We start from the raw sequence: 144,179 nt of genomic DNA, 5'->3' as shown, positions 1-144,179 counted from the left end.
TCTACTCTAGGGGTGCATCAGGGGGGCTTTAAATGGGACATGGTGTCAAAAAAACCAGTCCAGCAAAATCTGCCTTCCAAAAACCGAATGGCATTCCTTTCCTTCTGCGCCCTGCTGTGTGCCCGTACAGCGGTTTACGAACACATATGGGGTGTTTCTGTAAACTACAGAATCAGGGCCATAAATAATTAGTTTTGTTTGGCTGTTAACCCTTGCTTTGTAACTGGAAAAAAAATATTAAAATGGAAAATCTGCCAAAAAAGTGAAATTTTGAAATTGTATCTCTATTTTCCATTAAATCTTGTGCAACACCTAAAGGGTTAACAAAGTTTGTAAAATCAGTTTTGAATACCTTGAGGGGTGTAGTTTCTTAGATGGGGTCACTTTTATGGAGTTTCTACTCTAGGGGTGCATCAGGGGGGCTTCAAATGGGACATGGTGTCAAAAAAACAGTCCAGCAAAATCTGGCTTCCAAAAACCATACGGCGCACCTTTCCCTCTACACCCTACTGTGTGCCCGTACAGTAGTTTACGGCCACATATGGGGTGTTTCTGTAAATGGCAGAGTCAGGGAAATAAAGATACAGTCTTGTTTGGCTGTTGACCCTTGCTTTGTTAGTGGAAAAAATGGGTTAAAATGGAAAATTAGGCAAAAAAATTAAATTCTCAAATTTCATCCCCATTTGCCAATAACTCTTGTGCAACACCTAAAGGGTTAACAAAGTTTGTAAAATCAGTTTTGAATACCTTGAGGGGTGTAGTTTCTTAGATGGGGTCACTTTCATAGAGTTTCTACTCTAGGGGTGCATCAGGGGGCTTCAAATGGGACATGGTGTCAAAAAAACAGTCCAGCAAAATCAGCCCTCCAAAAACCAAACGGCGCACCTTTCACTCTACGCCCCGCTGTGTGGCCGTACAGTAGTTTACGGCCACATATGGGGTGTTTCTGTAAACGGCAGAGTCAGGGCAATAAAGATACAGTCTTGTTTAGCTGTTAACCCTTGCTTTGTTAGTGGAAAAAATGGGTTAAAATGGAAAATTAGGCAAAAAAATTAAATTCTCAAATTTCATCCCCATTTGCCAATAACTCTTGTGCAATACCTAAAGGGTTAACGAAGTTTGTAAAATCAGTTTTGAATACCTTGAGGGGTGTAGTTTATAGAATGGGGTCATTTTTGGGCGGTTTCTATTATGTAAGCCTCGCAAAGTGACTTCAGACCTGTAGTGGTCCCTAAAAATTAGGTTTTTGTAAATTTCTGAAAAATTTCAAGATTTGCTTCTAAACTTCTAAGCCTTGTAACATCCCCAAAAAATAAAATATCAATCCCAAAATGCTACAAACATGAAGTAAACATATGGGGAATGTAAAGTCATCACAATTTTTGGGGGTATTACTATGTATTACAGAAGTAGAGAAACTGAAACTTTGAAATTTGCAAATTTTTCAAAATTTTTGGTAAATATGGTATTTTTTTATGCAAAAAAATTAACTTTTTTGACCCAATTTTAGCAGTGTCATGAAGTACAATATGTGACGAAAAAACAATCTCAGAACGGCCTGGATAAGTCAAAGCGTTTTAAAGTTATCAGCACTTAAAGTGACACTGGTCAGATTTGCAAAAAATGGCCAAGTCCTTAAGGTGAAATAGGGCTGAGTCCTTAAGGGGTTAAACTCTGGTTTGACACTGTGTACTGCCTCATTTACACATCTGTGATTTAAAGACGTGTGCTATTACGCGTTCTCCACGGACAGCACATGTACCCATTCATTTTAATATGTCTATTCACACATCTGTGTTTTAGCACCATCCGTGGTTTTAGCACGGAAGCATGCTCTATTTTGTCCGTGTTCACGGATCCATCATGCCCATTTTAGTCTATGGGTCAGTGAAGAACGAGGACGCAACGGGGATGCCATCAATTGCGAACAAGAATAGGCATATTCTATTTGTGCCGGCAATGTGCAGTCCGCAAAATGCGGAACGCACATTGCCGCTGTTCGTGTTTTGCGGATAATCTGTGGATTCGCAAAACACACACGGATGTGTGAATGGACCCTTATTCTGAGTCCCTGAGATCAGTTCCGGCAGTGGGACCTGGCTCTCCACTCCGATACTGTGTACATGAGGCATAGGAATAAAGGATGTCTAATGTCTTCATAAGAGCCCAATGACAGGTGGAATTTCATCATCTTGAAAAGCGTACGTATCATGATGATTGATGTATGTGATGAACCATGAAAACGTGTTATCTCTTGTATACACTAAAAATGCATTTTCCTTCCAGCCATAACTAGAAAGAATGTAATTATAACACAGTCAGCAGCTACAGCTTTAAATACGGCCCATCCCTGACAGGACCCATCCAGCACTAACATTCTGCGATAAGCTGCATGGAAAACATGATGTAACATCAGCACCTGACAGACTCCCCCGTTTGCAGCTGTTGTAAAGTTCAGAATAATGAGACATTTTTTGTATTCTGTTCCAAAATGTTCATATTTGAAAAGTCTCCAGTATTTTCAGTACAGTTAGAGCCAGATTATAGGGAGGGTACAGAGGGAAAGTGTTCGGGAGGATTCTGCCACCTCGGGGAATTAGGGAGCCTCCACCACCCACAGAATGTGGAACCAATTTTAGGGTTTATGCAGATTACGTGGGACACTATGTGGTTGTCTCTAATTTTTGGAGTCATTATATGTGGGGCAGTATTACTTTTTAGAACAGTGGTAGAGATTTACTATCCAAAATCTGCCACAATTGAGGCACCAAAAAACTGGTGTACGTGGTTTGCATTACATTTATTAGCTGTTTTACACAAACTGACCAACAAGAGCGTGTGGTTTATCAGAAAGGGTTGTGGCTTAGATGTGATATCATGCACCAAACATTTTGAGGTCAAAAGGCAAAAGGCCTCGCTGGTAAGGTTTGTCTTTTTGCTGATGACACAAAGATAGGTAACAGGGTTGATGTTCCTGGAGGGAAACGCCAAATGGAAAAGGATTTAGGAAAACTAGAAGAATGGTCAGAACTCTGGCAACTGAAATTTAATGTGGATAAGTGCAAGATAATGCACCTGGGGCGTAAAAACCCAAGGGCAGAATATAGAATATTTGACACAGTCCTGACCTCAGTATCTGAGGAAAGGGATTTAGGAGTAATTATTTCAGAAGACTTAAAGGTGGGAAGACAATGTAATAGAGCAGCACGAAATGCCAGCAGAATGCTTGGATGTATAGGGAGAGGTATAAGCAGTAGAAAGAGTGAAGTGCTTATGCCGCTGTACAGAACACTGGTGAGACCTCACTTGGAGTATTGTGCGCAGTACTGGAGGCCATATCTCCAGAAGGATATAGATACTCTAGAGAGAGTTCAGAGAAGAGCTACTAAACTAGTACATGGATTGCAGGATAAAACTTACCGGGAAAGGTTAAAGGACCTTAATATGTATAGCTTGGAAGAAAGAAGAGACAGAGGGGATATGATAGAAACTTTTAAATACATAAAGGGAATCAACTCGGTAAAGGAGGAGAGCATATTTAAAAGAAGAAAAACTACCACAAGAGGACACAGTTTTAAATTAGAGGGGCAAAGGTTTAAAAGTAATATAAGGAAGTATTACTTTACTGAGAGAGTAGTGGATGCATGGAATAGCCTTCCTGCAGAAGTGGTAGCTGCAAATACAGTGAAGGGGTTTAAGCATGCATGGGATAGGCATAAGGCCATCCTTCATATAAGATAGGGCCAGGGACTATTCATAGTACTCAGTATATTGGGCAGACTAGATGGGCCAAATGGTTCTTATCTGCCGACACATTCTATGTTTCTATGTTTCTATGTTTCTAAATAAGCCATCAAATAGGTTCTGTAACGTTAGACTAAGGGCTCATGCACACAAATGTATTTTTCTTCCATTACCATTTTTTTTAACAGGTCGTATACAGAACCACTCATTTCAATAGTGCTTAAAAAATTTTTTAAATGACTCCGCGTGCATTCCATGTCCGCAAAAAAAATAGAACATGTCCTATTCTTGTCCATTTTGCGGACAAGGACAGGCATTGTTACAGTGGATCCGCATAAAGAACACATATATCACACAGATGTTATCTGTTTTTTTTGCGGACCGCAACGTACTGTACGATCGTGTGCATGAGCCCTAAGGATGCGCCAGATTTTTCATCCAGCATTAGTTACTGTAATAAATCTGGCACAGTTTAGGACTGTCTTACCCATGCTGTACCTGCGCTCGCTGGACTTTGTGTGGCTGTCATGGCCCATAAACAGGTAGGAACTAGTGTTAGGGACCACTCATAGAGGCGAACTTGACGTGGTGAGTGGCTTATTACGCTTTGGCCAAAATGTACACCAATGCCTCATTCAACATCCAGCATGGAGGCATGGCGGAGTGCTGGTTGCAGAGTGCTATTGCATTTGTGTCTCTGTCTTACCCAGTGTTAGTAAATCTGCCCCACTGTGTCAGTAATATATAAATAAGAATTGCATGCCATTGTATTGTGGGCATTAACACAGCCCGATAGAACATTAAAAAAAAAGAAAACAATAACGTTTTATTAGAATATAAGTTAAAATGGGGTATATTTATATCAAAAAGGTAAAACTCAGGCACCCAGGCTAACAAGATATAGAGAGGGATGAGGTAAATAACCATCTACCTATCGGGTAGTCTGGAAAATTAGCCCAGCGTTTGCTAGCATGTACAGTGCTAATGATGCCTGGGCAGGGACTAAGGAACGGCCCACTGATGGCGCAAATAAGGCATTGTCAGTCCGGAGGGGTGTGCATGTGCGCCGAAGGTGAGGGGGAATCGAAGATGCGATCAAAACAAGTCAAGTGAGTCACCTGAATGTGAACTTAAAGGGGGAAGATCCAGGGGAGGATAAGTATATTAGAGGCCAATATAAAGGTGCCAGAGCACTAAAGGACAGGCCCGGGGACGGTACAGGGTAACATGCAATCTAATACACGGGCCATCTGATGAAACACGGCGACACAGAAACAGTGAGAGTAAAGTGGATAATGGACAGGAGATAACATCATCCCTAGGTGGGTGGCTGTACTCAAGCGTACCAGAGATGGTGGGTACTGAATTAGATGAAGCAAGCGTAGGAGATGGCTTAATTAAGTCCTTTGGGATGGACGGTGTCCAATTTAAAAATCCAAAAAGCTTCTTTGCAGAGCAATGACGCATTGATGTCACCTCCGTGAATGGATTTCTTGACATGTTCTATCCCCTGTACTTTCAGTACCCCAGGATTGCCATCATGGTAGTCGCATACATGATGCGCCACCGATGTTTCCCGATTATTCCTGATGTCTGATCGGCCAGGAGCTGCACGTTCTGGAGGTCTTCCAATCCCATGCCCAATTCCTGACATCTACTTTTGTCGTGTGTAAGAAAAAACGTTTTCCATTTTAATTTCCGTGTATACAGGTGCAAGTCTTTGACCCAGTTAAATAAATTGAATTTCTGGAGGGGTACAAATGAAAGACGTTTTTTCAGGACCTCCATTTCAGACTGGGATAAATTCCGTTTTGACAGATTCACCACCTGGAGTTCCTCTATTTGGGAGCCTCCGGGATTTTCTTGTGGTGTAATAGGTATCCGGAGACCGGGAAGGTCTGGTCTTAAAAAAAAACTCTCGGGCCTCTACCTGATCTATCCCATCCTTCCAGCAGCACACGTTCACTCAAGTCAGTTTATCGTGAAATGGGAGCAGGAGTCCATTGATGGCTCCCTCCGCCTCATGAGACTTTTACTTGAGGAGGTGAAACGCCTATTAGCTAAAAGCGACATTGATCGGAAGGAGTGTATTGTAGAGGCAAAGAAATTCAGTGAACACACTGATTTTGTAAAAAAAGAGACCCTTTTACAACAAAATATTGAACGTTATACCTGTCAGATCAAAGAAAGGAAACACTTCCAATTCGACAGGGATATAAAAGATTTCAAAGAGGGTAAGGTGTTTGAGTTTGGCCCGAGGCATCATACCGCCTCTGAGGTTGACACTGAACTGACCTCCTCGGAGTGCAACACTGACATCGATCAAGGTCCCACATCTTCGAGAGGGCGAGGAACATCTAACAGGGGCTCTTAAAGATCACGAGGAGGCAGACAGAGAGGTAGATCAGGTAGAGGCTCGAGAGTTTTTTTTTTTAGACCAGACCCCCACCGGTCTCCGAATACCTACTACACCACAAAAAAATCACGGAGGCTCCCAAAAAGGGGAAATCCAGGTGGTGAATCTGTCAAAACGGAATTTATCACAGTCTGAAATGGAGGTCCTGAAAAAACACCTTTCATTTGTACCCCTCCAGAAATAAAATTTATTTAACTATTTAACTGGGTAAACGACTTGCACCTGTATACATGGAAATTAAAATGGAAAAAGTTTTTTTCTTACACATGACAAAAGTAGATGTCAGGAATTGGGCATAGGATTGGAAGACCTCCAGGACGTGTAGCTCCTGGCCGATCTACCAATCTTAGGAACCCCTCCAAACTGTTTCCCCCCCATGAATGACAATACACCGATTGACACTTTTCTATCAGTAGTCACCCGAGATCTCCACAAATTAGAGGGCAATTGCTTCGGTCCTGATAACCTGAGCCCTGAGGAAAGAAAATCACTAAGTGAGTTGGAGGGTGACACTAGAATTGTCATTAAGCCCTTGGACAAGGGGGGTAACATTGTACTCATCGATCAGGACCAGTACCGCAATATGTGCCTGAGGTTACTGGAGGATGCTGAGACACATAGATGTCTCTTTACTGATCCTACCCCTTTGTTCAGGGCCCAATTGTCGGTACTCTTCCATGAATCCCTTGATAACAAACTCATCAGCAGAACTGAATATGATTTTTTACTGCCCAAATTTCCGGTACTTACCGCTTTTTATGGTTTACCAAAACTGCATGAACAGGGCACACCGATGAAGATTAGACAAATTGTATCCGGCATGGGCAGTCTTAAAGCTAACAGTAGCACGTATATTGACGTGATACTACACCATTTGAAGCTGGGCTGCCCTCTTACGCCAGGGATACAATGGATGTTCTGCAGCGACTTGATGGCATCCAATGCGATGATGATGTATGACTGGCAAGCTTGGATATGGAGGCCTTGTACAGCTCCATACCTCATGACACAGGCTGTCAAGGCCTTCCTCCAACAGAGAGGTGTACATTGTTTTCACCATAACATCTTCTTGATGCAGCTATTGGAGTTTGTCCTCACACATAATATTTTCCTTTTTGATCGTCAATTTTTCAACCAGCTCAGGGGAGTTGAGATGGGCAGTCCCTGTGCCCCGACTTACACAAACCTGTACCTGGGCTGGTGGGAACGAGAAGTCGTGTTTAGTGATACTATGGACCAATACACATCATCAATACAATTGTGGATTAGGCACATCGATGATGTGTTTTTACTATGGAAAGGAACCAAGGACAGCTTCATCGATCTTGTGGCGAAATTGAATATCAATCAGCTGGGCCTATACTTCACGTCAGAGATTCGTGAGCGTGAAATCACATTCTTGGACCTCACTATCTCAGTAGGAACAGACTGAAAAATTACCACCAATCTGTTCAGAAAACAGATATCTACCAGCAGTCTGTTACGCTGGGACAGTAGTCACCCACTAGCCCTCAAAAAGGGAATCCCTAAGGGACAGTATTTGAGGGCTAGAAGGAATTGCTCAGAACTAAGTGATTTTAAAGCTGCCGCGTGTGATTTGAGGACCCGGTTCATCAATCTGGGATACCCACAACACACGCTCAAACAGGCATTTCATAATTCTATGAGCACTAACCGAGGACAACTCCTTGTCCCCAAAATGAGGGCAAAAGAGAACACTACCCCGAGAATTATAGCTACATATGATAAAGTACATATGTCCCCAAGTCCGTTCCGCAAAAAAATAGAACATGTCCTATTCTTGTCCGTTTTGCAGACAAGAACAGGCATTGTTACAATAGATCTGACAAAAAAAAAAGATGCAACACGGATGTTACATTGATGTCATCCGTTTTTTTTTTGCGGATCGCAAAATACATACGGTCGTGTGCATGAACCCTAAAGTAAATGGAAATAGCTCAGCTCCATGGGCCTCACAGCGGCATTTACAGCCTTTGTGGTATGTATACGGCGCCCATATATTTTACCACCAGTAGTTATTGTATACTAGCTTCACACGGGTATATTTCATCTATTTCATTTAATGTTTGTGTGTGTCGTTAAAAGATATCAACAGTATCGCCCATAACAGTGACCTCTACAGCACCCCGCCCCTTTAACAGTGAACTCCACAGTCCCCCACCTCTTAACACTGACCCTCCCAAAGTGCCCCGCCACCTTAAAATGGGACCTCCACAGCAGCCCATCCCCTTAACTTTGACCTTCACAGCAGCCCGCCCCTTTAACAGTGAGTTTCACAGCACCCTACTCCCTTAAAAGTTACTACCTCAGGGGCCCGCTAACTTAACAGTGACCTCACAGTACCCTGCTGCCTTAACAGTGACCTCCACAGCAGTTGCCCCTTTAATAGTGATCCCTGCCCCCTTAACAGTGACCTCCACAGTGTCCGCCTCTTTAACAGTGACCTCCAAAGTGCCCGCCCCTTTAACAGTGACCTCCACAGCTCCCTGCCCCTTTAGTGCTAGGGCTACACGATGACATGTGTCGTGCAACATTTTGTCTCAACAATTTTTATAATGATAATCTATGGTGTTGCTCTGCGACATGTGACATGCTGCGACTGCGCACGACAGTTTGAAAAAAATCCATCCAAGATGGATATTTCTGAATTCGCAGCATGTCACATGTTGCAGAGCAACACCATAGACTATCATTATAAAAATTGATGCGCGACATTGGTATGACATCAATGTCGCGCGACACATGTAGCAGTGTAGTTCTGCCCTATGTGTCGTGCGACTTATTGTCGGGCAACACATGTTGTCGTGTAGCCCTGGCTGACCTACAGCAGTGAAGAAAAATGGCTGGGTTGTTATGAAAACCTGGAGTAAAGCTGTGTGTATGTGGAGACTAAGGGCCTGCAAGTTTCTATTGTCTGATAAGGGACATGTGACCGTGTGTATGGCAGTTGAGATATGAAGAGAAAGACTTGCAGGCTTGTATTGGCTAATGCAGGTAAATTTTGGGGAATATCTCAGGAACAGTACGTTCTACAGAGCTGTGACCCCCACAATATTTCTTTCCAGGTAGCAAGAGATGTGTATACCAAGTTTCGTTGAAATCGATAGTTGTGTTTTTGATCGCGGAACATACATGCATATGTCCTTCTTTATATATACACTGCTCAAAAAAATAAAGGGAACACTTAAACAACACAATGTAACTCCAAGTCAATCACAATTCTGTGAAATCAAACTGTCCATTTAGGAAGCAACACTGAGTGACAATCAATTTCACATGCTGTTGTGCAAATGGGATAGACAACAGGTGGAAATTATGGGCAATTAGCAAGACACCCCCAAAAAAGGAGTGGTTCTGCAGGTGGTGACCACAGACCACTTCTCAGTTCCTATGCTTCCTGGCTGATGTTTTGGTCACTTTTGAATGCTGGCGGTGCTTTCACTCTAGTGGTAGCATGAGACGGAGTCTACAACCCACACAAGTGGCTCAGGTAGTGCAGCTTATCCAGGATGGCACATCAATGCGAGCTGTGGCAAGAGGGTTTGCTGTGTCTGTCAGCGTAGTGTCCAGAGCATGGAGGCGCTACCAGGAGACAGGCCAGTACATCAGGAGACGTGGAGGAGGCCGTAGGAGGGCAACAACCCAGCAGCAGGACCGCAACCTCCGCCTTTGTGCAAGGAGGAACAGGAGGAGCACTGCCAGAGCCCTGCAAAATGACCTCCAGCAGGCCACAAATGTGCATGTGTCTGCTCAAACGGTCAGAAACAGACTCCATGAGGGTGATATGAGGGCCCGATGTCCATAGGTGGGGGTTGTGCTTACAGCCCAACACCGTGCAGGACGTTTGGCATTTGCCAGAGAACACCAAGATTGGCAAATTCGCCACTGGTGCCCTGTGCTCTTCACAGATAAAAGCAGGTTCACACTGAGCACATGTGACAGACGGGACAGAGTCTGGAGACGCCGTGGAGAATGTTCTGCTGCCTACAACATCCTCCAGCATGACCGGTTTGGCATTGGATCAGTAATGGTGTGGGTGGCATTTCTTTGGAGGGCCGCACAGCCCTCCATGTGCTTGCCAGAGGTAGCCTGACTGCCATTAGGTACCGAGATGAGATCCTCAGACCCCTTTTGAGACCATATGCTGGTGCGGTTGGCCCTGGGTTCCTCCTAATGCAAGACAATGCTAGACCTCATGTGTCTGGAGTGTGTCAGTAGTTCCTGCAAGACTAAGGCATTGATGCTATGGACTGGCCCGCCCGTTCCCCAGACCTGAATCCAATTGAGCACATCTGGGACATTATGTCTCGCTCTATCCACCAACGTCACGTTGCACCACAGACTGTCCAGGAGTTTGCTAGATGCTTTAGTCCAGGTCTGGAAGGAGATCCCTCAGGAGACCGTCCGCCACCTCATCAGGAGCATGCACAGGAGTTGTACGGAGGTCATACAGGCACGTGGAGGCCACACACACTACTGAGCCTCATTTTGACTTGTTTTAAGGACATTACATCAAAGTTGGATCAGCCTGTAGTGTGTTTTTCCACTTTATTTTTGAGTGTGACTCCAAATCCAGACCTCCATGGGTTGAAAAATTTGATTTCCATTTTTTTTTATTTGTGTGATTTTGTTGTCAGCACATTCAACTATGTAAAGAACAAAGTATTTCAGAAGAATATTTAATTAACTCAGATCTAGGATGTGTTATTTTTGTGTTCCCTTTATTTTTTTGAGCAGTGTATATATATACCGGTATATATATACAGATTAGTCGTAGCATAACTGCTGGTGCATGTCCACGGCCTGAGACTAAATAAACATAAAAATGCTCACTGTGCACCATTAACTGTGTGACATATCTCCAGAACTTAAAGATGCGGCAGGGTCATGCCAGGTCTTGTTTTACTTCTCTATATAAGTATATAAATTCTTCTAACACTTTACCCTGTAGGGTGGAAACCATCCTTTACAGACCAGCAAATCATTCCTTCACTGACTCCACTGTAATAAAAGCATCCTAAAACCTTGTGCGCTGCTGAGTTTTATTTAATAGCCCTAATACAAATCCAGGAATGCTATTTTCTGCATGTGTTTTATGTTCAGAGGTAGTCGGCCAGGAAATCAGGTGCTATTTTCCCTAATTTTCACGCTTAGCCTAAGGCTAGTTTAAAAAATAAATAAAAAATCACTGAGTAAAGTGGCCAAAATGGGAGGAAATGCTCAATAGTGATGAGCGGGAGGTGCCATATTCGATTTTGCGATATTTCGCGAATATTCGATTGAATATTCGTCTTATATTCGTCGAAATCGAATATTCGTCATTATTCTATTTATCGCGAATAATATGCGATTTAATTATTCGCGTATTATTCGCGTTCTTTTAACTGTATAAGGCAACTTTCCTATGGCTATGGCTAGGCTAATATGTGTATTTTACGAATATTCTCTATATTGCTATAACTTCGTTTTTTAGAATATTCGTAATATTCTAAAAGACAAAGTTATAGCAATATAACGAATATTCGTAAAATACACATATAGACTGTAATTTAGCTAATATAGTGCTATCATCTTTTTTTTTTGGTCTAATTTTTTTGCCTTCTCTGAACTTCAGTTTTGGAAAAAATGTACACTATAAAAAAAAAATACTATAGCACTATATTAGCTAAATTGCAGTCTATATGTGTATTTTACGAATATTTGCTATATTGCTATAACTTAGTTTCTTAGAATATTCATAATATTCTAAAAGACGAAGTTATAGCAATATAGCGAATATATTCGTTATTTAGAATATTCGTCTTTTTTTTTTCCAATGTGTACTGTTATTCCACCTTGGCATACTGCTCCCCGACAATCGGATCTGAGTTTTCACGATCTCAGGGAAAACTCAGATCCGATGGTATTTTCTAACCCACAGGCGTTCCCATGGTGACAGGGACGCTTGTCGGGGAGGAGAATGCGAACAACTGTACAGATAGGAAAAAATAATGCAAAAATTGTAAATAACGAATATATTCACTATATTGCTATATATTAGTTTTTTTTTTAATATTGGTCATTTTATTTTCCATATGAAAACATGATTCCTCCCTGCTTAAGTTGCTTGTGGGCCAATGACTTATTGACCCACAAGAAAGAAGCAGGGAGAAATCATGTTTTCAGATGTAAAAAAATGACGAATATTCGATATAACGAATATATAGCACTATATTCGTAATATTCGCGAATTTCCGAAGTTGCGATATTCGCGATTAATATTCGCTATTCGAATATTCGAGCTCAACACTAATGCTCAACCCCAAACACTGTAGCGTGTTTATAATAGGGGAAGCAATTCCTCCGCAAGTGATCCGTTGCTAACGGCAATCCCCAGCAAAAATGCATACAATGGAGGATGCCGGCAGCGGACCAAATGCACCACAAAAACGTCATACACAAGTTGAAATAATGTGTGGATGAAAATATAAGAATACATAAATCACTGAAAAAAGGTGCACCACAATAATATGCGACTGACCATACTGGCTGGACCCTCACGCTGATGTTAAAAGCTGAGACTTTAGTCAATAGCTTCCAGTCAGGAACATATCGGAGCCCTGCTCACCCCGTCAAGGTATCTCAGTGTGGCATGGGTCCTACCGCTAAACTACCTATCGTGTGTGAACACAGTCTGATAGGTGCTAAGGACCGACTCACAGCCAAACTCCTACATACCTCCATAGTAAGATCACTAATACAATACAATGGGAGGGAGGAGGAGGCTGCGAGCCCCACCTATAACATTCCATGTGACACAGGCTACCAGGTGCACCAGAATATTACCAATGACAAGCATTAGCACATTCAATACCTGTAAAGAAAAATCACTGAGTAAAGTGGCTAGTTTCACACTAGCGCTAACAGCCTGCCAGAGGTCATCATATCCTTTACAGCTGGATACCACCCTTCCCCGCCGGAGCCCTTCAACTATAGTGGAACCCACAAGCACCAGTTTTTGTCCAGCCGAATCCTGGCGCTAATGATGGAAACAGACTGGGTCCCATTATAGTCAATGGGCTCCAGTGGGGAAGGGTAGTATCCAGTTATGCCGGGTACGATGAAGAATAGCAGGAACAGCCTGCCGGAAGATTTTAGCCCTAATGTGAAACTATATAACAAAACAATAACAAGGACAGGTGCACTCTGCAGTCTCACTAGACCCTCAAACTGATTTTAAAATTGAGAGATTAGTCAACATGTCCTACGGTGTAGAACATGTCTAAGCCCGGACACCACGCCAAGGTTTCTCAAGTAGCCCGGGACCTAACACTCTCCTACCTGAGCCGTATGGGCGATACCAGGAGCCAGTGGGCAAATTACAGGAGCATAAGGCCGACTCACAAACAGCTCACCAGTTACCTCCAGCATGTAGCCATGCTTCCAATGGGAGGAGGGAGGAGTCTGCGAGTCCCACTCAAGACTGGCTGATATGTCCCAGGCCTCACAGGTGCACCTAAATGTGGCCTGTAGATGGAAAACAGGCACATTTAAATTGGAGTTTATACACCTCCAGAAATCTATATATACAAACTAAGAAGACAGGTTGGCATTAGCAGGAGGTGCTCAAACCCACATGCAGTTGTGCATATATATAGGGGAGCAAATCCTGCACTTGTGGCCCGTTGCTAATGGCAATCCCCAGCAAAATGCATACAATGGAGGATGCCCGCGGTGAACCACAAGTACCACAAAAGACATCCTACACAAGATAACAAGTGCGGATGTCATAATTAACCACTTCCCGCAACTGTAACGCCGAAAGGCGTCATTGCGGCGGCTCCCCCAGGCTACGCTAACGCCGATTGGCGTCATCTCGCGTGAGCCGAGATTTCCTGTGAACGCGCGCACACAGGCGCGCGCGCTCACAGGATCGGAAGGTAAGCGAGTGGATCTCCAGCCTGCCAGCGGCGATCGTTCGCTGGCAGGCTGGAGATGCGATTTTTTTAACCCCTAACAGGTATATTAGACGCTGTTTTGATAACAGCGTCTAATATACCTGCTACCTGGTCCTCTGGTGGTCCCCTTTGTTTGGATCGACCACCAGAGGACACAGGTAGCTCAGTAAAGTAGCACCAAACACCACTACACTACACTACACCCCCCCTGTCACTTATTAACCCCTTATGAACCCCTGATCACCCCTGATCACCCCATATAGACTCCCTGATCACCCCCCTGTCATTGATCACCCCCCTGTCATTGATCACCCCCCTGTAAGGCTGCATTCAGATGTCCGTATGATTTTTACGGATCCACTGATACATGGATCGGATCCGCAAAACACATACGGACATCTGAATGGAGCCTTACAGGGGGGTGATCACCCCATATAGACTCCCTGATCATCCCCCTGTCATTGATCACCCCCCTGTCATTGATCACCCCCCTGTAAGGCTGCATTCAGATGTCCGTATGATTTTTACGGATCCATTGATACATGGATTGGATCCGCAAAACACATACGGACATCTGAATGGAGCCTTACAGGGGGGTGATCACCCCATATAGACTCCCTGATCACCCCCCTGTAAGGCTGCATTCAGATGTCCGTATGATTTTTACGGATCCACTGATACATGGATTGGATCCGCAAAACACATACGGACATCTGAATGGAGCCTTACAGGGGGGTGATCACCCCATATAGACTCCCTGATCATCCCCCTGTCATTGATCACCGCCCTGTCATTGATCACCCCCCTGTAAGGCTGCATTCAGATGTCCGTATGATTTTTACGGATCCACTGATACATGGATCGGATCCGCAAAACACATACGGACATCTGAATGGAGCCTTACAGGGGGGTGATCACCCCATATAGACTCCCTGATCATCCCCCTGTCATTGATCACCCCCCTGTCATTGATCACCCCCCTGTAAGGCTGCATTCAGATGTCCGTTTGATTTTTACGGATCCACTGATACATGGATCGGATCCGCAAAACACATACGGACATCTGAATGGAGCCTTACAGGGGGGTGATCACCCCATATAGACTCCCTGATCATCCCCCTGTCATTGATCACCCCCCTGTCATTGATCACCCCCCTGTAAGGCTGCATTCAGATGTCCGTATGATTTTTACGGATCCACTGATACATGGATCGGATCCGCAAAACACATACGGACATCTGAATGGAGCCTTACAGGGGGGTGATCACCCCATATAGACTCCCTGATCATCCCCCTGTCATTGATCACCCCCCTGTCATTGATCACCCCCCTGTCATTGATCACCCCCCTGTAAGGCTGCATTCAGATGTCCGTATGATTTTTACGGATCCACTGATACATGGATCGGATCCGCAAAACACATACGGACATCTGAATGGAGCCTTATAGGGGGGTGATCAATGACAGGGGGGTGATCACCCCATATAGACTCCCTGATCACCCCCTGTCATTGATCACCCCCCTGTCATTGATCACCCCCCTGTAAGGCTCCATTCAGACATTTTTTTTGGCCCAAGTTAGCGGAAATTTATATTTTTTTTCTTACAAAGTCTCATATTCCACTAACTTGTGTCAAAAAATAAAATCTCACATGAACTCACCATACCCCTCACGGAATCCAAATGCGTAAATTTTTTTAGACATTTATATTCCAGACTTCTTCTCACGCTTTAGGGCCCCTAGAATGCCAGGGCAGTATAAATACCCCACATGTGACTCCATTTCGGAAAGAAGACACCCCAAGGTATTCCGTGAGGGGCATATTGAGTCCATGAAAGATTGAAATTTTTGTCCCAAGTTAGCGGAAAGGGAGACTTTGTGAGAAAAAAAAATATATATCAATTTCCGCTAACTTGTGCCAAAAAAAAAAAATTCTATGGACTCGCCATGCCCCTCATTGAATACCTTGGGGTGTCTTCTTTCCAAAATGGGGTCACATGTGGGGTATTTATACTTCCCTGGCATTCTAGGGGCCCTAAAGCGTGAGAAGAAGTCTGGGATCCAAATGTCTAAAAATCCCCTCATAAAATGAATGTGGGCCCCTTTGCGCATCTAGGCTGCAAAAAAGTGTCACACATGTGGTATCGCCGTACTCAGGAGAAGTTGGGCAATGTGTTTTGGGGTGTCATTTTACATATACCCATGCTGGGTGAGATAAATATCTTGGTCAAATGCCAACTTTGTATAAAAAATGGGAAAAGTTGTCTTTTGCCGAGATATTTCTCTCACCCAGCATGGGTATATGTAAAATGACACCCCAAAACAAATTGCCCAACTTCTCCTGAGTACGGAGATACCACATGTGTGACACTTTTTTGCAGCCTAGGTGGGCAAAGGGGCCCACATTCCAAAGAGCACCTTTAGGATTTCACAGGTCATTTACCTACTTACCACACATTAGGGCCCCTGGAAAATGCCAGGGCAGTATAACTACCCCACAAGTGACCCCATTTTGGAAAGAAGACACCCCAAGGTATTCCGTGAGGGGCATGGCGAGTTCCTAGAATTTAATATTTTTTGTCACAAGTTAGCGGAAAATTATGATTTTTTTTTTGATTTTTTTTTTCCTAACAAAGTCTCATATTCCACTAACTTGTGACAAAAAATAAAAACTTCCATGAACTCACTATGCCCATCACGAAATACCTTGGGGTGTCTTCTTTCCAAAATGGGGTCACTTGTGGGCTAGTTATACTGCCCTGGCATTTTAGGGGCCGAATGCGTGAGAAGTGGTTTGAAATCAAAATCTGTAAAAAATGGCCGGTGAAATCCGAAAGGTGCTCTTTGGAATGTGGGCCCCTTTGCCCACCTAGGCTGCAAAAAAGTGTCACACATGTGGTATCGCTGTACTCAGGAGAAGTTGGGCAATGTGTTTTGGGGTGTCATTTTACATATACCCATGCTGGGTGAGAGAAATATCTTGGCAAAAGACAACTTTTGCCTTTTTTTATACAAAGTTGGTATTTGACCAAGATATTTATCTCACCCAGCATGGGTATATGTAAAATGACACCCCAAAACACATTGCCCAACTTCTCCTGAGTACGGAAATACCACATGTGTGACACTTTTTTGCAGCCTAGGTGGGCAAAGGGGCCCACATTCCAAAGAGCACCTTCAGGATTTCACAGGGCATTTTTTACACATTTTGATTTCAAACTACTTACCACACATTTGGGCCCCTAGAATGCCAGGGCAGTATAACTACCCCACAAGTGACCCCATTTTGGAAAGAAGACACCCCAAGGTATTCGCTGATGGGCATAGTGAGTTCATAGAAGTTTTTATTTTTTGTCACAAGTTAGTGGAATATGAGACTTTGTAAGAAAAAAAAATAAAAAATAAAAAAATCATCATTTTCCGCTGACTTGTGACAAAAAATAAAAGTTCTATGAACTCACTATGCCCATCAGCGAATACCTTAGGGTGTCTACTTTCCGAAATGGGGTCATTTGTGGGGTTTTTGTACTGTCTGGCCATTGTAGAACCTCAGGAAACATGACAGGTGCTCAGAAAGTCAGAGCTGCTTCAAAAAGCGGAAATTCACATTTTTGTACCATAGTTTGTAAACGCTATAACTTTTACCCAAACCATTTTTTTTTACAAAAACATTTTTTTTTTATCAAAGACATGTAGAATAATAAATTTAGAGCAAAATTTATATATGGATGTCGTTTTTTTTTGCAAAATTTTACAACTGAAAGTGAAAAATGTAATTTTTTTGCAAAAAAATCGTTAAATTTCGATTAATAACAAAAAAAAGTAAAAATGTCAGCAGCAATGAAATACCACCAAATGAAAATATATAGATTTCTGGAGGTGTATAAACTCCAATTTAAATGTGCCTGTTTTCCATCTACAGGCCACATTTAGGTGCACCTGTGAGGCCTGGGACATATCAGCCAGTCTTGAGTGGGACTCGCAGACTCCTCCCTCCTCCCATTGGAAGCATGGCTACATGCTGGAGGTAACTGGTGAGCTGTTTGTGAGTCGGCCTTATGCTCCTGTAATTTGCCCACTGGCTCCTGGTATCGCCCATATGGCTCAGGTAGGAGAGTGTTAGGTCCCAGGCTACTTGAGAAACCTTGGCGTGGTGTCCGGGCTTAGACATGTTCTACACCGTAGGACATGTTGACTAATCTCTCAATTTTAAAATCAGTTTGAGGGTCTAGTGAGACTGCAGAGTGCACCTGTCCTTGTTATTGTTTTGTTATATTGTTATATTAATTATGACATCCGCACTTGTTATCTTGTGTAGGATGTCTATTGTGGTACTTGTGGTTCGCCGCGGGCATCCTCCATTGTATGCATTTTGCTGGGGATTGCCATTAGCAACTGGCCACAAGTGCAGAATTTGCTCCCCTATATATATGCACAACTGCATGTGGGTTTGAGCACCTCCTGCTAATGCCAACCTGTCTTCTTAGTTTGTATATATAGATTTCTGGAGGTGTATAAACTCCAATTTAAATGTGCCTGTTTTCCATCTACAGGCCACATTTAGGTGCACCTGTGAGGCCTGGGACATATCAGCCAGTCTTGAGTGGGACTCGCAGACTCCTCCCTCCTCCCATTGGAAGCATGGCTACATGCTGGAGGTAACTGGTGAGCTGTTTGTGAGTCGGCCTTATGCTCCTGTAATTTGCCCACTGGCTCCTGGTATCGCCCATACGGCTCAGGTAGGAGAGTGTTAGGTCCCGGGCTTCTTGAGAAACCTTGGCGTGGTGTCCGGGCTTAGACATGTTCTACACCGTAGGACATGTTGACTAATCTCTCAATTTTAAAATCAGTTTGAGGGTCTAGTGAGACTGCAGAGTGCACCTGTCCTTGTTATTGTTTTGTTATATTGTTATATTAATTATGACATCCGCACTTGTTATCTTGTGTAGGATGTCTATTGTGGTACTTGTAGTTCGCCGCGGGCATCCTCCATTGTATGCATTTTGCTGGGGATTGCCATTAGCAACGGGCCACAAGTGCAGGATTTGCTCCCCTATATATATGCACAACTGCATGTGGGTTTGAGCACCTCCTGCTAATGCCAACCTGTCTTCTTAGTTTGTATATATAGATTTCTGGAGGTGTATAAACTCCAATTTAAATGTGCCTGTTTTCCATCTACAGGCCACATTTAGGTGCACCTGTGAGGCCTGGGACATATCAGCCAGTCTTGAGTGGGACTCGCAGACTCCTCCCTCCTCCCATTGGAAGCATGGCTACATGCTGGAGGTAACTGGTGAGCTGTTTGTGAGTCGGTCTTATGCTCCTGTAATTTGCCCACTGGCTCCTGGTATCGTCCATACGGCTCAGGTAGGAGAGTGTTAGGTCCCGGGCTATTTGAGAAACCTTGGCGTGGTGTCCGGGCTTAGACATGTTCTACACCGTAGGACATGTTGACTAATCTCTCAATTTTAAAATCAGTTTGAGGGTCTAGTGAGACTGCAGAGTGCACCTGTCCTTGTTATTGTTTTGTTATATTGTTATATTAATTATGACATCCGCACTTGTTATCTTGTGTAGGATGTCTATTGTGGTACTTGTGGTTCGCCACGGGCATCCTCCATTGTATGCATTTTTCTGGGGATTGCCATTAGCAACGGGCCACAAGTGCAGGATTTGCTCCCCTATATATATGCACAACTGCATGTGGGTTTGAGCACCTCCTGCTAATGCCAACCTGTCTTCTTAGTTTGTATACATAGATTTCTGGAGGTGTATAAACTCCAATTTAAATGTGCCTGTTTTCCATCTACAGGCCACATTTAGGTGCACCTGTGAGGCCTGGGACATATCAGCCAATCCTGAGTGGGACTCGCAGATTCCTCCCTCCTCCCATTGGAAGCATGGCTACATGCTGGAGGTAACTGGTGAGCTGTTTGTGAGTCGGCCTTATGCTCCTGTAATTTGCCCACTGGCTCCTGGTATCGCCCATACGGCTCAGGTAGGAGAGTGTTAGGTCCCGGGCTATTTGAGAAACCTTGGCGTGGTGTCCGGGCTTAGACATGTTCTACACCGTAGGACATGTTGACTAATCTCTCAATTTTAAAATCAGTTTGAGGGTCTAGTGAGACTGCAGAGTGCACCTGTCCTTGTTATTGTTTTGTTATATTGTTATATTAATTATGACATCTGCACTTGTTATCTTGTGTAGGATGTCTATTGTGGTACTTGTGGTTCGCCGCGGGCATCCTCCATTGTATGCATTTTTCTGGGGATTGCCATTAGCAACGGGCCACAAGTGCAGGATTTGCTCCCCTATATATATGCACAACTGCATGTGGGTTTGAGCACCTCCTGCTAATGCCAACCTGTCTTCTTAGTTTCTAATGTGAAACTAGACTTAGGTTTCGGTAACTGTCTATGGGTATTTTTGTTTCTTGGAATTACCATTACAATTAATATTATTTCCTCAAATTGCACATTTAGAATACACATTAAGTGAGACCGAGATTCACCGCCCAAACACCGTCCACCATTGCAGCTCCATGTTCTTCTTTACCTGGATGAGCTACTACTTTTGACACCAAGAGAAAGGGTCTTGATCAGGGGTGGATGGACTGGCCATAGACCCTACAGGAAAATTTCCCAGTGGACCGATTGCTAGGGGGCTGCCTAAACCCTCCTCATGGCCGCCAGCTGGATACCTGATGATCTACTGCTTTCTTTAGTAACTAATGCTAGGAGCATCAGTTACTTATTTGCCTGCTTGGTGGCTGCAGGTGCCCTGTTGAATTGAACTGTATCACCTCGCTGCTGTAGTGGCATTTTGTGGTGCACTATGGTATTTCTGGCCCCCACTTCTGGTGTTGTCCTTGCCTATTTGTGTTGTGCCTGCCTACTTGTGTTGCCCTATCTTCTGTCAAGTTGGACCTGCCTACAACATAGGGTCTCTTTTAGGTATTTTTCCAGGGCCACTTTAAGCTTCCAGTATACCCCTGGTCTTGATATTATTTTCTCAGTACACTGTGTGTAACCTACAGGGCCAAATCATAGAAAATTACTTACAGTATCCAGCGGCTCTTTCTGTCTTTTATTCTAATTTTCGGATGACCTTTTGAGGCTTTGGAACCAATTTCTAGTTTTCTATAGAGTTACGGTCTCAAGTTACAATATTTTCAACTTACAATGGTTGTCCTGTAACAAATGAATATCGTAACATGAGGGACAACTGTATTATCAAGGGGCTATAATAACTAAGGTATGTGATATCTCCAACTGGCAGATTTAATAGCGAAACATATCGGACACTTCGAAGTGTATAATACATTGATCTTTAGTTGTACAGTTATGTATCCTTGTCTGTTTCATCTTTTAAATCTTGGCCATTCAGCCCTGTACAGTAACAAAGATGTTCAGACATCTGATCCTGGTACATTTCGAAGTACGTGATGCCGGAAATCCCTGGGTAAGTAATTAGCATAAACAAGCACATTTGAAAGGAACCGGCAAACACATGTTTTATTTATAACTGAGCCAGTTGTGTAATGCCAAGACTAGAAATCAGATGATCTGGATGGTATTATCTATATATCACACTAAAGTCTTCATCTAGGTACACCATCAGAAGTCATTGACTGATTATATTTTTGCCTTTAGATCCCATTATAACTTGTCAGGCTGTGTTCCTTTCTGTGGTTTACATACATATTAATACCGTTCGCAACTTTGGATGACTGTGGAAGCCACTGCGGTTTCATCCCTTAGTTTGGACTGTATTTTCTGGTGCACCAATCCTTTCTCTGGTTCTTCCCTGCTCCTTGGCTCTATGGGGCAGATTGGGAAGGAGAAATATTTGTCTGATGTCCTGCTTGTTTGGTATACCTGCCATCCCTCCTGGTCTAGTCACTTGCAATTCCCACTAGTTGAGATCCAGAAGACTTATTAGGATAATTGACCTTGTGGACAGACTGGGGTTCAGATCAATCGAGTATTTTCATTCACTTCATTCTAAATGAAACACAGAGTATAGTTTTCAACAACTCGAACACTGTTTTATTGCTTTCTAGCTATACAAGGTCCTGGCGAACATCTCTAGATTATATATACATATGGTCACCCCACTAGAGACATTACCTTATGTAACAAAATGGGAGGGGGAAGCAGTTATTGTGGGAGTGGCAGGACATGGCAAAAGCAGTTTCGGTGTTGGTAATCTCCAAGGGGATCCTAGCTCATGTTTTAGGAAATGTGGTAGTGAGGGATCTTTTCTTCACATATCGTGGAACTCATTGATTTGGGGTTCAGGTATACTCACTTATCTTCTCAATATCTAATGTTAATCTATATAAATCCCCTTGAAAGGCTCTCTTGGGGCACAGAATTTTGGTTATTCCAAGGACTACCCATAGATGGATTTCTATGTTTCCTTGCAGCCAGAATAGCTATATCATGCTACTGTAAGAAGGCATTCCATCACCATTGACTTGGTTAAAGAGGTTGTCCCATCTGGACATTTATGGCATATTGACAGCAGATGCTATAAAAGTCTGATATGTGTAAGTCCCAGAAGCAGCTCTAGACTTTGTGAGGCCTTAGGCGAAACTCGAACATGAAGTCCCCACGAACACAAGATATGCAAGCGTTAATAAAGATCAACTACAAACAAAAACACTTCGTATAGTATTCTTAGTCACCCCCCCCCCCCAATCCCAGCAATAGTAATAATTCTGTGCCAGAGTGCACTTAGTAGTAATAGTGCTCCTACAGTGCCCCCAACAGTAATTGTGTCCCAGAAGTAATAATGCTCCCATAGTCCCCCAGTTGTAATAAAGCCCACTTATAATGTGCGCCAGTACAAAAAATGCCCTGTTGTGTGGCAGTAAAAAAAACAACAACTTCCTCTTAGTGCCCCCAGTAGAGCCAATGTCCCCAGAGTGCCCTCATGTGATCAAATGACCCGTACTGTGTGCCACTACAAAAAACACTTAGTGCCCCCAGTTGAGGTAAGGTGCCTGTAGTGCCCCTATAATTTGTGCCAGTTTAAAATACTCCTATATTGTGCCCCCAGAAGATGCCCCCATAGTGCTCCTCCTCGTCCTATATAGTTCCCCCAGAAGATGCCCCCCAAGTGCTCCTCCCCCGTCCCCTTAGTGCCCTTCATAATGTGCCAGTATAAAATGCCCCTATAGACTGCCCCACATAGATGCCCCCATAATGCTTCTCTCCCCCCTTCCCTATAGTGGCACTAAAATAGGTGCCAGTATTAAATGCCCCTATATAATGCCACCATAGTGCTCTTCTCCCCCACTTCTCCATAGTGCCCCCTCATAATGCATGCCAGTATATAGAGCCTCCAGTAAATGCCCCCATAGTGCCCCCATAATATTTGACAGTATTTAGGCCCCCTAGTAGATGCCCCCATTGTGATCCTTCCCCCTTCTCCATAGTGCCCCCCATAATGTGCCAGTAAAAAGTGCCCCCATAGTGCCCCCCAATAATGTGCCAGTAAGAAGTGCCCCCAATATAATGTGCCAGTAAGTGCCCCCATAGTTCCCCCCAATAACGTGCCAGTAAAAAGTGTCCCCATAGATGCCCCCCAATCATGTGCCAGTAACAAGTACATCTACCCCCAAATCATGTGCCAGTAACAAGTGCCTCTCCCCCCAAAATCATGTACCAGTAACAAGTACCTCTTCCCCCCCCCAAATCATGTGCCAGTAACAAATGCCTCTCCCCCCAAAATCATGTGCCAGTAACAAGTGCCTCGCACCCCAAAATCATGTGCCAGTAACAAGTGCCTCTCCCCCCAAATCATGTGCCAGTAACAAGTGCCTCTCCCCCACCAAATCATGTGCCAGTAACAAGTGCCTCTCCCCCCCCAAATCATGTGTCAGTAACAAGTGCCTCCCCCCCCTCTCTATACTTACCTCCTTATGGCAGCGATGCGATGCAGGCCTCTTCCGGCCTGTGTCCCGCGCTGTATGGCTCAGGCGGCGCAATGACGTCGCGGCGCAATGACGTCTTTGCGCCGCCTGAACCGGCCTCTGATAGGCTGCCGGCAAAAGGCCCACAGCCTATCAGAGGAACAGGGAAGGGAGACGCCTCTCCCTCCCCTGCCCCGCCGCAACACAGTCATCTGTATCGCCGTCATGATGGCGGCGATACAGATGACTATAGAGATGAGCGCTTCCACAATGGAAGCGCTCATCTCCCTATGCCCTGCCATCGCCACTGCTGCCCGCCACCCCCCCTTGCAACGCCACCACCAGCGCGAGGCCTTAGGTGGCAGCCTAAGTGGTCTAATGGAAGAGCCGCCTCTGGTAGGTCCCACCTCTGGGACTTGCTCCTATCTCAAGAATGGGGCCATCATGTTCAGCCACCTCTCTACAGCTATTTTCAGAAGTCTCATAGAAGTGAATGAAGAAAGCTGCACATGCGCTCTGTACTTGAGAGAGGAGTTTATCCTAGAGGTGGGAACCGCACCTATCAGTCACTAGCAGAATAAAACCTGATATTCACACTACTTCTGAGGAGATCTCCTCATGCATGTTTATTACGTATGAGGATGTAATAAACACCCAGCCTGCAACTTTGTGGGGGGTTTTCCACAGTCTGATTCTTTGCATTGTACATCTTTATATATGTGCATTCTCTGATTTACTCTGGATATTTGTAAGGCTTTTCCATTTCTTAAAACCTTCACTAAAAATGTATTGTCCGTCAAATAAGTACGCCCGTTCTGATTTCCCTAGACAAAAATCTGAGAGTCAATATTTGGGAAAATATTTTCAGAAATAGCTATTGGTTGCCAGATCATAGATAACATCTACGGGCCGCTTGAGACACAGCTGTTCTTCAGTACAGTGTAATAAAACCTAATGTTTATTTGATGCTTAACTAACTTAGTCATGAGGGTTTTTATGCATTATAACATACTTTTTTTTTGCTTTCTTTCCTTGAAGACTTTTTACTGTGAATTCATGGGACTCTTATTGTGAAGAAAGAATACCAAATAAATGAGCATCTCCTCTTTCACTCTGCCAGACCCCTGTGAAAGATCAGCCGCCCCCTCCTCTGCCTCACCTTAATCCCACCCTCTCCTCCTGTTAGCAGTCTGCTCCGAGCTGACACAAAAAGTGGCTGAACTTCTCCAGAGCTGCAGACATAGACACTCACTTAGCCAAGGGGGAATCTCATAATGTAAGGAAGGGGGTTGAAGTATTTCGTACAGTAGCTTTAGGGAAGAGGAGTATATAGTATAATGCAAACTAAGCACAAGAAAAAAGACTTTTAAATAGATACGACGTTGGATACAAAACATCTGGATAGATATTTGAAAAGAGACTACAGACAGTGTGGTGCTGGAGCCGAGCAGGGGCCATGTAAACCTGATACCTCTGAGCTGTGAAGAAGTGGGATCCTAAGGAATAAGAGGCTAAAGCACTGACTGCCTATGAAAAAGAGGTCCAGAGGAGGACAGGACTGCTGTGGATGGCTACCCAGTCATCTCCGCTGCTCTTCAAGACATGGTATGGATGGCTTTGTCTGTGCTTGGTCAGTGTTGGGTGAAGGAACACATCTTGTCCTTCTGGAGTCAGTGTGTAACATTTGTCACACACATGTCAGATAACCCTTTCACCGCCTGCGGAAAACAAGCTGGTCCCTTTGTTTAGTACCTCCTGACAGTCATTAAACTAAAATGTTACTTTTATTAGTACCGTTAAAGCGTAGTAATTACCACTGCATGAAGAATAAAGTAACAAAGGTAAAGTTGCAACACAAAAGAACTCATAGACACATACCTATAGCACCCATAAATCCAAGGTAAAATAGACCCTATAAGATCTGGGAGTGACCATACCATAAATAGAGCATAAAATGTTGAAAAGATCTTACCAGGAACCCAACAGAAGTGGTGACAATCTGATACCAATCTATTCCGTTGGTTTGCAACTTTATCTTTGTTGCTTTTTCATGCAGTGGTAAATATTATGTTTTAATGGTTCTTGTTCTATTTTAGTTTATTTCTGCCTGTCAGGGGGTTCTTTTTGCCTTTGTATGCTGAGATTTCCCTATCATCTGTTAAAGTCATTTTATGCAGTTGCTTCTAAGAAAGGTCTGAATGTTCAATGTCATTTCAGGAAAGTATGATTTGAAGTGATCTTTATTGAACCCTTTCAGCACTTAGGGCAGATTATCCCATGCAGGTTTCATACTGTGCTCCATATCCCATTGTTCCTCAGTGGGAATCTGTGCTGTGGTTCATATGGACGGATATTTTCTATGCAGTTTTCAAACCTGCCTCCCATCTTGGCACAATTCACGCTTAAAATCTGTTCTGCAGCAATCAAAATACAAATCCCAGAGCCAGCCTTGGATGTCTGCCATAGATTCCACAGCAAATCCACTTTGGTTTTTCTTTTCTATGTCTATTTTCCAGCATTTGAAGGTAAGTTCACATGCGGCAGATTGTTTATAGAAATGTTTGCCTCATGCACACAACCGTATCTGTTTTGCAGACCATGCACCTATTAAAGTGAATGGATCCCCAAAAAATGCAGATGCAGACTTTTGTAGATTTGCAGACCACAGAATACATACGCCTGTGTGCATGAGGCCTTACAGAAATATATGCACATGCTACAGAAACAAATCTCATTTAAGGCCTCATGCACACGTTTTTCGGGTCCGCATCCGAGCCGCAGTTTTCACTTCAATATGCCCCCATTGTATGTGATGGGAATACCGTTCCTATAAATGCTTGTTAGCGATTATCTGGCGGATTCTCAGCCTGTGTAAAGGCTTCATCCAAAATCAGGGGAGGAACTTGTGCTTCTTGTCTGCTATAGACCCACTCCTGGTTCAGGGCTCATGCAAACAAATGTATTTTTTCCCTGTCCATTCCGGGTTTTTTTCTGCCCCTATGCAGAACCATTCACTTCAATTGGGCCGCAAAAAAGAAATATGAAAATGACCCCATGTGCATTCCGTTTCCATATGCCCATATGTTTGTTCCGCAGAAAATAGAACATGTCCTATTATTGTCCGCGGACAAGGACAGGACTGTTCTATTAGAAACCAGCTGTTTTGTTCCGCAAAATATGGAATGCACACATCCGGTATCTGTGCTTTGCTGATCCGCCATTTATGGACTGCCAAACATCCAACGGTCGTGTGCATGAGCCGTTGGGGTTACAAATACTGATGAAAAATACTGACAGTGTGAAACTGGCCTTACAATAAATGCTTTGAACTGACCATTCATATTAGCAGGCTTAATCCATTGACAGCAGCAGCTTAAAGGGGTATTCCCATCACAGACAATGGGGGCATATCGCTAGGACCGAGAACGGAGCGGGGAAGGTAGTGGAGGGTGCACTGTGCATGCGCAGCCGCCCTCCATTCATTTATTTGGGGCTGCCAAAAATAGCAGAGAGCTGGCTCGGCTATTTCCGGTGGCCCCATAGAAATGAATGGGAGCGGTGGCCACGCAAGTCCTGTGCACTCCCATTCACTTGTATGGGGAGAGCGCTTGGCGGTGGCCAAACCCCGGGAAAACCCAGGGTCCTCCAGCCACCATTCTTCCCGCTCCATTCTCAGCATTCTTTGACTGCTACTAGCCCTACCTACTGTTAGAATCACATGTGGACCCTGATTTTTTAGCACACGACTGTATTTTGTATCTGTGTCCGATTCATTTCTGTGGTTCCGCAAAAAAAACAACTGAATGCACACAAATCTCATCCAGGTGCTTTCTGCATCTGTGTGTCCATTACGCAAATTATAGAACTTGTCCTATTCTTTACAGTTTTGCAGACAAAATAGTAATTTTTATTAATGGGAGTGAAAAAATTGCAGAGGAAAGGTATTTTTTAGGTATGTGATTTGCGCACCACAATACGGACATGTTCGTGTGCATGAGGCCTTACAGAGAGATAGATAGGGAAGAAAAGACACACCTCCTGAGAAAGGACACACCTCCTGAGAAAGGACACACCTCCTGAGAAAGGACACGCCTCCTGAGCTACAACACACCCATTAAGCTGTCAGCTTGAAATAAACCTAGCAGAGCATATGGAATAATGAATGGGGAGATCTCTGGATCCATCGGAGGTACAGGGCTGGTTCTAGCTTTGTTAGAAAGAGAATCATGTACTGCCTGATATTTGAATTTCATTTTTTTACATAAATCATGGGATAACCCCTTTACTCTTGGTCAGAAGTCAAATCATTTATTAAAATGAATCTGCCACCAGGAAATTCACTGTTAGGGCTCATGCACATGAACGTATTTTCTTGTCATGAACGTATTTTTCGTGTCCGTTCCATTTTTTTTGCAGACCGTATACGGAACCATCCATTTCACTGGATCTGCAAAAAAAACTAAAGTTACTCCGTGTGCATTCCGTTTCCGTATGCCCGTTCCACAAAACAATAAAACATTATTGTCCACATTACGAACAAGGATAGGACTGTTGTAATAGGGGCCAGCTGTTCCGTTCCACAAAATACAGAATGCACACGGATGTCATCGTATTTTTTGCGGATCCGTTTTTTTGCAGACCACAAAATACATACGGTCGTGTGCATGAGGCTGGGGCTACATGACGATCTTGGCCACAACACCCAACATGTGATCAATGGGTCGCAGTGTGACTCACAAGCTGCCATGATTCTGACCTTAAAATCACAAAAAATCCAGTGGTGCTAGATTATTTTTTATTCTGAAGTTGCGGCAACTTATGAGTCATGCTGTGAATGCATTAAGTATCATGGCTGCATTGCTAAATCGTTGTGTAGCCCCAGCCTTAGGCCTCTTTCACACTGGCGTGTGCGGCCCGTTGCCGTATTGCGGACCGCATTTGCGGATCCGCAATACACGGGTGCCGTTCCATGGGCATTCCGCATCACGGATGCGGACCCATTCACTTGAATGGGTCCGCAAATCCGGAGATGCGGAATGGTGCAGAACGGAACGGAACCCTACGGAAGCACTACGGAGTGCTTCCATGGGGTTTCGTCCCATACTTCCGTTCCGCAAAAAGATAGAGCATGTCCTATCTTTTTGCGGAACAGCCGGATCGCGGACCCATTCAAGTGAATAGTTCCGCGATCCGCTGTCCCACGGACTGTGCTCGTGTATTGCGGGCCGTAATACAGCAATGGGCCGCACACGCCAGTGTAAAAGAGGCCTTAGGCACAATACCTTGTAGGACTAGCTCAGCTGAAAGTAATGATATGTTTCCCTTAGCAATCAATTGCTTCATTCTGGAGAAAAATGAGCAGTTAAGTGCACCAAGTGCAGACCCAAGCCACTCAGTGCACCCTTGCTCCTCCACCTTCGTCTGCCAGACCCTCCCTCTCCATCTAGATTGACAGGGCCAAGTGAGATGCAGAAAACTAGCCCTGTCAATCAAGAACCAGAGGTTGGGCTGGCAGAAGAAGCAGGATATAATATGATTGTCAATAAAACATATGACATAACATATTGTAATAAAGTTATATGTATAATATTATAAAACAATAAAGTAAAAAGCAGAATTCTCATGGATCTCATCAAATACTTATTAGGGTGGGTTCACATCCATTTGACGTATACGTTCCAAAAAAAAAAAAGGATACAAAAACGTCAGTCTGAGGCATTAGTTTAACGTATACGTTTTTTTGTACACATTAAACGGATGCAAAAAAATGTGATGTAACCCAGCCTAAATGGTATATAAAGGAAACATCGTCTTTGCCAGAAAAGTGTTTTTGTTAGGAACAGCTATGTTTATAAGAATGTGCACTATAAAAACTAAAGAAAAGCAAAACTAAAGCAAATGATCAAAAATTCTTTATCATTCTGTGCAGGAGAAATATGGAATTTCATGAACTTGCTTTCCAGGTCAATTAGTTTGGAGACGTCAACTAACAGCAAATGTTTAAGTTATTCGTATTGCCCTTTCTGTTCAATTTTCTGCTCAGACAAAACAGTAGAAGCTTTATGTAGGTGTCTATATTCCTCTATGCAGTTGCCTTTAATTTCATTTTTTTACATGTAGAGTGAATCTACATAAAAAGTAATATTACTTATCATGCAATGGTTCTCAATTAAAACATGTACTATAGCCTAAGGCCCCTTTCACACGGGCGAGAAATCCACGCGGGTATTAAAGGTGCAATGCGTGAGGTGAACGCATTGCACCCGCACTGAATTCGGACCCATTTACTTCAATGGGGCTGTTCAGATGAGCGGTGATTTTCACGCATCACTTGTGCGTTGCGTGAAAATTGCAGCATGTTCTATATTCTGTGTTTATCATGCAACGCAGGCCCCATAGAAGTGAATGGGGATGTGTGAACATTTTTTCACGCATGGTTGCTAAGGAGACGAGGGATGAGTTACCCGGGACCCCATTTACTTTATTATTTTCCATTGTAACATGGTTATAATGGAAAATATTAGCATTGTTTAATTCAGAATGCTGAGTAAAAGGTCCATTGTGGGGTTAAAAAAAAAAAAAAATTAACTCACCTTATCCACTTGATCGCACAGCCGGGCTCGTCTTCTTTCTTCTTGCAGGACCTGGCTGGAAAAGGGCCTTCGGTGACGTCATCGCGCTCACCACATTTCTATCTACATTCACCAGAACCTGCGCTGACGTCACCACGCTCACCATGTGGTGAGCGCGATTACGTCACCAAAGGTCCTTTTGCAGGTCCTGAAAGAAGAAGCAAGAAGAGGATGCCGGCTGCGTGATCAATTGGAACAGGTAAGTTAATTTTTTTTTTTTTTTTTTAACCCCTAAAGCCACATTTTAGTAAGCATTCTGTATTAAGAATGCTATTATTTTCATATAACCATGTTATATACAGAACACCTAACCCAAACCCGAACTTCAGTGAAGAAGTCCGGATTCGGGTCTGGGTACCACAGTCAGTTTTTTATCACGCGCGTGCAAAACGCATTGCACCCGCGCAATAAAAACTGAACATCGGAACACAATCGCAGTCAAAACTGATTGCAATTGCGTACCTACTCGCACGATTTTCCCTGATTGCAGACACAACGCATCCGGACCTAATCCGGACACGCTTGTCTGCAAGGGGCCTAAATCTGAAGCCTCCAGAACTGAATCATTCTTTGCTATCTCAGTATCTGCACAAAGCTTGATCTACATACAGAAACGTGTTGTAAACAGGCCCCTAGCCTACCATTCGCCATTTTAATACAGGGGTCTTATCAGTATGCAGAGATAAATGTGCTTCCTTGTAGGCATGATACTAAGAAGTCAGTAGGGACACTTCCATCAAAATAGTTTAACATATTAACAGCCTATACAATGCATTTGGAAAGTCTTCAGACCCTTTCAATTTTTTCACATTTTGTTATGTTGCAGCCTTGTGGGAAAATAAAACAAAAATCTTTATTTCCCTATCAATCTGAACTCAGTACCGCGTTATAGCAAAGTGAAAACAGAATGTTAGAAAAATTAGGAAATTTATTAAAAAGGAAAAATTTTAATCTCGCATGGACGCACTGTATATATTCAGACCTTTTGAAATTTTGCTATGACGTTTGAAATTTTCTCTTTATCTTTGAGATGTTTCTACACCTTGATTAGAGTAAGCCAGTGCTAAATTCAGTTGACTGGATATAATTTGGAAAGATATCCCTCTGTCTATAAGCCGTGTACTGGGGTGGACTCACGAACTAGAAAAGCAACTCTGACACCAGCTTTTGCAAAACAGGCTATTTTACAGCAATATGACACTGAACGCAAATGGATTTACATACACTCAGCCCGCAGGCCAAGACCCTTGTGGTGCACAGCACGGTGCGCTGCAATGGATGGACTAGTTTGCCTACTGGCGGGCACAACTAAAATGGCCACACCGTACTGTTATTACCCTAGAAATTACACGAACGATTATGTGGGTGTATGATACGGGCTGGCCTGCGGTGCAACACAAAATTTCACAATCTTATAATAAACTACAATATTCACACTCCCGTAACTGGCCCTATGGCATGTGCCTGCGCATTACTCCTGCGCAAAGCGCTGAGCTGGATTAGGCCGGTGAGACGTCTATCAGCTCTCACTGTGCAATGTCTCTTTTTATTATGGGGGCCTTTTGTGAACAGCAGAAACCCTTTATGGCCTGACACACGAAACAGAGACCCTAAGTAGCTAACTACAGGCCTGGTCTAGTCTCTAGGCACCAATATTGCAATAAGGTGCGTGCACGATCTTATCAACTCGGGTCTGCTCTGTCTCCGCTGATGGCTCTGAACCGAATAAGCAGTCTATTCAACAAACATGCGGTACCGCAGAGCAGGTAGTTTGTTCCTCAGCTCTCATCAGCACTCCTGGCAGAAGTCCTCTGTCACCTGGGCAGAATCTGGGTCCTGAACAGCGAACATCTTAACTTGACTGTAGCTGTGGTCGCAAAATGTTGATCTCACGCTTGGATGTGAATGGATTCACGCCTCTCTGCGTCTCTGTGTCCTTCCAATATGGTGATTTCCTCTTTCTCCTTCAGCCTGGCAACCCCACCTCTCATGAATATGGAAATATGTATATGCAGTCAGTCAGCTGTGCCTAGGAAACTGCAGCATTTTGTGGCCAAACAGCAGAACGTCAGTCCAGAACATTTAATTTAATCCAACAGTGTTTAACAATGAGGCCTGTTTCCCCATCTCACATCTACAGTATATAAGGTCTCAGCTGACAATGCATACTATCACAACAAAACAAGCCGTGAGGAGGAAGAAACTGCCTATAGAGCTCAGAGACAAAATTTTGTTGAGGCACAGATCTGGAGAAGGGGACACAAAATTTCTGCTGCACTAAAAGTTTCCAAAAGCACAGTGGCTTCTATAATTCTTAAATGGAAGAAGTTTAGAAAAAAATGGACTCTTCCTAGAGCTGTCTGCCCCACCAAATTGGGCAATAATGGGAAAGGGCAGTGGTAAAAGAGGTGATGAAGATCCTAATCGTCACTCAATGAGCTCAAAAGATCCTGTGTGCAGATGGAAGAAGCAGCATGCCATCAATCTCGGCTTTATGTGTCACGGCCTATGGTGTACACTGTGACACTGTTGCCACAATTGCGGTTGTCCGCGGCAACGTGTTGCTGTGTGAGCATGCGGTGGCAGTGTCTCGGCCTTCTGGGTGATTGCCGTGACATGGTTGCCACGCATGTTGTTGCCTGCGGCAACGTGTAGCTTTGTATGCTTGTGTGTGCACTTCCCCTTTAAGTGGCTTCCTTCCCTTGTCTGGTGTTGGAAGGGTTAACTCCCTTCCTAGTGTTTTGTTAACACTGGGTTTATGTGTGTGTGGGTGTGGCTGCTTGGGCTATTTAGCCTCTGCTGGATGCCTGAAGCTGGGGGGTACTCCAGCCATGGTGTATGCTGGAGCTATCCTCCTGGTCTTCATATTCCATCTGTCCAGTGAGGGCCACCCTTGTGGTCATAGATGTTCTTATGGTGTCTCACGTTTATTGCTGCTATGGGTGTCCTGGGTCCCTGTGTGGTTTGTGGTGTGTGCTGTGTCCTTTTTATGTTGATGTGGACACCAGCACTTGTGCACGGGTTCCAGTCAGTGTGTCTGTGGCAGGTAAGTGTGTTACTGGTTTCACTTACCTGCCATCTCCTTATAGCTGTATGTGCAGCCTGGCCTCAGATAGAGACTCCTGTTCCTCCATGACTGGGATGAACAGGTTGTCTCTCCCCTGCTCCTAAGTGAGGGATTACCAGGACGACTTAGGGTTTCTAGGAATCCTGAGTATGATACGTCCTACCGTCGGGGTCCGCTCATACAGTGAGGAGTCAGGGAGAGGATTAGGGACGCGGTAGGAGGTGACCTGCTCCCTTATTACTCCTTTTGGCCAGGCTGATCCCCTTTACCCTCTGACACCGCACGGTGGGGGGTTACCCTCACTCCCCGTCGTGACATTATGGCAGAGTAGCCAAAAACACACACAGAAGCCAGCCTGAAGTTTGAATAAAGCGCCTAAAGGACTTTTAAACTGTGAGAAACAAGATTTTCTGTTCTGATGAAACAATGATTGAACTTTTTGACCTCAATTATAAGCATCATGTCTCTAGGAAACCTGGCACTGCTCATCACCTGCCTAATACCATATCTACAATATATCTCTACAGTTTTTTGGGTTTTTTTCCATGTCACTATCTATATTAAAAAATTATTATATATATATTCCTGCAATTTTCAGACTGGCCACTATGTCTAATAATAGGTAATTACTCTTCAGGAGCTATTAGTATTATCACCACAGGCAGAATTACAATGACAAGTAACACCTCTGTATAGATAAGACAGGATCCATGATTCACAATAGGTCACAGAGCATGCTTAGAAAACTCTACTATAGAAGTCAATGAAGTCCCCTCCTGACCATTGTGTCTATGGCCCATATAGCTGCTCTCAAAAGACAGGAAGTCTTAAAAGGGTTTTCCGAGATTTCAATACTGATCATTGGGGGTCCAAAACCTAGGACCCCATCAATCAGCTGTTTAAGAAGGCGCTGGAGCTCCTGTGAGCATCGCAGCTTTCTCCAGGCTTACAAAGCACAGTGATGTACATTGTATTGCGGCTGTGCTTGGTATCGAGCTCCGCCCCATTCCCTTCTATAGGGTTGAGCTGTGCCTAGACCACGTGACAGATGAACCAGAGGATAGGTCATCACATATTTTAGGCCTAGTGGTCAGTGTGAAATTATATACATTTTTTAAATATAGATAGTGACATGAAAAAATTCAAAGAAAACACCAAAAAAAATAAAATAAATATGTTTAACTTAAAACCATAATTTAAACAATAGGTCATTTTCTGATAAGACATTCCCTATAAGTCAATCCACGTATTCCACTTCCTGTCCTGGCTCTTTAAAATTCTCTTTGTTTGAAATTTTAGCATGGTAAACAGTTTTGCTTAACTTTTTTTAGTCAGACTAGACCAGAGAGAGCCCCCCCATTACACTAATCAACGCAATGCTCTTCTGTGAATATCTTTGTCTAGGCCTATCAAGAGAACATTAGAGCTGTCATACAGTTATCCCAATTCTACACCTACTATCATCACAAGGATTAGCCTGCATTTAACATATTCCTTTCACAGCAGCTGTAAACTTACTATATATTATTACCCGTCTATATGAGTTTTAGCTCTCTGTACTGACTATTACTGAAGGACATTTGGTATTTCATTTTCAACTGCACAGTACTGCTAAAATGAAAGAAAAACAACAAAAATTCATAAAAAAATTGTTTTCTATGAATTTAGAGTAAAAAAATTAAAATAAAGGTGGCCATACACATTCCATAGAAGTAGGTTGATGTTTGAACAACCATTAAACGTACACACATCTGGTAAATAATCATCTCACAGACACAGCTGTTGACATTGTGGCCATTTTGGCTATTACACTTGCCTCATCTGGCTGTGTTCAATGACGCTGCAATGCATGAACAATGTTCTGGGAACATTCTTTTGTACACAATCTTTGATTGAAAGATCTTTTGCCCAACTATTAAATAGAAATTTCAAACATGGCTGACCTTTTGTCAGGCGATGATGGTCTGTCATCAGTGGGCTAAAATGATAGTTGCTAAATTTCACCCAACTGACAATTATTTTGGTTGAAATCCTCCATCTGATCAACTTTAGACTAATCTGTGTGTGCAACTTTAGACTTGCCCCTTGAAGGGTCTTAGCAGGAGGCTTTCTCCCTTGTGGAAGCTGAGGTTTGGGCTTGGGTTTATTGCTTCATTTTCTAAAGGCGTGTTTAATGCCTTAATAAACACAGTAGTAACTTCAGCTGACACGTTATTGGAAAGGTATTTAAAACATGCATGAATTCAGCCATACCAATTTCTAATCTTGGAAAGCAGCCAGTGAGACAAACATGTTTCATGTATAAATATAAGATCTGACCTGGTTCATGGCTGGATGTAGTAACAGTTTGTAGATGTCTGAGGCAGAAATGTCAAACATTTGCAGAGATTCATTATGTACAGATAATCTTCCTTTCCTGTATAGTAAAGCTTAAGGAATGATTTTAATCCCTTCCTGACTGCCATCGTACATGTATGTCTGGAAGTCAGGTCTTTAAATATGTTGCCCAACAGGCGCCATAACCACAGTGTTTTTGCTAATTTAAAAAGCAGACACCTGAGGTTATGTCTGCAATTGGTGATAACGCCAATCATAGACATTTAGGGGGTCAATTATGACCAGATATATCTGTACATATCTGGCACAGATTCTGTCGCTCGCCATGATGGAGCAGAATCTGCAACTTATTTCCCGCTCACACCAGGTCTAAAAAAGTGTGCATGGCACGGGCGGGGACAGCCTGGCAGGTTGTCTCATTTAGCTGGTTTAGGTGTATAAAATGATCTAAATGTAAGACATCTAGGAAGATGTCTTATATTTAGAAGTTGGTGGTGGATCCACAGAAGTTATGTAGAGGCCGGTGCCTCTCCATAACTCCAGGGTATATTAAGACCTGAGTCTAAAATGCCAGACTTAATAAATGACCCCCAAAGTTTTTGCAACTTTTTAAACACCATTGCGACAAAATATTGTGTCAACTGGCGGTTATATACTGCCCTCCTCACTTTCCTTTAAAAAAAAGGGAGTAGTCAGGGGTTGGGAAGGGGCGGGACAACCAGTCCAAAGAATTTATCTTCTTTTATTTCAGTTTTCTAGAGGAAAAACTGAAGCCCAGAGAGGCGGGCTCTTCTTCACCAGAAGATTAGATTAGAAAGAAAGAATAAGGATCATAATCTGCTTTTCTGTTAAATTTTATTTGTAATATGTAATATGTAATTTTTTATATAGATATTTCCTTTTAAAGGGGAAATCTATCCAGAAGTGTTTTAGATATAAGTAAGAAGATCACATTGGTGGGGTCTATTGATCTGGACAGCACACCCTAATTCTGTGCACCAGTCTTGGGGCAGTAGGGATCCTGGAGAGTAGAGACATTGGATGAAACTGAATTTGAAAAATAAAAAAATAAAGAACTTATTAAAGCAAAATTTTAAATATTATATTTATTAAAGCGAAATAAGAGCACAATAGTGTGTAATGAGCAGAATGTTCAAGCTGGTGGTTTTAATTATACATTCAGTTTTCTGCCAAATTCCAGGACATCAAAAATAACATGCTAAAATGTTCAGTGGAAAAATGTGCAGTTAATAAATACAAGTAAATCTATACAGTGATGGCATTTGTCAGGTTATCAATGCCATATGGTTACTGATAGATAGCATGCAGCTTGCAAACTTTATTGTACACATTTTATTTGTTTTATTTTCTTCTTTAGTCTGAAATCTCTTGTATGAAAGGTACAATTTTATGTGACCACTTCAGTACATTATATCCAGGACTAGAGATGAGCGAATTTCTAAAAAATTCGATTCGGCTGGTTTGCCTAATTTTTTTTATTCGTGGTGAATCACGTTAAAAAAACATCTATTTCCTGGTTGCAGAGAGCCTTTATAGGGGTATAGAAAAGTGTGCCTTGCAGTAACATGCATAGGAAGTCTGCTGTGGTAGTGAAACAATACTGTGAGTCAGTATGACATGCAGATGACAGGCGTCGCTCTTAGAATCACTGCACACTTCACTTATTTGGGCAGTTACGGGGCCAAAACTGACCAAATAACTCACGTGTAAACTCAGCCTTACAGGTCAATGTTAGCGTCAAGAAGAAGCGCACTCCTTTTACACAGTCGGCAGCTGATTCCACATAGATGTCTACAGAACCTGTTCTATTAAACGCTTATACAAGTAGACGTATAAGCGTCAGCAGTAAGTTTGTGTTGACGTCACTGATTATTTTGCCCTTCCTCTGATCCATCAGAACAATAGCCCTCAAAAACCGATCCTGTCTGTGGAGCATCCGCCTTCACTCAGTCAGCATTTGGTCAGTAATCCATCAAAATAGGGACCATGTCTTACAGCTGTTACATAGACAGGATCCTTCGTCAGCTGAGGCGAAACGCGTGTCGAGGTTCTTAGCCTGTCCCGTGCCTGCTGCTTTTACCCTCCATCATGTCTCATGGTATGCTTTAACTCTCTATCTGTTACCCACAGATGAGCTCCTTCATACCCTTTACAACAAGGTTTGGTGTGTGTTGTCTCACTTATGTGAGGGCTCTATGCGTTTTCCCTTTATTGCTAGACTCTAGCAGATGTTTGATTATTTGTCTCTCATTACATTTTGGGCTGAGCTGAGGCTCATCTGGTAGTTATGCAACGGGGTGATGATCACATGAACTACAATTGGAGTAGTCATATTTTATGGGCTATTGTGTTGTGAATCACCCCGATGCATACTACTGGTATACTTGACATGTTTTCCACCTTCTGGCGGGTAGCAGCGACACCGGCCAGTGGATAGCGGCATCCGGTTTTTCTGCTGACTCTTCATACCCTTTTCTTGCTATCTTTAATATTTTAGTAATCATGATATGTTTATTATAATTAAATAAAAGTATATATTTTTTGAATACATTGGGCATTCTTTTGTTGTTTGTTCAACAACACTATAGGTTTATATGGTTATTCATTCCCTGCCCTAATTTACGGTTTTACATTGAGGCTTTTCTTGTTTGGTCCTAACTTTATATATAAAGACTGCCGTGAGCAGGGCCCGGTGTAATAGAGTACAGTGACTGCACCGGGCCCCGTCGCGATTCGAACACTATTTGACGGCCTCCACCCCCTGTATTGGGGGTCACTATTTACACAGGGACACTGCTATGCGGGAAAGGGGGGGGGGGGAATCTGTAAATGACACATATATAGCATGAGATGCTGTATATGTGTCATCCACATATGCCCCCCATAACAGTGTCATGCACAGATCCCCCCATAGCAGTGTCATCCACAGATCCCCCCCATAACAGTGTCATCCACAGATTCCCCCATAAGAGTGTCATCCACAGATCCCCCATAACAGTGAGTCATCCACAGATGCCTCCATAAGAGTGTCATCCACAGATCCCCCATAACAGTGCATCATCCACAGATGCCCCCATAACAGTGTCATCCACAGATCCCCATAACAGTGCGTCATCCACAGATCCCCTCCATAACAGTGTCATCCACAGATCCCTTTTGGTTCAAAATATTTTTTTCTTATTTTCCTCCTCAAAAACCTAGGTGCGTCTTATCATCAGCTGCGTCTTATAAAGCGAAAAATACGGTATATATTTTTTTACCACTGATTCACGCCAAAAAGGGCTTTAGAACATATAACTGCACCGCTGAACGGGAAATATATACCGTATTTTTCGCCCTTTAAGACGCATTTTAGTGGAGGACAATAACAAAAAAATATTTTTCATTACACCTCAGGTCAGACCAACAATCAGACCCCCAATGCTAATCAGACCCCAATAAGACCTCAGATCAGACCCCCATTAAGACGTCAGCTCAGACCCCAATGTAAATGACCCCCAATCAGACCTCAGATAAGAGCCCCATGCCTTTCATAAGCCTCCATGCTTCTCATCAGCCCCCATATCAGCCGCTATGCCTCTCATCACCCCCATATCAGCCCCCATGCCTCTCATCACCCCCATATCAGCCCTTATGCCTCTCATCAGCCCCTATTATAAGCCCTTATGCCTCTTATCAGCCCCCATTATCATCCCTTATGCCTCTCATTAGCTTCCATTATCAGCCATTATGCCTCTCATCAGCCCCTATCAGCCATTATGCCTCTCATCACCCCCATTGCTTCAGATCAGCCCCAAGCAGCCTCATAGTAACATAGTACATAAGGCCGAAAAAAGACATTTGTCCATCCAGTTCGGCCTGTTATCCTGCAAGTTGATCCAGAGGAAGGCAAAAAATGCCTCATGTTTTATAAAATAACAAAGCACTTACCTCTCCTGCTCCTGGACGCCGCACTCCTCACCGTCCGCGATCTTCTTCCTCCTGCCGTCGGCTGTGCTGTGAACTGGCGTGCACAGCTTGAGGTCACAGATCGCCCTCACGCTATGCGTAGCCACTGCACAGCCGGCAGCCGAGGACCAGGAAGCGGTGAGTACAGAGCCTTCACCGCTTCCTGGTTCTCCGGTACTAATGAGCGCTTCTATAATGGAAGCGCTCATCAGTATTCTCCCCATAAGAAGCAGGGGCATTTTCCCCCCACTTTTGGGAGGAAAAATGCGTCTTATGGGGCGAAAAATACAGTATTTTTTTTGCCACTAATACATGCCAAGAAGGGCTGTAATTTTCTCACTTCAGCACACAACGGCAAATACTTTTTTTGTGCCACTAATACACGCAAAAAGTGTTTTAGAACATATAACTGCACCACTGAACGGCAAATAATATATATATTTTTTTGCCACTAATACACACCAAAAAGGGCTTTAGATCATGTAACTACACCGCTAAACGGCAAATAGGCCCTTACTTTTTTCCACTAATACACTCCACAAAAGGCTTTAGAACATATAACTGCACCGCTGAACGGCAAATATATATTTTTTTGCCACTAATACAAGCCAAAAAGGGCTATAATTTTCTCACTTCACCACAGAACGGTAAATACTTTTTTGTGCCAATAATACATGCAAAAAAGTGCTTAAGAACATATAACTGCATTGCTAAACAGCAAATATATATTTTTTTTACACTAATACACGCCAAAAAGTGCTTTAGAACATATAACTGCACCGCTGAACGGCAAATAATATATTTATTTATTTTCGCCACTAATACACGCCAAAAAGGGCTGTCATTTTCTCACTTCACCACACAACGGCAAATACTTTTTTTTGTGGCACTAATACACACCAAAAAGGGCTTTAGAACATATAACTGCACCGCTGAACGGCAAATAGGCCCTTATTTCTTTCCACTTATACACGCCAAAAAGGGCTGTATTAGTCTCACTTCACCACGCAACGGCTAATAAGCCCTTTTTTTCCACTAATACAAGCCAAAAAATGCTTTAGAACATATAACTGAACCACACAAGGGCAAATAAGACATAGAAATATTTCCTTGTAATAAACCCTGTTAATGGCTGTATCAAACAGCACTTGCACCCCAATAACAAGAACGGTTTGCTGGAATTACAGAGCTGTATAATGGCAGTTTAGATTCGCAGTCAGGATTGTTCCTATTACCCAGGCTGTAAACTCCCCTACTGAACCCTGTTCTACTTCAATACTGTGGAATGATTCCTCCCTATCCTTTCCCTGAACTTCTATACAGCAAAATAAAAGTTTTTAAGTCTTTTTTACCACTGTCCCTAGTGCCTGCTGACATCTCTCACTGGACTAAGTACACTGGAAAATGGCTGAATACAAGATGGCTAAGGCTGTTTATAGGGCTGTGACATCAAAGGGGCTGAGTGGCTGCTGATTTGTGGTTGATCCCTCGTTCCCAGAGTTCCTTGCTCCATGTCCAAACACATGCAGCAGCCATTTTAGGAAAAAATGCGATTCGTTACCACGAAGAGTCAGGAAATTCGGATTCGGTGCGAATAGAATTTTTCCTGAAATTTGTATCGAATTCCACTTTGTCAACTTCGATTCGTTCATCTCTAGTCAGGACCAGATACAGACAGTGGGTCCCTGTGCTAAAACAATTTAGGCTGAGGTTACATGGTTACGTGTAGTGTGAAGAAAAGTCATGCAGCCAAACAATATGTGTGACTTGTCTGCAATTTGTTGTTTCTTGACTATTTCCAGCTGTGATTTGGCTGCAGAAACACAACCAAGTCACAGAAAAGTCACAGGCAAGTCACATCGCACACAACTTACATTAAAGTCCGACACCAGGGACCCCCACCGTTCAGCTCTTTCAGAAGGCACTGGGGCTCAGCTTTCCATAGGCCTAAGTAACAGCATGTTCATCGGTCATGTGGCCAAGGTGCAGCTCAGTCCTATTCAAGTGAATGGGCGGAGCTGCAATAGCAAGCACAGCCGCTATACCATGTATGGAGCTGTGCTTGGTGAGCTCAGAGAAGACCGCTGAGCTACTGCAAGCGGCTGTGCTTTTTCAAACAGCTGATTGGTGGGGGTCCTAGGTATCGAACCCCCACAGATCAGATACCGATGACATATCCAGAGAATAGGTCCTAACTCATAAGTCTTTAAGTCTCAGAAAATCCTTTTAACCCCTTCAGGACCCTGCCATTTTTCATCTTAAAGGGGTTATCCGAGATATTTTTTTGTTCTTTCTATGTTCCTAACTAAGCAAATGTAACAGCTTTCCAATTCACTCACTTTATCTGCAGTGGCTGGTTTCTCAGATTTCAGTGAGGGTCACATGACCTGTGATGTTAGCTTCTCTCCCTGCTATGATAAAGGTCGTTTACAAGCCTGTAAACCAAACGTCACTGTGCTGGCCACGCCCCCCCCCCCCCCTTTCACTGCCGTCTACTCTCTGCTAGGATTCTTAACCCCTTCAGCTGCACAGATATGCAGGCAGTGAGGAGACAATTCTGGGCACATGATCTGACATACTAGAGAGAGCATTTCACAAGAAGGTAGTGGGAAGATCCTGTGTGTATTAGCAGTGTCATTATACAGGTGGGACATGTAGTCCTACACATACAACATGCTGCAGTGTCTCCCAGCGGGCAGACATGTCACTCAGGGCAGCTCTTGTATTCACTCCCTTAGCAGAGCAGGGGGAGGGGCAGAGATTGTTTTTATTGCATGTAAACAAAGGGCCAGAAAAGAACCAGGTAAATGAGGAAAAAAAAAAAATTTTTTTGCATAAAACTTGCTTAGCTCAGTTATATATCAGATTTTCAGTGCTATATTATTTTTTTTTCATAACTCGGACAACCCCTTTAAGGACCAGGCCTGTGTTAATATCTTTGGAACACTTTTACTTATCCAAGCCATTCTGGGATTGTTTTCTCATGACACATTGTACTTCGTGATAGTGGTAAATTTCAGTCAATATTTTTTTTTTATCCCAAATTTACCCAAAAATTGGCAACATTTTCAACTTTCCAAATTTAAATTTCTCTGCTATTAAAACAGATAGTGATACCTCATAAAATAGTTTATACTTTACATTTCTCATATGTCTACTTTATGTTTGGATCATTTTGTGAATGCCGTTTTATTTTTTGGGGACATTAGAAGGCTTAAATCTTGAAATTTTTCAGAAAATTTCCAAAACCCACTTTTTAACCCCTTCAAGACGAAGCCAGTTTTCACCATAAGGACCAAACCACATTTTGCAAATCTGATATGTTTCATTTTATGTGGTAATAACTCTTTTACTTAACGCTTTTACTTATTTAAGTGATTCTGAGATTGTTTTCTCGTGACATATTGTACTTCATGTTAGTGGTAAATTTGAGTCAATATGTTTATATATACACTCGCCTAAAGAATTATTAGGAACACCTGTTCTATTTCTCATTAATGCAATTATCTAGTCAACCAATCACATGGCAGTTGCTTCAATGCATGTAGGGTTGTGGTCCTGGTCAAGACAATCTCCTGAACTCCAAACTGAATGTCAGAATGGGAAAGAAAGGTGGGCTACAACAGCAGAAGACCCCACCGGGTACCACTCATCTCCACTACAAATAGGAAAAAGAGGCTACAATTTGCACGAGCTCACCAAAATTGGACTGTCGAACAACTGGAAAAATGTTGCCTGGTCTGATGAGTCTCGATTTCTGTTGATACATTCAAATGGTAGAGTCCAAATTTGGCGTAAACAGAATGAGAACATGTATCCATCATGCCTTGTTACCACTGTGGAGGCTGGTGGTGGTGGTGTAATGGTGTGGGGGATGTTTTCTGGGCACACTTTAGGCCCCTTAGTGCCAATTGGCCATCATTTAAATGCCACGGGCTACCTGAGCATTGTTTCTGACCATGTCCATCCCTTCATGACCACCATGTACCCACTTTTTTAAGGACCACTTCAGTTATGAAGTCACTTTGTGGGGCTTACATACGTAGTAGAAACCACCCATAAATGACCCATTTTAGAAACTACACCCTTCAAGTTATTCAAAACAGATTTTACAAACTTTGTTAACCCTTTAGGTGTTCCACAAGAATGAAAGGAAAATGGAGGTAAAATTTTATTTTTTTTGCACATTTTCCATTTTAATCTATTTTTCCCCTTTATGCACCCATAGAGTAGAAACTCCCAAAAAGTGACTCCATTTTGTAAACTACGGGATGAGGTGACAGTTTTATTGGCACGTTACCAAATATGTATATTTTTTGTTGTTGTTTCAGTTTTACATAATAAAGCATTTTTGAAAACAAAAATAATGTTTTTGTGTCTTCATTTTCTGAATGCTACGTTTCTTTTATTTTTCTGCTGATCATCTTGTGCAGGGGCTCTTTTTTTGCAGGAAGAGCTGACATTTTTATTGGTACTATTTTTGGGTACATATGATTTTTTGATAATTCAATATGACACTATTTTGCGGCAAGGTGACCCAAAAAATGGCTATTTTGGCACTGTTTTTTTTTTTTGCCACTGTGAGGGGCGTCACTCTTGCAGGAAGGAGCCCAGACACGCCCTCCCGCCACAATGTGTCCATCCTCAAAAGACTTAAAATCCCGCCCCCATGTCCCACTAAGCCATGCCCGATCTGGTTAGACCAAGCCCCCCACTCCTAAGCCGACGGGGATTGAAAAAATGAAGGTAAAAATCAACTTCTGTCAGCTGCAGGGGTGGGAGGGAAGGTGACTTTCTCCCTGCAGCTGACACTCAGACAGTACAGTGCTGCTGGTGAGAAGCAGGGCGGCACTACTTGAAGAAATTAGCGGTGCACGTGTCCGTGGAATGGCGTCCAAACAAACTTAGTAATAGAGAAGTGCCGGTCTTCTCTATTACTAGTACAGTGCTGCTGTCTTAGAGTGAGCTGTTCAAAAGGACACCCCCCCCCCCCCCCCCCAGTAAAGGCCACTGTTAAGGGGCCGGGCCCCTGTGGAGGTCACTGTCAAGGGGGTGGTATGTTGTGAAAGTCACTGTTAAAGGGGAAGTCTGCTGTAAAGGTCAACGTTAAGGGGGTGGGCTGCTGTGGAGGTTCAATTTTAAGGGACAGGGCACTGTGAGGGGGTCAGTGCTAATGGGTGGGGGGCTGGGGAGGTCACTGTTTTGAGGGCGGGGTGCTATAGATGACACTGTTATAGTGGATATTGTTGATATCTTTTAACGACACACACAAACATTAAATAAAATAGATTAAATATACCCAAGCGAAGCCAGGTCGTTCAGCTAGTATTCAATATGTCCCAGCCTAGTCAGTATTTCTTAAAGCATATGCACTTTACTAAAAGTTTGCATACAATAGCTTGTATTCACCTGTGAGATCACTTTTTTTTTGCATAATCCCTCTTTTTGGTTTACATTTTTTTTATACACGACTACCACTTTATTATTAAATATATTTTTACTAAAGTCTATTTATTTATTTTTTATTAGAATTAGTTTTGCACTGTGTTGCATATTTATGTTTTTTTTTTTTTTTATCTTTTAGCATTGTATACAATCATGCTATAGGATATCTTGCAATCTGGCATAAGACATATACTATAAAAAGAAATTTATGTGTGGGCCTAGATATGAATCTTAATTCTGATATATACTATTTGGATTATGGTGTAATTAAATCTTATTTATGTATGAGAAATATAAAATGTTATTAATAAAATAATTTAAAGTACCGTATTTTGGATTTATATTATTTAGAAGTAAGGCTTCTTTTGAGTGTTTTTGACTCCATACTTCCTCTGCACTCAAATGCCACACGTGTATAGCATTTTGCGTTAAAAGGGTTAAGTAGAAATTAAATAAGCTGTAAATTGACAAACAGGTTATGCAGTAAACATAGATATTTCATCAAGCAATGTTACTTTTTGAAACATATAATAATAATATGTCTTTATTTCTTATTATAGGCCCTGATGTTATGGCTCAGGATGCACTTGAAGAGAAGACCATTTGTTCGCCTCTGTCTTTTGTTCATTTTCTCTCTGGTGTTAATTAACAGTTTTCCTGCATTGCCTACAGACACAAATGGAGTTACTGATCATCAACGATCACAACACAGAAAAGTAGTCCGACATAAGCGACTATGGACTGACACCACAGACTCCAGTCCTGGCCTTATTCAAACTGCTGACCACAAAAGTTGGGAATCTGGCCTGAACAGTTACAGGGTAGACATGTGCTCATTTCTGAACTCCAGCCACAGCTGTAAGGAAAAACATTATTTAGGTCAGCTTAGCAAGCAATCCGGATGGAAAAATAATTATTATCAAACCAAAGAGAAGAGATCTGTAACCAATAAACAGTTACTTGCTGTAAGCCATGCCACAGAAACAAAACCAAAAAGCCTTATACTGGCAGCCAATATAAACAAAGTTATACATAATTATTCAGGATCAAGAGGAATCCTTGCAGGCAAGGATCCTCATAATCTAAAGAAAAGTGTCATATATCTACCAATGCCAGTTTTAGTAAAAAACAATCATTTTGAAAAATCTAAAACTAAACTTCAATCCCTGCTCAAAAACTATTCAATAGGTCTACCAGAATCTCAACCCCACAAAACAGATGAACATGTGTTTCCATTAGGTAGGTTTCCAGCCTTGCAGGACACAGACTCTGCAAGCAATGGGGAAAGAGCCAGGGAGAACTTGAGTAATACAACGGCTCCATTCCAGGACTCTTCAGTAAACTATAAAATCAATTTAGTCTCTGACTGCATAAAATTCCAGTCTAAAAAGTCTAAGCAATATCTTAAAGAAGAAAGGTTCACTGAGAATGCTCCTCCTTGGTTTACATCAGATGATTTGCAGAAGATGAAGTTGCTCTCTGAGGGGGGAATTGTAGATAAATCAAGAATCCCTGCTCACGGACAGGTTCTTAAAGTTGCACTTTGTGCCAGCCATATGGATGAACAATGTCATCAAAAGAATGATTGCAACCGAGGCTTGGGTGGGTTAATTAAAAGACCAAGTGATTTATATGAAGTTCTAGCTTTCCATCTTGATAGGGTTCTTGGGTTGAATCGTAGCCTCCCAGCAGTTGCCCGATTATTCACAGACAACCTATTGCCATACAAGTATACCAATGGTGCACCAAGGCCAATTGTGTGGTGGGCACCTGACATTAAACATTTAAATGACACCAACAATGACCAGAATTCTCATGCTCTGAGCTGGCTGGAATATCAGCACATGTTAAAGCATAGGTGTGGCATGGAGGACTCTCTTACTTCCATGGATACAGCCCCATGTGTTGGCATTAAACATACAGAGTGGTCTAAATTGGCTTTGTTTGATTTTCTCCTGCAGGTATAGTATAATTTTTACATTTCTATTCTTTATACTGTGTTAGTCGGTAGTTAGAGAAGATACAAATTGAGAGTGCTCAGTAGAGGATACCTTTTAATGGCTAACTGAAAAAGATTATAACTATCAAGCATTCAGGACTACTTTGTTAGGTCAACTCATCGGACATGCTGTGCCATGCTGAAGAGACCTCGAAGTAGCCTCGAAAGGGGTTGTCCCATTAATACAACTTATCCCCTATCCACAGGGAGAAGTGTCTGATCAAGAGAACAGGGGGCCATGCTCTGCGTTTCAGCAGACAAATCGCCATGTCATATTAGTAAAAAAGGCAAAAGACAATTATATATGAAAGTATGTAAAAACTCTTCTTATTTATCATATATAGCATATCAAAATTTGATGCAAGAGGTATGTAAAACACCTATAAAGGTGTCATACCCAGTCCATGTACAGTCCAGTTAATGTTCCACACTGATTCTCAAATATCTTATATCAAATAAATCAATACATCATGGAGGTAGGTAGATGAAGCGTGAACCATGCTACCCACAAAGTTTCAGGAGACTCTGCTCCCTTTTTCACACCTGCATGTCCACTACTCCATTCAACTCTATGGGAATGCCGGAGTACAAGTGCTTGGCTATCTCTGGCAGCCCCATAGAGCTGAATGGAGCAGCAGTGTGTATGCATGACAACCACTCCATTCAAATAGAGGAACATGAGCCCTCATTCACATGATCTCAGACCCCCGCCAATCAGAAACGTATTCATTATGCTGTGTATAGGGGATACATTGTCTTAAAGGGGTTGTCTCACTTCAGCAAATTGCATTTATTATGTAGAGGAAGTTAATACAAGGCACCTACTAATGTATTGTGATTGTCCATATTGCCTCCTTTGCAGGCTGGATTCATTTTTTCATCACATTATACACTGCTCGTTTTCATTATTACGACCACCCTGAAATCCAGAAGCGGTGGCCGTGCTTGCACACTATAGGAAAGAAGGCAATATGGACAATCACAATACAATATTAAGTGCCCTGCATTACCATAGCTTTGTCTACATGATAAATTCCATTTGCTGATTTGAGACAACCCCTTTAATGGGGAAACCCCTTTAAAAGTTATTTATATACGCACAGTGATTTTTTCTAACACAGTGTGCCAAAAATTAGGTACAACTTCCATACTGCAGATACTGAAATGCTGACCACTTAAAGTATATTTAGGTATAGATTTTATATATATATATATATATATATATATATATATATATATATATATAATGTCACAGTATTGAATCCTAGTCAATTTGTGAAAACTCTTGTGCACTCTGCTCAATTTTGGGCTGGCCTTGAACTTCCTGTAATACAGCCCCACAGCCCCTTCTTACCATGTGCCACATAGGTGTTTTCTTGTGTGGCAGAGGGACTTTTTGGCATCCTCATAACCAAGGCCTGGGAATTAATGCTTTCTTTGTATCACCTACAGCCGTGATCTGGGGCAGCCATAACAAAAAAGCTAAAAAATTATTTAAGTGTCATGTACATAAACGCTGTGGAACCCATAAAACTAGTGAGAGCTCTGTTTACGAGCCTTTAGTTGATTTTGCTAAAATAAAACTGGTCTAGGTATTATATCTTACGTCACATTTTCCAAACATTTGTAAACCCTTAGTTATATGGCTCCCACGTGCTTCATTCATGAGACTGCTATGGAATGCACTGGATAAGTATACTACTCAATACATCTGAGATACAAACACTGAGCACATGGTAATCATTTATCTGAATGTTTCCCTCTGGATGAGTCTTTCGAATATCTTCTGAGCTGAGGTGAAGATTATGTTCCTTTTGAAGTTACTATCCCCAGAGCATGACCAGATTACTGTCTTGGCATAACATACTAACGTTCTGCTCTTTAAGCTGCTTTACCCCAAATATTATTCATCAACGATTACTGCTACTTTTTGATGTTATCTGTATGAAAATGTCAAATGGGTAAATGCTGATTCCAGCACAAAAATGTCAACTTCTACTACTTTTTAACTGGCAATTCAGTTAGAGAATTCTCCTTTAACCCCTTGTGGACAGGGTGATTTTCTGTTTTTGCATTTTCATTATTTAACCACCTCAGCCCCCAGTGCTTAAACACCCTGAATGACCAGGCCACTTTTTACACTTCTGACCTACACTACTTTCACCGTTTATTGCTCGGTCATGCAACTTACCACCCAAATGAATTTTAACTCCTTTTCTTCTCACTAATAGAGCTTTCATTTGGTGGTATTTCATTGCTGCTGACATTTTTACTTTTTTTGTTATTAATCGAAATTTAACGATTTTTTTGCAAAAAAATGACATTTTTCACTTTCAGTTGTAAAATTTTGCAAAAAAAACGACATCCATATATAAATTTTGCTCTAAATTTATAGTTCTACATGTCTTTGATAAAAAAAAAATGTTTGGGTAAAAAAAAAATGGTTTGGGTAAAAGTTATAGCGTTTACAAACTATGGTACAAAAATGTGAATTTCCGCTTTTTGAAGCAGCTCTGACTTTCTGAGCACCTGTCATGTTTCCTGAGGTTCTACAATGCCCAGACAGTACAAACACCCCACAAATGACCCCATTTCTGAAAGTACACACCCTAAGGTATTCGCTGATGGGCATAGTGAGTTCATAGAACTTTTTATTTTTTGTCACAAGTTAGCGGAAAATGATGATTTTTTTTTTTTTTTCTTACAAAGTCTCATATTCCACTAACTTGTGACAAAAAATAAAAAGTTCTATGAACTCACTATGCCCATCAGCGAATACCTTGGGGTCTCTTCTTTCCAAAATGGGGTCACTTGTGGGGTAGTTATACTGCCCTGGCATTCTAGGGGCCCAAATGTGTGGTAAAGAGTTTGAAATCAAATTCAGTAAAAAATGACCTGCGAAATCCGAAAGGTGCTCTTTGGAATATGGGCCCCTTTGCCCACCTAGGCTGCAAAAAAGTGTCACACATCTGGTATCCCCGTACTCAGGAGAAGTTGAGGAATGTGTTTTGGGGTGTCTTTTTACATATACCCATGCTGGGTGAGATAAATATCTTGGTCAAATGACAACTTTGTATAAAAAAATGGGAAAAGTTGTCTTTTGCCAAGATATTTCTCTCACCCAGCATGGGTATATATAAAATGACACCCCAAAACACATTCCCCACCTTCTCCTGAGTACGGAGATACCAGATGTGTGACACTTTTTTGCAGCCTAGGTGGGCAAAGGGGCCCATATTCCAAAGAGCACCTTTCGGATTTCACTCATCATTTTTTACAGAATTTGATTTCTAACTCCTTACCACACATTTGGGCCCCTAGAATGCCAGGGCAGTATAACTACCCCACAAGTGACCCAATTTTGGAAAGAAGACACCCCAAGCTATTCCGTGAGGGGCATGGCGAGTTCCTAGAATTTTTTATTTTTTGTCACAAGTTAGTGGAAAATGATGATTTTTTTTTTTTTTTTTTTTTTCATACAAAGTCTCATATTCCACTAACTTGTGACAAAAAATAAGAACTTCCATGAACTCACTATGCCCATCAGCGAATACCTTGGGGTCTCTTCTTTCCAAAATGGGGTCACTTGTGGGGTAGTTATACTGCCCTGGCATTCTAGGGGCCCAAATGTGTGGTAAGGAGTTTGAAATCAAATTCTGTAAAAAATGACGAGTGAAATCCGAAAGGTGCTCTTTGGAATATGGGCCCCTTTGCCCACCTAGGCTGCAAAAAAGTGTCACACATCTGGTATCCCCGTACTCAGGAGAAGTTGAGGAATGTGTTTTGGGGTGTCTTTTTACATATACCCATGCTGGGTGAGATAAATATCTTGGTCAAATGACAACTTTGTATAAAAAAATGGGAAAAGTTGTCTTTTGCCAAGATATTTCTCTCACCCAGCATGGGTATATGTAAAATGACACCCCAAAACACATTCCCCACCTTCTCCTGAGTACGGAGATACCAGATGTGTGACACTTTTTTGCAGCCTAGGTGGGCAAAGGGGCCAATATTCCAAAGAGCACCTTTCGGATTTCACTCGTCAATTTTTACATAATTTGATTTCAAACTCCTTACCACACATTTGGGCCCCTAGAATGCCAGGGCAGTATAACTACCCCACAAGTGACCCCATTTTGGAAAGAAGACACCCCAAGCTATTCCGTGAGGGGCATGGCGAGTTCCTAGAATTTTTTATTTTTTGTCACAAGTTAGTGGAAAATGATGATTTTTTTTTTTTTTTTTTTTCATACAAAGTCTCATATTCCACTAACTTGTGACAAAAAATAAAAACTTCCATGAACTCACTATGCCCATCAGCGAATACCTTGGGGTCTCTTCTTTCCAAAATGGGGTCACTTGTGGGGTAGTTATACTGCCCTGGCATTCTAGGGGCCCAAATGTGTGGTAAGGAGTTTGAAATCAAATTCTGTAAAAAATGACGAGTGAAATCCGAAAGGTGCTCTTTGGAATATGGGCCCCTTTGCCCACCTAGGCTGCAAAAAAGTGTCACACATGTGGTATTGCCGTACTCAGGAGAAGTTGAGGAATGTGTTTTGGGGTGTCTTTTTACATATACCCATGCTGGGTGAGATAAATATCTTGGTCAAATGACAACTTTGTATAAAAAAATGGGAAAAGTTGTCTTTTGCCAAGATATTTCTCTCACCCAGCATGGGTATATATAAAATGACACCCCAAAACACATTCCCCACCTTCTCCTGAGTACGGAGATACCAGATGTGTGACACTTTTTTGCAGCCTAGGTGGGCAAAGGGGCCCATATTCCAAAGAGCACCTTTCGGATTTCACAGGTCATTTTTTGCTGAATTTGATTTCAAACTCCTTACCACACATTTGGGCCCCTAGAATGCCAGGGCAGTATAACTACCCCACAAGTGACCCCATTTTGGAAAGAAGAGACCCCAAGGTATTCGCTGATGGGCATAGTGAGTTCATGAAAAAAAAATTTTTTTGGCACAAGTTAGTGGAATATGAGACTTTGTATGAAAAAAAAAAAAAAAAAAAATCATCATTTTCCACTAACTTGTGACAAAAAATAAAAAATTCTAGGAACTTGCCATGCCCCTCACGGAATACCTTGGGGTGTCTTCTTTCCAAAATGGGGTCACTTGTGGGGCAGTTATACTGCCCTGGCATTTTCCAGGGGCCCTAATGTCTGGTAAGTAGGTAAATGACCTGTGAAATCTGAAAGGTGCTCTTTGGAATGTGGGCCCCTTTGCCCAGCTAGGCTGCAAAAAAGTGTCACACATCTGGTATCTCCGTACTCAGGAGAAGGTAAGGAATGTGTTTTGGGGTGTCATTTTACATATACCCATGCTGGGTGAGAGAAATATCTTGGCAAAAGACAACTTTTCCCATTTTTTTTATACAAAGTTGGCATTTGACCAAGATATTTATCTCACCCAGCATGGGTATATGTAAAATGACACCCCAAAACATATTCCCCAACTTCTGCTGAATACGGAGATACCACATGTGTGACACTTTTTTGCAGCCTAGGTGGGCAAAGGGGCCCAAATTCCTTTTAGGAGGGCATTTTTAGACATTTGGATACCAGACTTCTTCTCACGCTTTGGGGCCCCTAAAATGCCAGGGCAGTATAAATACCCCACATGTGACCCCATTTTGGAAAGAAGACACCCCAAGGTATTCAATGAGGGGCATGGCGAGTTCATTGAAAAAAAAAAATTTTGGAACAAGTTAGCGGAAATTGATTTTTTGGATTTTGTTCTCACAAAGTCTCCCTTTCCGCTAACTTGGGACAAAAATTTCAATCTTTCATGGACTCAATATGCCCCTCAGCGAATACCTTGGGGTGTCTTCTTTCCAAAATGGTGTTATTTGTGGGGTGTTTGTACTGCCCTGGCATTTGAGGGTCTCCGCAATCATTACATGTATGCCCAGCATTAGGAGTTTCTGCTATTCTCCTTATATTGAGCATACGGGTAATGAGATTTTTTTTTTCCGTTCAGCCTCTGGGCTGAAAGAAAAAAATGAACGGCACAGATTTCTTCATTCGCATCGATCAATGTGGATGAAAAAATCTCTGCCAAAAAAAGAAAAAGGAGGGGAAAGGCGTCTGCCAGGACATAGGAGCTCCGCCCAACATCCATACCCACTTCAGCTCGTATGCCCTGGCAAACCAGATTTCTCCATTCACATCAATCGATGTGGATGAATAAATCATTGCCGGGATTTTTTTTTTTATATATGCAAAGTGTTTGCCAAAGTATATGAACACCGCCACCTCCTCAGCTCATATGCCTCGGCAAACATATCTTTTACTGCTGAGGAGAAATCTCGTCTTGCAGCGCCGCATACACCGACTTGCGTGTAATCTGACAGCAGCACAATGCTTCTGTCCGAATGCACATCAGTGCTGCAGCTGGTCGATCGGTTGGTCCACCTGGAAGGTAAAAAAAACAAAACAAAAAAGAAAAAACCAGGCCGCAAAGCAATAACTTTATTAACTTTAGAACAGAACATATTAACTTTTTTAAACTTTTTTAACTTTTTTACTTACCGGTAATTTTTTTTTTGTTTAGTTTTTTTTACCTTTATAGAACAAACCTCTCCTTCCCCATGGGACAATGTGCAAAGCGCAAATCGCCCAAAGATGTGGCGAAGTACGTTATGCACTTTATCCCAGGTGAAAGGAGAGGTTTGCAGCAGCTGAGAGTAAAAGGGCCCTAATAGCCCTGTGTGCCTGTCCTGTGAGATGCAATCCCTATGCTAGGTGTACCTGTGTGTGGTACTTCCGGAAACACTCTCCATAGCATAGGGCAGGGTGGTCAGCACAGTCAGGACAGAAATAGCGGGTGTCACGCCTTATTCCACTCCTGCTACAGACACGACATCTTTTTCGGGGTGACGGTTGGGTTGAGGTACCAGGAACGACACTGGGGAAATGTCGCTCGTGTAGACGGCTAACTACACTGGGGGATGGGGCCACGGAACCTCCTGGGTAAAGGAGGTTCTCGATGATCTCTTCCTGGAATTTGAGGAAAGATCGTGTTCTCCCAGCCTTACTGTAGAGAACAAAACTATTGTACAGCGCCAATTGAATTAAATATACAGACACCTTCTTATACCAGCGTCTGGTTCTGCGGGAAACTAAATACGGAGACAACATCTGGTCATTGAAGTCCACCCCTCCCATGAGCGCATTATAGTCGTGGACACAGAGGGGCTTTTCAATGACACGGGTTGCTCGCTCAATTTGGATTGTCGTGTCTGCGTGAATGGAGGAGAGCATGTAAACGTCACGCTTGTCTCTCCATTTCACCGCGAGCAGTTCTTCGTTACACAAGGCAGCCCTCTCCCCCCTTGCAAGACGGGTGGTTACAAGCCGTTGGGGGAAGCCCACGCGACTAGTTCGCGCGGTGCCACAGGCGCAAATCCGTTCTAGAAACAAATGCCTAAAGAGGGCCACACTTGTGTAAAAATTGTCCACATAAAGATGGTACCCCTTGCCGAATAAGGGTGACACCAAGTCCCAGACTGTCTTCCCACTGCTCCCCAGGTAGTCAGGGCAACCGACCGGCTCCAGGGTCTGATCTTTTCCCTCATAGACACGAAATTTGTGGGTATAGCCTGTGGCCCTTTCACAGAGCTTATACAATTTGACCCCATACCGGGCACGCTTGCTTGGGATGTACTGTTTGAAGCCAAGGCGCCCGGTAAAATGTATTAGGGACTCGTCTACGCAGATGTTTTGCTCGGGGGTATACAAATCTGCAAATTTCTGGTTGAAATGGTCTATGAGGGGCCGAATTTTGTGGAGCCGGTCAAAAGCTGGGTGGCCTCTGGGACGGGAGGTGGTGTTGTCGCTAAAATGCAGGAAACGGAGGATGGCCTCAAATCGTGCCCTGGACATAGCAGCAGAGAACATGGGCATGTGATGAATCGGGTGCGTTGACCAATATGACCGCAATTCATGCTTTTTTGTCAGGCCCATGTTGAGGAGAAGGCCCAAAAAAATTTTAATTTCGGAAACTTGGACTGGTTTCCACCGGAAAGGCTGGGCATAAAAGCTTCCCGGGTTGGCGGATATAAATTGTGTGGCATACTGGTTGGTCTCTGCCACGACTAAGTCCAAGAGCTCCGCAGTCAAGAACAGCTCAAAAAATCCCAGGGCCGAACCGATTTGAGCCGTCTCAACCCGAACTCCAGACTGGGCGGTGAAAGGGGGAACTACAGGTGCGGCTGAAGTTGGTGACTGCCAATCAGGGTTTGCCAGCACCTCAGGGATTCTAGGGGCTCTACGGGCCTGTCTTTGCGGTGGCTGCGACGGGGTAACTAGTGCACGTGCCACCGTACCAGCTTCAACTGCCCTTCTGGTGCTCGCCACGTCACCATGTTGTACGGCAGTGCTGGTACTAGGTCCAGGGAGGGCTGCGCTGCTGGTGTATGCCTCACCACGTGATCCGGCAGCGACAGCCCCACTCTGCTGCTCTTGAAGCGGATCCTGCATAACCTGTGGTCTAGCGACATGGGGCCGGGTACGCCTGGTGCTGCCAGGGACCTCCACCTCCTCGTCCGAACTTTGGGTCAGAGAGCCACTGCTTTCCACAGGTTCATATTCTGACCCGCTAGATTCATCAGATGAGGGTTCCCACTCCTCATCCGACTGGGTCAGAATCCTGTAGGCCTCTTCAGAAGAATACCCCCTGTTTGACATTTTGGACTACTAAATTTAGGGGTATTCCCTGAGACTACCCAAGAAAAAAAGCAAACCTGTCTTACAAAGGGGAGGCTAGCGAAGTACCGGAGGCCGCTGCGGTTGATAAAAAATATCAAAACTGATTTTTTTATCGCCGCAGTGCGTGTAAAATGAATGTGCAGTGATCAAAAAATATATTTTTTTTGTCACTGCGGTGGGGCGGGCGTGGGTGAACGCACGTGTGGGCGACCGATCAGGCCTGATCGGGCAAACACTGCGTTTTGGGTGGAGGGCGAACTAAAGTGACACTAATACTATTATAGATCTGACCGTGATCAGTTTTGATCACTTACAGATACTATAAAAGTACAAATGCTGATTAGCGATACGCTATTCAGCGAATAAAAGTGACTGCGGTGCGGTGGGGTGGGCGCTAACTGACGCTAACTACCTAACCAAGGGGCCTAAACTATTCCTAAAACCTAACAGCCAATACTAGTGAAAAAAAAAAAGTGACAGTTTACACTGATCACTTTTTTTCCTTTCACTGGTGATTGACAGGGGCGATCAAAGGGGTGATCAAAGGGTTAATTGGGGTGCAGGGGGGTGATCTGGGGCTAAGGTGTAGTGTTGGTGCTACTCACAGTTCAGTCTGCTCCTGTGCTGGATCCAACCGACGAAAAGGACCAGCACAGGAGCAGAGAAGCCATATAACAGATCATATTTACTAATATGATCTGTTATATGGCTTGTGATTGGATTTTTTAAAAATCGCCAGCCTGCCAGCCAATGATCGTTGCTGGCAGGCTGGTGACGAACTTGTTCTTTAACTTTTGCCGGCCCGCGATGCGCATGCGCGGGCCGGCTTGGAGCGAAATCTCGCGTCTCGCGAGATGACGCGTATATGCGTGACTGTGCGCAGCGCTGCCACCTCCGGAACGCGAATCTGCGTTAGGCGGTCCGGAGGTGGTTAATCCCTGCCTTCCAGGAACCATAACCTTTTTATTCTTTTATTCATAGATGTTTGAGGGCGTGTTTTTTTTAGGGAGAAGTTGTACTTTCTAATGGCACCATTTAATACTGTATACAATGTAGTGGGAAACTAGAAAGAAAATCCAAATGGGGTGGAAGTGGGGAAAAAAAGGCAATTGTACCATAGTTTTATAGGTTTTATTTTTAACGCCCTATGTGGTAAAACTGACCTGTTACCATCATTCTCCGGGTCAGTATGATTACAATGATACCACATGTATTTAGGTTTTCTTGTGTTTTAATACTGGAAAAAAAATTTTATTCACTTTATATTTTTGGGAGATGAAGCAATGAAAAAACGTAGTAGACCAATTCAATTTTCTTTCAGTTATGCCATTCGCTGTTTGAGATAAATACGTATATATATTTTAATAGTATGGGCATTTTGGGGTGCGGGTGTGCAAATGATCTTTATTTTTTTAATTAAATATTTTTATTTTCAATATGGGGGAAGGGGGTGATTTAAAAATAAAAAATCTGTATTTTTTAAACTGCTTTTTAACTTTTCTTTTTAAGTCCCCTTAGGGGACTTAAACATGAGATCCTCTAATCTCTTCACCCATAGACTGCAATGAATTGCCATTACACCATATGGGAGTTCCACTGTGTTCCTATGGAGCTCTGCCACAAACAGGACTCCATAGCAACTATTGCTCTGTTAGCCTCAGAGGCTACCACAGTGAATAAACAGGTTCCTCCAATCGCCACAGGCCCTTGGAACACAGTTCTCCCGGGGAAAAGCTGCTTCAGATGCTGTGGTCGAAATCGCCATTTTATCTGAGGGGTTAAATGTCTTTGATAGCTTAATCACCTATCACAGACATTAGCTACAGGTGTCTGCTGTGTGAAACAGTAGGCACCAACGGCTATGGTGCCCACTGTGGAGTAGGTGCCATCTTTAAGGAGATGACATGCGCTGTACATGTACGGCACATGTCGTCAAGCAGTTAAGTAAAACCAGGGGTGGATGTAACGAAGTGAAAAAATTACCTCCCCTCCCTTTTCAGACTCTGCATCCCAAAAGATGTGATATTGATGACATATCCTTAGGATAGGTCATCAGTATCGAAGACTTGGAAAACACTTTTAAAGACGTTCTCTAATATAAGTCGTGTGTTTTTTTCCCTCTTTATAGAAACAGTGCCACCTGTCCATCTGGCTTATCTGGAATTAAAACGCCCCTGTTTAAGTCTAGAGTCTAGGCTGTTTAGCTCACAGAGGATTGCTTAGACTGGACACAACTGAAACAAACATCCAGATTTTCAAGTTCTTTAACCCCTTAACCCCTTAGTGACCACCCATACGCCTTTTTACGGTGGTCACTAAGAGGCCTTAGGCTGGGCCGCCGCTTTTATACGGCAGCCTAGAGTCTAAACGCTGCACGGGTCCCCCCATATGTTTAGTATTTCCGCGTCCGTAACAACCCAGACTACATAAATATCACGTAAATTATCCCCGACGGTGAACGCCGTAAAAAAAAAAAAGAAAGAAAGAATTGCTAATTTATTCTTAGTTGCCACCGAAAAAACTTAATAACAAGCGATCAAAAATAGCCATTTACTCCAAAATGATACCAATGAAAAATACAAGTTGGCCCGCAAAAATCAAGCCTTCATACAACACCATAGAAAGAAAAATATAAAAGTTATGGGTCTTAGGAAGCGGCAATGCAAAACAAAAAATTTATTTTAAAAAAAGGGGTTTAATTACAAAAAAACTATATGTATTTGGTATAACTGTAATCGTAGTGACCCAGAGAATGAAGATATTATATTATTTATACCAAAATATGAACGCCATAAAATTTATAACGTAAAAACGCAGTGGCAGTCTTGCTGTTTTTCCCATTTCCTCCCAGAAAAAGTTAATAAAAGTTAATCATAAAGTTATGTGTACCCCAAAATGGCGCCATTAAAAACTACAACTCGTTCCGCAAAAAACAAGCCCTCATAAAGCTACATAGACGGAAAAATAAAAAAGTTATAGCTCTTGGAACGCGACGATGAAAAAGGGAAGAAAAACGCTTGGTCAGTAAGGCCCAAAACTGGCTGGTCACTAAGGGGTTAAAGACCGAGGCCTATTTTCATTTTTGCATTTTAGATTTTTCTTTCCCACATTCCAATAGCCATAACTTTTTTATTTTTCCGTTAACATATTACCTACTTATAAGGGATCCTATCTGGGAAGGGTTAATTTATTACTTAAACACTACTGCCTATACGGCTGCTAACCACTCTTGTCCCAGACTAATAAAACATAACTTTTACTTATTCATGTTAAAACACGAGTGAAATAATAAACTGTGAGCTACCTATAGGGTTAAAAACACTGTACCCCATGAGACTTGCTGTGTATTAAGGGTCACTAAGGTGTATGGATTGGCGGGAGTGCACTAACACCACTCAACCACACACCAGCATCCCTGCTGTATAAACAGATTCAAACTGTGCCTGATAACTACTTGGCCCCCGTGTCTGGGGTATAAACACCAAGATTGAGCAGGCCTGATGGCAGCATATGTTGATATATCAGGCACACAGATCACTGCAAAGACTCAATGTGGTCAGCAGATTAAAAACCTAAATTCCGCCCCCCAACATGTTTCGCCAGCTATTCTGGCTTCATCAGGGGTATCGGGCAGACTTGAATAACTAACGCTGGTGGAGGAATTTAACCTCTCATCTTTCACTTCCTGTGGATTATTTTTTGTGGGACAAGATGCATTCTTTAATGGCACCATTTAATTTACCATGTTTGGTATTGGAAAACGGGAAAAAAATTCTTTGTGGGGTAAAATTGAAAAAAAAAACACAATTGCGCCAACATTTCTGGGGTTTGACATTACAGTGTTCACTGTGCGCTAATGATGACATGACATTCTTATTCTGCAGCTCAATACAATTACATTGACACAAAACTTATAGTTTTTATTTTGTTTTATTACTTAAAAAAATAAAAACCTTTGAAAAAAATCAAAATTTTCTTTACATCACCATTTTCTGACAGACAACTTTTTTTATATATATTTCGGTCTACAAAGCTGTATGAGGGCACTTTTTTTGCTTACTTTTTATTGGTACTATTTTTGTGGTATGTATGATGTTTTGAGCACAAGGTGATAAAAAAAGGCAATTTTTCATTTTTTCCGTTATGGTGTTCACCGCACAGGTAATTTAAAAAAATATTTTAATAGTTCAGACATTTTCAGATGCAGCGATACATAATATGTTCATTTTTTTTATTGTTTATATATTTTTATATGTAAATTTGGAAAAGGAAAGTGATCTAAACTTGTAATATTTTGGTGTTTTTTTTTTTTTACTTTTTGCACTTTTTATTTAAAAGGATTCTGTCATAACATTTTAGGCCTATAACCTAAACATATGGCCAGGTCCGTACAAATAACATGAATCCAAAACTGTACTTATTAAATCTGCCTGTGGCTCTCATCTCCGTCTGGTGCCCAGCGTCGCCTTCCCAGTTGAAATCGCCGCCCTCTCTGTCTATAGTGCCGCCTTCCTCACCTCAGCGCCGCCTCCGCAATCCTCCGGTCCCTCTGCCAGATCCCGCGCATGCGCACTAGGCGGCGCTGAGGTGAGGAAGGCGGCACTATAGACAGAGAGGGCAGCGATTTCAACTGGGAAGGCGGCGCTGGGCACCAGACGGAGATGGGTGCAGCCGGGCACACTGTATGAAGCAACGTCCCCTTGGGCACCTTAGGTAGGTGAATGACAGGTTATAAAAACCTGTTCAATGTGCTAACAGAGCCACAGGCAATCTTTAATAAGTACAGTTTCGGATTCATGTTATTTGTACGGACCTGGCCATATGTTATATATATATATATAGGTTATAGGCCTAAAATGTCATGACAGAATCCCTTTAATAACTATTAGCACCCTTAGGCTCAGTTCAGACCTGAGAGTTCTGAAAGGAGCGCTCTGTATGCGCGATTGTACGGGCGTTTACAAGCGCGCATACAGAGACAAGTGTACACACAGTGTCGCGCGTTCCCGAAAGACTATGTACGGGAACGCGCGACAAGCGCCCAAAAAAACGCTCCTGTACTTGTTTGAGCATCGGGCGTTTTACAGCGCGATCGTACGCGCTGTAAAACGCCCAGGTGAGAACCATTCCCATAGGGAAGCATTGGTTTCTCCTTGTTGAGCGTTTTACAGCGCGTAGGAACGCGCTGTAAAACGCTCAGGTGTGAACTGAGCCTTAGGGATCTATTAGGGTGAATATGATTTTGATGCACTCCCTGCTGAGATGTGCTTCGTGCACAGCTTAGCAGGGAGGAAGCCTCAGCAGGCCCCAGGCTGTCATGGTAATCGATTGGAGCCCTGCAATTTCACTGCAAGGGCTCCGATCAGAAGGCAGAGAGATCAACATTGTCTTGGACAGCTTCTAACAGAACATGTGGCAGTTGAAGGATGGGACTGAGCAAGTTCGACCAGCTCAGTGACACAGACAAAAAATAAGTAAAAGAACAAATAGCAGGTGGCGCTATGCAGATACATTTTATTGTATAGCTCACTGGCTATGCTAAATTTTTAATTATATGCAATTACAAAAATATTCAGATCCAGGTGCTGGTTTGAGAAATGTAGAATATGCTTTGTGACAACCCCTTTAAGTAAGTTGCATAAACGCTTTACAGCCCTTTGTCTCAAACCTACCCATATATATGCACATTCTGCTGAACTTGTATATGTTTTCAATGGGGAAATGGAAAAAGCCACTGCTAGACACCTCGTGCAGTGCCTTATCTCCTAGAGGAACAAAAGCTCAAATATGTTGAAATACAACATGCCTGATTGTTATTTTTGCCCAAAACAGGGGATGCAGGGGAAGCGGCTGCTTTGGGGCCCGAACTCAGAAGGGGCCCACTCAGGAGGAGGACTAAAAGATTTTATTGTCAGGGCCCCCTCAACAGTATTATAAAATGAGACAATGTGACACTGTAGGGAATGGACGGAGTGGTTGCCGGGCCTCGTCTGAGAAAGCAATCTTGACTAGCCTCACGGGAGTTGGGGGTTGCGAAGAATTTGTTGGGGTGGTGGTGCCCCATTCAAAACTTTGCTGTAGGGCCCAGTCATTTCTAGTTACGCCACTGGCCCAATATCTTCTATCGTGTGACAGGTTGTACACCCAATATGCTTAAGGGGTTCTGTCATTTTAGTAAATACTGTACCATTTATTATGTAGAGAAAGTTAATACAAGCCACCTACTAATGTATTGTTATTGTCCATATTGCTTCCTTTGCTGGCTGGATTCATTTTTCCATCACATTATCCACTGCTTGATTCCATCGTTACGAACACCCTGCAATCCAGCAGCGCTGGCTGTACTTGCACACATTTTTTCAATGGGGCACACAAAAAGTGTGGGATGCACACCTGCCGCATCCATATTTTGTGGATTCGTAATTTGCAGACCGCAAAAAGAATACGGTCATGTGAATGCCCCTTTACAATGTATACACGTAGACAAAATTGTTGGTACCATTCCGTTAAAGAAAGAAAAACCCACAATGGTCACTGAAATAACTTAAACTGACAAAAATAATACTGTATTTTTCGCCCCCTAAAAGTGGGGGGAAAATGCCCCTGAGTCTTATGGGGTGAATGCTGCCATTTTACATCGCAGTCTGCGATGCTGCAGCATCGCCGACTGCGATGTATCAGCTGGAGGGGCCGGTGTCATGCAAATGCGGTAGGGCGGTGCGGTCACTGTACTCCGGCCCCGCCGCTCACTCACTGCTTTATTGACTAAACTTTTTATATTAATAACCTTAATTTAAGTTCCGATCCCCAGCCCCATCTGTACTACTTACTAAATGTCCTGTAGCAGGCAGAGCAGGGCGGGCGGCCTGCCGTAACTCACTGATGTCACGTGCCTGCGCAGCCTACTTCATTCATAAAGTAGGCGGCGCAGGCACGTCACGTGACATCAGTGAGTTCCGGCCGGCCGCCCGCCCTGCTCTGCCTGCTACAGGACATTTAGTAAGTAGTACAGATGGGGCTGTGGATCGGAACTTAAATTAAGGTTATTAATATAAAAGGTTTAATCAATAAAGCAGTGAGTGAGCGGCGGGGCCGGAATACAGTGACCGCACCGGCCCCGCCGCATTTGCATGCCACCGGCCCCTCCTCCCTCCCCCTCCCACAGGTTTAGCTCCGGTATATTAGGGCATTTGTGGATGCCACTATTATGGGGTGGGGGATATGTGGATGGCACTGTTATGGGGTGGGGGATCTGTGGGTGACACATATATAGCAGTGCCATCCACAGATCCACCCCCCATAACAGTGCTATCCACAGATCCCCCTCCATAACAGTGCCATCCACAGATCACCCCCCCATAACAGTGCCATCCACAGATCCCCCCATAACAGTGCCAACCACAGATCCCCCCATAACAGTGCCATCCACAGATCCCACCAATAGCAGTGCCATCCACAGATCCCCCATAACAGTGCCACCCACAGACCCCCCCCCCATAACAGTGCCATCCACAGATCCCCCATAGTAGTGTCATGCACAGACCACCGTTAGTTCAAAACCCACCAAAAGCACACCTTTTGGTTCAATTTTTTTTTTTCTTATTTTCCTCCTCAAAAACCTAGGTTCGTCGTATGGGCCGGTGCGTCTTATAGGGTGAAAAATACGGTAAATTTACTGAAAATCAGCTAATTAACATCAGACCTTGCTTTTGAATTGTTGTTCAACAGAATAATTTATAAAACAAACTAATGAAACTTGCCTGGACAAAAATGATAATATCCTTAACTTTGTATTTTGTTGCACAACCTTTTGAAACAATCACTGCAATCAAGCGATTTCTGTAATTCTCAATAAGACTTCTGCATCTGTCCACAGGTATTTTGGCCCACTCCTTGTGAGCAAACTGCTCCAGCTGTCTCAGGTTTGAAGGGTGCCTTCACCAGACTGCATGTTTCACCTCCTTCCACAGATGTTCAATAGGATTTAGGTCAGGGCTCATAGAAGACCACTTCAGGATAGTCCAATGCTTTGCTCTTAGAGGTTCTTGGATATTTTTACCTGTGTGTTTTGGGTCATTATCCTTTTGGAGGACCCATGACCTGCGACTGTGACCAAGCTTTCTGATACAAGACAGCACATTTCGCTCCAGAATGTCACCATGTGCCAGATGCAGCAAAGCAGCCCCAAAACATAACCGAGCCTCTTCCAGCCTGTCAAACACCATATTGCGGCAGAATCTGAGACTTCTTCCCTGCTCATGCCAGGTTAAAATAGAGGGCATGGCATGGGCAGGGAAGGGGGTGGGCCTACGGGCCAGTCTTATTCATCATTTTCTATGCCTGGTTTAGGCATCAAAAATGGTCTAAATGTAAGACAGCAAGGAAGCTGTCCTACATTTAGAATCGTCTGTGAATATGCTGAAGTTACAGTATGTAGAAGCCGGCACCTTTACATAACTTTGGTGATCCACTGCCAACGCAGGAGCTTATTAAGACTGGCGTCTAAAACACTGGTCTTTCAAATGTGCCCCAATGTTCTTTTCTTTGCACTTCATTTGTACTTGTACTTCATTTTTGCGTCTCTGACGCAAAAGAATGAACATAGAGCTGATGTGACTTAGAGTTCTGAACATAGAGCTGATGTGACTTACCAAAAAGCTCCAGTTTTGTCTTACCTGTCCAAAGGACATTCCCTCAGAACCTTTCTGGCTTGGCAATATGCATTTTGGCAAATTCCAGTGTCGCTTTTTTATGATTTGTTTACAATTGTGGTTTCCTTCTCGGTCATCTTCCTTTAAGCCCACATTGGCTAAGACAGCAATGGACAATCTAAAAATGCAAATGTGATCGCACTCTACATCCAGCATGGACAATCTGACACTGATTTACGTTGAACTTGAAGTTCTGGGCTCTTTGATTACCATTCGTATTATTGGTCTCTTCAATTTATCATCAATTTTCCTCTTGTGGCCATGTCCAGGGAGGTTGGCTACAGTCCCATAGACCTTAAGCTTCTGAATAATATGTTCCACTGTAGTAACAGGAACATCAAGCTGTTTGAAGATGGTTTTATAGCCTTTACCTTTAACATGATGTCTATAACTTTCTTTCTAATCTCCTTAGACAACTCTCCTTAGCTTTCTTTGGTCCATGTTCAGTGTGGTACCCACCATGATACTAAACAGCACAGTGACTACTTTTCACCCTTTAAATATGCAGACTGACTGATTACAGGTTTGAAAACACCTGTAATGCAAATTACAGGATACACCTTAGCTTAACATGTCCCTACAGTCAAATTATTTTCAATCTTTTCTAGGCGTACCATCATTTTTGTCCATGCCAGTTTCATTAATTAGTTTTTTTTAAACGTATTCTGTTAAACCACAATTCAAGAGCAATGTCTAATTTGCATTAGCTGATTTTCAGTAAAAAATTGTATTATTACTTTTAGTGACCATTGTGGGTTTTTCTTTCTTTAATGGGAGGGTACCATCTATTTTGTCCACATGTGTATACTTGATCAGACCTGGAATTTTAGAAGAGAACATTTTATAAATGTGGTAGCTATAAAAAAAAAAGGCTCCACTACCACACTACAAACTGTCAGCCATGAGCAGCACACATAGAAAATGGCAGCCAGATGTTAGATAAATATAACACGGACTCAAGATATCTGTCTGCATCAATCCTTATTTCATAAATGGACTCCCTGTGTGAACTGAAGACTGTATTTGCAGTGTGTGCATATACAGAGCATTATACAGATACTTGTATAGAAAAACATACATATATCCATTCAGGTTGAAACACGTCATCTCTGCTCAGAATTGTTACCTATTTTCTTAATAAATAAATCTCTAAAATTAATAATAAAGTATAAAAATATATATATCAGGGGTCATTTATCAAACTGGTGTAAAAAAGGAACTGGCTTAGTTGCTCATAGCAACCAATCAGATTCATCCTTTTATTTTGGACAGCTCCTTTGACAAATGAAAGGAGGAATCTGATTGGCTGTACTGGGCAACTAAGCCAGTTCTACTTTACACCAGTTTGATAAATGACCCCTGTTCACTAGAACAGAACCTCAATTGACCTCATTGTAAGTCCTTGATATCTGTGTCCAACCTAGTGTCATGGCTTCTTTAATAAATGGAAACCATGACACAGTGTGTGCACTGACCCATCCCACAGTAATAATGAATGCATACAACTTCTGGTGAATTCTTTTAAAATACATCACGATTGCTGATTTTTTAAAGATAAGCAGTACTGGATGTGGCTCACAGTGTTCACTAAAACCAAACTGAGGTGCACTCAGAGAAGAGGACTCGCCCTATCCTCAAGAAATCAGATACATATAACAAAGGGGAACCTGGGCACTCTCAAGATAATCAGACCATAAAGACTTTATTGCTACACAAATAGATAAAACACAAATGAGTAAAATACAAATTGATAGAATAAAATATCCGCTACCCATAAACGTCCTGTAAATGCTCCTAAAAGAACGGAATATTGATGCCAACAAAAATCCTAAAATATCCTAAAAATATGGGGGTAAATACAAAATCAGATAGCCACAAATAAAACAATACTGTCAATGAGGTAGTGGGTTCCCATTGATATATAGTCCCAAACGTAATTGATACTTTCAAAATATCCTGGAGAAAATCAAAAAATGTTCCTGGTATAATGTCACAAATGTTATCCTGTAGACCAAATGAAAACAGTGTGTACATACACATGCTACTACACTGTTTTCATTTGGTCTACAGGATAACATTTATTGATTTTCTCCAGGATATTTTGAAAGTATCAATTACGTTTGGGACTATATATCAAAGGGAACCCACTACCTCATTGACAGTATTGTTTTATTTGTGGCTATCTGATTTTGTATTTACCCCCATATGTCACGGCCATGCCCATGACCGTGACTCCTTTACCGTATCCAGTTGCCTGCGGTTTAGTATGGGTGTTCAACCACGGGTGAGGGCCGCTTGTCTGTGGCCTCACTTGTGGTTGCCGCGGGCAACCAGTGTTGTATTTTGCAGCAGAGCAGCCTGAGCGTCGCTAGGCAGCTTGCTGCCCTGGCATGCGGTCACACCTAGCAATCTTTATGTTAGGTGTGTGTGTATTGTGTTCACTGTGTTGTTTGTCTGTGGCCTGCATGCGCGTTCTCCGGAGGGAGAGCGTCCCGGGGGGATCACCGTTAACAGCACGGTTGGTGGCTTATTCCCCGCCACCTTACCTTCCATGTCTGTGTTGGTGATCTCTCGTCCCTTTCCATGTTCCCATCTCTGGTCGTTTGCTGGCAGCACTCCGTAAGTGGTCCGGCTGCGTGCTGGTTAGGAGGGTCTGCTGGCAGCGACTAGAGTGGGGACGTGAGTGGAGAGTCCCCTCGTCCACTCTCTGTGGTTCCATTCCCTTGTCGCTGGTGCGGGCTGCAGGCCTCGTCGGACTGGCTAGTGTGAGCTGGGAGAGGATGCAGCTGACAGTGACCTCCTGGGAACCATGTCCTGTGAGTGGACGTCTCCTTCTCCCATCCCCTTGTGTGAGTTCCTCACCAGTTTCCTTTTTTTTTGGTGGGGGGGCTTTGAGGGGTGGGAGTGTCACGGCCATGCCCATGACCGTGACTCCTTTACCGTATCCAGTTGCCTGCGGTTTAGTATGGGTGTTCAACCACGGGTGAGGGCCGCTTGTCTGTGGCCTCACTTGTGGTTGCCGCGGGCAACCAGTGATGTATTTTGCAGCAGAGCAGCCTGAGCGTCGCTAGGCAGCTTGCTGCCCTGGCATGCGGTCACACCTAGCAATCTTTATGTTAGGTGTGTGTATGTTATGCACGTTGTATGTATTGTGTGCACTTCCCATTTATGTGTCTTTCCCTTCTGTGGTACTGGAAGGGTTAACTTCCTTCCCAGTGTGTGTGTGATGTCACTGGGTGTGTCCAACCCTTGGGTGTGGCCACTTGGGCCTATATAGACCCTCTCTCTAGCAGGGCTCAGTAGGTTGCTTCAGTCTTGCTAGCTGAGGCAGCCTCCTGTGCTTTCCATTCCTCTGTGAGAGCCACCACTGTGGTCATAGTTTATGTTTATGTTTTCCTGTACTATTTAGTGCTGCCATGTATCTGGGTTCCGGTGTGTGGATGAGTTTGTGCTGACGTCTGTCTGCTATTTGTGGACTTCAGCTTTCCTGCACACGGATCCAGTCAGCAGGGCTGTGGCAGGTGGCTGGAACTAGTGCAGCACCTGCCATATACATAGGCTGTTTATGTTTCCCCTTTTCCAGCAGCTTGGCCATTGAGACTCCTGCTCCTCCGTGCTTTGGAGGAGTGGGTTGTCTTACTCAGCTCCTAGCTTAGGGCCATCTTGAGGGCTAGCAGGGACTTCTAGGTTCCGGAGCATGAGCCCTCCTACCATCAAGGTTGGCTCATGTAGCTAGGAGTCAGGGTCAGGTTAGGGATGCGTTTAGGAGGTGACCTGCTCCCTAATCCTGTCTTCTTGGTCAAGCAGCCGTAACATCTCCTGGCTTCACACGGCTGAGGATTTCCCCCATCCTCAGTCGTGACACCATATTTTTAGGATATTTTAGGATTTTTGTTGGCATCAATATTCCGTTCTTTTAGGAGCATTTACAGGATGTTTATGGGTAGCGGATATTTTATTCTATCAATTTGTATTTTACTCATTTGTGTTTTATCGATTTGTGTAGCAATACATTCTTTATGGTCTGATTATCTTGAGAGTGCCCAGGTTCCCCTTTGTTAAAGTTAAAGATAACTTTATAATTTATTATAACCACATATTATCACATATCCACATTTACCTCAGATCAGCATGAGTTATTTGCATGTCTCCCTCCCTCTCCCCACAAGCTGTCTAAATGATCCCTTACCGTGAAGCTGTAGAATTTAGCAATGTAAATGCTATCGGAGAATTTCTTGCTGAACACACAGTCTGTGTGTGCCCGCCGGCCCAAACCATGGCAGCCTTCCTAAACCAGCAGACTCTATTTGCTTCTCAACCGCTTTTTAAACACAAAACTGAGCAGAGCAGCGAGGATTTTTTATTTTTTTTGTCCAGACCTGTCCCACTAAAGCCACATTTAGTTCCTGCTGTGTAGATTGCAGCCAACACTGTCAAAGATCCATTCTTGGAGCTCCTCGGCGCACACTGGAGATACTAGCGGGTCAGACTTCCTAGAAAGGCACAGAGGTGAATATTCTGCATTCAATTAAGGGCAATTACCATGTGTACTCAGTTAGAAAAGCACAGGAGTATGAAACTCAAATAGTAAATATGTTAAACAAAAACCCATTTCTTTCTCAATGTACAAAACAAAATTCACATTAAAAGTGTCAAGTAGTGGGTACATAAAGTTTATTCATAGTATGATAAAATAATAAGTCTTGCAACTTTATAATATATTTAATTTTTTAGCATCTCACTATTTTCAGAATCTCTAAAATGGAAATGCCTCCCGACTTTCTAAAGGGTGTGTTAGGCCATGTTCACCTGCGCCAGAAAATTTCTGCTGTGGATATTTTTCCATAGGTTTCACTTTTTGGCTTGCCAAAAGTGAAATCAATAGCAAAAATCCAGAAGAAATAAGCAAGGGTCATGCTGGAGATCTGAAAACCCCATTCACTTCTACTGTAAATGTTCAAATCTTTCACCAAATTGCTTACTCAAAAAATGACAACTGGAGAAAACATTTCAGGCCACCATAGAGGTTTCAGGTTCTCATATGGCTCACCACCTCATTTGTTTTTGTATTATTGCATTGTACTCATTTTCTTCAGCCCCTTTTTCTGTATAGCAGGCTGATGGCTCATGCAAAGCTTTATCTCTGATTCCTGATAGATCATAAACACTCATTATAGCTCAATTCTTATCAATCTGATAAGAATATGGCTTAGGGCTCTATTACACCAACAGATTATCTGACCAATCTCTGATCAATTTCTGTCCAATCAGACCAATAGTTGTGTATAACAAAAAATCTGTGTGTGTAAATGGCCATCTGACCAATGATTGGTCAGGAAACTTTAAAGCTAGCACAGGCCCGGGAGTCACCTTTAGTTTGTTTCCCTAAAACACTGTCACTCTTGACCAGGCACTGTCTATGAATGACTTCACAACACCATTTGTTGGGGAAGACAGTAATCTCACCAGTTGAACAGATGGACAGTATAAAGAAACCTAGAATGGAGTTTATCAAGCCTAGCACACCAGAATTCTGACTTCAAAAAAGTCTCAAGTAGGGGCTTTGCGACTTTTTGGGGTCACTTGCAGAATTTTTTTTTAAACTTTTTGAGCACTACACCTTCCAGTGCTGCCTACAGATTTAGGCCTCATGCACACGACCGTGCTGTTTTTTGCGGACCGCAAACCGCAGATCCGCAAAAAACGGAAGCCGTCCGTGTGCCTTCCGCAATTTGCAGAACAGAACGGGTAGCCCATTGTAGACATGCCTATTCTTGTCCGCAAAATGTCCGCAAAATGGACTAGAATAGGACATGCTATATTTTTTTTGCGGGGCCTCGGAACGGAGCAACGGATGCGGACAGCACACGGAGTGCTGTCCGCATCTTTTGAGGCCCCATTGAAGTAAATGTCGTGTGCATGAGGCCTTAGTGTGAAAATTTGGTCAGAATTTCAGAGTAGATCATTTTTTGTGACACATTTATGAAGTGTGCCTTTTTTAAAAATCTAGGTGTACTTTTTCTAAAATCGGTTCAGCGCCAAATCAATTATTACTGTGAACAATTTCCATAGATTTGGCACAGGTACACATAGCAAATCCAATCTACAACCTAACCTCAAATACACCTACAATTATAAATTCCTCTTTAGTACTTTAGTACTTTCCTTTGAGTCCTGGCTGCCAGTGGTCATTAAATACAGAATAAGCTGTAGGGTAATATTTCTCAAAATAAGAGTTAGAGGTATAGGTAATAGAAACATTCGAATGCATTTTTTATTATTGCATTTATGTTGGGTTAAAAAAACAAAAAAGTAGGAAATAGACCTACTAGTAATTGTATTTCCAGGAGTTCGACATGACAGCACCACATGGAGGATGTCTCCCCACCCACTATTGGGACAGGAACAGAGAGAGGTTAAAAGCCCCCCCCCCCCCCCCACACACACACACACACCCACCAGTGTTTTTTCAATTATCACACAATGATGGATGTCCATAACTGAAAAACCTTTTTAAATGAACTGATTAATATAAAAGCAATATACTAAACATAAAAGAAGATAAGGGAGGGAAATCCGGGTGCTGTCATGTCGGACTCCTGGAAATACAATTACCAGTAGGTCTAATTCCTACTTTACAGGACGTCGTCCATTTCAGCACCACATGGAGTAATACTAGATTAGTTTACAGATTTAGGGAGGGACCACAGCCTGGATAACTTTTTGTCCAAACCTCTGGTCATGGTTTCCCCCAATGTCTAATCTATATGCAACAGGCGCCTCCCCCTAGGGCCCTCTATATAACGTGTCCCAGGTGTAGGAAATGCCAAGTAGTATGTTGCGGCCTAAAATGTCTCTTTATGTGTGTCAGGGTGCTCCTACCTGGATCTCGCTGGACCCCAGGCTTTGGCTCCGAAGCAATAAATAATTGAGGGATTAAGGAAGAACTTGAGTCCAGACCTTGAGATGAAGTTCAAATGGCAGGCAAACTCATCACTGCTATATCTGACTCTGGTGTCCTGACAAGCTTAATTAGTGTCTTTGCCCTCTTCGTGATGCTATGCTTTACTCTTTGGTCAGGGTTATGTTCAGCCAAGGGATGTGGTAGAATCCGGAGAGCTCCAACATGGAGTCCCTACCAGCACACACACTACCACTAGCACTAGAACCAGTTCTAACTGGTCCCCACCCTTCCTTCAGGAAATAGGACTCGCCCACTTTGCGGGTTAGAATGGAATGGTTAGCTCCATTCTACATAATTACAGCTCTGCAGATTTTGCTGCCACCTGCTGGTGAACCAGGCATATTACATGTTATAAACAGTTGCAAACATTTTAGGAATGCACATTGTGGAGGACCCGGAAAGACATAGATGACATTAGATTAGCCCATTAGAGATAGTAGCATGGTGCAGTAGTGGTAGCACCACTCTGGGTTGTTACATATAGTGTAAAGGGTATGAGAATTTGACCATGTTGCTGATTTGCAAATCTGATTGATAGAGGCTTCCGCATGTTCTGCCCATGAAGCCGCCACCGCTCTGGTGGAATGGGCTGTAATATTTTGAGGACAAGCTATTCCCTGCAGCTAGTAGGATTGCATAATCGATGATTTTATCCATCTGGCTAACATTGTTTTGGAAGACTTCATGCCTTTGTTTTGGCCAGCGAATTGTATGAACAGATTTGCGTCCTTTCTAAACCTACTAGTAGCTTCTAAATAAATCAGAAGAGAACGTCTGACATCTAGCATGTACAAGCTTTTTTCAGTGTCATTTTTTGGGATCCGCTCAAAAGGTAGGTAATAAAATTTCCTGATTCAGATGGAACATAGAGACTACCTTCGGTAAGAAGGTTGGATCTAGCTTTAGGATGAGCCTATCGTCTAAAATCTTAAAGTAAGGTTCCCGGGTGGTTAAAGCTTGTATCTCACATAACCTGCAGGCTGATGTTATATCCACTAAAAAGGCAGTTTTTAGGGATAGATGTTTCAGAGAGCAATTTTGCATAGGTTCAAAGGGCTCTTTAGTTAAACCATGGAGAACTGTTGTCAAGTCCCAGGGAGGGACTGAAGATTTCAGAGTTGGCCTAATTCTTGTGGTTGCTTTTATAAACCTGCTTACCCATCTATTCTCTGCTAGGGAACAGTTTAGGAACCAACTTAAGGCTGCTATCTGGACCTTCAGGGTGCTCGGTCTAAGGCCCCTATCAAAACTATTTTGTAGAAAGTCCAAGATTTCCGTCAAATTTGAAAGCATCGGATTTCCATCCCTTAATGTTATCCATGAGCAAAATTTCTTCCATATCTTATTATAAATAGCCGAGGTTACCTGCTTATGACCTTTTTGTAGGGTTGATATTACCCTGTCCGATAATGCTTGTAATCTTAACGAATCCCTTTCAGGATCCACGCTGTGAACTTTAGCCTGCCTATTTCAGGGTTCCAGATTGGACCTTGGGACAGCAGGTCTGGTCTTAGAGGGAGAGTTATCGGATCTTCCAAAGCCATAGTGTTTAGGACTGGAGACCACACTTGTTTCAGCCAGAATGGGGCTATTAGAATCACTTTTGATGACTCCATTCTGATTTTCCTGAGAATAGCCGGAATTAGAGGGAACGAAGGAAACGCATATGCCAGATTCATATCCCATATTTGTGATAAGGCGTCTACCGCAGTTGGATGATCTGTTGGGTATAGGGAGAAGAAGGAACTTACTTTATAAGTTCTCAGGAGACCAGAGATAAGATATACAGAACCAGCCACCAGACCTCTTCTCTGATGGATTTCACTGAGAAGGGGACAGAACAGTCTGCAACGTAAGTGAGAGTGCAGGCTGCATAGGATAGACAGTTTAAAATGTTTACCAAAAACCTATTGGAAAGTTTTCTTTAGCCTAAAAAAACTGTAATGCACTAATAAAAAATGTCTCACAGGTGTCCAAAACCTTTAACTCTTATTTTCTAGAAACATTATGCTACAGTTTATTCTGCATTTAATGACCACAAACAAGCCTACTGGTCTTCTGGACTCTTAAAGAGTACCAGGTGTTTAGGTTGTTTTGTTGTTTAAGCTAGAAATTTACTTTCATTCACTCCTTTTCTCAATCTGTGCTGGCAGTATACACCTTGGTCATGTTTCAGGAAAGCATGATGTATTTGTGCCAGCCTCTTCATTCTGGAGACTTCCAAAAAACACAGCTGCAAGAAGATAATTTTCACCATTGCCTTGGTAATTAACCAAGTCTGGCATGTAGTCACAGCCACAGTAAGCCAGCTGTTGGCTAAGGGGTTTTCGGGACCGCTTTAATATACTTTAAAATACTCATTTATGAAGGTAGCTGTAATTTTGCATTTCTTTTACTTTTATTGATCCTATCTTCCGTTCTAGGCTGTGGTCACATGATCATGTCCATGCAGCTCTTTCTTATTTCCTGTGATCTTATGTCCATTGGGATATCAGAGCAGCAGCAGGGGCAGTGATAGGGGAGTGTCTATATAACTAGCTGGATGGGAGGAGCTATAAACTAGCTGGGGGTTGTGAGGGCGGTGATGGGGCTGTGGCAGACTAAGGAGAAGTGCATCATGGGTTTGGTTGGATACAACAAAAGGAAGTGCTACATAAAGGATGTAACAAACCAGAGTGATGTGTGTACATGGTGAAAATGGGTCAGGAGAGTCCAACTTGAAAAAGAGATACTAAAAGTTAAAGTAATTGTCTGTACTGAGTAGATACATCAGATGATATCCAATGGTTACATGGTTGGAGTATATATGGTCTCTGTCAAGTTGGATGCATGAATATTTGTGGCTCGTGTAGCAACATTATGATGGATCTTTTAAAGCAGATATACTATATATATGACCCGATCACTGTGAAGAGCTGACTGACTTATCAAGGTGAAGGATTTCTTACAGGAGGTTTCTTACAGTTCCTCTCAATGTGTTCATTACTTAGGTTCAGGATCGACTAGACAGATACTGCTGTGGATTTAACCCTGATCCAACAGAGCCTTGTGTGGAGGAGCTGCTACATGACAAATGTCGCAACCAGAATGAACTTGTTTTAGTACATATTCTGGTAGGTGTTAAAAATTCACAATATATAAAACTATGGTTTCTCTGATGATCTCCAGCAATGCACTGCTTTTGGTATAGCTTTTTGAGCCGGTCTCATGTTGGATAGTGCCCTGTGTAGTACCTTTTGTTGGTGTACTGTCAAATAGATTATCATTATATGTACCATATAGTATAGTGCCCAAATAACAGTGCCATAAGTTGGCTAAATAATCCCTTTAAACAGCTGATGACAAACAAAGCTATACGCTGTCACTACTGCTATACGGTGCTGTGCTATATGGTGCCTAAATGGTGCCTACAGTCTTGAAATGAAACCAGCATTCTGTAACAAACACATAGAGGGATTTTTACTAAGGTCATTATGCCTCTATCGTGGCATAAAAAAGTCACAAAGTATGGCACACACCATATGTACACCATAATTTGCAACTTTTTAAGCTTCTCCGTACTTTTCCAAAGGAAATTTACGATAACTTTTGCTTGACGCCAAGCTATGTAGTACTGTGCAGTCTATGGAAGATGTCCCAAAACTACAAGTTGACTTGAACACTGAGAGGTTCATTTAATAAAATATATACGCCACTCTTTGGCTTATTTATTTATTTTTGGCTGCGCCTTTTACACCGTGTACGCCACTTACTCCTTTTTTCGTCAATTCCGAGAAAAGAGGGCAGGTCCATCTGATTCATCATTTTCTACTCCTGTTTTTGGCGTAGAAAATGACAAACCTACGTCAGCAAGGAAGCTGGCGTACATTTAAACAAGTCTAAAGGGCCTGTTATGTAGTGGCCGGTGCCTCTATATGACTTAGGCGCATCAAGGGGCAACAGACATGGACTAAGACCGGCGTCTAAATTGCCTTAGTAAATGTCCCCCTGAGTGTTTGGGCATCAACTTGGCAAATGAGGTTCAATGTGGGTAAATGTAAAAAGTTATGCATCTTGGTAGTAATAATCTCTGTGCTTCATATGTCCTAGGGCTGTGATGGCTAACCTCCGGAACTCCAGTTGTGGTAAAACTACAACTACCAAGCTGGACACTTGCTTAGCTGTTCTCAGAATTCCATAGAAATGAATAGAGCATGCTGGGAGTTGTAGTTTCACCACAGCTGGAGTGCTGGAGGTTAGCCACCACTGTCCTAGGGGATGTAACACTGGAAGAGTCACTTGTACAAAAGGATTTGGGTGTCCTTGTAGATCACAGATTAAATAATATCATACAATGTCAATCAGCTGCTTCTAAGGCCACCAAGATATTGTCATGTATTCAATGAGGCATGGACTCACGGGACAGGGATGGAATATTACTGCTTTACAAAGCGTTGGTGCGGCCACATCTGGAATATGCAGTTCAGTTCTGAGCAACAGTCTATAGAAAGGATGACCTGGAGCTGGAAAAAGTACAAAGGAGAGCGACTAAACTGATAAGGGGCACGGAGGGTCTTAGTTATTAGGAACTAAGAAGACAGGTTGGCATCAGCAGGAGCTGCTCAAACCCACATGCAGTTGTGCATATATATAGGGGAGCAAATCCTGCACTTGTGGCCCGTTGCTAATGGCAATCCCCAGCAAAATGCATACAATGGAGGATGCCCGCGGCGAACCACAAGTACCACAATAGACATCCTACACAAGGTAACAAGTGCGGATGTGATAATTAATATAACAATATAACAAAACAATAACAAACATAGGTGCACTCTGCAGTCTCACTAATTCTCAAACTGATTTTAAAATTGAGAGATTAGTCAACATGTCCTACGGTGTAGAACATGTCTTAAGCCCGGACACCACGACAAGGTTTCTCAAGTAGCCCGGGACCCTACACTCTCCTACCTGAGCCATATGGGCGATACCAGGAGCCAGTGGGCAAATTACAGGAGCATAGGGCCGACTCGCAAACAACTCACCAGTTACCTCCAGCATGTGGCCATGCTTGCAATGGGAGGAGGGAGGAGTCTGTGAGTCCCACTCAAGACTTGCTGATATAGCCCAGGCTTCACAGGTGCACCTAAATGTGACCTGTAGATGGAAAACAGGCACATTTAAATAGGAGTTTATACACCTCCAGGAATCTATATATACAAACTAAGAAGACAGGTTGGCATCAGCAGGAGCTGCTCAAACCCACATGCAGTTGTGCATATATATAGGGGAGCAAATCCTGCACTTGTGGCCCGTTGCTTAGTTATTAGGAAAGATTAAAATAATTACATTTATTTAGTCTTGAGAAGAGACGTCTAAGGGGGAAATGAATAACCTATACAAATATATAAATGGGCCATACAGAAAATACGGTGAAAAACTTTTCCATGTAAAATCCTCCCAAAAGACAAGGGGGCACTGCCTCCGACTGGAGAAGAAAAATTTCAGTCTCCAGAGGCGTCAAAGCTTCTTTACTGTAAGAACTGTGAATCTGTGGAATAGTCTACCTCAGTACATGGTCACAGCAGAACAGTAGGAAGTTTTAAAAGAGCTTACATTAATTCTCAAAAGTAAATTACATTAATGCTTATGGAAGTGTGTATAAATCTGCGTCCCCTCCCATCCCTTGGTTGAACATGATGGACTTATGTATTTTTTCAACAGTATTAACTACGCGTAACTAAGTTATAACTGAAGTCCACACCAGCCTGTAGCTGGTGTATACTTCAGTATCTGGCGCACAGCTGGGCAGAGATGATCCTAATTTATTAATAAATTAGGCACATCTCACACCAGTGCGCACCCATTCGCCAGTCTTGATAAATGTCCCTCATAGTCTATTAACAGTGCTATTCAAAGTCCAACCAATACTGCTATACAATTAATATTGAGCTTCATGGTGCTAAGCCAACTGAGATGCTGCCTTCAGCCCTAAGGCTGATGTGCTGTGCTACAGACATTCTTATACAAAATTCTCATATGCATTTAAATGTATCATTCCATTGAAACTCATTGCTTTGTCTTTCGTTTTAGGTGCGTCATAGCGACCCTTCTCACTTGGTTTACATTGACAATGCTGGGAGGCCCAATCACCCTAATAACAATTTGAATTTTAGGATTTTGCAAGGAATTGATGGGTAAGATAGCAGTATTTTTTGTTGTACATATGCAGAGCTGTAATATTTATAATTTCTTCTTAACATTGACTCTGTCCATATTACTTTTTACATACTGTTGAAAGGTACAGTTTTTTTCAAGATTAGAAAAGAAGGTACCTTGAATTCACAATGGATGTGCCACTAACTTCTATTATAAAAAAAAATAGGATCTGGATCATATTCTGCAACAGGACAAGAAAAAGAAGTCTGCATTATTTTTGGTTCACTTGCATAAAACACAATTATTAAAACCAGTCTTGGTCTCTGCTCAAAGGAAAATTTTTAATGGTGAAACCAGGAGTGGATCTTAAACAGAAGAAAAGTATAAGGCCCCATACACACAAGTATATTATGGCTCCATACAACCTTAAAGCAGTAATATGGTGCCCAGAGGAATTCATTTTTGGGACACTATTCCATCTGTATTAATTCTTATAGACAAATAGGGAGGTTTTTTTTTAGATTCAGTATGAAAAAATATCATGCAATGTTCCAATGTTCTATTGTTTTGAAACTTAGAAGTATGGAGCGTCGGCGGCATATGAGGATCAGTAGTACATAATATGCAAATTCAATGCAATGGGTTTAGTGCTAACTAAATCAGCCTCTTTATGAAGTGTGTAGGATATTTGTATGTTCATATATGTTTGTTTCAGACATATTTATATCCCATTGCAGAACTACATGTATTTTAGCACACTAGTAATAGGCTCATTACATTATTCATAGGTATGGCTCATGCACACAGCTGAGCCATGTTCGTGGAGCCTGTATGGCATTGCATGGTGACTATACTGCTCCCTAGTTTAGAAGTTGCCCAGCCTAGGTTGCCATATGTACAGAGATAGTCTCCCTTATAAGAAATGCTTTTAGGGTAGAAAAACTCTGTGCATATGGAATTTGATGGAGTATGCCATTTATTTCTGTATCATTTGTGAAGAATCCAGTAGAAAAAAAAACTCAGTAGACATCCATATGAAATCGGGGTCATGGAGAGGGATCTTGAGTTTCATTTTCAAACCTACTGCAGCTAATTACAAAGTATTTTTACAGTAGTATACGGTACAAAAGCCCTTAATGTGATTAAACTCAATTTTAGGCCTCATGCACACGACTGTTGTTTTATTCTGTGTCCGTTGTTCCGTTTTTCGTGATTTTTTTCCGGACCCATTGACTTTCAATGGGTCCGTTGAAAACTCGGCTGATGCACCGTTTGTCATCCGTGTCCGTGATCCGTGGTTCCAGTCCGTCAAAAATATATAACCTGTCCTATTTTTTTCACGGTTCACGGACCCATTCAAGTCAATGGGATTGTGAAAAAACACGGAAGCACACAAGATTGTCATCCGCGTCCGCGTCCGTTTTTTTCCTATCATTTGCATGGCAATCTTGACTTTTTTTTACTTTTCTTCATGTCTGGTGGTCCTCCAAAAATAAAGGAAGACACATGGAAACAAAAACAAAAACGGATCACGGAACAACGGAACCCCATTTTGCGGAACGAAACACAACAACGGTCGTGTGCATGAGGCCTAAAAGGATGAAAAAGAAGAAAATATTAATTAATAAATAAATAAATAGTCAAATTGATGATGTCCAGTTATTGTACATTAACCAGTGTAAAATGATTGCCTACACTTGAAATTCATACTGAAGCCCTTTTAGCTCAGAAAAGAAAATATGAAGAATAAAAATAGTAGAGGACATTTACTATCTGACAGCTTCTTTGTTGCACAACCACTAAAATGTATTATTACTCTCTCTTAGGTTCCCTGAATCAGCAGTGCAAGTGCTGAGGTCGGGATGTTTACAGGACATGCTATTAAGGTCACTGGAGATGGACCATATATTCTGGCGCAGCCAAGGAGGCTTCAAGGGAGTAAAGAAATTGGTAGAAACCATTCAGCAGAGAGGACAGATCATTTTGGAGTACATAGAAAAACACACAATACCCCTTATTTCTAACCTATAACTACCTGTTCACCTCCAAGAACTGGAAAATTTTGAGATATGAGACAACAACAAAAAGATAGAAAGAAAAGCTGTTGAAAATGATAAAAAAAAAGGGTTAAAAAAAATAAGCTATAAAGTCTGTACAACATAGACAAGCGACAATGTCACGTGGGCGTCTTCACGGCAGCTGTAGATAGGAAAAATAGCTAAATATAAAAGAGAAAACACTCTGACCAAAAGGACAATTAACAAAATGTGGGGGAAAAAATATCCAGCATGAGATAAAAGGCCACATTTTATTTCTCCATAATTAAAATCCACAGGGATGACTAAGAACAGGCTACACATTCTAAAAGGGTGAGCGGGTCTAGTCACCAAAGATATGTCCCTGTGGATTTTAAGTATGAAGAAATAAAATGTGGCCTAGTGCCTTTCACCTCATGCTGGATCTCTTTTTTACAGACTGTAGTAAAACAGCAGTCTGTAACCAGGGAGCCTGTCAGTATTTCATACTGTACGTCGTTCAGGCAGTATAAATTTCCTGCCAGATTCCCTTCACCATGTATCACTTAGGTCTCATTGATGCAGGTGTAGTTCAATATTGTAGGTCAATATTTTGCATGAGCTTTCGTAAGCCAAAACCAGGAGTGGAGCCAAAGAGGAAGAGGTACTATACTGTATTTACATTATACTTTTTTATGTTTAAAGGTTTTTTACAGGTCTTTAATATTGTTGAACTATCCTCAGGATAGGTCATTAATTATCGATTGGCGGGTGTCCAACACCTTACACCCCCACCGATTGGCTGTTTGAGAAGCCCACGGTGCTCCGGTGAGAGCACTGCACATATATTGGATAGCGACTGTTCTTGGTATTGCAGCTCAGCCCCATTCACTTTAACACCAGGATGTCAAACTCGTGGCCCTTCAACTACTACTTCCATCATGCCCAGGCAGCCAACAGCTATCAGAGCATGCTAGGAATGATAGTTTTGCAACAGCTTGAGGGCCATGAGTTTGAAATTCCCGCTTTAATAAGACAGCTGCTCCTAGGCCATATGACTGATAAACGATGTCATTGGCCTAGGAAGAGACTGGAGCGCAGTAATCTCTTCAAATAGATGATCAGCAGGGGTGCCAAGAGTTGAACCCCCGTCAATATGATATTGGCGGCCTATCCTGTACAGTAGCTCAGTGGTTGGCACTGGTCCCTTGCTGCGCTGGGGTCATAGGATCGGATCCAACAAAGAACAACATCTGACTGTTCTCCCTGTGCATGAGTTTCCTCCGGGTCCTCCCAGACTCCAAAGACACTCCAAAGAAACTTAGACTGTGAGCTCTGTTGGACAATGTCTGTAAAGAAATTCCGTTTTTATTCCTGATTCTGGTTTACAAATACTGATGCCAAATACTGACCAACATATGTCCCAGTGAATGACTCCTTGTATTATTCAGAGCAAATTTTACAAGGTCAAACATTGCCTTCGATGCAGCTTCTAAACATTGGAATGTCCCGTTTTACACCAACAGTACATATAATACTAAGTCCAGCCTTTAGCTTTTCATCTTGATGGGCAAGACATGTAATGACTGAGTAGAACTTCATTTTAAATTTTTTTTCTGTTTGAAATGTTTTTTGTTAACATGTAATGAACACAGGATTTGTGGACATTTTAACTACGAATAGATACAAAGGTCCAGATTTACTGATACTGTTCCTTCAGAGATCTGTTATTTTTGACAGGAGAAAAATTCCTCCTCACAGGACTTTTACTCCCATCTAAAATAACAGATCTCAGACAGAAATGGATGCAAAATTAGAACAATGGATACTCACAATAAAGGATCCAGTTTTTTATGACCGACGGACCAGAAGAACAGAAAACTAAACTAATTTGTACACAGGATAAACTTAGTCTTAAAATGTGTTAAAGTCATCAAAGTGGTTGATCCTAGATGGGAAATCTGATGCATCTTTAGACTGTCTAGTTTACTTTATACCACCTATTTGTTGGCCACATGCAGCAAAATTCTGTCCATGTGATCCGTCAATTTGTCCAAATGAGCCAAAAATCTGCTCACTTGTGCCAAAGTTCTGTTCACATGCCCCCGTTTCATACACTACTATGTATGCCCTCTCCACTAGAAACTTTTGGCCAACTCTACATTGGTCTGATCTGCGCCACTTTTTGTGCCAGAATTGTGGATTTCTTCAGCTTCATAGATGTACCTAAAAGATAGACAAAAGCTGGTCAAGTCCACATTTTAGTTCAGAAATAGGAGATGTCAAGGAAGTCAGAAAAAAAAAATCATTCTTTAGGGCACTTCTGAATAATAACTGTGTCTAAAACGAGATGGATCAAAATGTTGGCCCAACAAAAGTAGCATGTTTAGTAAATGTGAGCTAATGATGCAATTACTTTACAACCACTTCTTTGATTTTACTTTTTAGTAAAAAGTCAAAATGTCTAAATATTTGTTGTACAAATAAACCGAACTATTTCTTTTTCATTGTCTCATTTTTCTAGTAAACAAAGTATAGTTTCTGAGGTGCTTTTAAAAGTATAACAAGAAGCATCCTGGACACCCTTACTCTTTATGTGCATTTTTGACCATTTATCATGATTGTATCTGATTGGTAAAATTTCCTAATATTGAAAGGGGTTTTCTGGGAGTACAATATTGATGGCCTATCCTCAGGATTGGTCATCATTATCTGATTGGTAAGGGGCCCGACTTCTGGCTCTGCCACCAATCAGCTGTGGCCTCCTCACATCATACCAAGCACAGCGCTGTACATTGTATGGCAGCTGTTCTTGGTATTGTAGCCTAGGCCCATTGACTTAAATGTGACTGAACTGCACATAGTTCATGTGCCTGATGAACATGACATAACTTGCCTAGGAAGAGGTCACAGCCCTCACTGGAGTGCTGCAGCTCCTTTAGGGTCCATTCACATATCCGTGGTGTATTTTGGATCCGCAATCAAAATTGCGGAATGGATGCGGACCCATTTGCGGACGTGTGAATGGAGCCTTAAACTGTTGATTGGTGGAGGTGCCAAGAGTTGGACCCCCCCTGATCAGATATTGATGACCTATCCTGAGGAATACATGATCAATAGTCTGCTCCCAGAAAAACCTCTTTAACATAATGCAGATAATTGCCATCTTAGGCCAAACTTTTCTTCTTGCTTCCTACTCTACTACTATTCATGTCCTTTACAGACCAGAAGCTTGTTCATATTTTTGTCCAATGTAGAAAAATATTATATGGTACTCACCGTTAAAATCACAGTCCTTTTTTTAACAATCTATAAAATCACAGCAAAGAGGATAAATGTATGAAAGAGGCATCGACCATTTTGCGTCATTACATGCTTCTTCGGAAGTGCTTCATTGGTGCAGACTATTGCTGACCTATTTCTCTCAAGATTGATCTTGTTCATGTTTGCCTGACCATTATAATAAGAGACCAGGCTGACGGTGGATTAGGGAAATATCATACCCCTTTGGCCCTGGGGGGAGGGGTCACTAAAACATCCAGCTGTCATTTTATCTATTAATTAGGAAGTTGGTGTGCGTAATATACGGTACTGAAGGAGAAAATGAAAAATATATAGTATAATGCCGCCTGATAAGGGGCGTACATAGAAATCATTAGGCCCCATAGCAAGAATCTGGATTGGGCCCCCATGCCCCATCCTTAGCCCCTCCTTCTACCTGACCCTCCTACTGGCTGCCTGCTTCTACTTACTATATAATGTGCCATACCTCACCCCCCATAAACTGTGCCTGTTGCTGCGTATAATATACAGTGTGCCATACCAGAATAAATTATGCCTATTGCTGAGTAAAATATATAGTGTGCCACCCCCCCACCCCCATGAATTGCTGTATGCCTATATAGTGTGCCATACCAGCCAAGAACTGTGCCTATTGCTGCATATAATATATAGTGTGTCATACACCCCCGGCTGCCTGCTGCAGCATATTATATAGTGTGCCATACATCCCACCCCCCCCCCCTTAAAAGTGTGCCTGCTACGTATAATGTATAGTGTGCCATAGCTCCCCAATGATCTGTGCCTGCTGTTGGGCATTATATAGTGTGCCCTAGCCCCACCCCCTAGAACTGGCCCTGTTTCTCCCTATTATATAGTGTGCCATACCTCTTCCCCCCCCCCCTTCCCCCCGCCCCAAGGAACTGTACCTGGCTCTGGCTGCCTGCCGCAGCCTATTATATTGTGTGCTATACACTTCCCCCCTAAAACTGTGCCTGCTGCCTATAATGTATAGTGTGACTTAGCCTCCAATGATCTGTGGTTGTTGCTCCCCATTATATAGTGTCCTTATTAACTGCCTCGGCCACAGCCTGCATAAACTTTTATTTTGAACCTGTATTAAACAGGGCTGACTTTACTTGTACAGTAAGCTGCTGTCTGCAGTGCTTGCTGCAGAGGGACTCCGGTGCGGCACTGCTCACTGACATTTCTCTACTGGTGCAGGCTAGGCCAGCCAATGGGCAGCAGGCTCTGCTAGCACTGCAAATGCTGATTGGCCAGCCCAGCAGAGAGACAATACACACACAGAGTAAGCGCTGGTCTGGACTTGAGAGACGGCAGCCAGACACTGAGGAGGAGGGGGAGAGCAGGGAGCTGCAAGGAAAGGACTAAGGGAAGTGACAGGAGCTTGTGTGCATAATTAGGAGGCATCCATGGCCGGGCCCCTTTCCCCCAGAGTCCCCATAGCAACTGCATGGTCTGCCTCTATTGGAGGTACGCCACTGTGATAATGCCAGGCACTACATTCCCAAATCTCGTGTGTCAGTACACATTCCTAAGGTGGGGGTAGCATTCACTTGGGTGAGGGGCTATAAGATTAGACAGAATGAAGAAAGTATTGGTAATAGATAGCAGATGTTGGCTAAAAAGGAAAAAGTCTGGTACAGTGTTAGCCAATAGAAAACTAGTTTATTGAGTATTGCAGGTTTCATGCCTTTTAATGGCTAACAAAAATAGACGTAATGATGTTACATAGCGAGCTTTCAAGACATCACCAGTCCCTTCATCAGGAAGATCTTTAATCAAATGTCCATTCATTCCCCCATGTCTCTGTTCTTATTGTATATATATTGCTGTTTCTTCATATATTCTTGTAGTACGCCTGATGAAGAGACTGGTGATGTCTCGAAAGCTCGCTATGTAACATCATTACTTCTATTTTTGTTAGCCATTAAAAGGTATCAAACCTGCAATACTCACTAAACTAGTTGGCTAAAAAGAACATGAAGCAAGCACGCGTTGTCCATGGATGAATGTATCCAATGGGGTATTAGAGAGAGTTTAACCTATCCTATGAGGATTAGACATGTATGTATGGTTTAGGATGGTTATGTATAGAACGAGTGTGGGCCTCTCCCCCTTTGAGCATTTTCCTTTGTGCGATTGAAGCTGTTAATGCTCCCGGCTAGCTGCAATAAACCTTATTCTTCCTGAAGAATGCGTTTTCTGACTGGTATTCCACAACAATACAGTGCATTTAGAAACTCTTCAGACCTTGTGTGAAATTAAAAAAATCCCCATCATTCTGCACTCAATACCTCATAACAAAGTGAAAACAAAATTTTACAAATCTATGGCAATTTATTGGAAAGAAAAAAACTAAAATCTTACATTGACAAGTCAGATCCTTTACTCAGTACTTAGGCCCCATTCACACAACCATAAGGCTGCCATGCCCATGTTGAAAACTGCAGATACGTCAAAAGATAGGACATGTTGTCACGGACGTACTGTACTGAGACATACGGACGTTCCCGCGACAGGTGGCAGGAGATCTGTGAGACTGGCAACACGTGGTTTTATCTGACATGATCTGACATTGGATAAATGACGTCTGTGTTGTTTCTGGTGCTTGCCACACCTTCTTTCCCCAGGTGTGGCTATTGTGGTCAATTCACCTCTATTTATTGTTGTTTCTCCCACTATGCTATGCGGTTTATAGCTTTTGTTGGACTTGTGGTTAGCTTGTGTTTAATTCTCAGCTGAGTTCCTGGTGCTACCAAAGCTTCATTGAAGATGTTTTCTTTCGCTTTTGTATTTTGCTTATACAGTAAAGACCAAAAGTTTGGACACACCTTCTCATTCAAAGAGTTTTCTTTATTTTCATGACTATGAAGGCATCAAAACTATGAATTAACACATGTGGAATTATATACATAACAAACAAGTGTGAAACAACTGAAAATATGTCATATTCTAGGTTCTTCAAAGTAGCCACCTTTTGCTTTGATTACTGCTTTGCACACTCTTGGCATTCTCTTGATAAACTTCAAGAGGTAGTCCCCTGAAATGGTCTTCCAACAGTCTTGAAGGAGTTCCCAGAGATGCTTAGCACTTGTTGGCCCTTTTGCCTTCACTCTGCAGTCCAGCTCACCCCAAACCATCTCGATTAGGTTCTGGTCCGGTGACTGTGGAGGCCAGGTCATCTGCCGCAGCACCCCATCACTCTCCTTCATGGTCAAATAGCCCTTACTTTCAAAGTTTTCCCAATTTTTCGGCTGACTGACTGACCTTCATTTCTTAAAGTAATGATGCCCACTCGTTTTTCTTTACTTAGCTGCTTTTTTCTTGCCATAATACAAATTCTAACAGTCTATTCAGTAGGACTATCATCTGTGTATCCACATGACTTCTCCTCAACGCAACTGATGGTCCCAACCCCATTTATAAGGCAAGAAATCCCACTTATTAAACCTGACAGGGCACACCTGTGAAGTGAAAACCATTTCAGGGGACTACCTCTTGAAGCTCATCAAGAGAATGCCAAGAGTGTGCAAAGCAGTAATCAAAGCAAAAGGTGGCTACTTTAAAGAACCTAGAATATGACATATTTTCAGTTGTTTCACACTTATTATGTATATAATTCCACATGTGTTAATTCATAGTTTTGATGCCTTCAGTGTGAATCTACAATTTTCATAGTCAAGAAAATAAAGAAAACTCTTTGAATGAGAAGGTGTGTCCAAACTTTTGGTCTGTACTGTATATATGTGTATGTTGCCTTTCCCTGTTGTTTGTCATTAGGCCTGAGGGAGACTCCTGTTCGACCTTTCCTTTTGGAGGAACAGGTAGACTCAGTCCTGACATTAGTTCCAGGGTCCTATAGAGTGAGATAGGATTCCAGGTATCCGGTGTATGAACTTGCCTACCTTTGGGGCCTGTTCATACTAGTAGTCTGTCAGGACTGGAGTTAGGGTTTTCTGTAGGAGGTGTCCATTTTCTTTCCCTTGTTTCCAGGCCTTATTCCGGTATCCCCTTTTCCCTCCTATGCTCGGTGTGGTGTTTTCCTCCCACACACGAGTGTGACACATGTCCTATCTTTTGGGGAGCTGGCTTCTGTGTGTTTCCATGGGCTTCTGGGTCTCTTCCTACGCTCTGCAAAAGATAGGACATGTCCTATCTTTTGCTGTATCTTGCAGATCGTGGACCCATTCAAGTCAATGGGTCCGCAATACAATGTGGAATTCACACGGCCGGTGCCCATGTGTTGCAGACCTACTGTTTGCGGTCTGAAACACATGAACTGCAGCCACAAGGTTGTGCGAATGGGACCTAAGTTGAAGTACCTTTAGCAGCAATTACAGCCTCCAGTCCTCTTGGGTATGATGCCACAAGGCATCTCTGCAGAGCCTATCAAGCTCTGTCAGGTTGTTGATAGATTTTTTTTTAGGTCTCTCGAGAGATGTTCGATTGAATTCAAGCCATTCACAGAGCTGTCCCTGTGACCACTCAAGGACATTCACAGAGTTGTATCTAAGCCACCAACGTGTTGCATTGGCTGTATGCTTAGGGTCATTGTCTAGCTGAAAGATGAACCTTTGGCCCAGTCTGAAGTCCAGAGCACTCTAGATCAGGTTTTCATTTCTGTATTTTGTTCCATTCAGCCTTCGCTCAACCCTGACCAGTCTCCCTATCCCAGCTGTTGAAAAACACTCCCACCCATGATTCTGCCACCACCATGCTTCCCTGTAGGGATTATATTGGGCTGGTGATGACCAGTGCTCAGTTTCCTTCAGACATGATGCTTGGTGCTTGATGATGATTCAAAAAAGTTTAATCTTGGTTTCATCAGATCACAGAGTCTTGTTTTTTCTTTTACTGAGGAGAGGCTTCTTTCTGGCCACTCTGCCATAAAGCTCAGATTGGTGAAGTGCTGCAGTGATGGTTGACCTTTTAGAAGTTTCTGCATCTGCACATAAGATCTTTGGAGCTCAGCCAGAGTGACCATTGGGTTCTTGGTTACCTCTCTTATCAAAGCCCTTCTCTCCCAATTACTTAGTTTGGTGGAGTGGCAGCTCTAAGAATTGTCCTGGTTGTTCCAAACTTCTTCGAATTAGGAATTATGGAGGACACTGGGCTCCTGGGAGCTCTCAGTGCAGCAGAAATTTTTATGTATCCTCCAGATCTGTGTCTCCACACAATCCGGTCTCTGAGTTGTAGATGCAGTTCTATCCTCCTAATGGCATAGTTTTTGCTTGGATGTGCATTGTCAACTGTGAGACTTTATATAGAAAAGGGTGTGTCTTTCCAAAACATGTCCAATCAACTGAATTTACCACAGGTGGACACCAATCAAGATTTAGACACATCTCAAAGATGATCAACAGAAATGGGAGGCCTCCCCCAGAGCAAATGCCTCTTAATAAATTAGGCACATTTCTGCCCTGCCGTGATAATGAAGTGTATGCCAGCTACAGGCTGATGTAGACTTCAGCTATAACTTACGCCACTTTCTGGTGAAAGTTATAGTAAATCCAGTGGGTCACACGAAGCCCCACCCCTCCCATTAAGCCCTGTTCCCTTTTCTAGGCACTTTGGAAAAGTGCCAAGAAGCTTAAAAAGTCACAAATTATTGAGCAAATATGGTGTGCGCCATAATCTGTGACTTTTTTTTACATCACAATAGTAGTGTAAAACATTTAGTAAATGTCCCCAATGTGAAAAAAGTTAAAGGGTCTTAAGACCTTCCGAATGCACTATATAGTCAGACGGAGACTGGAGGCAGCTGGTCTTGATTAGGCTGGTTTCACACTGGTTATTTTTAGCCTTTTTGGGTTTATCAATGGCATCAGGCATTTTTGGTGTTTATGTCAAAATACAGAATTCTTAAGTATATCGATTTTTCAGGCATATTTCCCTTAGGATTCTCTCTCTGGGAGTTGGAAAATGTCTGTTCTAAGTATACAGCTAAACAAAAAGACTGAAAGGACACACAAAAACCTTGAAAAAAAACCTGTAAAAAGCGCACACAAAAGTTATGTGCGAAGTAAGTACTGCTCAAAAAAATTAAGGGAACACAAAAATAACACATCCTAGATCTGAATTAATTAAATATTCTTCTGAAATACTTTGTTCTTTACATAGTTGAATGTGCTGACAACAAAATCACACAAAAATTAAAAATGGAAATCAAATTTTTCAACCCATGGAGGTCTGGATTTGGAGTCACACTCAAAATAAAAGTGGAAAAACACACTACAGGCTGATCCAACTTTGATGTAATGTCCTTAAAACAAGTCAAAATGAGGCTCAGTAGTGTGTGGCCTCCACGTGCCTGTATGACCTCCCTACAATGCCTGTGCATGCTCCTGATGAGGTGGCGGACGGTCTCCTGAGGGATCTCCTCCCAGACCTGGACTAAAGCATCTGCCAACTCCTGGACAGTCTGTGGTGCAATGTGACGTTGGTGGATAGAGCGAGACATGATGTCCCAGATGTGCTCAATTGGATTCAGGTCTGGGGAACAGGCGGGCCAGTCCATAGCATCAATGCCTTCGTCTTGCAGGAACTGCTGACACACTTTAGCCACATGAGGTCTAGCATTGTCTTGCATTAGGAGGAACCCAGGGCCAACCGCACCAGCATATGGTCTCACAAGGGGTCTGAGGATCTCATCTCGGTACCTAATGGCAGTCTGGCTACCTCTGGCGAGCACATGGAGGGCTGTGCGGCCCTCCAAAGAAATGCCACCCCACACCATTACTGACCCAATACCAAACCGGTCATGCTTGAGGATGTTGCAGGCAGCAGAACGTTCTCCACGGCGTCTCCAGACTCTGTCACGTCTGTCACATGTGCTCAGTGTGAACCTGCTTTCATCTGTGAAGAGCACAGGGCGCCAGTGGCGAATTTGCCAATCTTGGTGTTTTCTGGCAAATGCCAAACGTCCTGCACGGTGTTGGGCTGTAAGCACAACCCCCACCTGTGGATGTCGGGCCCTCATATCACCCTCATGGAGTCTGTTTCTGACCGTTTGAGCAGACACATGCACATTTGTGGCCTGCTGGAGGTCATTTTGCAGGGCTCTGGCAGTGCTCCTCCTGTTCCTCCTTGCACAAAGGCGGAGGTAGCGGTCCTGCTGCTGGGTTGTTGCCCTCCTACGGCCTCCTCCACGTCTCCTGATGTACTGGCCTGTCTCCTGGTAGCGCCTCCATGCTCTGGACACTACGCTGATAGACACAGCAAACCTTCTTGCCACAGCTCGCATTGATGTGTCATCCTGGATAAGCAGCACTACCTGAGCCACTTGTGTGGGTTGTAGACTCCGTCTCATGCTACCACTAGAGTGAAAGCACCGCCAGCATTCAAAAGTGAGCAAAACATCAGCCAGGATGCATAGGAACTGAGAAGTGATCTGTGATCACCACCTGCAGAACCACTCCTTTATTGGGGTTGTCTTGCTAATTGCCTATAATTTCCACCTGTTGTCTATCCCATTTGCACAACAGCATGTGAAATTGATTGTCACTCAGTGTTGCTTCCTAAGTGGACAGTTTGATTTCACAGAAGTGTGATTGACTTGGAGTTACATTGTGTTGTTTAAGTGTTCCCTTTATTTTTTTGAGCAGTGTAGTATTATTGTAAAATGGGCCCAGAAGAGTATTATTTATTTTCTTTCTTTTATCACATAATTACATATGCATCATGTAACTGAAAACTCTACTAAACACAGGAAGAGATGCTGTTTTTGTAATGAAAAAAAAATTCATTTTTAAGTCCAGACCATAAAACTTTGTAACATCAACAAAAATGTTAGCAAGAGAGATGAACAGGAATTATAATGGTGTTAGTGAATAGATTTTTTTTAACACAGTGAAAAATTGAAACCTGGCTATTGCAGTGACCAGGAACGGGTACACTGACACCACTTATGCAGTGGGTCAGGATATGGGTGGATAATAGGTTGTAGTTTGTTTGTGACGCCAATTGCAGCGTGCGCAGGGTACTATCACAGGGCCCTTCCAAGGTGTTATAACTCACGCCCCAGGTTAGGAGTGCCAGAGTAGTGTGATTGCCTATAATGTCTCTGTATGCTGATGATAATGGTGTCAACGGTGTCTCCTACCTGGGTATGGCTGGACTCCTGGCTCACTTGCAATAAATTGAGTGTAGTGATAGTAGGAGTAATAAAGGGATTTTGCTGCAGAGATTGATATCCAGACTTTTAGGTGAAATTCAAACTTGTTTTTCCTGAAGATAACTTTCATCCAAGCAATGTACAGCTTTGGTCTTAGGTCCCTGCAGCTTTTGGCAATGGTTGGCAGGAATGAATCTTCTGCACTATAAATCAGGAGCTAGCAGGAAAGGACGTCTGCTTAGTAGCTCTGAAACTGTGGCAGGAATTTAGCTTCTGCACTTCTCTATATCTTCCGCTGTATGGGGACAGACTAACTGAGGAGGAATATGGCTTCTCCTAGGTCTCTGGACTTTACTCACAAATAGGCTCACAGGGAATGCTTTCGTCCTGGAACTCTGGAGATTGTCTGCTTTCTTCATCCAGCTGAGGCTGCACGCCTCAGGCTGGGGATTTTATCAATGTTTCAGCCAAGACAAGATCCTGGCTTTCCTCCCTATATCGGGGAGCTTCTAACACACACACCCTACCCTAGCAGGGGGTGTGCTACACTGAATCTACCTTCCCTTCTCTCCCAAGCTGCAGGATGTGGGAACAGTCCACACCTCCACAGAGGGGGCGCTAAGCTGGAATGAACCATGCCAGCCTAGATATACTAAACTGAAACTAGCTCCTTACCAACGCATTGCTGCCACCTGCTGGTGAACATGGAAAATTACAACAATAATTGTATTTAATACAGTGTTTAGATCCACAGTTGTGAAGACATGAGCAAAATCATATCAGATGACAAGGTAAAGGCTCTTAGGAGATAGTAGCGGGGTAGAGGCATGTCGTAGCACAACTCTAGGGTGTTACACTATCACATGTTCTTATGTGTTTAACAGTGTCTAACTGTTCAATTTTCTGAGGCTACTTTCACACTAGCGTTAATATTTTTCAGTATTCAGATCCGTCATAGGGTCTCAATACCGGAAAAAAAACGCTTCTGTTGTGTCCCAATTCATTGTCAATGGGGACAAAACGTAACTGAACAGAACAGAATGCTCCAAAATGCATTCCATTCCGTTCTCATACAGGAGAGCAAACCGCAGCATGCTGCGGTTTGCTTTCCGTCCTGGGATGCGGAGCAAGACGGATCCATCATGACCCACAATTCAAGTCAATGGGGACGGACGTTTTCTCTGACACAATCGAAAACGGATCTGTCCCCCATTAACTTTCAATGGAGTTAATGACAGATCCGTCTTGGGTATGTTAAAGATAATACAAACAGATCCGTTCATAATGGATGCAGGTGGTTGTATTATCAGTAATAGAAGCGTTTTCTGCTGAACCCTGCCGGATCCAGCAAAAACGCTAGTGTGAAAGTAGCTTTAGCTTTTTTGCTTGCTGTATTTGATGTTACATTATGGTTACTACATATTATGGAAGTGTCTGCCACATAAGCAAACATATATATATGTTGGGTATTTGTCGCAAACCTATCGCATTCTCCATGTATGCTTTGAGTCAGTGACGTCACTCATACGCTGTTGGTAAAAATGCCTGGGGAATACTGGACCTTATATCATTTCCAACAGTTAGTATCCATACTAGCAATTAGGAGCATGATGAGTGTTGTGAACTGTGCTCTGTACTGTGGCTATTTTGGCCCCTACTTCAATATTTGCTATTAGGCCCTTTGATTACTTGTTACAACCCTAATTCACATGTCAGGCAGCTCAAATCACCCAAGGCTGCCTGACTGCGCATGTGCCCACGTACAACCCACGTACATTGTGTACAAAAAATAGCGGTAGGTTGTGGTGGCTCACTAGCAAGTAGTTAAGGTATGGTGCTGCAAGCTCATATGGAGGGAATCACCCCACCCTCTCTTAAAGGCAAATGTAGTAATAGGAAAATGAGCGAGCACTCATACACTTGGCAACCAGATTGACATGTGCAGAAAATATTTATTAAATCCCCATAAAATACAAGTAATAAAATTTATAAGAACAATGTAGCAATAATATACAACATTACAGTCACATATATTGTGGTAGATATGATCAACACTATATTCATATGACTCAATAGTGTCGATAAATTCAATAATATATATCACACCAAAAAACTTCAAGTATATGCTGTTATTTGGGAAGAGGGGGTATTATCTTCTAGCGCTCTATCCCAATTTGGGAAACTGAATGTCACTGAAAATGTTGTAGGTGTATTCACTGGGAGCGCAATATGTTCATAAAGTGTCTACAGGAATCCTGATAATGTGAAAAGTCTCTTATAGCATATCCTTTTAAGGTCGATATGAGCTTTGAATCGAAGAAAACTTTAAATCGATGTTTGGCTTACCGTCTAGCGTCTGCTGTCTCCCTATTGCTTCAATGGAGCTTTAAATATTTGCCGGCTTATTCAGTCGCTCCATACAGCAAGCTGGTTTAGATTTCGCGGGAGTTCCAAAGATCGCGGGAGTTGCCACTCTGTTCCGCAATTTCCTTTGGTGCAGCTTTCGACGATAAGAATAGTTAATCCTTTACTGGTGAGATTTTCTTCTGTATGGCCATACAGTATTATCGGAGGCTTTTCAATGCAGGTACATCACTTGTTTCACCATACGCGTTACGGGTAGATTCACTCTCCCTTCCTCAGAGGACCACTATGGAAGAGTGAATCTACCCGTAACGCGTATGGTGAAACAAGTGATGTACCTGCATTGAAAAGCCTCCGATAATACTGTATGGCCATACAGAAGACAATCTCTACAGTAAAGGATTAACTATTCTTATCGTCGAAAGCTGCACCAAAGGAAATTGCGGAACAGAGTGGCAACTCCCGCGATCTTTGGAATTCCCGCGAAATCTAAACCAGCTTGTTGTATGAAGCGACTGAATAAGCCGGCAAATATTTAAATCTCCATTGAAGCAATAGGGAGACAGCAGACGCTAGACGGTAAGCCAAACATCGATTTAAAGTTTTCTTCAATTCGAAGCTCATATCGAGCTTAATAGGATATGCTATAAGAGACTTTTCACATTATCAGGATTCCTGTGGACACTTTATGAACACGTTGCGCTCCCAGTGAATACACCTACAACATTTTCAGTGACATTCAGTTTCCCAAATTGGGATAGAGCGCTAGAAGATAATACCCCCTCTTCCCAAATAACAGCATATACTTGAAGTTTTTTGGTGTGATATATATTATTGAATTTATCGACACTATTGAGTCATATGAATATAGTGTTGATCATATCTACCACAATATATGTGACTGTAATGTTGTATATTATTGCTACATTGTTCTTATAAATTTTATTACTTGTATTTTATGGGGATTTAATAAATATTTTCTGCACATGTCAATCTGGTTGCCAAGTGTATGAGTGCTCGCTCATTTTCCTATTACCACGTACATTGTGGGCAGTAACCAGGCTAGGATCACATACCGAATGTACAGCACATGATCGCAGAACCTCTGGAGGCTTATTTAGACTGGGGAACACATCACAGTCTCGTTAGGGCAATGATTATCATCATGTACCCATACATCATATTACACATCCATGGGGGCACGACTGCTGATTGTCACCCCAGCCGATCAGCTATTTAAATAGGCTCACAGAGCACCGCAACCTCTTCCAGTGACATCATGTATAGCGGTCACATGGCCTAGGAGCTGCTCAGTCCCATTCAAGTGAACAAGGCTGAGCTGCAATACCAAGCACATCCGCTAGCCAATGGGCGGCGAGGTAAGCTGCGAGGAGACCACAGCGCTCACAAGATCGTCACTGCCGCCTCAAACAGCAGATCGTCAGGGGTGCTAGGTGTCAGAACCCTACCGATCAGGTATTCCCGATCTATCCTCAGGAACACCCAGAAAACATCTTTGAACCCTATTAAACACTCAGAAAACTTCTTTAAAACCAAAATAAAACTCAGATTCTGGTGGTGGTTCACCACATCAAACCACTAATGACAGGGGATCCCGCTGCTTGTTTGTCTGTAAATCCTATCCCCGACCCTTGGGTAGATTCTCCTCCTATTGTTGCAGTGCCTTTCAAGGGGTTAGTCTTTCAGAGATTCACACAACTCAACCCATAATAAAAGAGAATATGGGCAAATCAGGTTTAGTGGTTCTCTCCATGGGCCCATCAGAGCTGCAGAAGTCCCTTCCAGGTATATGATTATGATACTTAATATATGATGACTGGCTTTCTGGTTTAAGTTTCATGTGTCATGTATGTAAATACCTCATTTCACATCTAATCTGCATCCCTTAAATATTTTAAATCTTACTTTATCTGGACAGATCATATAGCACTGATTATCGTAATCCCTTGATTCATGAACAGAACACTAGATGTGCAGTAAAGAATGACACAAAGGCAGAGCAGTAAAGACCCTATTATACTAGTCAACGATCAGTCAAACTAACATTCATTCTCAATCATTTGCCTCGTGATCAGTGCGCAAATGAGCAAACACTTGTTTATCGTTGATCACAGTTTTGATACGGGCATACAATTCAGCATTTCTCAGCATTAGAGCCACTCAAATAGGGGGTATAATGCCAAGAATATGCAAACTGTATAGGGATTCGAATGATTGTTTGTCCCCATACAGTACTTGCTTCATTTAAATGGCCTCTGTCAGTCAGCAGATTTGTACCTATGAAACTGTCTGACCTGTTGCATGTACACTTGAAGGCATTTGTGTTGGTGCCATGTTCATGTGTGCCAGAATTGCTGAGAAAGAGTCATCACGCCTGGCCCTGTCAATCAAAGTAAGGAGGGTGTTGCAGTTGCAGAGAGAGCAGAGCCTCTAGGTGTAATGGCAACGCCTTTATTGCTCCTAGAGGCTCATTGGGATATATTAAAGCATCATTATTCTCAGCAAAGCGGGCACATATGCAGGGCCGGCGTTAGGGGGGTGGGGCTAACTGGGCAATTGCCCTAGGCCCCCGTCACCAAAGGGGTCCCCTTCCAGTCAGTTGGCGGATGACGTTCGGGGGGGCCCAACGCCGACCCGAACGCCCACATACTGCGGCAGGGCACGGGAGCGCATAGTTCCCTGCCCCAACGCAGATAACCGCCACAGGCGTCAGGCCTGAGGCCTATGCGGTAGTGAAATCCCGTGCGCCTGGACATAGGTGAGTATTTAGCTTTTATTTTTTCATATTTTTATTTTATGTGCCAACTTTGGGGGACATGGGTGGGACACACAGGAGGACATGTGAAGAGACAGTACATCGGGGGGGGGGGGGGGGAATTGCAGTATGGGGGCAAATTACTATATGGGGGAAAAATATTATGGTGGGATTACTGTGCGGGGGAAAATTATTATGGGAGGGATTACTATGTGGGGGCAAATTATTATGGGAGGGATTATTATGTGGGGGCAAATTACTATATGGGGCAATGTGGGGGAAACTACTGTGTGGGGGCAACTACTGTGCAGGGGCAGTGTTGGGTATATTACTGTGTGGGGGCAGTGTGGGGGAACTTACTGTGTGGGGGCAGTGTGGGGTAAATTTCTTTGCGGGGCAGTGTGGGGTAAACTACTGTGTGGGAGAAATTAGTGTGTGGGGGGCAAACTACTATATGGGGGCAGTGTGGTGGAAATTACTGTGTGGGGCAAATTACTATGTGGGGGAAATTACTGTGTGGGGGAAAATTACTGTGTGGGGGGAAATTACTGTGTGGGGGGAAATTACTGTGTGGGGGGAAATTACTATGGGGGGATTACTATGTGGGGAAAATTACTGTGCGGGGGGGGGGGGGGGGCAAATTACTATGGGGAGATTACTATATGGAGCCAGCGTGGGGGGCCTTGCTATTGGGGAGGCACTGTAGGGGCAATTTTATTATTTTTGGGGATACTATACAGGGATTATCACCTGGAGCACAATATAGGGTGTTATTATTATTACTGTGGCACTCTAGGGGACATTATAGCTGCTGTGGACACTATAGGGACATTTAGGGTAATTTATTAAACTGGTGTAAAGTAGAACTGGCTTAGTTGCCCATAGCAACCAATCAGATCTCACCTTTCATTTTTGACAGCTCTTTGGGGAGCACAACAGGCACAGTATTGGGAGTGGCAGCAGGATGACACTGTGGGGGTACACTAGGATGGGGAGGTTGATGGAAAAATTGAGAAATCTAACGTGTCTGTGTTCCAAACTCTGTAGAGATGAGATGCGGCTGAAAGAATTTGTCATGGCGGTCTGGGTCAAACGGAGGAGAAGAGGAAAGAGAAGGTCTACATGACAGGAGATGTCCCTGGATGTAAGAGGTATGTGGTCACTGACATGTAGAAAGTGTTTTTAAAGGAGAGTTTAGAGGCTATATTTGTTTGTCTTTCCAACCTGCTTCTTGTTTTTTTTTCAGTTAAAAGGTTTACCTGGGAATTTGACATGGATGGTCTACCCTCAGGATAGGTCATCAGTATCAGATCAGTGGGGATCCGACTCCTGACACCTCCGCTGATCAGCTGTTTGAAGAGGCCACGGCGCTCACCAGAGCTCCGGTGAGCACTGCGGTCTCTTTATAGTTTACCAAGCCCAGCGCCGTACATTAGACAGCAGCGATGCTTGGTATTGCAGCTCATCTCCTTTCACTTGAATGGGACTGAACAGCAACTAGGCCATGTGACTGATATACAGTGACATCACTGGCCTCCCAACCTGGGAGAAGGATGCCATCCGATGTGATATTGATGACCTATCCTAAAGATAATCTTATACACCTTGCTGGTACTGTAAAATCTGCGTGGAAAAACCATGTGTAATCCGCAATCAGTGCAGGCAGGCTATGTGTGAATGTGTTGTTTGTGCAACATTTATTTTGGGGCCCCACTTAAAATTTTGCCCAGGGCCACACTTTGTCTAAAACCGACATATGAACATAAGACCAACACAGATGCCTTCAGCTGCCAGTTATAAAGGTACAAATCTGCTGACAGAAGCCCTTTAAATGTACTAAGCAAGGGCCAGTGTCCACTTACAGGCAGATTATCGGCCCATGTAAAAAAGGCATTAGAGAGGCATACAATCACTTCTAAGTGGATAAGCAATATATTGTAATAATTGTGTCCTTCCACTATCACATATCAGTTCTTTACTTTAGGTCTATTAAACATTAGACAAACATTTGCTATTACAACAGAGAAGTAAAATAAATGTGAAGATTTGAAGGACTGTCTAGAGGAAGGTGCTGAAATCAGCTCAGCGTGAAGTTGAACTTTTATGTGTGGCTATAAGGAACACGATGATTATAGCGCACAGATTCTACATGATGCCTTCTGGCTACGTAGTTACTGTCAGCACGAATGCAGAGACACGATATGAAGGAACAAAGGATGTGGCTGGAGGGTACGAGAGGGCTGCCTTGTGTCTTCAGCTATTGCTCCAAACAGATGTATTACATTAAGGGCTCATTCAGACGGCCGTATAATGTCCACAAAAAAAGGATAGCATTCAGTATTTTTGCAGACCCATAGACTTCAATGAGTCCATGTCCTGATTTTCACGGACAAGTATAGGACATGTTTCATTTGTTTTGCGGAACCGTGGAATAGAAAAGGGCCCCATAGAAGTGAATGGGTCAGCATCTAATCCGCAAAAAAACGGATCCGCATTTTTGCGGATAGCATACGGCCGTCTGAATGAGCCCGAATTGTTGCACACTTGCCTGATGAAGGGGCGTACGTGCTCTGAAAGTTTGCCTATATCATTTTACCACTATGTACACACTCATATTTTTGCCTTTTTTTAAACTAATTTGCAGTACCACAATATTTTTCCTGTACATTGTAACAAGGAAAAATATATAATACTGGCTGCCACTTTATATAGGCACAATGCTAGCTCTTTATATGGAGACACTTCTTGTTAGGATACTACTGGTGCTTTTTATGTGGCCACTATATACATACACAATTGATCAAATATGTGCGCTAAGAGCTTCCATTGACTCATTTATAGTCGGTATTGTACCACTCTTATTTAGACTGACCCCCATTTCTTAGCTCTATTGTTTGTATGTATAATGGTATGCAGTTATTTTATTTTTTATATACATACACGGTCAGCAACACATCAATATTACAGTACCCCTGAATTTTTCGATGTTAAAGGGGTTGTCCAAGATTTTGATACTCATGGCCTACAGTCAGGTCCATAAATATTGGGACATCGACACAATTCTAACATTTTTGCCTCTATACACCACCACAATGGATTTGAAATGAAACTAACAAGATGTGCTTTAACTGCAGACTGTCAGCTTTAAGTTGAGGGTATTTACATCCAAATCAGGGGAACGGTGTAGGAATTACAACAGTTTGCATATGTGCCTTCCCTTAAAAGTTTTTTTTGGGTGTTTAATATTGATGCCCTATCCTCAGGATAAGTCATTAATATCAGATTGGCAGGGGCTGATACCCGGCACTCCTGCCGTTCAGCTGTTTGAGGAGGCCTCAGCGCTCCAAGCACAGTACCGTTCATTGCATAGAAGCTGTGCTTATTATTGCATCTCAGCCCCATTCACTTTAATGGGATTGAGATGGGTATAGGCCATGTGACAGATGAATGTGACATGATAGGTCTAGGAAGAGGTCGTGGCACTCATCAGAATACTGCTGCCTCTTTAAACAGCTGATCAGCCGGGGTGTCAGGAGTCAGAGCCCCACAGATCAGATTATTGATGACCAATCCTGAGTATACTGATCGGTAACCATGGCAACCAGGACACTACTGCAGTCCTGGTTGCCATGGTTACTTAGCAATTTTTAGAAGCATTATACTTACCTGCGATGTCTGTGACCGGCCGGGCGCTCCTCCTACTGGTAAGTGACAGGTCTGTGCTATAGGCAATGCGCCGCACAGACCTTTCACTTACCAGTAGGAGGAGCGCCCGGCCGGTCACAGACAGCGAAGGTAAGTATAATGCTTCTAAAATTGCTAAGTAACCATGGCAACCAGGACTGCAGTAGCGTCCTGGTTGCCATGGTTACCGATTGTAGCCCCAGCGAATAAACTGGGACTCCGATCGGAACTCTCCGCTGCCACCAATGATGGGGAAGGTGATTTTAATTAGGGAGGGGGGGGGAGAGGGGAGGCTGCACTGGCTACCAATGATGGGGGGGTGATTTTATTTAGGGAGGGGGGGAGAGGGGAGGCCGCACTGGCCACCAATGATGGGGGGGGGTGATTTTAATTAGGGAGGGGGGGGGGGAGAGGGGAGGCCGCACTGGCCACCAATGATGGGGGGGGTGATTTTAATTAGGGAGGGGGGGGAGAGGGGAGGCCGCACTGGCCACCAATGAATATAATACTGGGGAGGGAGGGGGGCCGCATTGGCCACCAATGAGTTAAATACAGGGGAGGGAGGGAGGGGGGCCGCACTGGCCACCAATGAGTTAAATACAGGGGAGAGGGGTCTGCCCCCTCCTGCCTGGCAGCACATGATCTCTTACAGGCGGCTATGATATGCTTAATTAACCCCTCAGGTGCGGCACCTAAGGGGGTTAATTGTGCTGATCACAGCCCCCTGTAAGAGATCGGGTGCTGCCAGGCCATTGGGGGCAGTCATGTACACAGTTCTTAGTATATTCTAACTTGAAGCGTCCCCATCACTATGGGAACGCCTCTGTGTTAGAATATACTGTCGGATCTGAGTTTTGACGATCTAACTCAAATCCAATGGTATATTCTAACATAGAGGCGTTCCCATGGTGATGGGGACGCTTCAAGTTAAAATATACCATCGGATTGGAGAAAACTCTGATCCTATGGTATATTAACTCCTTACTTTACATTGAAAGTCAATGGGGGACAGAGCCGTTTGCAATTGCACCATATTGTGTCAACGTCAAACGGATCCGTCCCCATTGAATTGCATTGTAAGTCAGGACGGATCCGTTTGGCTCCGCACGGCCAGGCGGACACAAAACCGACTTTTTCTTCACGTCCGTGGATCCTCCAAAAATCAAGGAAGACCCACAGAAGAAAAAACGGACACGGATCACGGACCTACGGACCCCGTTTTTGCGGATCTTAAAAAAAAACCGGTCGTGTGCATGAGGCCTAACTTGGTAAAATTCTGGATTAAGCACATAGGCAGGCTACCGTTGTCTTAATTTATAAGGATTCCTTTGAACTCTTCATGAAATCCAAGGAGGTAAGCTTCAGAGATGGTCTTCCTGGTTCTACTAGATTTATTTGCCAGCAGTACTACAGAAACCTAGTGACCCCCGGCAGCTGCATGATACATCACCAGCAAGGAGGTTCCTGTTCAATGTCTCTGTGCTGCTGAACACAGCCTCCGTGGGTCATCAGTTTTCTGATGGCAAATTAGTTGTCCTTCCATAAAGAATAGAAAAATGTGCCTCTAGTGCCACCAGATGTAAGGTGACAATCCAGGTTTATAAAGTTAGACTGACGCTAGCCATCTTCATAAGTAAATGGCTTGTCCTGCTCTTAAAGGGGTTTCCAAAGATTTTGTTTTAACTGATGACTTCTCAAACAGCTGATCAGTAGGGGTCTCTGGTGTAGGACCCCCACAGATCAGATATTGATAACCTATCCAGAGAATAGGCCATCAGTTAAAAAATCTAGGAAAACCCCTTTAAAGGCTAAGGACACCTTTGGAGCCATTTTTTAATTACTGATTTATATGTATTCCGGGCAAAAATGTTTTTGCAATAGGTCTTTATTAACAATTTTGCTGCAGCTTCTATATATAACAGCTTTGATAAAATACATCTAAATAAAAATAAAAAAAATTCTAAAGGTGTCCAAAGCCTTTAATACTGAGAGTAGCTGCAGCTACTAGTCACCAATTTTTGTCAAATTTCTTTGACCCCTTAACGCCCAGCGCCGTACATGTACGGCGCGCTGATCGGGCAGGTGCATGAGCTGTGCCCGCCCGATCCGCGGCAGAGGTCCGGCTAGCAGTGACTGCCGGACCCCTGCCGCGGATCGGGCGGGCGAAGCTCCTGCACCCGCCCGATCAGCATGCCGTACATGTACGGCGCCTGGGCGTTAAAGGGTTAAGGCGTAGGCAGGAAACAGACACACAGTGAGCCCTGACTGGAACCCAACCCACTTTCCCTGCCTACTTGCAGTGCAAGCCCTAAGCGGCAAGTCCGCAACTAGTCGACATTACCTGTTCTGCTAAGTGCAAGACAGACACAGAGATGCAACTACACTAGGGCTGCAGCTAACGATTATTTGAATAATCAATTAGTTGTCGATAATCAATCAGGGGTCTGAAAACATCCGGGGCACAAGCCCACTGTATCACGCCCCTACCCAATTAAGCCACACACCCATCGCCAGAGGAGGGGGCTTTCACAATAGTTATTAACACCTTTCAGCAGTCCCCCCTTCACAGTAGTTATTAATCCCTTACAGGAGTCCACCCTTCAGTGAATGGGGGACTGCTGAAAGGGGTTAGTACCTACTGTGAAGGGCCTAGCCATCTGGGCAACCCCACAGATCATCCCCTCATCCCCCTTGTATCATCCCCCTTGTACTTGTTCCGCTGGCTGCATGGGCATGAGTTCAACTTCAGTCACTTTGGTGCGTGATCCCGCGAGACCAGTGACCTACAGCGGCGGGTCTCACGGGATCACGCACTGCAGGACGGGACTGCGCACCGAAGTGACTGAACTCATGCCTGCGCAGCACGCAAGTAGCGTCCCCGAATGTTTTGACCTAACGACGCCCTTGGGTCAGGGATTTAACTGCGGCGGTGTGGGAGCGTGCAGGATTTACAGGACCCGCATGCATAGCTCCTGACCGCCCCCTCCCGCCCCCATAGCAACGAATCGGACGATTATTCGATAACGGGATTCGTCGACAATGAATCCAGTTATTGAATATTATCGATAACGTTGATTAATCGTTGCAGCCCTAAACCACACAGAGAAGGGTAGTACGGAAAGAGGTCAAAACCGGGACGACAATACAGTACAAAATCAGAGGATGGAGGGTAGTCAAAACAGCCAAAAAAAAGTCAGAACCAGATAAGTATCATGGTTCAAAATCACAAGACAGAGGAAGGTCAGAGGCAAGCCGAGGTCAATATACTAAACAATCCTAAACACTCACAAACAGAACCAGGAGCACAGCAAGGGTGTAAACCTATAACTGGCAAGGATGAATTGTCCGGAAGGAATTTAAATAGAGCACCGAGTCCCAGGATCAGAACCTGATAGGTCCATGACTCGGTGCTCCATTAAGCCTCATTCACACGTCCGTGCTCAAATCCGTGAGAAGGTCGTCAGTGATGCATCCTTGAAGCTGTCCATGAAGGATCCGTGTGTCAGTTTTTTGCTGTCCGTGTGCCATCTGTGTTTCACTGACACTGAACAGCTGAAAAATAATTTTCAAAGCATCTCTTCTTAATGATCCGTGAAACACGGATGCAACACGGATGGCATCCGTTGTTTTCACGGACCCATAGACTATAAGGGGCGTGATGGATCCGTGAACCCGGACAAAATAGAGCATGCATCCCTGCTAAAAACACGGACCCACGGACTGTGCTAAAACACTGATGTCTGAATACACACATTAAAATGAATGGGGACGTGTGCTGTCCGTGGAGAACATGTACAGCACACGTCGGTGAAACACTGACGTGTGAATGGGGCTTTAGTCAGACACAGCACACAGGAACCGAACAGTTGAATATCCAAGTACCTCTAAGGGTGCATTTATATTTTCTGCTAACTTTCTACAATTCCATGCACATGCTTCTAGTGGCAACAAACCTGATGTGTACATTCCCTAACTGGACAACCCCTTATTGCAGTTCTGTAAGAAAGTAGAAAACAATGGACCACCTTTTGTTGTTCCTCCCTCATGCTATTCATTGATTATACCGGGAGATGTGCTGCTGATAATCCTGATGAAAGATTCCCATCAGTCGATGAACGAGCTGGTTATCGCAAATGATTGTTCCTATGAAAGGTTAGTCCCGGTAATTTGCCAATAATCATGCAGTCTAATAACCCCTTAAAGGGAACCTGTCACCGGGATTTTGTGTATAGAGCTGAGGACATGAGTTGCTAGATCGCCGCTAGCACATCCGCAATACCCAGTCCCCATAGCTCTGTGTGCTTTATTGTGGAAAAAAAATATGATATGATACATATGCAAATTAACCTGAGATGAGTCCTGTCCCTGACTCATCTCAGGTTAATTTGCATATGTATCAAATCTGTTTTTTTGACACAATAAAAGCACACAGAGCTATGGGGACTGGATATTGCGGATGTGCTAGCGGCCATCTAGCAACCCCTGTCCTCAGCTCCATACACAAAATCCCGGTGACAGGTTCCCTTTAAGTTTCATTCTGCAATCACCATTCCTTCATTCATTTTCAGACCCTCTGATAATCAGTTTGCAGCCTGCTCCCAGTTTAGACTTTTGCCACGTGGCCGTGTCCCTCCCAGAAATTCATATTGGATGTGAGGTCTGTATGTCTGGGGTGCTCCAGTCTTTTCCCTCTACGGCCTGTGTGAGCCCCCTTTCTGTTCAGTCTGTTGCTTCAAGCTCGCCTGGTTTGGGCAGAGGCCATAGAACTGCCTTGCATTAGAATGTGGGTTTGGTTACCATGCAGCTGTGCCTGGTTGATTTGGGTAGAGTGCTGATTGTTGGGCCTATTTAGATCCAGTCCTGGCTTTATCCTAGTTGTCAGGTATATTGTTTGTCATGTGCTTGGCCTCCTAGATTCTGTTCTAGTCTTGCGTATTTTCTGGATACTCTTGAATCTGTAGCTCTATAAAATCTAGAGTGCAACTTTGCCTTTTGAAAAAGGAAAAGCCCAAGCCATTTGTAAATGGACACAAGAGACACATTATAATGCATTTCTAATTAATAGATTTTTTTTTTTTTCCAATTTTAGTCCAAGCACTCACAATTATTTCATCACAATCTAAATAATATACACATGGTACCAAGATAATTGCTGAAATATTGTCTAAGTAGTGAAAAAAATACACTTTTAATTTTCAGATGCATAAATCAACGTACTCACTGGGAAAGGGGGTAAAATGGCTGCTTGATAGAAATGTAATACATTTACAAGTAGGCTGGTTTCAGAGAGCTGTGAAATAGTCACATTCAGTATCTGTATTACAGCGGCAATACTTGAATTTGGCCATGTGCATCCCGCACTTTTCATGGGCCCCACTGTCAAAATGCCTATTCTTGTCTGCAAAGTGGACAAGAATAGGACTTGTTCTACAATTTGCGGAACAACTGCACAGATACGGATGACATCCGTGTGCCGTACGCATTTTTTTTGCGGCCCCATAGAAATGAGTCAGTGTTAGAATCGGATGTGGACCGAAAATACGGTTGTGTGAATGAAACCTAAATATATATGGTATAATCACTTTTTTTGTTAGGCTACTTTCACACTAGCGTTTTCAATTCCGCTATTGAGATCCGTCATAGGATCTTCTCAATAGCAGAAGAAAACGCTTCAGTGAACTGAACGAAACAGAATGCATTCCATTCCGTTTGGTTGCGTCGCCATAGCAGACAGAATAACGCTGCAAGCAGCGTTTTTTTCTGTCTGCGATGTGGTGCGGATCCGTCCTGACACACAATGTAAGTCAATGAGGACAGATCAGTTTTCTGTGACACAATAGAAAATGGATCCGATCCCTATTGACTTTCAATGGTGTTCATGACGGATCCGTCATTGTTATATAAGACATAATACAACCGGATCCGTTCATGATGGATGCATGCGGTTGTATTATTGTAACGGAATCGTTCTTGCAGATCCATGACGGATCCGCAAAAAACGCTAGTGTAAAAGTAGCCTTACACGGTTGCCCTCTATGTGCTCTTTCCCGGACCAGTAAGAGTAGGCATGTCTTCAGCAGCATCCCATGTGGGTAGCAAACTAAAATTCCCATCATGCATTACTGACTGCTATCCAGGCTGTTCCCATTTTCATATTGTGTTACCTCAATACTCAGCCTCTAACATCAGATCAGAGTTATAGCCTTCTATATCTCCTAGTGCTGGAACTGAGCATGCTCGACCAGCAAACTACAGCTGTCTACAGGTCATAACCCTAGGCAGCGGGCTATAAACATTGCATAACAGGCCAGCAAGTTGTGAGTGAATATGTTAAATTACTGAAAAGATTCAATTACTATATATTAAAGGTTTTTACTTTGTACCACATACTTTCAAAAGGAGTCAGGTTTTGCATACTGAAATACCCCTTTTAGGAGGAATCATGGGATGTCCAGGTGGCGTACCTGTAACATAGGAACTGGAATGCAGCTGCATTACAGCCATCTGAAACCAGCCTTACAGTATTGATAGAAAACGTTGCTTAAAGGGGCTTTCCGAGACCATCCTCTGGATAGGTCATCAGTATCTGATCGGTGGGGGTCTGACACCCAAGTTCCCCGCTGATCAACTATTTGAGAAGACACCGGTGCTCCTGTGAGCATGGCATCCTACTTATAGCGTCGTCCATTTGATAGCGGCTATGCTTGGTATCGCAGCTCAGCACCGTTCACTTCAATGGGACTGAGCTCCTCCTAGGCCACGTGACACCAATGAATGTGACATTGCATGGACTAGGCCAAGCTGCGAGAAGGTCACGTCGCTACTATGAGTGCCGGTGCCTTTTTAAACAGCTGATCCAATCAGATACTGATAACCTATCCAGAGGATCGGTCGTCAGTATAAAAATCTCAGAAAACCCCTTTAAGGCGTATGTTCATCTATGAACACAATCTCACAGTTAATATACAGAATACAGTTGAGTAAAGGCTATTGTGTTACTTATATTGTACCGATTATGAACTATACACTGTATTACATTCATATCTGCATACAGTTCTCCGGAGCTCTTCTTGGATTAGTCTGTTGACAAGCTTGCTCACAGTTTTCAATAGCAAGCAGCAGAATTGTAAACCGGAACTGGTCTATAGTAAATGTACTATAGAGAAATACACAGAAATAAAGCAATGCGTTCACTGTATATGAAATGTATAGCAATGTCCAAATGTGAACATACCCTTTCATTCTTTTTTTTCTTAACAATACATGAATATATAATGAAATGTAGTTCATTATCCATAAAACAAGCACGCTCTGTACAACTGATTATTATAAAACTATAGATTCAATTATGATTAAAGGGGGTCTGACAGCTGCAAAATCTCTTTCAAGCTAACCCAAATGCCTCTCCATACCGGGCACCTACATTTGACTGCCAAATCTGACACAAAAATTTGCAGAAATTCATATTTTAAGCCTCATGCAAATTAGTAATTAAAGGGCATCTGTCATCAATTACCAGTAGCTGGAACGGTTGGCCGATGTAGATCCGCAGGTGACAGACAGGCCAGGCAGTGAAAACATATTCCCGCCTGGCCCTGAAGTCTCGCAGGAGCACATTAGGCACTTGTGCAGTAGAGGGATGGAGATTGCCCATTTGCCTGCCAGTCTCCATCCCTTTGTGGTGATGGACCATGTGATTGGACCATGTGATCTGACGTCACCACGGGTCCTTTAGCTGGCAGCTCATGATTAAAGAAGTAAGAAGAGACCGGCAGCTACGCAATCAAGAGAAGGTGAGTTAATTATTTTTTAACCCTCAATTGACCACCTACTAAGCATTCTGTATTAAAGAATGCTATTATTTTCCCTTATAACCATGTTATAAGCCAAGGGAAAATAATACAGTGAATAGACTGTCGTCTTAGCAACCATGCGTGAAAATCGCACCGCATCTGCACTTGATTGCGGATGCTTGCGATTTTCACTCAGCCCCAAACGCACAGTATAGAGCATGCTGCGATTTTCACGCAACGCATAAGTGATGCGTGAAAATCACAGCTCATGTGCACAGCCCCATAGAAATGAATGGGTCAGGATTCAGTGCGGGTGCAATGCGTTCACCTCCCGCATTGCACCCGCGCGGAAATCTCGCCCCTGTGAACTCAGCCTAAGTGCACCAAGGGCAGACGTGAGCTACTCAGTGCATAGATGCTCCACTTTTTCCTCCATGCACTTCCCACTCTACCTTGATTGACATAGCAAGGCTTTCCCAGCATCAACACATCTGGCCATTAAATCCTCGTGCTGTTAGTTTCATCCTTGTCACTGAGGCACGTGCACCAGGGCTTGCACTAATGGCACAGGCAGCACAATACTCCAGGGTCCAACCGAATGGCACTAGGGAAGCCTGGCCCTGTCAATCAAGCTAGAGTGGCAGGCGCTTGGAGGGAAAAAGCAGAGGAGCTATGGTGCACTGAGGTCACACTCGTGCATATGGATTAAAAGATGAATTCCTCCAGATTGCAGTATCAGATCTGGCAGCAATGTATGTGTGCAATATGGGGAGGCCCTACCAGGCATTGGGGTTACTTTGAAAGGGATTTGGCAGCTGACAGACTCCCTTTAAGTCCAAATCTTCCAGTTATTATGGTCGGTGCGTAAGGTTCCAGACAGAGTTTTTACATGTAATATAGAAAAGAAATAATTTAAAACATGGAAAATCGAAACAGTCAGTGGTAAAGCAAATCCTTTTTTTACTGTTAGTGTATTCAGACTTGCCTAGTAATGGATGTACATAAATAATAGTTTTGTGTTATGTTTTGCACACCAAGACTTCTGCAAACGGCCCAAGTAGTGTTTTATTGAATATGCATCGGATCCACACCAAATAGGTTGTTGATGGTTTAACGTTTTCAGAAAACGTGTGGTTCTGGTAGGACAATATGTAAGGCATGTACGTGTTTTCTCCTTGCTCTTGTATCCATACTTCATATTTCACGTCTCTTACTTTCAAATACTTCAAATTCCACGGAATCTGCCAAGTCACAGACAGCTTTGTCACGCTTGCTTCAGAGGAAGAGGCCTGGCATCTGGATTCTCTGACCTTCCCAGGATACAATCCATTTGCCCACTTCTGCTTCCTGAAGCCAGGCTTAGTTTTAACAACACTTCTTATGACTTGAATGAGAGATGATACATCAACCTTAGTGTCCTGGTAGATACGGAAAAGCCACTCTGGATTACGGCAACAGAGATGACGCGGCACCTCCTTGCTTTTCATTATACGTTTTTGCTCGCTGGCACCTAGATGCATAATGCCACCTTGTTCCCATGGCCTTTCAGGGTACGCAATAGTGTTTGCCACTTCTTTGTTTTGCCAAGCAACATACTGGAGCTCCATGCCTGGAAGAGTTGCCAAAGCTTTGTATGGTGTGTAATGATCTGGGTTTACGCCATAAGGAAAAAGCTCTACCACAGAGGCCCCTTTTGGTAGAAACATAGACAGAACTAACTGTGCCCCATGCATACTGACAAGCATGGTAGCATTGCTGATCAGACGTACAATATCTGCAAAAGAGTGGTCCTCTAAAGAGACTGTGATGGTTTTCATCTGAAATTCCTGAGCAAGAGCCAGGAGTAATTCGGCCTCATTGACAATGAGTCGATTCATTGTTCGGCTGAAGAGAACTATATAGTCTTCAGATGAACTTTCAGCAGAGCTAATGTTCAGTTTCCCCAATATGAAATTTGCTAAATGTCTTATTTCATTGCCAGAAACTAATATATTTGCCTTTGGGCCCTGTGGTTGGACAAAGCCATACTGATACCATGTTGTGATTTTTGTTAAACCAACATAAGACCTGGTGAAACAAAGTAACCTCCCCAAGTTCTTTAACTGCTCCTTAAGGAGTGGCTGCTTATTGCTCATAAGCTTGTAGAGGTCAAAGTGAGAGCCCTCACCCCAGCCCTCCATAAAGAACAGACGGGAATCCAGATCTAAGTCTGGGAACTGCTGCATGGTGTAAAATATGGGTAAAAGGTCATCATGAAAAACGTGCATCAGGTTATCAGGATTAAACCTGTTCATTATGAGGGCAACGTCTGGTACAAAGACAGGCTTGGGCATAAATTGCAGTGCAGCAGCAGGAAGCTCAACAAAGTTGAAATATTGCGTATTGTGGTCATCTACTGAAGACAAGTCTAGCAGAGCAGGCTGGAACCGTCTAGAACCCAAGCTTGGCAACATGATGGATGAGTTACTGTGAAAGAAGACAAACTCCTCAGCCTCCGTGGAGTAACAAAGTGATTCAAAGCGACACACGCGATCTGTGTGCATCTTACCCGTACAGACCATTTTAGTGCCATCTTCCACAAGAGCATATAAAGCTGCTTGATAGTCTATGTGTACCTGGGACAACTCTTGGGATTGACGTGTAAGGTCCAACTCCTCCTCAAGGATAGTAAACTGTTCCCATAACTTGACATATTTCCACAGCACTGCTGCCAGTATAGACACAAGCAGAGCATTAAACACAGCGGATATGTTCATTCTGTAGATGTGCTGGGCAAAGATCTCCAAAACGAAGCCTAATAGGAGTGACTGTCATCATTAGTCCACATTAACATAGTAGAAGAAACCTAAGGTAAGGGGAAAAAAAAGAACATAATAAGCCAAAAGAAACCTCTGTATATCATCTTAGGCATTGTACATTATTGTGGAACTAGGGGTTGGAGGAAAGTTCCACCTACAGCACACAGAACGTTGCAATCAGAGCCACGTTAATGAAGCAGCTCATGCTATAAGGATGTAGTGATTGAATTCATCTTCAGCTTAAATAAAAATTTTACATACTAATCCTGTGTTTCTTTTATTTAAAGATGTAGTCCTACCAGATAGATTTATGTCCTATCGATAATATTGATCCAACTACTGGTGGGTTGCTAAAAGAAAGTGACTGTGGCACTTTTCAGAGATCCATGTTCCTTTGCCTCCTCCTCTGATGCATTTAGTTTCACTCAGTGGGTACAAGGTCAGAAAGCCGCCCTCATGTCTGTCAACCAGGGGCGGATTGGCCATAGACCAGGGATGGCCAACCTGAGGCTCTCCAGCTGTTGCAAAACTACAACTCCCAGCATGGCCAGACTACCTACAGCTATTAGTCTACAGCAGGGCATGGTGGGAGTTGTAGTTTTACAACAGCTGGAGAGCCGCAGGTTAGCCAAGCCTGCCATAGACCTTACAGGGAAATTTCCCGGTGGGCCGATGCCTCATGGGGCCGCCTGAGCCCTCCTCTCTGCTTATGACCAACTACATAATGAGCTCTCAACAGCAATTAGGACACTCATGTACCCGCCAGCGACCTCACATGCATTCTGAATGCAATCAGACACTCATGTACCCGCCAGCGACCTCACATGCATTCTGAATTCAACTGCTGTGGCCCACGTCACCTCCTAAGCCCCTTGTTCCATAGACAACTGAACGAGGAGGACAGAAGATAAGAGCTATTGATGGCCAGCTTTTGGGGCATTATATTGTGCAACACTGTGTTATTTAGAAGAAAGGAAAGTTCAGCAGCTCTCACCTGCCCCACCTTCACCTGTGAGCACGGAGGTCCCATGTCAGGCCCGGGTAACGTATTGCAATATGGTTCAAGAAAATCCAGCTCCACTTCGGTAAAGGAAAATTTTTATTTTGCTTGCGGTAAAATCACATCCAGTTACAGTTACAAAGTCGTCTGATTTTACCGCAAGCAAAATACATTTTTCCTTTACCAAAGTGGAGCTGGATTCCTTGAACCATATTGCAACTGTGTTATTTACTTCTACTGGGCTGGTATTGTTGACCCCGCCTACTTGTGTTGCCCCACCTTCTCTTAATTTGGACCTGCCTACAAAATGGGGCCACTTTTATTTTTTTGAACGTGACGTCTTATGGTCTATCGAAAGCTGAGAAAAATTCCCGGCGCTACTGAAAGCGCCGATCCGTTGTCAAACAGCTAATCATTAGAGGTCTCGGGTGTTGGACCCCCACCAGAGGATAAGTCATCAGTAAAAATATCTTGGAAAACCCCTTTAAACATTACACTCAATGGGCTGTCTGTGTAATACATAGACATGCTGAGTCCTCCAGAGGCTTATACATGGGGTGGGGGATATAACCGTGTATTCCAAATGTAACACCTACCCATGCAGTTCTTCTACCTCCATAGGGATCAATAGCATATACTTTATTATCAATCAAGAGGGTAAACCTGCATTGGATAATGAAATACTTCTTTTACTGCTTGCCGACCGTCCATTGACTATATACAAGCGCTGGGCAATCGGTGCTTATCCCTACAAGGATGTTTCATAAAATCCTTGCAGAGTTTGCAGCTGCATGTTGTACTATTAATGAATAAAAATAAAAATAGAAAAACAATATCTTTTCCTCTTATTTTTACATTTTCCTGGTTAAAAAACAACAACTAAAAATACTAAAATAAAAATGAGATTAAAAAAATAACCGTAAAAGGCAGAATTTTTTTTTTTATAACCGAACAGAAAAAAAAAAATATGGCTTTCAAAAATGGATGTACTAAAAAAAAACAAAAAAACAACAACGAGCATGTGCCTGGTGAGGAAGGGGGAGGGGCAAGGGTAAATTACACGGGCTTGACATGGTTAAACAGCGTTGACAAAGATATACGTACTATGTAAACAAGCACAAGAATATCATTGCAAGCAACACACACCATCTATAGCTCCTGGATGCTACATACTGATTTAGTGGTAGAGGCTTGAAAATCGTAAGCTAAAGGACCTTTGCTGGCATCAGGTACTAGATGGAAGGGGCTAAAGGACCTTACATGACGTCAGGATCACGTGATCAGTCACATGTAGGAAGGCTCGGGCTCTGTTTGTGACTAGATTCTGGTGTGCTAACGGGTTTGTGCATGTGTCTGTCTGTTCCTAAGGCTCGTGAAGCACCCGCCCTGTTACCTGCTCTGGAGGCCATGTTCAAATCAAGGAAATGATCGAGAGAAAACCCCAAGAAGCAGCAGCAGCTGCTCAATCTAGTAGGCTGAAGGACCTTTCATGACAAGAGCCTCGTGGTGCTCAAGGACCTTGGATGATGTCATGACCATGTGATCAGTCACATGCATAGGAGGAGTCAGGCGCCCGCTTGTGGTTTGACTTTAGCATGTCACGTGACATTGTGACATCACAAGGTCCTTACGGCGCCTGGAGTTTAGACGCAATCCTTGTGGTACTGGGGCTTCAGAGACTTCTATGGAAAGAGCAGTGCTGCCTACTCTGCATGCTGAGGAAAGGCGCACAGCCTTACATGTGTGAGCGCTTGTTCACACCAGTGTTTTGTTGCACCTGAGATTTTTGGTGAAAGAAATGCCAGTTCCAGATGTTACCTGAAAGTCTATGGGAAATATGAAATGCAGGCAACACAAGCTTATGTGGCTAGGGGCGTTTTTTGTGTCTGGCATTTTATAAATGTGCAAATGTTGAAGCAATGACAGGCAAAACTCTATTTAAAAAAAAACATAAAACTATCTGGTATGGGAAACCGGGCGTGCACGCACGATGGAAAAGACCGGCGCATGCGCAGAGAGAGGAAAGCGGCTGGCTGAGTGCGGGAGCCGGAGACGGGATCGCGCAGTGACGAGGAGCGCACCGCGCATGCGCGACACTTGCACAATCCCAGCCTCACAGCAGGATGTCAATCACAGTGAAGGAAGGACGGGTAAGGGGCGGGCTTAGCTTGACTTGAAGCTTGGAGGCCGCTGCCCCCTTGACTTCAAGCTGACTCTGAGGATAGCGAAAACACAGATTAAGCCCTCATGCACACGACCGTATTTTGTTTCCCTGTCCGATCCGTTTTTTTTGCGGATAGGATGCGGACCCATTCATTTCAATGGGTCCGCAAAAAATGCGGACAGCACACCGTGTGCTGTCCGCATCAGTATGTCCGTTCCGTTGCTCCGCAAAAAAAATAGTGCATGTCCTATTTTTTCTAGTTTGCGGACAAGGAAAGGCATTATTACAATGGATCCGCAAAAAAAATGGATGCCATACGGAATGTCATCGGTTTAAAATGTGTTTTGGAGGTGACGGGTTCCCTTTAACGTTTATCTTTTTTTTGTAAATCTTTCTTTTTCATTTATACTTAATATTTAGGTTTTTGTGTTTTTTTAAACTTTTTTTTACTATTAGCCCTTTTAGAGACTAGAACCCTTGTGAATAGGATCTTACACTCTCCCTGCTGCCCTGTGCATAGTACACACAGCAGCAGGGCGCGTACCATGGCAGCCAGGGCTTCAGTAGCGTCCTGGCTGCCATGGTAACCGATCGGAGCCCCAGGCTTACACTGCTGGGGCTCTGATCAGAAACTGCCACTGCACCATCAATGAGTAGGGGAGAGGGGACCCTGTGGGCACTGCCATCAATGATTGGGGGAGGGTGGGGGGGGGGGGGCACTGTGCCACAAATGTTTTTGATATTGGGGTTGGGGGGGGCGCACTGCGCCACCAATTAAGATAACTCGCCCATTAATTCAAATACAGGAGGCGGGAGCTGGCTGCAGAATCATATAGCCGCACCCGACCTCTGTGAGGGGTAGCTGCGATCCGCAGCAGTTAACCCCTCAGGTGCCGCAGGGGTTAACTGCCGCGGATCGCAGCTACTTGTCATAGAGGTCGGGTGCGGCTATATGATCCGTCATAGGATCTTAATACCGGAAAAAAACGCTTCTGTTTTGTCCCTATTCATTGTCAATGGGGACAAAACTTAACTGAACGGAGTGTTCCAAAATGCATTCCATTCCGTTCTAATACTGGAGAGCAAACCACAGCATGCTGCGGTTTTCTTTTTGTCATGGGATGCGGAGCAAGACGGATCCGGCATGACCCACAATGCAAGACACAATCTGACACAATAGAAAACGGATCCGTCACCCATGGACTTTCAGTGGAGTTCATGACGGATCCGTCTTGGCTATGTTAAAGATAAAACAACCAGTCAAACTGGATGCAGATGGTTGTATTATCAGTAACGGAAGTCTTTTTGCTGAACCCTGCCGGATCCAGGAAAAACGCTAGTGTGAAAGTAGCCTAAATCATGCGCAAAATAAAGGGCATCTACATAAATAGGTTGGAAAATAAGTGCAAAACTTAGAAAAGTTCTGAATTAGGCTTCTTGCACACGAACATTGTGCATCCGTTCCATTCAACTTGAATGGGTCCGTGATCCGTCCGCACCGCAAAAAAATAGAACAAGTTCTATTTTTTTGCTGTGCGGAGGCACTACGGAGTTCCGATCCATGCTTCCGTTCCACATCTCCGTGATTGCGGACCCATCCGTGATGCGGAGTGCACACGGGCCGCTGCCCGTGTATTGTGGACCCACCGTGAGCGGGCCGCAATACGGCCACGGGCACACAACGTTCGTGTGCAAGAGGCCTTAGTCTAAAAAAATCAAAACAGGCAAACAAGGCGCTAATGCCTCCAAAACGGGCATATTTTCCGTAGTAAATGTGACAAAAAAAACCTGTCTAAAACAGCATTTTTACACCTAAAAACAGGCACAGTCACTATAGTAAATGTGCCCCAGCCTCTATAAAATTGGAAACATTAGACCGAAACAGGCACAAACCACAATAATAAATGATCCATCGTGTGTTTGCCCACTGCTGTTTACTTCATGGTGTTTTTCCCCTATAGGGTTCATGCACACATTTAGTCAGGTTTACTAAAGTGTTTACTCCTTTTTTTGATCTAAAAAATGCTGACAATCTTATTTTTTTCGCATTTACTACTTAAATTGTGCCTATTTTGGAGGCTTTTGCGACTCGTTCACCTATTTAGATTTTTTTCAGATGTTTTCTAACTTTTGCAACTTTTCTGACCTATTTATGCAGGCGCAGACATTACAGTAAGGCCCCTTTCACACGGGCGAGATTTCAGCGCGGGTGCAATGCGTCAGGTGAACGCATTGCACCCGCACTGAATCCGGACCCACTTGTGCGTTGCTTGAAAATCGCAGCATGCTCTATTTTGTGCGTTTTTCACGTAGTGAATGGGGCTGCTTGAAAATCGCAAGCATCCGCAAGCAAGTGTGGATACGGTGCGATTTTTCACGCACGGTTGCTAGGAGACGATCGGGATGGGGACCCGATCATTATTATTTTCCCTTATAACATGGTTATAAGGGAAAATAATAGCATTCTTAATACAGAATGCATAGTACAATAGGCCTGGAGGGGTTAAAAAAAAAATATATAACTCACCTTAATCCACTCGTTCGCGCAGCCCGGCTTCTCTTCTGTCTTCATCTTTGCTGTACACAGGAAAAGGACCTGTGGTGACGTCACTGCACTCATCACATGGTCCGTCACATGATCCATCACCATGGTGAAAAATCATGTGATGAGCGCAGGGACATCATCAAAGGTCCTATTCCTACTGCACAGCAAAGATGAAGACAGAAGAGAAGCTGGGCTGCGCGAACAAGTGGATTAAGGTGAGTTAAATTTTTTTTTATTTTTTTTTAACCCCTCCAGCCCTATTGTACTATGCATTCTGTATTAAGAATGCTATTATTTTCCCTTATAACCATGTTATAAGGGAAAATAATACAATCTAGACAACACCTAACCCAAACTTCTGTGAAGAAGTGCGGGTTCGGGTCTGTGTACCAAACACGCCGATTTTTCTCACGCGCGTGCAAAACGCATTACAATGTTTTGCAATCGCGCATTTTCCCGCAACGCACCCGCATCTTATCCAGGCCAAAAACATGATGTCCGTGTGAAAGGGGCCTAAATGTGCTCCTCACACAAAAATGCCACCTAGATAAGGGCTTATGACCGTATTGTGGACTGTAAACAGCTGGTCCGCAATAGACGGGCACTGGCCATGTGCAGTCCGTGGTGTGGATGCAGACTTAAATGGATCCGCAATCCGCAACTTATGACTGAAGGTAGGACTTCACCTATCTTTTGTGGAGCGCTTCCGTGGGCTTCCCTTCCATGCCTCCGCAATAAGTTCTATCTTTGGCCGAATTTGTGGGTCGCGGACCTATTCAAGTTAATGGGTCTGCATCCACAAAGGGAGTTCATTTGGCCAGTGCCGTGCATTGCAGACCTCAATTCGCTCTCCGCAGCACGGGACCCGAAACACTCCTGCGTTTTGTGTCCTGCATTTCATATTTTCCATAGACCTTCAGCTAACACCTGGAGCTCAAATCAAAAAATACAGGTGCAAAAAACACAAAAGTGTAAACCTAGGTGTGAAAACACCCTAATGCCAGACACACACAAGCTAGTTCAATGCGAGAAACTAACTGGGGCACATTTATAAAGACCAACTTTTTAAGCCATTCTTAGTTTCCCACTTGTACTGCCCTAAGATCTGTCTAATTTATGACAAGACGTGTGCCTCGTCATAAATTAGGCGCATCTATGGCAGTCCTCGCCCCAGCCCCAAAAAACAGCGCCATAGACTTTGATTGGTTCTAAAAATGACCAAGTGACAGCTGTTACTTAAATGGCCACACTCACGGCCATGTTTCGTGTGAATTGAGCCTGGTTGGATTCACACATGCAGTTTTTTTTCTAGAGATCCAGGAGTAGACGCAATAATCCTGTATGGGGAGTAGGGGCCCAAGTGGCCACTGATTGGGGATAAGAAAGTTCTTTGCCCATTCATTAGTGGCACTTACATGTAGCAGTCGTCGCTTGTTAGGAATGAATAATCCATGGTTCATCCCTATACAGTTCCTTGTAAACATGACGTTTTTTGATGCCAAATAAAAGATGTGATCACCTAACAAATAAGTGTTTGCTCGATTGTCAGGTGATCATTTACACAAGCCAGTTATCAGGAACGAGAAATCCTACGAACGTTCATCCCCGATAATTGTCCTGATCTTTGGCCTACTGGTCTACTGACAGCCATCTCTGGCAGCGGCCTATCTATGGGAACAAAGGATTGAGCATGTTGAAATCCAACATGCTCAATCCTTCTTTCCATCAAAATCTTCCACTAAGGCCTCATGCACACGACCGTTGTGTGCATCCGTGGCCGTTGTGCCGTTTTCCGTTTTTTTTTTCGCGGACCCATTGACTTTCAATGGGTCCGTGGAAAAATCGGAAAATGCACCGTTTTGCAGCCGAGACCTTGATCCGTGTATCCTTTCCGTCAAAAAAATATGACCTGTCCTATTTTTTTGACGGACAACGGTTCACGGACCCATTCAAGTCAATGGGTCCGTGAAAGAACACGGATGCACACAAGATTGGCATCCGTGTCCGTGATCCGTGGGCGTAGGTTACTTTCATACAGACGGATCCAAAGATCCGTCTGCATAAAAGCTTTTTCAGATCTAAGTTTTCACTTCATGAAAACTCAGATCCGACAGTATATTCTAACACAGAAGCGTTCCCATGGTGATGGGGACGCTTCTAGTTAGAATACACTACAAACTGTGTACAAGACTGCCCCCTGCTGCCTGGCAGCACCCGATCTCTTACAGGGGGCCGTGATCAGCACAATTAACCCCTTCAGGTGCGGCACCTGAAAGGGTTAATTGTACTATCATATCCCCCTGTAAGAGATCAGGGCTGCCAGGCAGCAGGGGGCAGACCCCCCCCCCCCTCCCCAGTTTGAATATCATTGGTGGCCAGTGCGGCCCCCCCCCCCTCTATTGTAATAATAGGTTGGTGGCCAGTGCGGCCCCCCCTCCCTCTATTGTAATAATTCGTTGGTGGCACAGTGTGCGCCCCCCCCCTCCATCCCTCTATTGTAGTAATTCGTTGGTGGCACAGTGTGCGCCCCCCATCGGCCCCCCCTCCCTCTATAGCATTAACAACATTGCTGGCCAGTGTGCGGCCTCCCATCTCCCCCCCCTCCCCCCATCATTGGTGGCAGCGGAGTTCCGATCGGAGTCCCAGTTTAATCGCTGGGGCTCCGATCGGTAACCATGGCAACCAGGACGCTACTACAGTCCTGGTTGCCATGGTTACTTAGCAATAGTAGAAGATTCATACTTACCTGCTGCTGGCTGCTGCTGCGATGTTCGTGTCCGGCCGGGAGCTCCACCTACTGGTAAGTGACAGGTCTGTGCGGCGCATTGCTAAATGAACTGTCACTTACCAGTAGGAGGAGCTCCCGGCCGGACACAGACATCGCAGCTCCTAGGTAAGTATGAATCTTTTACTATTGTACTATTGCTAGTAACCCGCTGCCACCAATGAACGGGGGGGGGGGGGGGGATGGGAGGCCGCACACTGGCCACCAATGTTGTTAATGCTATAGAGGGAGGGGGGGCCGATGGGGGGCGCACACTGTGCCACCAACGATTTATTACAATAGAGGGAGGAAGGGGGGGGGGGCCGCACTGGCCACCAATGATATTCAAACTGGGGAGGGGGGGGGAGTCTGCCCCCTGCTGCCTGGCAGCCCCTGATCTCTTACAGGGGGCAGTCATGTACACAGTTTGTAGTATATTCTAACTAGAAGCGTCCCCATCACCATGGGAACGCCTCTGTGTTAGAATATACTGTCGGAAATGAGGTTTCACGATCTAACTCATATCCGACAGTATATTCTAACATAGAGGCGTTCCCATGGTGATGGGGACGCTTCAAGTTAAAATATACCATCGGATTGGAGAAAACTCTGATCCGATGGTATAAAAGGGACTCCAGACTTTACATTGAAAGTCCATGGGGACGGATCCGTTTGAAATGGCACCATATTGTGTCAACGTCAAACGGATCCGTCCCCATTGACTTGCATTGTAATTCAGGACGGATCCGTTTGGCTCCGCACGGCCAGGCGGACACCAAAACGACTTTTTTTTCATGTCCGTGGATCCTCCAAAAATCAAGGAAGACCCACGGACGAAAAAAGGTCACGGATGACGGGAAAACGGAACCCCGTTTTGTGGACCGCAAAAAAATACGGTCGTGTGCATGAGGCCTTAGGGAGAGAATTAACACACCGCCATACAGGAGCATGCAGAGGATGTCAAAAGGGGAGATAAACAGACTTGAATGTGTAGTAGGTAAGAAACACTTGTGAAATAATTCATATGGATGGACACAATCAGTCTGTGACATCAACGTACATCAAACCCGTTTTTCACATCTAAACAAAGTAGCCCTATTGTACAGTTAAACAGTTTTGCCCTACTATATGTAAAAATGTACTTAAAAGCAACATAAGTTTCTAAAATATTACTGCAAAAGTATAGTGAAATAATAGTGGTAGGTTGTGGTGGCTCACTAGCAAGTAGTTAAGGTATGGTGCTGCAAGCTCATATAGAGGGAATCACCCCACCCTCTCTTTAAAGGCAAATGTAGTAATAGGAAAATGAGCGAGCACTCATACACTTGGCAACCAGTTTGACATATGCAGAAAATATTTATTAAATCCCCATAAAATACAAGTAATAAAATTTATAAGAACAATGTAGCAATAATATACAACATTACAGTCACATATATTGTGGTAGATATGATCGATACTATATTCAATAAAAATATATTCAATAGAAATATTCGATAAATTGAATGGTAGAAAATTAAATGTTGAAATACTGATAGAATATTCGATACCACTCAATAGTGTCGATAAATTCAATAATATATATCACACCAAAAAACTTCAAATATATGCTGTTATTTGGGAAAGAGTGGGTATTATCTTCTAGCGCTCTATCCCAATTTGGGAAACTGAATGTCACTGAAAATGTTGTAGGTGTATTCACTGGGAGCGCAATATGTTCATAAAGTGTCCACAGGAATCCTGATAATGTGAAAAGTCTCTTATAGCATATCCTTTTAAGGTCGATATGAGCTTTGAACTGGAGAAAACTTTAAATCGATATTTGGCTTACCGTCTAGCGTCTGCTGTCTCCCTATTGCTTCAATGGAGCTTTAAATATTTGCCGGCTTATTCAGTCGCTCCATACAGCAAGCTGGTTTAAATTTCGCGGGAGTTCCAAAGATCGCGGGAGTTGCCACTCTTCCGCAATTTCCTTTGGTGCAGCTTTCGACGATAAGAATAGTTAATCCTTTACTGTAGAAATTTTCTTCTGTATGGCCATACAGTATTATCAGAGGCTTTTCAATGCAGGTACATTTCCTATTACTATAGTGAAATAATACCACCTTAAAGGGGTTATCCAGTAATAATGACTTTTTTTTAATGCCCGCAGCCTTCCTCCGTAAATAGAAAATTCATACTTGCTTCACAGCACCCCGGTCCTTCTCGCTGGTTCATACATGTCCATGTTCCAGTTACCGGACTGTTTACATCTGGTGGCACCTGGTTATGGTCACATACTCTGCTGCGGCCAATAACTGGCTTCAGCTGTGTCATGGTCAGGTATTGGCTGTGGCGTAGCATCTGACAATGCCCATGCAGCCAGATGTAAACACCGGGACCTGTGTATGGACATGCAGGAGCCAGTGCGGAGGATCGGAGCTGCGTTGAGCAGGTAAGTATGAATCTTCTATCTACAGAGGCAAGCTGCAGCCATTAGATAAAAAAATATATATATATTCCTAGAGAACACCTTTCAGGAGCTCCACAACGGCACTCCCAGGAGGGTGTCCCCGCCTCTCCAGGACAGGAAACCACATAGAAGCTCAAGTTTAAAAGGCCCTCTCCCTTTACCTGCTTCATTTGTTTCCTGATCGCGTGGAAGCCGCTCCTGCGGTGTCAGGAGTTCAAGTCATTTTCGCACTGCCTATTATTATTGCCCCATCCTGGGAGGGCCGGTGCAGAGGATGGGTACAGAAGAGGTCTGGAGCCTCTATCCCCGTTGCTTAGGCATAAACCCTTCAGTGAAGGCAGCCCCGGGCATCCATTCTCCCGCTTCATCTCACGGCGGGGAACGAGGGATCGCACGCATGCGCAAACAGGCCGGAACTCTCTAGGGCCGGGAGTTCCGTTTGCCAGGCCTCTGCTCGTCACTTCCGCTAGTACATGACGTCAGAGGCCTGGGGGATATCAGGGGGAATGTTGGGAGGAAGGAGCGCTGCAGTACTAGCGTCTTCCTGACACGTGCAGCATGTCAGCTCCACTGGATGCTTATGATATGTCCCGCAAAGCCTGTGGATCCTTCTGCCGCCCAGAGCCCGGTAAGTCTCCTTCCAGTATTGTGCTGCATGTATTACTCCTGCTACAGGGGTGGGTGGGGGGGCACAAATTTTATTTATTCCCCCCACTGGTGTGGTGCTGGTCCCAAGTTAGCTTTATGGCCAAAGATCACAGACGTCGGATTTCCAAGTTGAACCTGACTCTGATCTTGGGGAAATATTTTCAGATGAAGGCTCTGAATCCTCTAGGGATGATTCGGGGAAGCCCTTCTGTACCCCTGAGGACACAGAAAAATGATTGAGAACTATAAGAGCCACTATGAAAATTGAGGAAGTAAAAGATTCCCAGTCAATTCAAGATAGGATGTTTCAGGGACTGGGTGAAAAGAAGAGAAAGTTTTTTCCCGTTCATAACAATATAAAATTGCTGATCGCTAAGGAATGGAAAGATCCTGAGAAGCAAAATGCAATCCCAAATGCCTTTAAGAGGAAATATCCTTTTGAAGATTCGGACTCAGCTTTGTGGGAAAAGACTCCCAAGATTGATGCCCCAGTTGCCCGGATATCAAAAAATACCTCACTGCCCTCTGAGGATATGGGCCTTTTAAAAGACCCTATGGACAAAAATGTGTGGGTCTTCTCAAACGGGCATGGGAGACGAACACAGCTATGTTAAAGGCGAGTATAGTGGCCACCTGTACCTCCAGATCATTGTCAGTCTGGTTAACCCAGTTGGAGGAACACCTGGCGGCCGGTACCCCTAGAGAGGAAATCTTAGCCTCCATCCCCATAGGAAACAGGCCTCAAATTTTTTGTCGGATTCCTCGGCGGATCTGGTGAAGCTCTCAGCTAGATCCTCAGGCCTTTCAAATGCGACATGTAGAGCTATATGGCTCAGGTCTTGGTCTGGTGATGCCAGTTCTAAGAGTCGTCTATGTTCCATCCCGTGTGAAGGGGATAAGTGGTTGGGCTCTGTCCTAGAAGATATACTGGATAAGGCATCAGACAAGAAAAAAGGCTTTCCGTCAGATTCAAAATTTTACCAACAGAGACAGTCCTTTCGAAACCAAAGGAGACCTAGATCTGACCAGAAGAGAATAGAGAGGTTGGGAAAGTGGCAACCCTCTGGAGGAAAGAGAAGAGGGTTCCTATTTGCAACATGAATAGAAAGACGTCCAGCACATAATGATTCTTTCAAGTCGCTTTGGTCTTTATTTATATTTTTTTTAAATATATCCAGTGAACATCATCGCCCTCTCGTTGATGCATTTCGAACAGTACAGTTCTTATTCGTATTCCTATTTGCCCCAAATACATCTGCAAAGCCCTCGCAATGACACCAGGTTTCAGGTAGGAGGCAGACTAACAAGATTTGTCTCGGCCCGGGAAAATATTTCTACCTCTCCCTGGATAATGAGCACTATAAGAGAAGGCTACAAGCTCGAGTTCAGTGCACCTCCCCTGAATTACTTCACTTTCAACAGACCGTTACTTCAGAAGGAAAAACAGCAAGCACTAGAATCAGAAATAATGTCTCTGCTACAAAAACAGGTCATAGTCCCGGTTCAAAAAGATCAGAAGGGAAGGGGTTTTTATTCTCCCATCTTTCTAATTCAAAAACCAAATACATCCTTCAGATTAATAATAAACTTAAAAAGGTTAACCAAAAACATATCTTACAAGAATTTCAAGATGGAGACAATAAAATTGACATTAAGCGATTGCTACATGGTAACCATGGCTCTCTCCGAAGCATATTACCATGTTTTTATTCACAGGGAGTATCAAAAATATATCAGGATTGCGATTTTTCTGAAGGGGCAAAAACGCCATTTCCAGTTTCAGGCCCTTCCTTTCGGGTTGTCATCAGCCCCCAGAGTTTTTTCAAAAATTATGGCCGAAGTAACGAGCTTTTTGCATCTCCAGGGAATATTAATTGTTCTATATTTGGATGACTTTCTGGTGGCAGCCCCGTCCCTCCAAGATCTAAAAGTTCATCTACGGCTCGTAAAAGAAAAATTGCTGGAACTAGGCTGGTTGATAAACGAAGAGAACTCAGACCTAGTTCACAGTCAACAGAAAATATTCTTGGGAGTCAATATCATGTCCTTCCTCCCTTTAAGAGAAACAAGTCTCTCTCTCTCTCAAAAGGTTGCGCTTTCTGCGAGTCCAGAATAGTGTCCGTCAGAGATATCATGACATTGTTAGGCCATTTGACTTCCGCAATTTCTGCAGTCAGGTGGGCCCAGCATCATACAAGGACACTACAGATGTTCCTCCTAAAGTCCTGGGATGGAAATCGGGACACTTTAGACAAAAAAATAATAAAAGTCCCTCTAGGAGTAAAACAGCCTTCTTTGGTGGAGGATAAAGAAAAATCTTCAAAAAGGTGTTTCTGGCGACATACAAATCAGATAGTTATTACAACCGATGCCAGCGGTCGAGGTTTGGGGGCCACACCCAAGATCAAGCAGTTCAGGGTATTTTGGAGTCAAAAAATGGCAGCAGCATCTTCAAATTTAAAAGAGCTTATGGCGGTATACAAAGTACTTCTTTCTCTACAGTTAAACATAAAATTCCAACATGTGAAGGTACTGTCTGACAATGCCACTACCGTGGCTTATCTAAACCAACAAGGGGGAACAAAGAGCAAGGCAATGCAAGATCTTTCAAAAAGGATTTTTTGTTGGGCCAAAAAAAAACTAAACACCCTGACAGCTGTCCATCTAAGAGGCAAGGAAAACACAGTAGCAGACTATCTAAGCAGGAAAAGTCTGAAAGAAGGAGAATGGTCGCTAGACCCCAAAATGTTCAAACAAATATCAGAAACGTGGGGAACCTCGATCGTAGACCTTTTTGCAGATCAAAAAAACAGACCGGTCAAAGAGTTTGGTTCCCTCTCCATTTAGGATCAGTCTCTGATAGTAGACGCCCTGTCTACACCATGGCCAAGAGGTCTTTACGCTTTCCCACCTTTCAGTCTAATTCCGAGGGTATTGATGAAGGCGATAGAGGAAAAGGCGCAATTGATACTAATCGCACCCTTCTGGCCGAAAAGATCCTGGTTTCCGCTCTGTTCGATCTGGCGGCGGGATAATTCTGGTCCCTCCCATCCTATCCAGGTCTCCTGCATCAGGGCCCAGTGTTCCATCCAAGTGTATACCAGTTGCACCTAACAGCCTGGAGACTAAACAAGTTCAGCTAAAACAAAAGGGTCTGTCAGAACCAGTAATTTCCACTCTTTTATATAGTAAAAAGGATACAACTTCCAAAATCTATTCAAGAACATGGGAAACCTTTTAAGATTTGCGGGGGATAGATGGAATCTCAGTCAAGATCCTGATATTCTCCTTATATTGGATTTTCTGCAGTCCAGTCTGGATAAGGGGCTCAGACCAAGCACCCTTAAAGTGCAGATCTCGGCACTAAGCAGTTTTTTTAGAAATAAAGCTGGCAGATCTACATCTGATAAAGCTATTTCTAAAAGGGGCAACAAGACTGTTTCCGTTTGTTCATTGCACTATTCCACCTTGGGATCTAAACCTGGTGCTAGAAGTTCTGATGGACGTGCCCTTTGAACCCCTACAGGATATCCCGCTAAAGCTTCTAATGTTAAAATCCACCTTTTTATTGGCAATCACATCAGCCAAAAGGGTGGGAGAGATACAAGCCTTTTCCTGTAAAGCACCTTACCTCAGGGTGTTGGAGGACAGCGTTATTCTCAGACATACCCCTATGTTCCTACCTAAGGTTGTTTCCAAGTTTCATTGGCAGCAGGAGGTATCCCTTCCATCCTTTTGCCCAAATCCATCTTCAGAATTAGATAAGAAATATCATAACCTGGATGTAAGACGGTGTATATTAATCTACCCGGGTGTCTCCAAAGAGTTCAGGAGCTTAGATCACCTCCTCTTCTTTAGTTTCAAGGCCAGCATAAAGGATCAACAGCAAGCAAGAGTACCATTGCAAGGTGGATCAGAAGTACCAAGTACCGAATTCTGTTATCTTCACAAGAACTTGACTCCCCCTAAAGGGATTAAAGCTCACTCCACTACGGCGATTTCGGCCTCATGGGCAGAAAATGCCTCTGCGTCTCTGGAACAGATCTGCAGGGCAGCTAAGTGGGCAAACCCAAATACTTTTTTCAAACATTATAAGTTGGATGTGCTCCATAACTATGAGTTATCATTTGAAAAAAAAGTATTATCTGCGGTAGTCCCACCCTAACAACTTTTGTTTATCTTTTATTCCTCCTGGGAGTCTCGTTGTGGAGGCGCCGGGGAAAAGGGTTAATTACTCTTACTGGTAATTGGATTTTCCAGTAGCCTCCACAATGCCACTGGAGTTTCCCAACCCTTATTGTTTCATGTTAATTATGTTGTGTTGTTAAATATTCAATACACTTGTTGCACTACTAATAACGAGTCCTATGTCATTAACAGAAGCAGGTAAAGGGAGGGGGGCCTTTTAAACTTGAGCTTCTACGTTGTTTCCTGTTCTGGGAGGCAGGGACACCCTCCTGGGAGTGCCTTTGTGGAGGCTATTGGAAAATCCAATTACTGTTAAGAGTAATTAACCCTTTTACTTTTTTAACCCTTTCTTCACACACAGCTCACACAGGGGCACATGCCACACACAGCAGAGCCCTAAATAAATTCAAACCAAATAATACACCCCAAAATGAATCCAGGCCAGATCCCTAAATTAATCAAACCTCAGCCCAGATGCTTAAATTAATTCAGACCCCAAAACAGTCCGGTGTCGTAACCTAATCCAGAACCCAGACCAAAACCCTACATTAATCAGATCCAACCCTTATATGAATTCAGACCGCAAAATCAATCAGACCTCCAGACCACACCGCAAATTCTACTCTGGGCACCTCCACACACAGGGTCCTGACATTAGTCATTGTTACGATAGTGTGTGTGCTACCGCACACAACATTGTGACGCTGAAGTCCATGAGGATCCAGTACCTCTGTGCCTGGTGCAGAAGAGGAGCAGGGAGCAAGGAGTGTTGAGTTAAGCAAACAGTCATGATCTCTGCTCCTGTACCAAGGAGGCAGTTTGAACCATGTAAGCGGCACTTTACCTATGCACTGTCCCTATACACATTAGTCGGCCGATAGTACACCTACTTTCCTCTAATGTGTATGGTAACCTATGCTCAGTTCATGTTTGCTGTGTTCAGTTTACATTAAATCTCATGGTCAGGCATACTGTAAAGTTCCCATAGGCCAGATGTATGCCAAAAAGGTGTCCTTTTGGTGAATCGGCAAGTAATTCAAAGATTATACTTAGCAGTAAGTGATCTAGGACTATATTATGAACACTTTTTCCATGGATACTATCATCTAAACTGATACTTCACAAACTTCTTCAACCAGGGAACCAAAAACAGCAAACCTCATGAGGACATCTCATCTGTCCAGAGACAGAATATCTGGTTCAGTCCCCGTCCACTGTTGGACTAATGGATGGATGAAGCAGGGCCAGAATTCCGAATCATGGCATCCTATCCTAATGGCTTCCATCCATCTGTTCATAGCACCCCATTTCCTTTTTTCCCATTTTTACATGTCCTTCCTTCGATGTCAGCTGAGAGCCTAAAATCTCTTTCTCTAGACCTACAGATATATCATAATGGTCTGTTTGATGGGGGTCCAGCTGCTGGTTTTCAAATGATAAGCCCAAGGGGGTCCTATGAGCCTTGTTGCCAGCATTAAACAATCTGAGGAGAAGGGTAGGAGACAGTGATGGACAAACATCGGCCGAGACGATTCGCGGGCCCCATTCACTTTAATGGCAGACGAACCTGAAAAACCTTCAGCCACCAAATACTTACTAGAAGTGCACAAATCATCCCACAACATGGACAGTGACATACCAGAGGGGGATCAATGGCAAAAATTCCCACAAAAAATATGTATTTTAATCAGGGGCCATTTTTATGCGTCTTAAAGGGAAACTGTCAAAAATGTGTCCTCCTGGCGCCTAGAAATTTTTTATTTTAGACCACGGGAGTACAGGCCCCAAACATTAGGCATTCACCGGACAGAAAACATCAAGTGATTATGTGGCTGGAGGTATATTAGACGGTCATTGAATATCAATTTTACTGCAGGCCAGTGGACTACAGGCCCCAAAAATTATTTATTCACCGTACAGAAAATAACAATTGATAATGTGGCTGGAGGTACATTAGGCGGTCACCGTATAACAATTTTACTGTTGGCCAGTTAGATTACAGGCTCAATAATTATGCATTCACCGTACAGAAAAGATCAAGTGATTATGTGGCTGGAGGTATATTAGACGGTCGATGGATATCAATTTTACTGCAGGCCAGCGGACTAGAGACCCAAAAAAATATTCATTCAACGTACAGAAAAGAACAAGTGATTTATGTGGCTGGAGGTATATTAGATGGTCATTGGATATCAATTTTACTGCACGCCAGTACAAATACATGTGTTTTAAAATAACAAAAAATCTAAAATTGGATTAAACGAAATCCCCCTTCTTGAAAAAAATAAATAAAATGATAATAGTTGAAATTCGATAACACGTGGTCGTCACAGGTGTTGAATTCCTCTGAGGTCCCAAATATTAGGCATTCACCGGACAGAAAAGTCAAGGGGTTCCTTGCTTCTCAGAGCGTCCACATCGGCCGTTAACCTGATGTAGTCGGACACCTGTCAGTCTAGGCGTTCCCTGAGGCTGGATCCAAAGGGCGGCTGTCGATGGGTTGGCTGCAAGAATGATCTCATATCCGAAGTGACCAACACATCTTCAAACTGCCCTCTTTTTTGCATGCGCTGTAGGATTGGTACCCACAACTGTTTCTCTGTGGGTGGAAATTCCTCTGCCAGCGCCCGCAACAGCAGAATGCAGCATCTCTCGAAGCAAGGCCTGGAAATGCTGCATACTGACAGCCCTCTGTGATCCCGGTAACATGTCCGCCATTTTGTGTTTGTACCGTGGGTCTAAGTACGTTGCCACCCAGTACTGGTCCTTGCCCTTTATGCTTTTTATACGGGGGTCCCTCTTCAAAAACTGGACCATGAAGGCCCCCATTTGCATTTGGCCTTAAGGCGGTCATCCCTAGGTGAGTGTTGGGCTTACCGCGACTTATGCGTTGACCGCACAGGCTGCAGATGGCAACACTATTGTCAGCAGCTGACACGTTAAAAAAAAGCCCACACTGCGGAGCCATGTGCCGGTGTCCTGGGAGCGCCAGATGTGACCGTGGATGGTGGATGGCTCGCTCCAGATACATTTGCCGTCTGCTTTTGGCTCCTGTGCACTGCGAGTTCTGCCTTCTTCTCCTTCTCCTCCCTATCTGCTGCTCCATCTCTCCCTCTGAACTCCCCTCCTCTTCCTCTTTTGTGGGCACCCACGTGATGTCCATCGATACGTCATCATCATCACCTTCACCACCACTGACAGAGATCTCGGAGTAGGCAGCAACAGCAGGGACCACCCTCCTTGGGCTGATCTGGGTACTGTCGTCACACTGCTGCGTGGCGGCCGTTGCTACGTCCTCTTCCTCATCTGATGCCAAGAATGTCTGCACATCGGTAAGGTCTCGGAATGGATGGGAAAATAATTCCTCTGACTCGAGTGGAGAAGCGGTGGTGGTGGTGTCTTTGGGGGTGCACACAGCAGAGAGTGAGGAGGGTGCAGAAGCGGAAGGCTGAGTGAGCCACTCAACCAACTCTGGTGTGTCCTTTGACGCAACCGCACGCACCTTCTCCAACTTCCCACTTAGGCTCCAGCCTGGTGCACCTTTTGTGCAAGCCGGTATATCAATCCCCTCTATCAGTATTTTGTAGAAACAGGTATATAGAACCCAATAATGAGTATTTGCTGGAAGCTGGTAAATCAAACCCCTTAATCAATATTTGTTGGAAGCCGGTGTATTGCAGGCCTAAATCAATATTTGGTGGAAGCCGGTATATCAATACCCTCTACCAGTATTTTGTGGAAACAGGTATATAGAACCCAATAATTAGTTTTTTCTGGAAGTTGGTAAATCAAACCCCTTAATCAATATTTGGTGGAAGCCAGTGTATCGTAGACCTCAATCAATATTTGGTGGAAGCCGGTGTATCACACCCCTCAATCAGTATTTTGTGAAAGCAGTTATATCGCACCCCTTAATCAGTTTTTTTTTTGGGCAACAGGTATATCACACCAGTTGCAATTAGTTATTCGAATAGCATTTGTCCCTCTATATATTCTCAGCAGAACCGCACACAACTGCTGCACAATACAAATGCAATATAATATACTTTCTATGTTAGAAGGTATATTATAGGTATATCACACCCCTCTATCAGTTTTTATTTTTTGGGGCAACAGGTATATCACACCAGTTGCAATTAGTTATTCCAATAGCGTTTGTCCCTCTATCTAGCTGCAGTATCGCAGCAGTACCACACACAACTGCTGCACAATACAAATGCACTATAATATACTTTCTATGTTAGAAAGTATATTATAAGTATATCACACCCCTCAGTATGTCACACCTAAGGATAGCACACCTATACCAGTCCTTAAAAGGACTTTTGTGGCCCTATTAGCTAGCGTTTGGTGTCCGTAACAGTCTGTCCCTGCTTCACACAGCAACCTCTCCCTACACTGGCAAAAAACAATGTAAAATGGCGGCCAGAACGGGTTTATTTATAGGGTGGGGGTGTGTCCATGTGCTGAAATGTCTCAATTGGCTGTCCTGTCCCAACTGATGGATGTGTCATGGGTCAAAATTCAGCACTATGCAAAAAAAATATAGCGCGTGCGAATATCGCCATATGTTCGTCGAATCGCGAACAAGCAAAGTTTGCAGCAAAACGACCGCCGGGCGAACCACAAGGCCACCTCTAGTAGGAGAGCTCTGACACTTTTTCATGATTGTTTGTCTTAGTACCCATACAGATCTATAGGAAGTCACAGATATAGTCTATGGAGGAGTCCACCACCAAACAGACAGAATAACCAATGGATAAGCCATAAATCTTTCACACACTCTTATATAGAACAGGCAGAATTCTAGTGGGCAGAGGGAGTCTAACCTCCAGCATGCTCATCTAGAACAGGCTTTGTATATAAAGCAGACCAAAGTATGTCTTGATCATTTTGGGCTCTTTAGCTCACTATAATCAAGGACTTATTTATGCAGAAGTCTATATTCTACCAGGCAGTTACCAGATAAAGTTTTTATATACAACAGTTATATGCAAAGTGGACCAAAGGGTGTCCTGAAAATTTAGAGTTATCTAGGCCACTAGGATCTAGCAATCAAGCATATAAAATGCAACATCCTTGTAGGCAGTGGGATTTGTATGTACACAGATTAATGCCTGTCCCGAGAAGACTGGACCTGTAGCCCACTAAGAATCTCACAATATTAGGTAAAGCAGGCTAGGTCCTAGGAGACCTGATGGGCATACTGGGGCCTCTACCCCAGAGTTCCTCAACTCTAGTCATCAGGGCCTAGCTGTTGGTCATGTTTTCAAGATTTCTTAGCATTGAGCAGGTGATATAATTAGTGTCAATGTATCAGGACTTACCACAGGTATTCATTCTGTGGGATATTCTCAAATCATGACCGGCAGGTGGGCCCTGAGGACTGCAGTTGAGGAGCACTGCTCTAGCACACTAACCTCAGGCTAGGTTATCAATATCAGATTGGTGGGGGTCCGACTCCAAGGACTTCTACCGATCAGATGTTTGAAGTAGTTGTGACTCTTGTCTGAATGCTGTCTTCTGTATTTTCCTGGCATTTCTCTTGCTGCAGCAATGCAGTGTAATTACAGCCTCCTCTACTATGCACTTCAAGCGGACGAATAGCTGTAATTACACTGCATTGCCACTACAAGGTAGACAGTGTGCAGGTAAACATGGGAAAGGATCACTACTGATCAACAGGAGTCAGGCCCCTGCCAATCTGATATTGATGACCTGTCCCAGGATAGGTCATCAACACCTCTATCCTAGAGAACCCCTTACAGAGCTACGCTGCCTATTTACAGCACTGTAAGTAAGTCCTGCGCTTAATCCTTTGATGGCCACAATAAACAGTGACTTTGACACAGTTAGGCCCCATGGGCCACAAATTGCAGAACCGCAAAACACGGACATCGACCGCGTACATGCTGAATCACAGTGTGGACCCATTGCCTTCAGTGGGTCTGCTATCCACATGTTGCAGCCAAAGATAGGAGATTTCCTATCTTTTGTGGCACAGCCACACAGGTTTGCAGTACACAGACCAAACAGGGACTCTTCATGAATGTCATCACGGACATGTGAAAGAGGCTTGAGGCTTCACACTTTAGCCGCAAAGCAGGTTCGCATGACAAAAGATTGCAGTATCAGGATGCTGCCGTACTCTACATCACAACACAATGAAAGTAAACGGGGTAGCATGGTATCTGACAGCCGCAATAAATCCAAACCTGACGGATCTCATGTGACTGTTGGGTTATGGCAATTAGCGAGTTGCAGCACAACCCCATTTACTTTCTTTATGTTGCAATGTACAGCACAGCAGCATCACAAAGTCACTGAATAGCCCCAGCCTTAGAAAACAGGCAAATGTGCATTATTGGGGTCATTTATCAAACTGGTGTAAAGTAGAACGGGCTTAGTTGCCCATAGCAACCAATCAGATTCCTCCTTTAATTTTTCTATGCACCTGTCCAAAATGACAGGTGGAATCTGATTGGTTGCTATGGGCAACTAAGCCCGTTCTACTTTACACCAGTTTGATAAATGAGCCCATATGTATGTGGGCCGTGATCCGATTGGTTAGTCTGCACAGACTAACCAATTGGAGCGATTGCCGGCAAGGGACCACTCTGATTGGTCCCTTGCCGGCATGACTGCACTGTATGCTGTCCCTGACAGCAGCAGTCCAGGGGCAGAAGCTTTAATCCAAGCGTTTTGCAGCGCTTGGATTAAAGAGCTGCATGACGTCTATACACGTGCTAGCTGCACGGGGTATGTGCAGATAGCACGTATATAGCTGTATGGCAGTCGGGAAGGGGTTAAAAACTAGAGAATACTCAGTTTTTTTGTTTAAATGTCTCCTCCATTTAGCTAAAAATAAAAAACTTGAATAAAAAAACCTGAACATGGCAGATGGATAAAAGGGTTTTCCAAGACTTTTATACTGATGACCTATCCAACACCCAGGACTCCGTGTTTGAGAAGGCACCGGGGCTCCTGTGAGCGCTGCGGTCTTCACCGTGCTCACCAAGCACAGCACTGTGCTTGGTATCATGCTCAGCCCCATTCACTTCTATGAGGCTGAGCTGAGCCTAGGCCATGTGGAAGATTAACGTGTCGTCACTGGCCTAGAAAAATCTGGGAGAAGGCCGTGGCGCTACTGCGAGCGCCCCTGCCTTCTCAAACAGCTGATGGGCGGGGGTCCCAGGTGTCGGACCCCCACTGATCAGATACTGATTACCTACGTTTATCTTGTGGATTACACAGCAGACAAGTCCTGACCTCCCAGCACTGCCGGGGTCGCATAGCATTATATTGATTTTTATGATGCTATGTAACCCTTACAGTTCAGCATTATGTCAGTGTCATCCAATTTCCCTGATAACCCATGAACTCATTTCAATGGGGTCCACTGGTGAACGGCAGTACCCAACTAGGCTGGATCCAGTGAACAGTTAAACGGAGGTGTGAACCTACCCTTATTTAGTACCATTTTAGTAGCAGCCATTTACTAGCATTTATATCATTTCCATTATCATGACTGCAAAATGTGCACTTACATTTTTATTTATTAATGCTTTGCAGCCAGTTGCTAGTACAGATTGCTAGTACTGTATTATTTATCAGACCTTAGTTCCTGTCACTTGATATGCAGTATGGTCTTTCTGAGTCCATCTGATGCACAGCTGTGATGAAACTCACGCTACAGTATATACTGACGTAAACAATGAAGAGGAGGCAGCGCTGGCATGGCGCACGCATTCTCTTCAAACAGCTGATCGGCGGGGGTGCCGGGTGTCTGACCCCAGCCGATCTGATATTGATGACCTATCCTGAGGATAGGTCATCAATAAAAATAAATTGGACCACTTTTTGCCATTCATGCGTCAGGAAAATGTTCTACTGTTTGCACACCAAACATAAAGGACTAACGTATGTAAGGTACACTATAGGCTACTGTTGTAAAAAAAAAATAAAAAAAATTGTACGGTGTAGGTAACTTTTGTTTTTTTTTGCACCGGTTGACTATAGTATAGGGAAGTGCATTGGCTACACTTTCCTGTACAGCAAAAATAAGGTATGCTGACCTATACCACGTCATTCCATCAGGCTCATACACCAAACACGGTGGGCATGTGACCTTATGGTTGTTATTATTATAGTTATAGGTGACATTTGGCCTTTTATTCTTTCTCATTACAGGGGTTTTCTGGGAGTACAGCACTGATGGTGCTTAAGATAGTCATCTATATCTGATCGTCGGGGTCCTCATCACAGCATACCAAGCAGAGCGCCGTGCATTGTACAGTGGATGAGTTTGGTATTGTAGTACAGGCCATTCAAATGGGACTGAGCTGCACATAGGCCATGTGACTGATGAACGTGACGTCATTGGCTTAGGTTTCAACGGCTGATCAGTGGGGCTTCCAGGAGTTGGATCCCCACAATCAGATATTGATGACCTATCTGAGGTCATCCTATTTTACTCCCGAAAACCCCATTTAAGAGTTTTTAGTTGGTTGAAGCTGGGAAGTGCATCTCTATAGTGAAACAACCAGCAATAAATTTATGAGCCATTTAAAGGGAACCTGTCATCAACTTTATGCTGCCCATACTAACGGCAGACTAAAGTAGAGACAGGGGAGTAGATTTCAGAGGTCTGTCATTAGTAAGTGGTTGCAGAGAACCAACATTACACTCATTGCAGACTGGGCCTGGAAGAAAATGACGACCACCTGAGAAGAGTCATGGTTAGTCATGAACTCCTGCTCTCCTGCCCACCTTCTGATGATTGACCGCCTTCTTCCTGGTTTTCTCCCTTTCTCTCTAGGAGAGAACTGCCAATCAGCAGCAGATGGGTGAGAGAGAAGGAGATTAGGAATAACCAGGACTCTTCTCAGGTAGATCTGACTCTTTTCAAGGCCTGGGCTGCAATGGTTATGATGCTGATTCTCAGCAACCACTTACTTTTAGATCATGAGTGACACACCACTGAAATCTGCATTTCTGTCACTATTTTATGCCACCCTCAGTGAGGTCAGCATAACGTTGATGACGGGTTCAATTTAAGACTTCTGGTATTTTTTAGTTTGTATTTTTACTGTAAAATCAGACAAAACATATTTTACATAAATCTGCAGAAGCTATCCACGTTGTACTCATTCAAGGTCTAAAGGCTTTTACTCCTGGGACTGAAACCTAGCTTTCCCCTTTTAAACAAGCGTTCATATATTAATGTATTCCTTGTTATGTGATGTAATATTCTGTATGCCTGTAGTGTTCACATCTTCTAATAGTACTAGATCTAAATGATAAATGAGACAATGGCAGTCAGACTTGGCAAGAGGTTTTATATCCTATCACAATAAGCAAGTACCACATTTTATCTAACACAGTAGTGATATAGGGTGGCCTTGCTCCAGCATTGTAGAGTTGAGAAAAGTCCTGCTCTTAGACCTCTTTCACATCGGCGGCCGGATAGGATGCGGGTGCATTGCGGGAAAATGCTAGATTTTCCCACGCGAGTGCAAAGCGTTTTAATGCATTTTGCACGCGCGTGCGAAAAATCTGCATGTTTGGTACCCAGACCCGAACCCGGACGTCTTCACAGAAGTTCGGGTTTGGGTTAGGTGTTGTGTAGATTTTATTATTTTCCCTTATAACCTGGTTATAAGGGAAAATAATAGCATTCTGAATACATGTTCTTTTAAAAAGTCGCATAAGATAAGCATGGTCCTCACTGGAGTGATTTTGCGCATTTTTTTGCAACTTTTTTGCGACTTTTTAAATTGTCGCAATAGCAAATCTGTCTAGAGATTAATTTACATAAGAAAACACGCCCACTTTCAGAAAACTGGCAAGCATAGTGCAGAGTCAAAAAAAGTTGCAAATTTTTGCGCAGTTTAAGTGATTGCGCAAAAATGTGCAACTTTTTCACTCCATTATTCTGACTTGAGCTAATAATAAATCTGGCCCAATGAGTCAGATTTACTAATCCCTCCTAAAATGTAGCCAGGGTGCAAAATAGCACATTTTAAGCTACACTCTTTCCCACTAAGCCACACCTCATCACTGGACAAGGCTTACTTTTTATAAATATGTCTAGAATCATGTGCAAAATAAAAAAAATAAAAAAAATTCCCATTTACAATAGTAAATGTAGGCCCGTGAGTGTTATAGATTAAATATGTAGCCCAGCTTTGCATTAATTTTTTTGATCTTTGGGGCTATTTACAGTACTTTACTTTGTGTATCTATTTTGATATATGGGGGAGATTTATTAAGATTGTACACCAGGTTTCTGGTATGCAAAAGTTGCACATTTTGGAGCAAGTCTCGGTTTGCACCATAATTTGAAAATTATTGCCCCTTTCCTTTTCTTTTTAAAGCGTGGGTGGAAGGGAGCAGACTGCAGGCAGGACCTCTGCTTCCTGACACATTTAATAACATATGCGCCAGAAAACTGTAGGTAGGTTATTTATAAACTAACCTGGGGTATACTTGATTGGTCAGTAGGCAGATTGTGTGTGTATATATATTTATTTGTTTATTTTATGCACTTATATAGCGCTACTATATTCCGCAGTGCTTTACAGACATTATCATCCAACTGTCCCCAATGGGGCTCACAATCTAAGGTCCCTATGAGTATGTCTTTGGAATGTGGGAAGAAACCGGAGTACCCGGAGGAAACCCACGCAAACACGGGGAGAACACATATATATATATATATGGAGGCTGCTCAAAGCCGGGTCTATAACAGGTCAGCGACAGTAAGGACCTTTAAACCCAGTGACTGGGTTTTGGTTCTTGTTCCTACTGTGGAGAGTAAGTTTATAGCCAAGTGGCAAGGACCATATGAGGTGTTAGAGAAGGTGTGGGAAGTGAACTACAGGGTATGTCAGCCCGTAGGAGGAAGCCCGAGCAGACATACCATGTCAATTTACTGAAAGCATGGAAGGACAGTCGAGAGTTTGCTTACAGAAAGGTCGCCAGCTAATCTCCCTTCTGAACTACCCCCTCAGGATGTGGTCAAGCCTGCGGCAGCAGAGGTGACTACTGCAGATACCCTCACAAAAGGACAACGACAATAGGCTAGGGAATTTGTAGCTCGGAATACAGACGTGTTGTCGGAGTTACCCGGGTACACGTCTGTAATCAAGCATGACATCGTCACTGAGCCACGGGTGAAAGTTCGGTTAATACCATACCGAATCCCTGAGGCTCGTCGACAGGCCATTGCAGAGGAGGTACGGAAAATGCTGCAGTTAGGAGTCATAGAGGAGTCCAAAAGTGAATGGGCCAGTCCCATTGTTTTGATCCCCAAACCAGATGGGACGTTGCGATTCTGCAACGATTTCAGAAAGGTATACAAATTTGACGCCTATCCCTTGCCGCGTGTAGACGAGCTTATTGAGAGACTGGGAGGAGCCCAGTATTTCACTACGCTCGATCTCACCAAGGGATACTGGCAAGTACCTCTGACAGACCGCGCTAAAGAGAAGACAGCCTTTATCACCCCAGAGTTTTTTTTTCACTATGTCGTGTTACCGTTCCGTCTTCACGGGGCCCCCGCAATGTTCCATGGTCTAATGGACATAGTGCTAAAGCTTCACAGGAGATATGCCTCAGCATATCTCGATGATATCATCATTTTCAGCTATGACTGGAAGAGTCACTTGGCCAAAGTATAGGCCGTAGTGAACTCTCTAAGGGCAGCCGGCTTGATCACAAACCCCAAGAAGTGTGCTGTCGGGATGGAGGAAACGCGGTACCCCAGGTCAACAAGGTCGATGCTATCCAGGGATAGCGTCAACCTGTAAGCACAAACAGGTCAGATCATTCCTGGGCGTTGTTGGGTATTACAGGCGGTTTATACCCAACTTTGCAATGGTATCCGCTCCCCTGACTGACCTTTTTAAAGGAAAAAGGTCCGTCATGGTGTGGTGGAATGCACAAGTAGAAAGTGCTTTTCAGGCCTTGAAATTGGCATTGTGTGGATCCACCACCCTCATTACACCAAGCATCAATAGAGAATTTATTGTGCAGACGGATGCGTCAGATGTAGGGCTGGGAGGTGTCCTGTCTCAGGAGGTGAACAGAGAGGAGCACCCCGTTAGTTACCTGAGCAGGAAACTCACGCCAGCCGAGTTTATAGTATCGTAGAGAAGGAATGTCTGGAGATAAAGTGGGCCTTAGAGGCGCTAAGGTACTACTTGCTGGGGCGACACTTCCATCTGATAACTGACCACTCACCCCTCACTTGGATGAGTAGATTCAAGAAGAGGAATGCCAGACTCACGAGGTGGTTCTTATCCCTGCAAAATTTTAGTTTCTCAGTGGAGCACCAAGCCGAAAGACTGCAAGGTAATACGGATACCTTATCCTGGACCCATTGTTTGATGTCAGGAGTTCACCCCGATGGGTCTAAACTGAGGGGGAGGGTATGTGAGAAGGGTATCGTTTGGGAAAACTGATATCTGCCATTGAAACAGTTAAATTGTGTATGGCAAGCCTTGGGTGTGTCTCTGGGAACCGAAAGGTTAACTCAGACACGGGATAAGCAGGGTTGATAGCCTGTTTTGTCTATGTTAGGCTACTTTCACACTAGCGTTTTTGCTGGATCCGGCAGGGTTCAGCAAAAACTCTTCCGTTACTGATAATACAACCATCTGCATCTGTTATGAACGGATCCGATTGTATTATCTTTAACATAGTCAAGACGGAATCCCTGAGATGAGTCAGGGACAGGACTCATCTCAGGTTAATTTGCATATGTATCAAATCAGTTTTTTTACACAATAAAAGCACACAGAGCTATGGGGACTGGGTATTGCGGATGTGCTAGCGGCCATCTAGCAACCCATGTCCTCAGCTCTATACCCAAAATCCAGGTGACAGGTTCCCTTTAAAGGAAAATGTAGATGAAATTTCAGAATTAAATTTTTGGGCAGATTTTCCATTTTAATCCATTTTTTTCCAGTAACAGAGCAAGGGTTAACAGCCAAACAAAACTCAATATTTATTGCCCTGATTCTGTAGTTTACAGAAACACCCCATATGTGGTCGTAAACTGCTGTATGGGCACACGGCAGGGCGCAGAATGAAAAGGAACGCCATATGGTTTATGTAAGGCAGATTTCGCTGGGATAATTTTAAGTTGCCATGTCACATTTGACGACCCCCTGATGCACCCCTAGAGTAGAAACTCCCAAAAAAAAGACCCCATTTTGGAAACTACGGGATAAGGTGGCAATTTTGTTGGTACTATATTAGAGTACATATGATTTTTGGTTGCTCTATATTACACTTTTTGTGAGGCAAGGTAACAAAAAATAGCTGTTTTGGCACTATTTATATTTTTTGTTATTTACAATGTTCATCTGATAGGTTAGATCATGTGGTATTTTTATAGAGCAGGTTGTTACAGATGCGACAATACCAAATGACTACTTTTTTTGGTTGTTTCCTTCAGTTTTACATAATAAAGCATTTTTGAAAAAAAATGATTTTTTAGTGTCTCCATATTCTGAAAGTCATAGTTTTTTTTTTTTTTTTTTGGGCAACTGTCTTATGTAGGGGCTCGTTTTTTTCGGTATGAGATGACGGTTTGATTGGTACTATGTTAGGGTGCATATGACTTTTTGATCGCTTGCTATTACACTTTGTGGTGTAAGGTGACAAAAAATTGCTTTTTTTATACACTTTTTAAAAAATAAATTCACGGTGATCACCTGAGGGGTTAGGTCATGTGATATTTTTATACAGAAGGTTTTTACGGATGCGTCGATACCTAATATGTATACTTTTTTTTATTTATTTAAGTTTTACACAATAAAAGCATTTTTAAAAGAAAAAAAATCATGTTTTAGTGGCTCTATAGTCTGAGAGCCATTTTTTTTTTTCGGGCAATTGTCTTAGGTAGGGGCTCATTTTTTGCTGGATGAGGTGACGGTTAGATTGGTACTATTTTGGGGGGCATACGCCATTTTGAACGCTTGGTGTTGCACTTTTAGGCCTATTGCACACGGACGTTTTTTTTTTCCCGTTTACTGAACGTTTTTTGTGTTCCGTATACGGTCCGTATACGGAACCATTCATTTCAATGGGTCCGCAAAAAAAACGGAATGTACTCCGTATGAATTCCGTTTCCGTATTTCCGTTTTTCCGTTCCGTTTTAACATAGAACATGTCCTATTATTGCCCGCAAATCACAGTCCGTGGCTCCATTCAAGTCAATGGGTCCGCAAAAAAACGGAACACATACGGAAATGCATCCGTATGTCTTCCGTTTCCGTTCCGTTTTTTGCTGAACCATCTATTGAAAATGTTATGCCCAGCCCAATTTTATCTATGTAATTACTGTATACTGTATATGCCATACGGAAAAACGGAACAGAAACGGAAACACAACGGAAACAAAAAACGGAACAACGGATCCGTGAAAAACAGATCGCAAAACACTGAAAAAGCCATACGGTCGTGTGCAATAGGCCTTAGACGGTCTTCACATGAGGGGTTAGGTCATGTGATATTTTTATAGAGACGGTCGTTACGGACGCGGCGATTCCATATATGTCTGTTTTTCTAATTTATTTTATTTTCTATTTTTTACTATTTTATATGTTTTATTATGGGAAAGGGGCATTTTTTTTAACTTGAAACTTTGTTTATTTCTTTATTATGGAAAATACAGTTTTTTTTACTTTTAATTTTTATCCCACTCTGGGGCTTTAACTTCTGGGGATCTGATCCCCGTTACAATGCATTACAATACTTCTGTATTGTAATGCATTGGCTGTAAGTGTATTATCACTCTAATACACTTAGGCTGGGTTCACACTTGAGCGTTTTACAGCGCGTTCAAACGCGCTGTAAAACGCTCAACACATGAAAACCAATGCTTCCCTATGGCTCTGGTTCTCACTTGAGCGTTTTACAGCGCGTTTGAACGCGCTGAAAAACGCCCTACGCTCAAACAAGTTCTTGAGCTTCTTTGGGGCGTTTTGACGCGCGTTTGTGGCCATAGGACACTGCAGTCAATCACACAAACGCGCGTCAAACGCGCGTTTACTATTGCAAAAAACGCGCATAAAAATGCGCGACAAAAATGCGCGTTAAACGCGCATATCAAATACGCTCAGGTCTGAACCCAGCCTTATAGTTTCCTGCCTGTGAGATTCAGAGGGCTGGATCTCACAGGCTCTCACAGAAGGCAGCCACGATGCCTAAGGAAGGCATCGGACTGCCTTTCCTGCCATCGGGTCCCCGTCACAGCAGTGCGGGGACCCAATGGACGCCCTGCACCCAGCAGGATACCGCACCAGTGCAAGGACTAATGCGCTGGCATCAGTGTTTTCACAGATGCCGGCATATGCAGCAGGGACCCGGCTGTCAGTGACTGCCGGGTCCGTGTCGCTGATCGGGCGGGTGCAGGAGCTGCATGACATACATGTACATCACTGGACCTTAAGTCATGTCCAGATATGACGTACATGTACGTCACGGGTCCTTAAGGGGTTAAATATATAAGTGTGAAATAAAAACGCTTAAATCGAACTTTATCCTGTCTGTGTCCCTGCTTCCTGCACAGTTACCAAGTGTCAATTGCGACCCCCCACAATATATATATATATTAGAACTTTTCCTACTCCGGACTACGTATGCACGAGGCTATCTTTCCTCCTACATTTTCTATAAATTCAGAAATATTGTGTAAATCATTCATGATACAAGATCAAACAGGTGTTTCACCAGATACTTTCCTTTCTGGTTACTTCCACAATTATTGTGCAGTCATTTGAGGGTTATGTTTGTAGAAGTTCAGTAGCCGGACAATGCAATCATACAAGATGTATATATATACATAATGTCCCAGCTGAGGCCTTGTATGTCACCTCCAATGCTACGTCAGTGCCAGGTTTCCAGCCATGTGCAGTGATTGATATAAATATGCACCTTCTCCATAAATGCCTTCTTTTAGGACACGCTCCTCTATGTAAAAATGATCATTATTACATCTATCCATCCTGTTCATATATGTACGATATATATGGAACTATAAGCCATGAATGTCATTAATACTCACCATGAGAACACACCGTTCAGGGCTCCGGCGTAGCTGCAGGCTTGAGGTTCTCAGGCTGTCGACCATGGGAGATCACCACTATCCGGCAGATATAGCTTACATTGCCTAGGATATAGTGGAGACCACAGTGCTATCTGGAGTCTACCTGCCTGTGCTCTGCCATGTAAAATGGACGAAGAGGGTTCCTTTTGTCTTAAGTGCGATTGGAGAATCCTAAAGAAATCTCAGCAAGCCTGTTTCATTCATATGATAATAGCTGTTTTCAGGGCACCATCTGCAGACTGAGCTGTCATTTGCAGCTCTCCCCCCTTTCTAGTTCTGAGCATGCTCTGTCTCTCACTGATATCTTATTGCTCTGGCTGGCCCACCTTAATTTGTTAGCTTCCCAGAGGTCACCGTTGCATGAAAGATGATTTGCTGCAGTGAAAATCCCCAAGGGACAAGGAAAGACAAAAAGACAGGGAGGAGAGGCGCAGAGCAGAGGCGATCTGAGACAGGAGGCAAGATGACGTCCTAAGGGTCTCTCTTTCTAAATCTAACATTGGCCATCTCAAGGTGCAATTCTGGACGTGTCGGATCTAGAATACAGTGACTAATTACGTTCTATGTAAAGAAAAGATGTTCATTCTGGATAGATAGCACAAACATATTCTGTAGCGCTGTACACAGATTGTACTCACACTCATGTCAGTCCCTGTCCACAATAAACTATTGGTAGTTTCCACACAGTGAAAGGTTAATTTCCCATTTCAGTAGGTGGGAAGAATCCAGAATATGGAGAGAAAAGACATACAAATACATGGAGGACACCCAAACTGTATGATCATGTCTGTGATCAGATTTTAACCCCAGTCTCGCTGACCATAAGCCATCACACTGCTATTAAAGGGCTTATAACGTTTCATAGAAACACATAAGAGGAGGTAATAGTCTGTACAAACTCTTTAAATGCTGACCTTGAGGACCTTAGAAGTGGGAGTTAAAGGGGTTTTCCGAGATTTTTATGCTCAGGATAGGTCATCAGTATCTGATCGGTGGGGGTCGTACATCTGGGACCACTGCCGATCAGCTGTTTGAGAAGGCACCGGCGCCCCTGTGAGCACCACAGCCTTCTCCAGCTTTCCGTAGGCCATGTGAAGACACGTTCAATGGTCACGTGGCCTAGGTGCAGCTCAGCCCCATAGAAGTGAATAAGTCTGAGCGCGATTCCAAGCACAGCCGCTATACAATGTACTGCGCTGTGCTTGGAAAGCTGACAGGAGCCCCGGTGCCTTATCAAAACTGGTTATTAACCAGTTTGTCAGACCCCCACCGATCAGATATTGATGACCTATCCTGAGGAGCTGTCACCTCTGCTGACATTTCTGTCTTAGTAACTACTTGCGTTCCCCCATGTAATTCTGGAACATATATTCTTATGACAGTGTTGTGCCATTCTTCTGTTATTTCTACTACATGGTTATGATTGAATT

At 43.3% G+C, this 144,179-nt stretch overlaps 2 protein-coding genes across 5 annotated transcripts; one reads left to right on the top strand and one right to left on the bottom strand.

The window, feature by feature from the left end:
• The first annotated feature begins 25,251 nt into the window (after positions 1–25,251).
• On the top strand, positions 25,252–80,295 carry GASK1A (golgi associated kinase 1A). Its single transcript, XM_040433440.1, has 5 exons — positions 25,252–25,646; positions 46,052–47,452; positions 74,881–75,003; positions 77,960–78,063; positions 79,852–80,295. The coding sequence occupies exons 1-5, from the start codon at positions 25,644–25,646 to the stop codon at positions 80,054–80,056; spliced, it is 1,836 nt and encodes a 611-aa protein (XP_040289374.1). The 5' UTR covers positions 25,252–25,643; the 3' UTR covers positions 80,057–80,295.
• A 28,159-nt stretch (positions 80,296–108,454) lies between these two features.
• POMGNT2 (protein O-linked mannose N-acetylglucosaminyltransferase 2 (beta 1,4-)) lies at positions 108,455–113,360 on the bottom strand. Of its 4 annotated transcripts, none has more exons than XM_040433436.1 (2): positions 113,265–113,360; positions 108,455–110,918 (listed from the first exon to the last, which is right to left on the bottom strand). In XM_040433436.1, exon 2 carries the CDS (start codon positions 110,827–110,829, stop codon positions 109,093–109,095), a length of 1,737 nt encoding a protein of 578 aa, XP_040289370.1. In that variant the 5' UTR covers positions 110,830–110,918; positions 113,265–113,360; the 3' UTR covers positions 108,455–109,092. The 4 variants fall into 4 exon arrangements, with proteins under 4 accessions (XP_040289370.1, XP_040289369.1, XP_040289371.1 ...); XM_040433435.1 differs by lacking the exon at positions 113,265–113,360 and adding an exon at positions 112,976–113,096; XM_040433437.1 differs by lacking the exon at positions 113,265–113,360 and having other exon boundaries at positions 108,455–110,539; positions 110,689–110,804.
• Positions 113,361–144,179: the final 30,819 nt, after the last annotated feature.

The sequence above is a fragment of the Bufo bufo genome, chromosome 5 (genome assembly GCF_905171765.1).
Source record: "Bufo bufo chromosome 5, aBufBuf1.1, whole genome shotgun sequence".
NCBI classification, from domain to species: domain Eukaryota; kingdom Metazoa; phylum Chordata; class Amphibia; order Anura; family Bufonidae; genus Bufo; species Bufo bufo.
Note: the sequence above shows the minus strand (reverse complement) of the source record. Positions and strands in the feature narration are given on the sequence as shown.

Bases quoted from the DNA above. Each gene is read 5' to 3' on its own strand.
- GASK1A (XM_040433440.1), top strand. The intron at 47,453-74,880 runs GTATAGTATAAT...TTCATTACTTAG, and splicing joins TGTTTGATTTTCTCCTGCAG to GTTCAGGATCGACTAGACAG. The intron at 78,064-79,851 runs GTAAGATAGCAG...ACTCTCTCTTAG, and splicing joins ATTTTGCAAGGAATTGATGG to GTTCCCTGAATCAGCAGTGC.
- POMGNT2 (XM_040433436.1), bottom strand. From the start codon at position 110,829: ATGAACATATCCGCTGTGTTTAATGCTCTGCTTGTGTCTATACTGGCA.